This window comes from Mytilus trossulus, chromosome 14 (assembly GCF_036588685.1).
Source record: "Mytilus trossulus isolate FHL-02 chromosome 14, PNRI_Mtr1.1.1.hap1, whole genome shotgun sequence".
Taxonomy (NCBI): Eukaryota; Metazoa; Mollusca; class Bivalvia; order Mytilida; family Mytilidae; genus Mytilus; species Mytilus trossulus.
In genome coordinates, this window is record NC_086386.1 from 23250080 (window position 1) to 23394258 (window position 144179).

The 144179-nt window shown below is 31.6% G+C and overlaps 7 protein-coding genes across 17 annotated transcripts; 4 read left to right on the forward strand and 3 right to left on the reverse strand.

The window, feature by feature from the left end:
* Positions 1 to 990: 990 nt before the first annotated feature.
* LOC134696386 (RWD domain-containing protein 2B-like) lies at positions 991 to 5647 on the forward strand. 3 transcript variants are annotated; one of them, XM_063558125.1, is made up of 4 exons: positions 991 to 1055; positions 1358 to 1411; positions 3793 to 4033; positions 4873 to 5647. In XM_063558125.1, the coding sequence occupies exons 3-4, from the start codon at positions 3794 to 3796 to the stop codon at positions 5551 to 5553; spliced, it is 921 nt and encodes a 306-aa protein (XP_063414195.1). In that variant the 5' UTR covers positions 991 to 1055; positions 1358 to 1411; position 3793; the 3' UTR covers positions 5554 to 5647. The 3 variants fall into 3 exon arrangements, with proteins under 3 accessions (XP_063414195.1, XP_063414193.1, XP_063414194.1); XM_063558123.1 differs by lacking the exon at positions 991 to 1055 and having other exon boundaries at positions 1240 to 1411; XM_063558124.1 differs by lacking the exons at positions 991 to 1055; positions 1358 to 1411 and adding an exon at positions 2367 to 2497.
* Positions 5648 to 12530: 6883 nt separating this feature from the next.
* On the reverse strand, positions 12531 to 32996 carry LOC134695818 (mothers against decapentaplegic homolog 1-like). 6 transcript variants are annotated; one of them, XM_063557245.1, is made up of 6 exons: positions 32943 to 32996; positions 20816 to 21239; positions 16948 to 17148; positions 16154 to 16285; positions 14628 to 14852; positions 12531 to 13685 (listed from the first exon to the last, which is right to left on the reverse strand). In XM_063557245.1, exons 2-6 carry the CDS (start codon positions 21228 to 21230, stop codon positions 13285 to 13287), a joined length of 1374 nt encoding a protein of 457 aa, XP_063413315.1. In that variant the 5' UTR covers positions 21231 to 21239; positions 32943 to 32996; the 3' UTR covers positions 12531 to 13284. The 6 variants fall into 6 exon arrangements, with proteins under 6 accessions (XP_063413315.1, XP_063413310.1, XP_063413309.1 ...); XM_063557240.1 differs by lacking the exon at positions 32943 to 32996 and adding an exon at positions 32393 to 32578; XM_063557239.1 differs by lacking the exon at positions 32943 to 32996 and adding an exon at positions 32401 to 32577.
* Positions 32753 to 45813, forward strand: LOC134695816 (glutathione S-transferase C-terminal domain-containing protein-like). Of its 3 annotated transcripts, none has more exons than XM_063557236.1 (14): positions 32753 to 32872; positions 34373 to 34758; positions 37160 to 37195; positions 38099 to 38169; positions 38584 to 39058; positions 39687 to 39907; positions 40175 to 40241; positions 40612 to 40708; positions 41381 to 41493; positions 42083 to 42127; positions 43290 to 43379; positions 44479 to 44685; positions 45128 to 45191; positions 45627 to 45813. In XM_063557236.1, the coding sequence occupies exons 2-14, from the start codon at positions 34408 to 34410 to the stop codon at positions 45782 to 45784; spliced, it is 1995 nt and encodes a 664-aa protein (XP_063413306.1). In that variant the 5' UTR covers positions 32753 to 32872; positions 34373 to 34407; the 3' UTR covers positions 45785 to 45813. The 3 variants fall into 3 exon arrangements, with proteins under 3 accessions (XP_063413306.1, XP_063413308.1, XP_063413307.1); XM_063557238.1 differs by having other exon boundaries at positions 32772 to 32957; XM_063557237.1 differs by lacking the exon at positions 32753 to 32872 and adding an exon at positions 32970 to 33067.
* Positions 45814 to 48273: 2460 nt separating this feature from the next.
* On the reverse strand, positions 48274 to 74416 carry LOC134697188 (vacuolar protein-sorting-associated protein 36-like). The gene is made up of 13 exons (XM_063559280.1): positions 74263 to 74416; positions 67433 to 67501; positions 66893 to 66963; positions 64684 to 64798; positions 63712 to 63789; positions 54718 to 54831; positions 53158 to 53235; positions 52492 to 52626; positions 51719 to 51784; positions 51022 to 51086; positions 49460 to 49544; positions 48848 to 48924; positions 48274 to 48410 (listed from the first exon to the last, which is right to left on the reverse strand). The coding sequence occupies exons 1-13, from the start codon at positions 74362 to 74364 to the stop codon at positions 48314 to 48316; spliced, it is 1152 nt and encodes a 383-aa protein (XP_063415350.1). The 5' UTR covers positions 74365 to 74416; the 3' UTR covers positions 48274 to 48313.
* On the forward strand, positions 74383 to 78333 carry LOC134697189 (uncharacterized; the record flags this gene model as incomplete). Its single annotated transcript, XM_063559281.1, has 3 exons — positions 74383 to 74560; positions 76344 to 76531; positions 78126 to 78333. Coding segments are annotated over 3 exons (480 nt in total), but the record flags the coding sequence as incomplete, so codon positions are not given.
* A 3560-nt stretch (positions 78334 to 81893) lies between these two features.
* LOC134697330 (apoptosis-inducing factor 1, mitochondrial-like) lies at positions 81894 to 121106 on the reverse strand. 2 transcript variants are annotated; one of them, XM_063559537.1, is made up of 17 exons: positions 120980 to 121106; positions 117640 to 117809; positions 116885 to 117002; positions 114579 to 114697; positions 113321 to 113403; positions 112636 to 112726; positions 105685 to 105769; positions 104805 to 104881; positions 104147 to 104255; positions 93587 to 93640; positions 91675 to 91737; positions 87808 to 87896; positions 86882 to 87022; positions 85738 to 85880; positions 85437 to 85587; positions 84319 to 84450; positions 81894 to 82987 (listed from the first exon to the last, which is right to left on the reverse strand). In XM_063559537.1, exons 1-17 carry the CDS (start codon positions 121089 to 121091, stop codon positions 82859 to 82861), a joined length of 1866 nt encoding a protein of 621 aa, XP_063415607.1. In that variant the 5' UTR covers positions 121092 to 121106; the 3' UTR covers positions 81894 to 82858. The 2 variants fall into 2 exon arrangements, with proteins under 2 accessions (XP_063415607.1, XP_063415606.1); XM_063559536.1 differs by having other exon boundaries at positions 120965 to 121106.
* Positions 98165 to 99400, forward strand: LOC134697331 (homeobox protein ceh-30-like). The gene has a single exon (XM_063559539.1). It carries the CDS (start codon positions 98462 to 98464, stop codon positions 99287 to 99289), a length of 828 nt encoding a protein of 275 aa, XP_063415609.1. The 5' UTR covers positions 98165 to 98461; the 3' UTR covers positions 99290 to 99400.
* Positions 121107 to 144179: the final 23073 nt, after the last annotated feature.

The window sequence follows — 144179 nt, forward strand, 5'->3', positions numbered from 1 at the left end:
ATATTCTACGGCTAAAGGAGTAGGTCCAGTAGGACCCCATTTTGGCCCCAAAATATAGCAGTTTTACAAAATTGTTAAAATGTAAACTTTTAGTTATTTATTGGACAGTAGAATGCTTGTGCTATATAAATATGGGCTCTTTTTGACAATACAATGCACATATATCGGGTACTAGCACCTTTAAGCCATGCTAAATTACTAAAATCTCATCATCTCTATCATTTTAGTTAAATTTTTGACGGTTTTCGTTTAAAACAAAAGTGGCCACATTCGTGTTCATCCTTAATATAGAAATGTAAGTTGTATTTTATAATAATACATAACATATATAAAGGTTGAGGATGAACACGGATGCGGAACTGATTGGTTCAAATGAAATACACACTTTTAAGTGCTTAAAAGTGGTCAAAATCTTTCGTTAGATGAACCTTAAATTTGAGGCCAAAATCGGTCCTCACCGGACCTACTCCATTCAGACACGCTGAAAGCGGGAAAAGTTTAAAGATCTAACATTGTTGTCGGCTTAATTTCATATCACTGAGGCAATATGTATGTCTAAGAATGAAGTTGCGTTTGCCGGAGAAGAGAAAACCAAACAACCTTGAATATAAATGATAACCGCCTATAAGTGTTTATTTTATTTGACTGTCATTCTGCAATAAGATTTTTTAACTTTATAAATAACAACTGCATGTGCTATTCCATCGTCAACTTGTGACCATTCTGTGATCAAGACATCGCCATAGTAACAGAAATTATGATTTAAAAAGCTAAATAAAACTACCGTCATACATATAAAAAAATAATATGATAAGATCAACAAGATTGATGGCTTTAAATAGTTTTACAATTTATCACTGTTGTACTTTGGGAAAAATAACACGACACGTTTCAACTTTTTGGAAATTTAATATGGCACGTTTCAACCTAACCATGTTCTTAGCACATTGCATTGCATCAGATACGTCTAAAATCTAGATGCAATGACCTTTTTATCAAACTTTAACAAAATCTTATGTTCAAGAACTTCCAGATCTACAAGTTATACAACACTTGTAAGTATACATTGTCAAATGAATTCAATAAGTTATTTTACATTGTTCTGTGATTTCGGTGTGAATGTCCTATCCTCGAGGTCCTATCAATTACCCTCCGGATATAAAATGTGCTAATTTCAATAAAGAATATATAAATGTGTCTTTTTCATATCGAAAAACGGAAAGGTGACTTGAAATAATTAGTCAGTAATATTCATTGTGTTCAGGATTATAAATGTATGCTGGAGATCGAAGCATGTTTAAAATGAATGTTCTAGTGAAAACACAACGTTTTTAAAAGTTTTAATTATGTTTTTCAGGACGGTCATTTATCAGGGAGAGTATCCAGTAAAAAATTCAACAGTACAAAGGAGGTAAAAGAGAAAAATGCATGTGTTATTGCCGAGACTACTGTTATAGTAGTCTCAGGTTATTGGTACTAGTTTTTATTGTCAGTATGACATATGCATGTAATGATCTACGAATTAAGATTGTTTCTAACACGCATGCTGTACCAGAGACATATATGTGTATATATGTCTCTGGCTGTACTGTACAGTAGTCATGATATGAAAAAAAAAGCTTTTTCGTTTTTATCTATTAATTGGTTATAGGAAGATGTGGTGTGAGTGCCAATGAGACAACTCTCCATCCAAATAACAATTTAAAAATTAAACCATTATAGGTTAAAGTACGGCCTTCAACACGGAGCCTTGGCTCACACCGAACAACAAGCTATAAAGGGCCCCAAAATTACTAGTGTAAAACCATTCAAACCGGAAAACCAACGGTCTAATCTATATAAACAAAACGAGAAACGAGAAACACGTATATATTACATAAACAAACGACAACTACTGTACATCAGATTCCTGCATATATAAGTAACCCAGTGGCGATCCAGACATTTTTATAAGGACTTACTGCCATAAACGGCTCATAAACGGAGGGGGTCCGCTATTGAATTTGTCCTAATTAATCAACCCACCCCCCCTCCCTCGTAACTGCACTCTTGCCCCGCCTATACCGTCAATGTCTCTGATCATTCGCGGATAGAAAGGGGTTGGGGTTGAGAATCTCTTTTTCACCATTAATTTTCGAGAAATATGTTTGCCAAAAACCCCGTTTTATACTGAGGACTTGCATGTGTTGGACCACGTGTGTTGGACCCCCTTTTCCCTTTACAACTGTTTTGGCCTGTTGATACTAATTACACTCAAATTATAGTACGGAACCACAAAAATACATAGTAAATTTTTAAAGAGATAAATAATTGTCGCATAATATTAAATAGATTAAATACGAGATGCCACGCAGACACACTGATAACATGTGTTACTGGCATATTTATCGTTTCCCTCCCCTTGACGTCGGAGCTCCTCTAGATTGTCAACAAACAAAACAAGTTCCTAAACGTTTAGTTTTGTTTAATTATTCTTGATTCGAATTTCACAATAAACGTATGTAGTTCTAACAACAACTGAAAGTCATTTGTACACAAATATTCAATTCAAGGTTAAGCACATGCAAGTTTATATGACAGAATTTTTATTTTTATTTATTTTGAGATATTATTTTTTTCTGGGAATACAGTATATACATGTATGTAGCCTATATGTTCAGTTCCTGACCTTTTCTGTAGTCTAAAGTAGTCTACAAAAAGCTTTTAATTCATGTTGACCTGGCACTTAAATGAAAAGAATTAACCAGAAAGAATATTTTATATAAGTTTTTGATATGCTGTTCATAGATATTTTACAATGGATGTTAATGACCGATAGCAAAAATTAATGATTGAAATGCCTCAGCCTGATACTCTGTATCTGTATCTGTATGTTACACAGAGCTTGATCCGATCACTGATATATGCGCACTGGGAGGAGAGCGGGTTGGTTAGTCTGACGGTTGGAGGGCAGCCATGAAACCCTCAACTGTCTTTTGACATGCAATTTCCTCCCTCAGATGGTTCCACTTCACTATTGTTTTTGGAAAAAAGAGTTCTTTTGAATATATAAAAAAGAAGATGTGGTATGATTGCCAATGAAACAACTATCCACAAAAGACCAAAATGACACAAAAATTAACAATTATAGGTCACTGTACGGCCTTCAACAATGAGCAAAGCCCATACCGCATATAGTAAGCTATAAAAGGCCCCGAATGTCAGTTGTCTGTTTTGCAGTCTATCAATTCGTATGATCAACTACTTCTGGTTTCTTGTCTTTCTGCGATGTTTGTGTATTGAAAGTCACTAAAGTTTTTTGCCTTAACTTGGCGTTTAATTCTGATCTTTTGCAAGTAATTATATATAATAAATTGGATACGAAGATGATAAAGTAAAGAAAACTTGCATTTGTTCACTTCATGTTTTCAACTCCACAAATTAAACACCTTTTGTTGGGTTGATATCAACAATGTATTGCCCATCTACATGTACATGTATGAAAATAAATTGTTCATTTCAATCAAAAAGACCAATAATTATTACAGTGCATTTCAATTATTACAAGAGCTGATGATGGGAATACTCAAACATCTCTTTCAATTGAGTAAAGTTGCCACATTAAAGTCTAGGAAAGTTTTTAACTTTCTGAAAGAAAACCCCATTTAAACTTAATTTATATAGGTCCAGACATTTCTTATTAATTCAAGGTACACAGGGTTGTCTTTCCTCAGAGTAAAATCACAGCCATGCTGGGTAATCATTAGAAAACAATTAGACATTCATTTAACGTGTCAACCTAATTTATTGTAGAATGGAAGAATTTAATGACCCCGAGGTAGAGGAGACCCAGGTCAACATTCCAGAGATGTTAGAGCTCCAGGTTTCGGAGATTGAGATGTTACAGAGTATGTTCCCAAACAGTGAGGAACTGAGGTTAGACGACCCTGCAGTTATGGTAGAGATAAGACAGTATCTTGATGGCAAACTAGCATATGACTATCTACAGAACAGGATAGGGTTTACACTGAAAATAACACCAGGAATTCAGAAGGTGATTTTATAGGAATTTTACAATCTTAAATGCTTTATACATCATCATGTATATATAAAAAAGAAGATGTGGTATGATTGCCAATGAGACAACTCTTCACAAGAGACCAAATGACACAGAAATTAACAACTACAGGGTACCATACGGCCTTCAACAATGAACAAAGTCCATACTGCATAGTCAGCTATAATTGGCTTCTCAAAGACAAATGTAAAACAATTTAAACAAGAAAACTAACAGCCTTGTTTATGTACAAAATAATAAAAGAAAAACAAGTATGGAAAGTAAAAGATAGACCATAAAACACTTCCCATATGAATGAAATGAGGAACATGAACCTAACGATAAACTTTGGACGAACTTTAAAGGGTCTAGTGCACTTTGTATGATGCTGATGGCAATAAAAACTATTGGAGCCATATTTGGTGATGTCAAGACAAGGATACTATGAATGCAAAGTTCACATCAAAATGTCAAATGTTCTCCAATTTGGACCATTTTGCATGGTTTTACCACAGTCTGGCTATTAAACAGGTTTACCATATAACTATGTAATGTCAATTAAAGTTACAAGCCTCCTATACCTTTTAACTATAAAAGTTTGCTACACTGTGCTATATCAATTGCAGGTGTGGATCCAGCCATTTAAAAAAAAAGGGGGAGGGGTCCCAACCCATAGTAAAGGAGGGTTCTAACTATATGCTCCCATTCATTGATTGTCAAAAAAAGGGTGAGGGTTCCAACCCCTGGATCCGCCAATGAATTGACAATACTGTGTGTATTACATGTGTGCAAAATTAATTGATTATTAAAATAAAAAAATATTCTTTCAATTGTAGGTGACTATTGAAGTTGTTTGCCTTTATCCACATGAATATCCCAGCGTTGCTCCATGCGTCTTCACCCGTTGTGAGCAGATGGATAGGAACAACCATAGTCAATTAAACGAGGATTTACAGCAATATATTTTGGGAGTCGATCGAGGAGAAATCTGCATGTTCTCTGTCATAGAATGGATACAAGAAAATTTTGTAAAATACTTAAAGAAACAACCAGCAACAAAAACTAAAAAGAAAGATATTGAATATGATAAAACATTCTCAAGACTTTGGATTTATAGTCATCACTTATTTAGTAAATTTAAACGTAGAGACATTGTAGACTGGGCTCACGAAATGAAACTCACTGGTTTTAGTCTACCTGGAAAACCGGGAATAATTTGTGTTGAGGGAAATAGTCAAAATGTTGATGATTATTGGGCAAGATTAAGGGCACTTGCTTGGAAAAAGATTGTTATACGTGAAAGAGAAGATAACGCAATTGGGAAGAAAAATATTAACGAGTTTCATAAATTCGATAGATTTGAAGAAAAAGTTTTTGAAGTGCGTGCTGCAAGAGGACGTGAATATCGTATGGATATGGGTTTATTTTGTGATTTTTTAAATGAACATAATTGTGGACATATATTTAGTTGTTATTTTGGTGTTGATGGGAAAGGGACTTCATCATCAGTTACCTGAATCTGTTTTTTTAATAATCATGTTTTAATTGATTTTTTTTCTATATTATCATTTTGTAAATAGATTTCTATGTTGTAAATAAAATTTAGGTTTAGTCTTTTTTGTGTTTTTATATGCCCATTTATGGAAGGTATTATGGTATATCGTAGCAACAAGTCGGACAAAAACTTGGGAACACTATTATAGTTTAACCAATTTGGATGAAACTTTGGTGAATAGTTTATGACTATTGTCATGAGCTCCTTTTGATAGTGTCTGTTTTATATTAAATAAACTGTTATCACAGAGATATGTCTCGCCTTTTTGTAATTTCGGCAATGAATTGTGCCAATTGATGCTAATACAATTGCAAACCAAACATCAATGACCTACCACAAGTGGATCCCCATAAATTGACCTAATCACAAACTAATACATGTAATGTAAGCAAACCAATCAAAGTCAATAGACCATGACTGAGGGGGCAGAGCCAAATACTCTCCATGGCAATGAGATGTGGCAATGGTAATACATCTGCATACCAATTATCATTGACATACCACTAGTGGTTCCCCATAAAACTGAGCTAACAACAAACTAATACATTGTTGACGCTGTCGCCGTCGCCGACGCTGGAAACAGCATACCTGTGTCTCGCTTTTTTACTCCGTAAAGGCGAGACAAAAACAGGGATTTTATCTCCTGTGACTTTTTGCAGCAGAATGTAAGTCATATTTAAGGTAACAAGATATCTATATTTGGTTTACATGACAGTCATGCAGACTGGTTTCTGTTGACCTCAACCTCATTTCTTTGATCAGCGATTAATTTTGTGGTCAAGACTATCTCAGATACTACAAGCAGGAGGTCAACTATATTTGTAGTATGGAATTTTTGTTGGATGAACTGCTCCATCAGTCAGGTTTGATCTGAACTTGACCTCCTTTTCATTGTCCATTGGTTAATTTTATGTTTTCATGGTTAAGTCTGTTTCTTCGATAAAATAAATAAGAAATCGGTATGCAATGCTTAGTGTATAGAATAATTGTAAGGTGTACTTGTCTGTCGGGGAGACCTTGTTGACTTTGACATCATTTTTATTGGTCAGTTTTGTTTTTATGGTTCAGTCTATTTCTCAGATACAAGAATTAATAGGTTAGCAATAATTTTTATTGATGGAATTATTGCAAGGTGTATTGGTCTGTCTGATAGTTTTATCTGACATGACCTTAACCTCATTTTCATTGTTCAATGTTGTTTTTATGGTAAATTTTGTTTCCCAGATTAACTGTGTTTGGTAAATGGAACAAATGAAATGTGTACATGTCGTCCAGCAGAATTTATCTGACTTGACCTCAATTTAATGGTTCATTGGCCATGGTTTGTTTTATTTTTTTAGGTTCCTTTCTCACACTTTCAGCAATATGTAAACTATGTTTAGTGTATGGAGTGATCTTAAGGTACACATGACTATCTGACAGCGTTTATCTGACCATAACCTCATTTACATGTATCAACAATATTGTTCATTTCATTTTTTCCTTCAAGACTTTAGCAAATTAAATCATTTCAATGCAGTTTCAAAAACATTTAATTGGAACTGTATTCTAACTTGCCTAAGACTGTCACAGTGCTGACATAAACCTATGATATAAGTTTCATAAAAATCGGACATGAATTGTACACAGGAGAGGGCTAACAATGCTGTTTTCTATATATAGGTAATGTTTCTAAGGGCCATTACTCTTTCATAAATAGTTCATTAGCACTAATTTCAAATTCATTCAGGACATTGCTGATTTAAATATATAAATTTTATAAAAAAATTATGAGAATTGTACATGTGAGAGCGCTTGAATGGATTGACATATGCCTGGTATGTCTATGTTCCTCTACAAGGTGCCACATGTAGGACAATAACTAATTAAAAGAATTTTTTCAATAGCTTGATAATCAACTTGTGGAAAGTTAAAAATGAACTAAGAAAATGAGACAGTACCATGACCTATAATGGTTTACTTTTGCATATTGTGACTTGGATGGAGAGTTGTCTCATTGGCACTCATACCACATCTTCTTATGTCTATATACAAGTTGTGGTGAATCCTGCTGGAGGGACAATTCTACCTCACAGTGGTCCATAACAAAAATCCAATTCTATCCTTTATCTGCATAAATTAAGAAGATATATTTTCTGACCATTCATTGAAATAGAATGGTTACAACGTCTCACCAAAAGCGTTTCACCACAAAATATAGATGATTCACATAAGTATGTCTTGAAACAGTAATATATACTACACAAAACCATATTTTACTGAGATGTTTAATGAGTTTATAGTACAATGTACATTATCTATGCATGATGTAAAGAAAAATAATATATATCAAGTATCCATCAGAAAAAAACCAATCATAATATTAGCTTATGAAGGAGAAATGTCAGAAATCTTCATTTTCATTTTTTCAGGATAAGAAATATTTTAACAGCATATTGCCTTGATTGTTAAATGAATGTACAACATGTCTTTTTAAATAGCACTGAAAAATAAAGATATAAAGAAATAATGTAAGTCAAGGATCACAGAATAAAAACTTAATGTGATTTAACCTTTTGAATAATAAATGTACAAATAATAAGAAACTAGAAAATTATTAGGACTCCCAAAAATTTTACATAGTCTTAAAAAAAACTATTCATAAATCTTTCAAATAAATCTACTGAAAATATAAAAGCTCTTTATATTCAAATGTCTAAAAAAGAAAAATCTATTTATTCCTTAAGAAAGAACCATAAAAACAAAGAAAAGCTACTGCTTTTGAAAACATACATAAACTTTAAATGCTACAACTTCAATAGTTTTATACAACCATATTTCTAGAAAAAAACTCTACTCTTAGACATACAGGAAAGCCTTTCAAATAAGGAAAAGTTACACAAAATAAAGTATCACCCTTCCAGGTAAATGATTTGAACTAAGAGACTTAACTCTATACTTGCTCCCAAATCCCACAAATTCAAAGGGAAGCAATAAATATCTGAATTGTTAGAATTAGTTTTGTGACAGCTCTTAAATTCAGCTGATGTTAAATTCAAAGCAAGGTTATAAATATTGGGATTGTTTGCAGATAACTTGTTAGAGTAAATTTATTTTTTACGTATGACTGATGACATTTGCAGCTCTTTTCACAAAAAACTTACAAGTACAAGTAAAAATTATTCTGGTTAGTAATTTCAGTATAACTTATTAAAGATTGTAAGGATTTTTGTGAAAAAAGTTGCTAAATATATAACCAAATGTCATTCAGACCTTTTTCTATAAAGAATTTAAAATAAATATATCTTCTGGAAATATAATGGACAGAATATGTGGTAATTAGTATAACAGACATTTGTTAAATGAGAAAGTTTAAAAAAACTTTTGACAATGTGAATACAAAGCATTCAAATATTTAATATTTAGTTTGAATTATGAATGAACTCGTACCATAAAGATATCACATACATTTTATCATAGCACAGTTTGATTTTGTTCAAAACAATAATTTGATTATGTAATAAAATGTTAAACAAAAACTGATTCATAATAAAATCTTGTTCAATAAATTCAAACGAAAAAAGTTTTTCTCTTCTGAAGTTGAAACAAATGCACTATTATTCAAACACATCACTGACAGGATTTCCAACAATATATAACAACATATAAACAGACGTCCATTCAAACAATACACTATAGATGTCAAGAACAATATACACAACATTAGGGCTATTCCATTAAAATGTAGGTGGAAGGGAAGGAAGGGAAATTCCATTATTGAATGTGAGTTGTGGGTCTTTTTTCAGTATGCATCTATTACCATTATGCAAAATTGTCTAAAATATGGTTCTTGGTTGTAGGCATATTTTTAAAAGTCCCTTCCTACCCGCCTACATACATTTTAATGGAATATCCCTTAAGGATATATCAAACATTAGGACAATACACTACACAGAAAGAACATGTATCTACATAATTTCAAATCATGGAGATTTTTCAATGTATTCAAATTTAATTCATATTTTAATTGTTAAAAATATCCCAAATACCTTTAATGTTTGTCTATTAACTGCTACTAAATAGTTTTTCTTACTTGAAATATTTCTTTAAAAATCTATTTCAACATTTTTTGATGTATCATTGTTAAATTTTTGGTTGATCACAAAACTGACAAGATCTGTCAATTAAGATGATGCTTTGGACAAACATTTTGGTAAACAACATTACACAACTCACAACTGAAAAAATATCCTAATTTTAGGAGTTACATTTTTTAAAATTCTACCATAGTGAAACTACTGTAATAACATAGCAGCTTGCTACTTACTTGTGGCGAGAACAGCAAATATTGAATCAAGATTCGTAGAATAACAAAATAGGATCAAATTCACTAGAAAGATTTGAAAGAAATTAATTGGTTAAGACAGTACACATTATGGTAATTCAATTTACACATACATGGTAACCAGGAATGGCACTTAAGAAATGAGGCAAGTTAAGAACTTCTCATACACTTTCACTCAACAAATACATCTAACCAGAGTTGAAAATTTTAAGTCCCTTCCCTGGATCCCATGTATGTATTTATGGAACAGCCTTACATAAATGACTGGCTAAGTTTTACAAAACAACAATAAGGCTGTAAAGGGAGAGCTTTTGAGCCCTTCATAAATAATCTTACTCATATCTTTATGTTGTATTACCAAGATATTAATATGAAAAGTCCCTACTATTTTAAAATTTTCTTAACATTATATAACTTCAATATTCAAACACTGATTTGCCTCCAAACAATATCAAAAGATTTTTTCTTTCTCATATCGACACCGCCACAACAAATATCAAGCTCACATTACATATAAACCATTTTCTTTCACAACATCACATTTCAGATCTTGTAACAACTATATTTGTAATTTGAAAAAAAAGTACAAGTTTGGCAGATTAAGTAATCGTTTAGTAATCATTAATTGAGAAAATACTTCATATTAACAAAATAGAACATATAAAAATTGCATATATCTATATAAAAATTCAAAATAAATTCTAACATTTCATGCATAACATAGCTTTAAATTTTTAACAATAAAATTTATTTAAAGCAAACAAGGTTTTGGCAATTTTCTTGATAACATATAGCAAAATAAAACAAATCTTTAACAATTTTTAATTGTAATGCAAAACCCCAATTTTCCTATCCCTCATACAATTACCATGGTCACTCTTATTAAGTTGTCTAAAGATCTACAAAATTCCATATCCAATCATATCAGCACTTTATATTATTACAGTAATTGGTGTCACACTAGTCTAGGCATTTTGTGGACATAATTCTGTATGAACAGACCTACAAAAATATGATGTCCAACAAGTAAAGCTTTAAATGGACTTGGTTGAGTACGCCCTCTATAAAATTTGCTTGTCACAGACTAGCTTTTTTTCCTTTCGACATAAACAAACTATTGTAAATTTTACAAAAAAAATCAAATTGACAGATGCACATTCAGAAATCAATTACATAATGTATAAATAGCATTGAAAGTATTGTTTTTTTCACAAGTAAACAGTACTAAACATGTAATATTCACAAACAGTTGATGGTGTCACTAAAGATTTTACTCTTGACTATAAAATCTCATTTTCCAATTGAAAAGCAAATTTTTCAATCACTATTGCCCTGGTATTTCAATACATTTTGATTTTAAATATCAGAGAGAAAAAAAACTACAATATTATAATATATAATTTTAATTCGTCTTCGTTTATGGCACATGCTTTGTTTTAATGCTGTTACAGCACCTTTTGTACTATAAGTAAAACTTGTAGAAAAGGAAGACATTTTTTATAAAACAAAGCAGAAACTATAAAATAACAAACCTCAACATCATTTTGGTTTTAGGTTTTGAAATTAGAAAAGTATTTCGAACTGCACTATTTACTGCATTTGCAAACAAGGTTTTACATTTTGATTTTAAAAATATTTAGTTATTGTAAGTATCTACCTTTATCTGGGATTTCTCAAAGATGGATCTTAGAAAATCATTAACATCTTAATTATCTCCCCTTTTCTCAGTGTAAGATATTTTATCAATTCTTAAATGAAGTGGTATAAAATCTGAATACATTCTCTTATCGACGATGCTATTTATCAAACCTTATTCAATGTGCTTTTGCAGCATACCATAATTATTTGAAAGGATAAGCCTTGAATTATGCTAAAACCTAATTTATAAATATAAGGACATTTTTCTCTTCTCCCCCTCCGTTACCACATAAGAAATATATTTTTTCTATTTAATAAATCCCATCCAGATCAGCTATTGGTTAACATTTTCATAATAAAAAAAAAACAGGTTCAAAATGGAAATTTTTATAATCATGAATGTTTTCACTGCTCAGCAGTTTTAATATAAGCAAAATAAAAGTGTATGATAACGAAATGCTGTTAACTATATAACAAAACTTCCAAGTTTTCTTCAGTGTACTTTGTACTATAATTATCTTAATGTAAAACTTTCAAAACCATACAAACAAGCATTTTATGTACATGCACAAAAACCTTTTCTCATTCATATTTAAATTAAAAAGAAAAAAGAACAAAAAACAAAAGTACACATAAATGACGTATAAAAAGCATAAAAATATTGCAAAATGGGTTGTTCAAAAAACGAGATTGACTTTGTGAAATATGAATAAATGCATATATAACACATGATTGCTGCAAAATGTTTTTTGATCATACATATAATGTATAAACATGAAAATAGACCAAAAGATCATATAGAACCAGTTCAAAAACTAATTCAAAGTTTTCACTACACGGTTTCATTTTTGGTGTAAATTTTGCTTTAAAAATATTTGTATACATTTGAACATACAAATATACAATATTTGTAATATTTTATATTTTGAAACACTAATCTTCACTATATGGTCAGATCTTCAGTTATCATGGTTATTAAAGAAGTTTTTATATAATTTAATTCATATATTTGAAGTAAATTGTTAAAATTTATGTAAGTAGAACAATTGATGTAAGTTCTCTGGGTTTCTTAATGACCTTTTTCTAAAGTTATTCAAAACATGCATAAACTCTAAATGTGTGAACCAATTTTCTTGCATGCGGTCATGTTTTAGAATCGGCCATTTCAGAATCTAAAGGACTATGGGTATTTTATTATTCATACCCCAAAAATGAAAATAATGTCACTACATTGGTCGAATTTCCATTGTTTAGGACGTTTTCAACCAATCACGACGTTTCGGTGTACACTTTTGAAAATATTACCCAGAATGCATTAGATTCTGAAACGATTAATTAATCAGTGATGATCATGTGTTGAAATGTCACCTTTATCAAAGCTTTTTCATCTGTCAAAGCAATGTCATCTCCTAGCAAGACTGAATTACAGGTAGGTTTAAATAGAATTTGCATTGATGACAGTTCGTATTAAAACTGGTTAACACACTAGTGTTTATGGTTGTAAAAATATACAAATATTTTGGTTACATCAAACTGCATGGTTTATTTTCAATTCAAAATTTAGGTTTAATTAAACATCCTTCACATATTAAAATGGTCTGGAATCATATAAGTTTTTTTACACAAAAATTTGACCAATTTCTTAACATTTCAATTAATACAATAATTCAATTTCTACTACCCTATTATGACCTTTGCACTTGAATGAGATTGCTAGTCACGTGACTTTTATTATGATACAGATGAGATTGGATTATGTGGTGAGCCCATTTGTGTAAGGACCTTATCTAACCATTGTAACGGTCCATTTAAATGAATTTCAATCCAACATGGAGTACTAGTAACATCCTGTCGGTGATACTCAGCGCCCCATCCTTTGACGAAGCTCATACGAATAGTACACATTTTAGTAAGTTCATATACAGCTTCAAAACCATGGTTAACTGACTGACTTAGAAGTGCTGCAAATTCTTGGTTGTTGAAGATTTTCAGACTACATCCCGGTGGAATTTTACACACGGTCGTAGGATGAAAACCGTGATGATAGTTACAGTTACGGCTCTGTACAAATATGCTGCTGTCACTTAAACATTCGGCAAAAACCTCACCGCCAACATAGTAAAGATGAACACCTAAAAACAAATAGAAAATAGTTTTTATTTTATAAGTAAAATAAATAGTTTTTTTTCTCTGTTATTTCCCTACTTAATTTCTGAAAACTTTTGATTCATTATCATTCCTGGATTTCATGTGTTTAGGTTATTATTTTCTTCAGGTTTTTATCTAAGTAAGATAAAACATTCAGGTAAGCATGAATAGTAAGATTAAACCCAGTTATATTTTTTATGTGACTTTCCCCAAGTCAAGAGCAAGTAAATCAATGGTTGTAATAGATTGCTGTTTTTCTATAACTAAGATCATACACCATGTACATTGTATTGCTATTTGGAAATCTGTGGGTTAACCCGGGAATCTACGCCACTTTAACTTTTGACGTCAAACAATGATCACTTTTCATTGTGGTGTCAGACTTTTTCTATTGTGACATCAAAATTTTGAAGGGAACCTTTGTGATGTTCAGTTATAGCTGACAAGTTCCTGTTTTACCTTTTGTCACGTCACAGTCTTTTATAGGCGACTATATAGGTACAAGTTTTGCTGTACTGTGACCTATAGTTGTGTGCATCAATATCATTTGGAAATTGCCTAATTGGTATCATACTTCATATTTTTATACTGCAATTCAACTTCGTACTTTATTTGGCCTTTTTAACTTCTTTTGATTCGAGCGTCACTGATGAGTCTTTTGTAGACCGACCGCTCGTCTGGCGTATAAACAAAATTTAGTCCTGATATCTATGATGAGTTTATTTATACCATGCTTTTAAAACAATTTTCCCCTTATTAAGCATATGTCATTTTATAAAACAACAGTTTATTTAATAATTAATACCAGTTAATTGTGGTGTCATACTTTTACATTTAATCTTCAAAATTTATTGAATATCATGGGGTAAATATTTGGTAATTGAATTATACCCATGGAAATACAACTGCTGTTAATAAGGGCATACCTTTACTTATATGACGTCTAGTATTTTCTATAGTTGAATTTCTGTTGACATTAGACAAAAGACCTAGACAGAATCTGTCTGCATTATTTGATGGGTCAGTGAATCCATCCACTACAATACTGGTCTGTGAAGCATGGAACGCCTCTCCTACTCTGTTGTTCAGTTCATAGTATACTATAGAGCACCAGTACTGGGGTTCCTGGTATGTCACAGGCTGTAAGTCAACTGAAATTATCAATTAATGTTAATTATAATCAAATGTATGTATAGTATACTATAGAGCACTAGTACTGGGGTTCCTGGTAAGTCACAGGCTGCAAGTCCACTGAAATTATCAATCAATTGTTACCAATTATAATGCAATATCCTTTGAAATGTTCATTTTGAATGACTGGATAACGTCACCATTTTACAATTGATGCTTTTAAAACATAGGTGCATGCGCAAACTACATGTATGAGACATTTTAAATGTATGTTAAAACGTTGTTTTCTGTCAGTTTCATTAGAAAGGGAGATAACAATATTGTATTTTCAGCTCTGACGTCGTCAATTGGTGATTTGATGGTAGCAAATACAAGTTTACTGGCTCTACTAAAGTGTTGTCAGTAAACTTCATTTGGGACAATCAAATCACCAATTGATGCAGTTGGAGCTTAAATCATAGTACAGTTATCTCCTAAATGTATGAAGTTTGCCAGAGAATCTGCTGTTTGGCACAGTACAAACTATAACAATTAGTTAAGTAACTTTTTAATTGTTACTGAGCTAGTGTTTTATGATATTGTATAATCACTTAATTCTGTGTATCTTCTCTGCATGTGTTCTGTAATTATAAATGTTGTCTACAAAGCAAAATTACAAAACTGAAAATCAAACTACCTTTCCGTGAACAAGACAAGACACTTTGTTATCTCAGTCCATTTGCAAGTCTGTATGAACCTTAAAATTTTTACATTAGAAATAAGTCATTAGTTTTCTGTGTATAGTTTTGTTTGATTTTTTCTTTTTTTTTGCCATGGCCTTCTTTTTACTTTTTCACTTATGAGTTTGTTAAATCCTCTCATATGTTTGGCCTCTATAAAGATCAGAGATAACAGCATTGTTTTAGCAATGTAAAGAAAAAGACATGAAACACAACATGTTAAATAATAAATCAAATTTTCGTATATTGTATGAACAAGAATGTTCTGATTTCCCCTTTTTCTTTTGATACACCTCATCACTATTTGGAATTTCTGTGATGGTTGAAGTTTTGATATCATACTTCTTCTCTCCATATAAGCAACCTTTATAAGGAACACCAAGGATTATCTCGAAGTAAAAGTACTATATACATATCAAAATATATGGTGTATATATATTATAAAAGTTAATATCCAACAATCACTTTTCCAATGAGACATCAAAATTTAACAGGAACCTTTGTGATGTCCAGTAATGGTGGAAAAATAGCCATAAGGTGTCATTATGAACACTAATAAAAGATAAAGATTGTAATTCCTTAATTTACAACAATATGTTTACCTCCTGATGGCATGGTATCCATTGGAGTAGGTGGTGGTCGTCGGGTACCATGTTGTAAGTTAACTGTTTGTTGACTATGTGGATTATGCGAGTTGTCATCGTGTGGTTGATAAGCAGGTGGAGGCGTGCCAGCTGTAAATTATATAATGAAATGTTTAATATTCATTTAGAAATGAAATGTAAAATATTCATTGAGAAATGTAATGTTAAAATATACATTGAAAAATGTAATGTTCATTTATATTCATTCAGAAAATGTAAGGTTAAAATATTCATTGAGAAATGTAAATGTTAAAATATTAATTGAGAAATGTAAGGTTAAAATATTCATTCAGAAATGTAAATGTTATAATATTCATTGATAAATGTAAGGTTAAAATATTTATTCAGAAATGTAAAGTGAAAATATTCATTGAGAAATGTAAATTTAAAATGTTCTTTCAGAAACGAAAAGAAAAGCTACTGGGATACTGTTAACCAACTAATTTTTATGAGTTTTGCAAATAGGAAAATGGTGTGATTATAAATAGTATTGTATCTTGATGTATCTTATATGTATAACATAGTGTGTCAAATGCAATTATCCCATATATTTTCATTTTGTACCATTTCTTTTAATCTATGTGCCAGACATTTATGCAGATTTTTGGTGACAATAAGCACATGTGTGCAAGTTTCATAATATTTGGTTGTTGCATAGTAAAGTTGGAGTGTGGAAGGGACAAATTCAGCATTTTCACAATAACTAAAAGGACATAACTCATGACAAAATCCAAATTTGGATGTCTGTATACCTGGTAAACCATATGGACTGCCTGGTCCAGAACTAGCAGGTGAATGTGGTCCCTGTTGTGACTGTTGGTGGAAGCCATTTGGATCAAAGCTGACGTTCTGTGGCATAGAAGGTTCTGGTGACTGTTGGAAAGGTGGTAAGGATGACTGTCCTGGACCGGATGGGTACTCGCTATACCTTGGGACTAACACTGGGGGTAGCACTGAAAATTGACAACAAAGATAACTGATTAAGCTCAGTTACACATTTTTGACCAAGGGTTTTTTTCCGCCATTATTTAACAATATTTATTTTGATGTTATTATACTATTAATCACTGTTTTTATCATACTTTCTGATACAGGGCAAATTTTTTTTGACAAACAAAATTATGCAAGGACAAGACCAACAGAAACCAAAGAACTCTGAACTATTTTGATTATCTGAGGTTGGAGTTATCCAAGGTTGTGAGTTACAAATGTTTTTCTGCTTTAATATTGTACCTTTCATTTTCAACCTTGTATGTTCAGGTGGAAGATGCATTTAACATTTCAATTTTGTTTCAAAATAAATTTACTAGTACATACTGGCCGATAACTTCATTATCAGATAATCTTCATAGATGCCAACCCCCTTTTGACACAATCAGTAACAAACTATCAAATTTTCCGTATTTTTGAAAAGTTTTCAGTAATCATTCATAAACGTGCATTTACCAATAAAAATTACTGACAAGTGGTTGCAAAGTGATGTGCACGAAATTTGTCGTTTAACATGTTGTCTGTGGTATGTATTCCATTCATTTATTGTTCAGATGTTCTTGACTAGTACATTTTCGTTTTGTCAAGGAGAAGTAGAGAAAGGTTACTTCATAAATGCAAGTTTGCCTCTTCAGAAGTCAGTTAGTTACTCAACAATAGGTTGATAACTCCCGAGAAACCGGAAGCATTACATTGGCGTTTTCTAAATATCAGACCAGGACGGAAAAGTAATGATAAAAATCCGTGTTTTACAAAATTGAACGGCGATGATTGGTAATCCGTAACTATTCGACTTTGACCGTTATAGCGTAGTTTTGATCGCAAAATCGGAAAAACTACGCAAAAATCGTAATGGTTGGCATCTATGAATCTTGTACATGGAAAAAATCTGTTCACTTACAATATAACTTTGCAACCAAATTATTAAAGCAATATTTAGATCAGATCTTTTAAAAGAATGTATGTATATATACATGTATGCTGCATGTATTTATTTCTGTACTCAATGATGCCTATGAAATAAAAAAAAACAAAAAAAATTATCATGTGGATTTTACATTTTACCTAATTGTTCAAATCTTATTTCACTTGCCAAGAATTTACATCAAACAGAAAGACCCATGTGTTTCTATATGAAAATTAACTTTCTGATCAATATTTTAATGCAATATTAAAGAATTTATCACAAACATATATCTGTTGTCATTCAAACCTTCAAAGGACGTGCTGTCAGTAAACAGAAACTATCAATTTACAACATGAACAACTTATTTTAGTTTTTAACGAAATTCCTAGCTCTAGGTTACAGTTAAAAGGCATTAATAACCGAGATCCAATATATGTCTTGAGGTATAATTTTTTTGTTGAAAATCTGCGATGGTACACGTGCATGGTATGTTAGTTTAATGAGTACAAGTTATATAACAATTTATAACACTATAATCTGCTAGCTTGAATTAATAAAAAAATAAATTACCCAATTCAAATCAATATTAATCCAATGTGTTATATCATCTTGATTAAAGATATTTAACAAAATCAGATAGACCTGTGGGGTATGCAGTTCACAAATATCTGTAGATCGTTTAGTTGTTGTGTTGAATATCATTTTAACATGTAAAGAAAGTTTCAGACCATTTGCCATGTTTGCAGTTCTTTGAAAATTTTACAGAACAATCAACATGATCAAAAGCATGTTAAATTACAGGAGCTTATTAATATTCATAATTAATATATATTCCATTTATTTTGGTCGATTACATTAAGGTTTAATAAGCTTTCCTTAATTGATATATTTATTTAGGGTTACGGGTAGTCAAAATCTTATCAAAAATGTAATTTGTATCAAGAGCGGATCAAATATTTGATGTTAGGGGTGCTGAAAATATCAGCTTTGGGGACCAAATATGGAACAAAAATAGCTGCAATTTTATCTTCAAATCGAAGATATCTGGTATAATGAGTGGGGCAGGTGAACATTTCAGGACCTTTCTGAATCCATGCCCATATTTTAACCCTTTCCTCCATGGAATTTGTTTTTTTAAAATACTTAATTCCCATAGGATTTTTTCAATATTTTTTTTTTATCAGGTTTCAAGTATAAATGCATTGAAAAAAACAAATATTTCATCAATGAAATTCTAGTCAGATATTCTCTTGAATATCCTTTTTATATTAGCTACAAATTTTATTAAGTCTAGATCTGATACAGATTTTTCGAAGGGAAGATGTTTTAATTGAGGCACTACACAGGCTTCAAAAGGTGTCATTATGGAGTAAAGGGGGTGGCGTCAAAAGGGGTCATTATGGAGAAAAGGGTTAAGATAAATTTTGCACTTAGCTCTGATACCATAATTTACTACATACATGTACATCATGTACTTGATCTAAAATATTTGTACTTAGTTTTTTTTAGATAAAAGTTATCTGAAAACAGCATCCCTGTCATAGAAATCTCCTGCCAAATTTTTCAGTTCTAAATACATCTGATGCACATGTGTGTATTGATTGTGCACCTATTTGTTTCTTCTAATATCTCTAATTAATCTGATACACCTTCCTAACACCTGACATATGCTATAAATTGATAACACACAGTTATTAATTACGAAAAATTTAATATCGCCTGATAGTATACACAAATTTTTAACCAAAATTTATAAATCAAATTAATATCTTACGGAATTAATACCTCTTAAAAGCAGGTGAAAAGTCACATGTACGATTGTGAATAATTTCAGCCTATTATGATTCATGTACGTATCAACTTTCAAGCATATCAGTACAACTACGTACATGCATGTCTGTAACAAATATTTCACATTTGTGGATAAAAAAAGACAGTTAAGTGCATCTGTACATGTATTGAAGTGTTAAAACATGTAATGATAAAACATATCTATAACAAAATGTCATGTTAAAACATCTCTTTAACTTTTAAGTTCATTCAAACTTGTAAGAACATATTTTTTAACATATGAACATGATGAAACAAAAAAAGCCATTTTTTATCAGGTTAAGGGCTAAAAAATTACATTTCAAGGATGTCCTAGGGGTAAATTAAGGCAACTGTTCGGTGTATACCAAGGCTTGGTGTTGAAGACCATACTTTGACCTATAATGGTTTACTTTAACAAATTGAACTTGGATCGAGTGTTGTATCATTGGCACTTATACCACATCTTCTTATATCCAACACCTGACAAAAGTTGATATTTTTCTTCAATATTCATACCATGAAGACTTTAGGGAATTGTAATCTTTGGTTGAGGATTTTGAAATTAAAAACTTTCTTCTTAGTTGGACTTGCAGACAAATATGTGGAATCCCTTTACCAAAAATATTATAATAATTACTTGACAAAAGTAAGTTCTTGAGAAACACTGGGAACCTGAATCACTCACCTGGCAAAAATATGTCATGTTGACATTAACTTTTACCTTATTCACATTCTATTTATTTTTCTTGGAACACATTTCATTTATATCAAATCAGTGTAATATTTGCATTTGCAAATGTCACGTTGACTATCATGTGCCCTTAATGAGAAAAATAAGTATTCTTCTATTCAAAGTCTACAGCATTTCTAAAGCTTTTGTAATAATTGACCTTTAAGAAATGACGTCTTACCTGGACTTTCTACACGTTTATAATGGTAAGGATTAATACACACTTCCTTCTGTTTAGCACTAAATGGAAAATCACAACATTCTAACGGCTTGAGTTCGTGATGGCTCTGTAGATCAGGCCATCGCCATACACGGCAGTATATAACATGTGGCAGTCCTTTTCTGTGAGATACTTGGAGTCTACCATCTAGAGAACGTGGAATAGTCACACATTTACTTGATTGTCCAGGGCAGCTTAAAGCTTTTTCTAGATCCTCTAGAGCCCCTTTCTTTTTCTTGAGTTTTTTTACAAGAGAGTCGACAGCTTTTTCTGCCCATTTTTCTTCTTCATCTCCTTGTTTCCATCCTAATAGTCTTTTTACAGCAGGACTTGTGAAGGAGAATAAACTATTTAGACTGGATATTGGGGAGGACATCCCTCAAATCTGAATTGATAAATGAAATATAGTATTTTAAAATTGGACAATAACATTACAAAATGTAGTTTTTAAGGTCTTAAGCCAAGGCCAAACAAAATGTCCACTTCTATTCAATATTTTCAATTTAAAGACTGGCATAAATGCAATACCCATAATAAAACTGTGTGGCATACAAGTAGATTCATAACGTAATATATACTTAAAATACATACATTGTATTTCTAATGTCTTTGGGAACAAAGGCCCTACAAAATGTCCATTTCAATTCATTTCCATTTAAAAGACGTTCATAGTTAATGCAATAAACATAAACAAACTGAGTGGCATACATGCAGATTCATAACAAAATATACTTTTAAAATTTACATACATTGTGATTTTTGACATAAGCAGATGAGTCAAAATTTTTCTCATTTTCATCTAACTACATACATGTATATATACTAATTTTAATAATATAAGATGTCACAGATATTATCATGAGTGATGCAGCAACCCAAAAACATTAAACATCGAAAGTAATCTTCAAATAGCGTATTCAACAGAAGTTGAATATCTAAACAAAATGTCAACCTTACCTTGTTAAAAATAGGAAAAAATATTTATCGAAACAGAAACACACCAAACAACAATATTCTATTGCAGTTTCTTTTGTCAATCCCTTCACTTAGTATGCTGAACACATCTTAGTATTACTGAGAAAAGTGTACATTGTGAAATGTTATACTGCAGTTCAAAGTCAGGGGGCACCTGTTGTGTAGTACATCAAAACATTCAGGTGTACATTACATGATGTATGTTACAGGTGCACAACTATTATTAAACAGAACTTGACCTAAACATTACTTCATCTACAGGATATTGTAATTGAAACATTTAATCACACCACTTCTCACTTTCAGGCTTTAACAATTCAATATTTAAACTTCACAATTTTAAAACTTGATTTCTCGGAGGGGTTTCTATTTTTAAAGGGGCGAGGTGGAATTAAAAAAATCATTAATCATTTAGGGGGGGTGTGGTGTGGTGGTTTAAAAAATAATCTTGAATCGTGTAAAAATACATAAACTGAGATGTAACATTGCATTTGAATCTTTTCTCAAGTACATTAGTGTGGCAGGATCACAATAACATTCAATTATAATTGTTTAAGACTAAACATTAATTAGACTTCTGTTCAAGCTATGAAAAAATTTGTAAGGGTTCCGCAGAACCCAGTGTCTCGCCTACTTTTGCTGTAAATCGCAGGCTCAACAAAAATCAGGAAAAAAATCAATAAAATTATTTCTCTTGATACTATCTTGATTGTAAGAAGCTTCTGTCAAAGTTTGGTATAAAATCCAGGATAGTTTTTGAATGTTATAAATGTTTTGAAAACTTTAACTGCAGACTGTATGTAATGTTAATTGGAAGAAAATTTAAGTCCATTCAAAAGTAAAATACGGAAAAAATGGAGTTATTTTTTTACAAAATTTACTTCTGAATACTATCTTATGATCATTAATAAGCTTCTGTCCAAGTTTGGTACAAACCCAGGATAGTTTAAGAAAGGTATTAAAATTTTTAAAATTTTAACCACAGAGTGAATGTAATGTTTCCCCACAGAAAAACTAAGTCCATTTAAAAGTAAAATGTGGAAAAAAATGGAATTTAATTTTTACAAAATTTACTTCTGAATACTATCTTATGATCATGAACAAGCTTCTGTCCAAGTTTGGTACAAACCCAGGATAGTTTAAGAAAGTTATTAAAATTTTAAAAACTTTAACCACAGAGTGAATGTAATGTTTCCCTGCAGAAAAACTAAGTCCATTTAAATGTAAAATAGGAAAAAAATGGAATTTTATTTTTACAAAATTTACTGCTGGATACAATCTTATGATCATAAACAAGCTTCTGTCCAAGTTTGGTAGAAATCCAGTATAGTTTAAGAAAGTTATTAAAATTTCAAAAACTTTAACCATAGAGTGAATATTTGTGGACGCCGCCGCCGACGATGGAATGTAGGATCGCTTAGTCTCGCTTTTTCGACAAAAGTCGAAGGCTCGACAAAAAGAAGACCCTAAGAAAAGCAGTTTGCTTAACCTCAAATATTGCAGCCATCAGGCCATGACTTGTTAAATTGTTTTCAGGCTTGTAAAATTCTTCTTTACAAGCCAACAGAAAACCAACTAAAATTTTCAAATATTGAGCATCATCCTTGTGGACTGAAAAGTTTATTGCAAAGTCTGGGAAGTTTATATTATCTGCAAGATATCAGTTTTTCTTTTAATCCCCCACCCAGAAACACAAATACTACAAGAGACTATTAAAGTTGAGATTCAGATTATAGCCAGACTATCAGAGAGTCATGACCCCAAACAACCCACCACAGAGTCATCCTGGCTATAGACCTGTATATTATGGCACATTATTCCTAAGCTTGAAATAAAACATTAGACTTGTAATAACTCTGGTTAATGGTAAATGCACAAAAGACTATCTGTACTCTAGCACAACATGACCCTATAGTTGACAATTTTATTAGTGTTTTACATCAGTGTCACAAATCTGACAAAACTTTCTATATTTAAAACCAACTAGGTCAACAAAACTGTTAACAGACAAATGACATAATATGAGGCCTAAAAAACAATACAAGTTTAACTAATAACTATATGCACTTACAAATTATTAATATTTCTATAAAAGTTTTAAATTTTAAGTAAACAAATTAAATTAAAAAGAATATGTTTTAATACAAAATTTAAACTTGTCACCTTCATATGAGAAATAAAACTTTTAATACTTTCCATAGAGAAGACTATGTTGTTCTTTAATAAATATATAATTAAAAAGATTGAAAACAAAAATGAGCTATTTTCAAACTTAAAAAAAAAATTCGCTGTAGACGGGGAGACATAAATATTCATGAATATGATGAATAAATTTATATAATCAGGATAATATATAAACATGTACATTTTTATATGAAAACAATGAAAATTTACCTATATATACAATACTTACATAAATATTATACACTTTAATAAACAACTTAAGTCAGCTTACTTTTAGTGAAAATAATCCATAGAATTAACAAACAAATATAATTCTACATAATATAAATCAGTCAGCAATGAAAGTAACTACTCACGGAAAGATAAAATCCCTTTGGTGTGTGGTTTCCCTTCAGGGTAATAACACATAAATAAAATATCATGTTTAAAATTTTATTGCCTTCTGCTGACTGTACTATTACACAATAAAAGCGGAAAAAACAATTTACATGCAAGACAGAAAATTTATGTTACGTTTGTTATCTATACAGGTATTCAAGAATTGAGACGAACCTTATTTAATTGCCACTCTACCTTTACCATGAAAATGGGGATGACATAATAAATTTACCAACAATCAAGAAAGTCTTTACACTGATAAAATTTTGATAGATTATTTCACTGTTGAACAAACATATAATGTTCAAGTCAATTAGTACCTATAAGTCTAGACACAGGGGCTCACTATAAACTTTTATGAGATTAAAGGGAAGAAGCTGCCTTATAGAGATAAAAATATCATAATTTTCATATAAAATTTTTAAATCAATTTGAAAAGATTTTTTTATCGAAAAATATTGGTTTATTGCTTTTAGTTACAGAATATTGACTGTTATTGACTGCACTTTTTAATCCTTATTTTACATGTTCTGTGGTTAATGCACCAGAGTAAAAACTTACTCAACCATGATTTGACAAATTTCGTGACAATGTTTATAAACTTTCAGGTCATACAGTACTTCATATATTAGGACAATTAACAGAGTGCAATTGATGATTATAAATATTGGGGACAAAAAAAAATCAACATGGTTGAAATTTCGAACAAATAAAATAGGTATTAAATAATAAATGTCCGCCCATGATTTTTTATTGTTTACCACAACTTTGGAAAACAATTTTGATTTATTCATTATAAACAAATCTATATATAAAACATCAATACAAAGACTTTTTGTAACTGTGTCTACTTGGACCTTGATAAATCACATCTAGTTTGTTGATGAAAGCAAATTACATTGTACTTAGTGTTTGCACTTATTGCTGATAATTGTATTTACAGCAAATACTTTCTTAAATGGTGCTTTTGTATACATGTATTTATTTATGAAATAACAGCCATGACAGCTGTTTAATCGGAGTTTTATATATCTATTTGTGATTTTAATTGCACTTAAAATATATGGTCCTGGGGTTCCATGGATTTTCTTGGTAAATATTTAGGTTACTTATTTATCATTCCTAGGGATTTCGCAGAAAATTTTCTAAATTTTTGAGCAATTGTTTTTTGAAAATCTCCAGTCTGTTAGGTGTACCGTAAATAATGCAGCTTGATACAACCGCAGAGGTCGAACCATAATTCCTGAACAGAAACAGATGCGCTGCAGAGTGCAGCTTACTACAACCGCAGAGGTCAACTCTGAACAGTTAAGGCAAGTATGGACACAACATTTCAGCTTGATAAAGCTCTGAATTTGGATTATGATTAAAAAGTTGACACAACATAGGTTTCTGACACAGAATGAATGTGGTCTAAGAACTTAAACTTAAAAATTTTAAATTTGACATTTACCTATTATGGTCCAATATCCAATATCTAAATACATGGTTAGATTCAGGATATCATAGAACTCCAAGAATTCAATTTTTGATGAAATCAAATAATGTTCAATTTTAGACCCTTAAGACCTTATCGATCAATGTGGACCAATTTGATAACCAGGCCCAAATATTAAAATCTAAATACATGGTTATACATGTATTCAGCATATTGAAGAAACATTTTTTGTTGAAATCAAACAAAATATAATTTTGGACCCTGATTTCGACCAACTTGAAAACTGGGCCCATAATCAACCAGATGCTCCGCAGGGCGTAGCTTTATACGACCGCAGAGGTTGAACCCTGAACGGTTGGGGCAAGTATGGACACAACATTCAAGCTGGATTCCGCTCTAAATTTGGATTGTGATTAAATAGTTGACACAGCATAGGTTTCTGACACAGAATGAATGTATTCAAATGAACTTAAATTTTTTGTTTTCTCTTAGAGCAATTCACTATGCTGTTGAATATTAATCCTCTCAAAAAAATGTTTGAAGAAATTTTCTTTTTATTTATGAAATTTCAAATGAGAAAAATTTAACCCAATTTTTTATTCACATCCCCCTTTCCCTTATTCCAAAACTAATTTCAATTAAAATATTCTAATGGAGTTTGCAACAATTACTACTCATTTAAATACATCATAAAATATAAAGATGTAAATAAACTGCTTGTTATCACTGAATGGTAAAGATTATTTAAATTTATCAGTTGGTAGTAAAAAGTGAATATACATTGTATATTGTATATAACAAAGATTTAAGTTGATTCTGGACAAAGAAAGATAACTCCAATTAAAAAAAATTCTTGCAGATATTTCTTGCTTACTATACTGGACAAAGAAAGATAACTCTTAATTAAAAAAAAATTGGCTATTTCACAATATTGTGAAATTAGATATTTCTTGCCATTGCACAATACTGTGCAATTGAAAAGACTTGCTATTGCACAATACTTAATATAATAATTTTAGATCCTGATTTGGACCAACTTGAAAACTGGGCCCATAATCAAAAATCTAAGTACATGTTTAGATTCAGCATATCAAAGAGGCCCAAGAATTTAATTTTTGTTAAAATCAAACTTAGTTTAATTTTGGACCCTTTGCACTTTAATTTAGACCAATTTTAAAACTGGACCAAAAATTAAGAATCTACATACACAGTTAGATTTGGCATATCAAAGAATCCCAATTATTCAATTTTTGATGAAATCAAACAATGTTTAATTTTGGACCCCAATTTGGGCCAACTTGAAAACTGGGCCAATAATCAAAAATCTAAGTACATTTTTAGATTCAGCATATCAAAGAACCCCAAGGTTTCAATTTTTGTTAAAATCAAACTAAGTTTAATTTTGGACCCTTTGGACCTTAATGTAGACCAATTTGAAAACGGGACCAAAAATTAAGAATCTACATACACAGCTAGATTTGGCATATTAAAGAACCCCAATTATTCAATTTTGATGAAATCAAACAAAGTTTAATTTTGGACCCTTTGGGCCCCTTTTTCCTTAACTGTTGGGACCAAAACTCCCAAAATCAATACCAACCTTCCTTTTATAGTCATAAACCTTGTGTTTAAATTTCATAGATTTCTATTTACTTATACTAACACTATGGTGCGAAAACCAAGAAAAATGCTTATTTGGGTCCCTTTTTGGCCCCTAATTCCTAAACTGTTGGGACCAAAACTCCCAAAATAAATCACAACCTTCCTTTTGTGGTCATAAACATTGTGTTTAAATTTCATTGATTTCTATTAACTTTAACTAAAGTTATTGTGCGAAAACCAAGAATAATGCTTATTTGGGCCCTTTTTTGGCCCCTAATTCCTAAACTGTTGAAACCAAAACTCCCAAAATCAATCCCAACCTTTCTTTTGTGGTCATAAACCTTGTGTCAAAATTTCATAGATTTCTATTAACTTAAACTAAAGTTATAGTGCGAAAACCAAGAAAATGCTTATTTGGGCCCTTTTCGGCCCCTAATTCCTAAAATGTTGGAACCAATACTCCCAAAAACAATACCAGCCTTCCTTTTATGGTCATAAACCTTGTGTTAAAATTTCATAGATTTCTATTCACTTTTACTAAAGTTAGAGTGCGAAAACTAAAAGTATTCGGACGACGACGACGCCAACGTGATAGCAATATACGACGAAAATTTTTTCAAAATTTGCGGTCGTATAAAAATCAAAGTACATGTTAAGATTCAGCATATAAATAAAATCCAAGAATCCATTTTTGGTTAAAATCAAACTAATTTTAATTTTGGACCCTTTGAACCTTAATGTAAAACAATTTGAATTAACAGGACCAAAAATTAAGAATCTAAATACACGGTTAGATTTGGCATAATAAAGAACCCCAATAATTCATCTTTTGATGAAATTAAACAAAGTTTAAAGGACCAAAAATTAAGAATTTAAATACACGGTTAGATTGGGCATAATAAAGAACCCCAATAATTCATCTTTTGATGAAATTAAACAAAGTTTAATTTTGGATCCTTTTGGCCCCAAATTCCTAAACTGTCACTGTTGGGACCAAAACTCCCAAAATCAATCCCAACCTTCCTTTTGTGGTCATAAACCGTGTGTTAAAATTTCATAGATTTCTATTTACTTATACTAAAGTTATAGTGCGAAAACCAAATGTATTTGGACGACGATGTCGTCTCCGCCGCCAGCGTCATACCAATACATGACCAATTTTTTTTTAATTTTTGCGGCAAGGTTGGGCGGTAAATACCACCCCCGGTATTTACCAGTGGTATTTACCGGTATTTACCGCCCCGGACAATACTCCCCAAGTGGTCAATACTGGCAAATACTGGTCAATTGAAATTTTCATGGTTGTTTCTACTATTGATTGAAGTAAAATCTTGATCAAAAGACAAATATAATGTGTCAGCTTATAAAATTAATGAATTTGATATGTTTTATTCATTTATAACACTTATTCTTACTGATTTAAAATTTAGTTTTTAAGAATTTACAAATTTTATATTTTATTTCAACATGTTTTTATCAATATATTTTTATTCAAAATGTATGATTTTACAGGTAATTAAAATTAAAGGTAAATAAAACTACAGGTAAATGAAGTTACATGGGTCTTTTTACCTATCACCTGGCATTGCTAGGTGTGAAAATTTAATTACTAAAACAACAGCCTCCAATGAAAGTAATAAAATTGATATATGAAGACTCCCTTGAACAATAAATTATTTCCTGTCTATAGCTATTTAACTGTGAGATTAAAACCTTCTTCATGCTGCATGGGAATGGAAATTTAAAGCAGGGACAAATTTTTTTTATCTTTTGTATATTATGTACACATTTATCAATGTAGATCCCTTTTTGAATTTACTATAGAATTAGAAATGAAAGCATTAAAAATGATTTGAACACTTTCTTTATAAATTAATTATTAATTGTAATTATAATTAATTGACCAAGTAAATAGTATTTTTTATAGTAATGACCACTCAAAATTCCAATCGACCAGTATTTGCCGGTATTTCCCAGTATTTGCCGGTATTTCCCAGTATTTGCCAGTATTTCCCGGTAAATACCGGTATTTACCACTGGCATGGTCAATACTAGTATTGACCACTTTTTTGCCAACCTTGTTTTGCGGTCGTATAAAAAGCAAAAATCACCATTATTGAACTTGACCTCATCTTTAATTTGTCATCAGTAACAACATATTTAAATTTAAAAAGCTTTGGTTGAACAGTTCATGAGTTAATACACTGACACGACTGGAAACACCATTTTTCAATCTTTCAAGAACCCTGAACAGTAAAAATCAAAATTGTTATAATTGAATTTAACTTCCATTTTGTCAACAGTAACAACATCTTAAAATTTTAAAAGCCTTAGTTGAACAGTTCATGAGTAATTGCACGGACACGACTGGAAACACCATTTTCAATATTTCAAGAACCATAACTCCTGAAGGGTAAAAGTCAATAGTCAATAGTCTTGAGTGAACTTGACCTCTAGTTGTCATCAGTAACAACATCTTAAAATTTTAAAAGCTTTGGTTGAACAGTTCATAAGTAAATGCATGGACACCACTAAAAACACAATTTTTTAATCTTTTAAGAACCATAACTCCTGAAAAACATTTGGCTGCCACCCACCTGGCCGCACAACCTACAGCCTGCCATACATCTCCAAATAAATAACTGACATTTTTGTAACAAAAATCGGGTTGAAATTTAAGTACAGGTTCAGATTCAGCATTTCAAAGAACCCCAATAATTCATTTTTTTTAGAAATCAAACAAAGTATAATTTTGGTCCCTAATTCCTATATTGTTGGGAACAAAACTCCCAAAATCAATTTCAACCTTTCTTTTGTGGTCATAAACCTTGTATTTAAACTTTATATATTTCTATTTATACTATTTATAACTTATACTAAAGTCATTGTGAAAAAAAAAGAAGCTTATTTGGGCCCTTAAACTTAAACTGTTAGGACCAAAGCTCCATAAAATGAAAATCAGAGGCGGATTTAGGAAAAAAATTTGGTTGCTTATATAGGGAAACACTGAAGTGTGACTGGAGCGAGCCCCCCACTTATGAAAATTTCTGGATCTGCCGTTGAATATAAGATCATAGCTGGACATATATCAGTCTTCACGCTGAACTGCCAAATCTAAAGGCCCGCAGCTCAATTTTTGAAAATTTTTAGTTACATTCTGTTGGTCTGTAGGTCTGATTTTTACAGACCCGAGTGCAATTTTACCAGCCTGGGCTGCCAGGGCTGCCACTAGTCGTGAAGACTGCATATATAAATATTATATTGGAATCACGTCTTCCGAAGACATTTGGTTATAAGTAAATAGAAATACTCAATTGACTCTTATCCGTAGATTGTACAAATATTTCAATGGCGGACGAGGAAAATTTACAAAAATAAACAATGTTTGGCGTGCAATTTGGAAAGGAATATAAAGCAATAAATGAATAACACATTTACTGCAGGGTCTTTGTAAAGTGAGAAATAAAATGCTTCAATGAATGCAGCATTTGGGTAAATTTGGACATATATTCAAGCTTAATACTGTCCGAATTTAGATTGTGATCTAAAATATATATATAAATTTTGACATAATTTAAGTTTCTGACACAAAACAAATGTCAAGATCTTTCAAATCTATATACATATATTGATAGCTTGTTGTTCTGTGTGAGCCAAGGCTCCATGTTGAAGGCCATACATTGACCTATAATGGTTTACATTTTTTTAAAATTGTTATTTGAATGGAGAGTTGCCTCATTGGCACTCACACCACATCTTCCTATATCTATATAAGATCATATAAGGAGCAGCATCAATCTTTAAAATGAATTATTTAAGATTATTTTAATATACTCCAGTTCTGATTGTGAATTTGTGACCAGGTTTGTCCCGAAGTTTCAAGAAGAATGGTGTAAACGTTAATAGACATTTACAACTATATATGATGGATACATGTGATGAGAATAGCTCACTTGGCCCTTTATGCCAGATGAGCTTAAAAAGTACATCATACTTTTTAGTACTGAAATTCTAAACTAAAAACATTCTATTTGACAGATACAGTACATGCACTTCAAGTAAATATTTCATTGTTAATACACATTATTTTTCTTTAACCACCACAAAGGTTCCAGTAAAATTTTGATGCCACAAAGTCAATAGAAAACGTATGGCACCACAACATACATGTACATTAAGTCATGTAAGTAAGCGATTATTGTATGAATTTACAGCCACGACAGCTTTTGCAATAATCAATTAAAACTTATATGACTTAAGTGACATTGTGGCAGATTCTTGGGTCAAGTGCTACAAAACAGGGATAAGGTCTATAATGGGTTTTGGCTTTACATAGTTTTATTTGATGTAATTTATTGAAAAAAAATTTTGTTTGTTTTTTAAGTAGTTCTTCAACAAGATCACATTTTATATAGAATATTTATTTAGATCACAAGAGACACATAAAGTACATCATTTATGGAAATTACATGAGGTATTTCAAGGTGTCAACTCATCTTACCAACAAAAAAGAAATCCATATATATTTCTTTTACTAAATGCTTAATTAAAATTTGTGCATCTGTCATTCACTTTCAGTATTGTTCCAGACCTTTCTTATGATTCTCTTATGCATCTTCATTTTTAATGCATATCACATATTAAACAATACAAACCAAAATGTGTATTGAAATAAGTGTTAGATTGAAACATGGCCTGGTAAAAAAGATAGCAAACATTGAAACAATAAACAAAAGTTGCTTATTTTTGGAAAGTGAAGAACTTGTCTAACATTCATCTGACGTCTAATGAACAAGAAACACTAACATGTGAACAGAATCTCTTGAAGATGTTATCGTAACAACTCTATAAAGTTTGTTTAAATTATTATTTCAATACAAATGAAATTTTACTTATTTTGGACAACGTGTGGAGCTATAGACAAACTGTGTTGACACATTCACAAACGTTAAGATAATTACATTTCTACCTTTTGATGTGTTCGCTGTCCAGCCAATCAACAATTAACGCCTTCAGTTAATTATTGGTCATTAATTAATCGATCAATTTGGAAGTGTGTTGAGATAATTGCATACAAATTTCCACTGTACTGTGTATGGCGACAGAATGACTGAGAGCCGAATCACTCAAATACAATCCTATGAATTAATGCTCATCCGGAAGTAACATCTCATTTCCCGTAATTTTAAGAAAACAAAAATTTTGATATTACGTTAAATATGTGTCATTAAGTTTTATCTTAACATACCATCAACAAAAAATATACCAAACTTGACTTTAATTCAAAACTTTCAACGGGAAAGATACTTTGACTGCCGAACTCATTTTCAGGCGGATAATTTCTAAATAAGATTTGTGAATAGGGGGCACTGGCGACAGGTTGACGGCTTCTAATAAATTCAATCCAGTGCCGATAAAATGCACCTATAGCACTGTAGTAGGTCAGAAAAATACAACGCCAATAGTAGAAAATAAAATTTAGTTCATGAGTATTCTCACTGACAAATATACCTGTTTCTGTTTGTAGTAAGTTCACAGTTGCTTCCCGTGTTTTGTTCTTACCTCCCCTTTCAGGGATTCCCCTTTTTAAAAGATAAACAAAGATTTGCACGTGGTTTTGTGACAGACAAAATAAGGTATAATAAAATTTTGAACCAATAGGTCGTCGCATTATCATGGTATCCCTATATTACATTTGAATACCTTATATCGGATGTAAAAAAAAAAATCGATAATGGCATCCAACTGTCCAAGATCTGTAAAAGCTATTTCTATTCCGAAATAGGTTCCTCTTCATGGTCCATTAGCTCCTAACTATAATTTAAGTACCTTATAATTTTTTTTAAATTATCTTAAATTTGATCTGAAAGATTTGATAAAAGGTTTTAAAATGTTGCATTGGGTGCAGGTTAGGGACTTTCTGAAAGGGGCACATTTTTACAGTATAAATAGTCCAAACAATTATGACGTCTTGAAAGGCTATTATAATTTTTTTCTTTGACGCCTTACTTCGCGTCAAAGAAAAAAATTATAATAGCCTTTCAAGACGTCATAATTATTAGGACTACAGTATAAACAAAAATGTAAGAGGCTGAGCTTATTAAATTATTGAGGAATAACGGTAAAAACATCAATTGAGGTTAACAGTAATTTTTAATGCATGCCTTTAAAAAGTATACTTTGTATAAGACAATAAAAAAAAATTGGCTGATTTTGACAATTTTTTTCTCAAAAATAATGGTATTGATATAAAAACTTGAAAACTCTGTCGAATCACTAGATTTATATAAGGATTTTTTGTTAAATTTTAACAAATTTGAAGCTACATTTTAATTTGACCATTTGACGCATACGGTAAAGTCATTACCACCCTTTTAAATCATTTGTTATGTATGAACAATCCATTTGTCCTAGCTTATTGTCATTAATAATTATAAGAATAGAATATATATAATAGAATATTTTTATTTTCCAAATTACAGGGCTCATGAAGGGCATAAAATCAGTTACATTAATACAATTGAATGATATAATTGGTAATTACTACAATAAACATCACATTGAACATGTGAATGTACATTTAGTGTATTAGCATTGGTCAGAATCAAATCCAACAACAGTATACATTGTGAATAAAAGACTAAAAGTACATTATATTCATAATTTCTGTGTCATTTGGTCTCTGGTGGAGAGTTGTCTCATTGACAATCATATATACAACATCTTCTTTTTTTTTATTTATTCACAAATTATCTACTAGACTTGGTGTCAATATTTATACCTGATCTCCTTTATTTAAAACAGTGTCCCAAACATGTATAACAGCCCATTTTTTCGAGAAAAAAAATTATAAATTTATTCATAATATGATAATTAATACATTGTTATATAATGGATTGAGTTCATTTAACATGGGTAATAAGTTCTCTTTTATATTGCAGATTTTGACTGAAGATAAGAATGTACTAGATATATTATGGCTTCTAACATAATATATCTCGAAGGGAAAGCAATTGATGATGAAACAATTTTAGTTCCATTGTCATCTGCAGCCCTTCTGTTTGTTGTTCAATACTGCAGTCCTGAATCCTTTAGTTTAAAATTTACAAGGACAAAGTTGGATGAGGCTAAATGTTTTAAGATCAGTCGTGATACCATAGATAAGACAGAGTATGAGTTTGATGTCAATGATGAACAAGACTGCTTGCTTCCAGTTATACGACAGACAGATGATATATGGGTCAGATCAGGGTTGTGTGGAACCATCAGATACATTGTGTCGCAGGCACATAATGACAGACCGCAAGAGCATCTAGACGATCTTTTGGTATGGGTTATTCACACATGTAGCTTTAAATTCTCTTTCTTGTCCATGAAAATTCATCATTAGAATTATAATGACAAAATCTTTTATTAAAAACTTTGTCTGTTTTTAATCTGTATTAAAAAATTTAATCCATTTTTGAAAGTTTGAATATTTTTTTTTTCTATCCCAAATATTATAAATTAGATCTTAATTCAATATCATAAAATAACTTTTGGTTATTTTTGGACTTGTATCATGAAATGTGTTTATGATCTTGTAATTTTAGTTGTTTTCTTTCTTAACCCTTACCATGCAGTGACCGTCATATGACGGGCTTACCCTAATAACCGTTATTTGGCTCCAATGGCATTCCATACTTTTAGAAATCCAATTTATGATACTATTTTAAAAGTCATGCATGTTCCCTCAACCTGAGACTATCCATATTCACGTTTCTCATGTATACACGTAAGTAGAATTTTGAGCACAAATACGGACTTGGAAAATTGAAATTGGCTGAAACTCGTTTTTTTGGGGGGGTGGGCTTCACATCTGTATCTAACACAAGTTCAGAGGCATAAAACTTGCAAAATTAGTGCAAACCCACGGCCATATAACTACTGATCATTATTATTATTGAAATACGCATAGGAAACAACTACTTCGGTTTTGGGTCCATTCAAAGTCAAAAATCGGCAAAAACGTGAAATTCAGTATTTTTGGTCCAAATGACCTTCTGTAGACTGATGAACCAAGATCAGATTCACTCCGACCTAACAACTGTTGGGGTCAATTTGTTAACTAGGGTCCACTCTACATGCAGGATACACCTGGATACCTTTACCAGCATCCCTGGGTCTTCTGGGTCAAGAGAAAGGATGAAAAATCGGCAAAATTGACGCTTATTGCACCTGATGACCCACTTTAGGGCGAATTCCTGCCCACCCACGGCCGCCTCCTCGCCCCGACCACCCCACCCTGTGATCACCTATATTAGATTTAAAGGAAGCAATATGCTACAGCAACAGGGCTAAGCTCATTTGCATATAATTTGCATATTTTTGATAATAAACGAGAATTAGACATTTTCTGAAAACAATTCTGCATGGTAAGGGTTAAATAAATTCAACTTTGGATATTATTTTATTAGCTATAATAGAACTTTATAATCCTTTTTTTTTTAATTCTGCAAAAAGATAGTTTATAAGTTTACCTAATAATTACATGCTATATATTAGAATATGAATTTTATTTAAGCTGAGCTATGAAATTATTCATATAATGCTTTAACATTTCAAGTAGAATAAGCCAATTATAATTCTGTAAGTTTTCCACTGAGAGCCAATTTTTCGACACATGGTATGAATTGATAAGTACATCCTGTCATTGTTATATAGTTACATTGTAATTTAATTAGAAAAAAGGTGATTCATATAAGTAAATCCACTTTGGATAAGCTTTCAAAAGTGATTATATTTCTCGATAAGTCTTTTTCAAGGATCTGATTTTAATGATTTGACCATACTAGATGTAAACAATGTAAATATTATGCATACCTTTTTGATAATACTTGAAGATACTAATGTACTACTTTTTATTTATTTACGTTCTAACTTATTGAAATGATAAAATATATTAGTTTCCCAGGGGCGGATCCAGCCATTTAAAAAAAAGGGGGGTCCCAATTCAGGACGAAAAGTGGCGGGTGGGGGGGTTTTCAACTATATGTCCCCATTCAAATGCATTGATCATCCAAAAAAAAGGGGGTGTTCCAACCCCTGGAACCCTCCCCTTGGATCCACTACTGTTTCCTATGTTGATACATCGTAGCTCTCCAATTGCTTTTGTTCATAATTTGTTCATGAAGGAACTTAATTGGATGATTTCAACTTTGAAGTTCAATGATTTTTATCATAATATATAAAAAAACAACACTCATGAATCCAAAGTTCTGAATCATTTGTTGATTATGACACTGTGCAGTCATAATTCTATGTTTCCGAATCTAAAACATGTTGGGTGATATGCTCGATAGCATACACCAAAACATTTTGATCGATAATGAAAAGGCAAATTGTGAACTTTTTATATCTTTAGAATATTTTTGGCTTAAAATTTGAAAGTTGATCCTTAAGAAAACATGAATTAACAAACATAACTTTTGTTTCGCTTTTGACCTTATGCAACGTCACTGGTCCAAGTGTACCGTCAATGTCATATACTTTTTAAAAATATAATTTGCTTTAAAAATGCATTAATATAAAAAGTTATTATTATTAAAAAGTTGGAACTAATTAACTTCTATTTGCATTATTCGATTTGTTTTTGCTATATTATTACTGTTTTGGGGGGCCTCTTTGATTTTATTGCAGAACAAAATGTATTCCATTAGCAATAGAATGTTTTTGATTTTGGTTTTCAGGGATTCAGAGGGGGCTGTTTGAAAGCTTGTGCTGAGGTGAGTTTCAATCCTTGTTACACTATACTATATAACATGTATAACAGAATCTTAAGTAAATAGTTATCAAAGGTACATGTACCAGGATTATAATTTAGTACGCCAGACATGTATTTTGTCTACATAAGACTCATCAGTGACGCTCAAATCAAAATATCTATAAAGCAAAACATGTGCAAAGTTGAAGAGCATTGAGGATCCAAAATTCAAAAAAGGTAAAAGGCTAAGGTAATCTATACCTGGGATAAGAAAATCATTAGTTTTTTGAAAATTTAAAGTTTTGTAAACAGGAAATTTATAAAAATGACCTCATTATTGATATTCATGTCACACAGAAGTGTTGACTACTGGGCTAGTGATACCCTCGTGGATGAAACTTCCACCAGCAGTGGCATCGAAATTTTCCCCAAAAATTGAGCTCCAGCCCAGTATAGATTTAAAAGTTTACCCTGAAGACTGCACATTAATGTAGTGATTATACAATAGCTTACTGAGTAGTATGTTACATAAGGAACCCAATATGACCCCCTATTTCTAGTTCTATTTCAATCTATCATCACAGAGTATATCAAACAGTTCAATGACTTGGAAAATTATTTACATCATGCTACTTCCACATTTATCAAATGTTAACAATTTACAATTTTTTTTAAAAAGTTTATAATAAGGGAGGGTAGGAGGGGTCCTGATCCCAAAATCCTGGTCTCATAAACACGAAATCCTGAGGTCCAGAATTTAAATAAATTGAAATCCGAAATCCCGAATTTGAAAAAAAGAATTCATGGATCCCTAAACATTATAAAGGGTAAGTCCTGAAATCCCAAGCTGAAAAACACATGATCCCTGAGTCCTGTCAAAGGTCCCATCCCCCCTTTATAATGAGTATGTGTTTTTTATATTTAGGTTTCTGGTTGGACAAAGTTATGTGAGGTTGAGCTACCAGATACAGTTAGCCAGTTGGTTAATACAATAAGGTAATGGAGCTAAGATTTAAGATTTTAAAGATGAAGGACACATTAGCATGTTTTCTTGTCTCAAATTCAAGAGACAAATTTATCATGTTTACAGATAAAAAAATTAATTGAATAAGTTATTGTTATTTTGCTGGATGTAAAGTATTGGGGCTTTGTTTAAATAAAACTATGTACAGTATTAGATACTTGAAGAGCTACATCATTAAAAGGGCATAAATGGAAAGCTAAATCAACCTAAGATCTTCTTTGCCTGACAGAATTGTAGCTATAGTTTCTTAATAATTTCAGAACTTTAAAACAAGAATTAAAAAAAAGCACGTCATAAATCATCATGTCTACCGAAGCCCTTACCACTGTCAGAACTGATTATAACATTTAGAACTAGCAGTAATTATTGGTTAATATGTTTTACAGGAATGAGGAATCACCAGTATATTCTCTACCAGAAGACGTAATGAAATTAGAATGGCATTTCTTAAAACCACCAAAAATACACAATGATGATAAAACAAAAAGACCTTTTCTAAAACAGATCCAGAAAGAGGCTGATAATCTGGTTACCGAAGAAGATGTGACAGAGTTCCAGTACAATAGGGAAATTCATAATCCACATGGTGTGACGAAGTTTTATGTTAATGTAAACGCGGAGTACGAAACAGTTCGTTCGAAAACAAACAACAAAAATATTAAATCTAAAAAGAAAAGCAATTCTGTGATAAATGGTGGCAGTGATGGAGAAAATGTTCAGGACAATAGCAGTGTTAATAATTTGAAAAATTTGTTAAAGAAGATGACTATTGATAATCTTGAATTTTCTCATTTATACTCCGAAGGGACTACTATTACAATGGCCGACCTTATACTTTATACAAATATCTATCATTTATTGGTAAGTACTATATATTTTGTAAGAAATATTAAACTTTTCTTAGGGCTCAATAAAAAAAGCTTAATCAGAGAATGCAAATACCTGGTAGGCAAAAAAATAACGAAAGGGGTATCCAAGGATTTCCCCATTAACACCTGGTATCCAAGGATTTCCTCAAGCAATGCCAGGGCAAAATTGTATTTTGACATAAGTCCAACAAAACATACATGAATCAGTGGTTATTTGTTAACATAGAAAAATAATTCTATTTACAGTGAATCAAAATGTACTAAACAGGCTGTTGTATTAAATTTATATCCTAAACTAGATTTAATGTCCATGAATTAGGTTAAAAATGGTATCCTTTAAGATTTAATTGTAACATGGACATCCATTGTTTATCAGAAATTCAGACATGGAGGTTTACTGTTAAGTGATTTTGGTTGGTTTTTCTAACACAAAATTTTCATATCTGGCACTTTTAAGTTTTTTATGAGTTGCTTCCCCTTATTTTACCATAGAATTTAATACATCAGCAAACATACAACAGTATCACACTATGACTTTTATATAATGCTTCATGATGAATCTGGCAAAATGCAGTTATCTGTAGAAATAAATTAATATGCACCAACATTTATTTTTCTAGGAAAGTATAGATTTTAAAATAGCATCAGTTCAGCATCATTTAAAACATATTATCACATGGTTTGATCACATGACCAGCCTTCCCAGGGTTCATCAGACAGCAATTCAGTGTGGATATAAACTTGGAAAGCTTGCAAAGAACAGAAATATGACAAGTCCAATAGAGTTTACTGTGGAAGAAGGATTATTTGAGAAGATAAATGAAGATGAAATGGAACTAAGGTTGGATACTAATGACTGCCTTTCAAATATGTATAATAGGTCCTCTTTTTAAAAAATACAAAGGCTCAGAATTTTCATATAAGAATAGAAATAATTCTACTATGCCATGCTCTATGCTCATTTTAACATATAATGGCTTTATATTTGTTAATTTTAAACCTTCATATGCTTGGTATAAAGATAATGAGAAATATAATGCCTACCCATGTTAAAATGGGCATTGGCATGGCTATTTTTTATAACATTTTCATGTTTTTCCTATTTCAGTCGTAGATGTAGAGGAAAATACAGGCCTATTAAACCAGATGTATTGAGTGCCTTAGATAAAGTTGTGGTTGGTGAATATTTTTTATCATTATTTTTCATATTTCAGTATGAAACTAAATGAAAGGAAAAGTTGTTGCAATTTAATTTTTAATGAGTAGACAAATAGTCAATGGTTATATGCATTTAGCAATGGTTGTTATCTACAAAAAGATTCAGCAGTTATTTCTCATCCTGAATATTTCAGAATCCATTCTCAATAAAAGACGGTATTTAAAATAGTTCATTTCAATCTTAAACTAGAAAAAAAGAAATTGTATTTAACTTCCTTTCTAATTCCTATTGGAAATTTGTGTAATGCAAAGACACATTAACTTCTGAGACTAAAATTTTCTGATATGATGTTTATTCTAAAAGTGGTTAAAGGACTTCCTTTTTAGAAAGGTGAAATCCAGATAGAAACAGGAATACACCCAAGGGGAGATAATACAGCTATATTATGGTCAGAAGTACCAGAAGGAGTTGATCCAGGATTGGGTAAGGCATTCAAGAAAAGCTAATACATGTACCGCATGCTCAAAAAGATTTGAGCATAAAGCCCAAAATAAGGTTGATCTTCCTTAAAATAATTATCTTGAAATAATTTAATTTTGGATGTAACACGTCTTCTGATTGGCTGACGTTATTTTGTTATCAGCCCATATACATAACTTAGAAGTGTGACAGTGACGTCAACAATGATTTTTCATGGTTTTCTACGGTTTAAAATGGAATTTAGAATTAAATTATAAGAAATGAATGAAATATTTTTTTTCTGTCTATTCGAAATAACACAAAAACTTTGGTGCACACTGTTAAATAACCAGCTACACTTGTTATACAGTGTGCACCAAATTTTTTATGTTATTTCGAATAGACAGAACAAATAAAACAGTAATTCCTTAAAGAAATTTAGAATCAACTTTTGTCGTATACATTGGTACAATTAGAAGCTAAAAGTACATTGTGTTATTGCAAAATATCTTGAATGAAAAGAGGAATGCATCAACTTAAGTTAATGACTCTTTTAGAGTGTCAAAAAAGCTACTACTTATTTGTACTGAAACCTTCTGAGTTTTAGAACACTCATTTCCAAAATATTTTAAGAATAATTTGAAAATATATATATTTAAATGGGTACCTAATATTGTGAATTTGTTACTTTCTTAGAACTTCCAAAGAAGCGACTGTTAAGAAAATGTGAACAGCTAGAAAACTTAGTGACAGCTGTATTAGAGCTTGCCAAACCTGGAGATGTGATTGTAGATTTTTGCAGTGGTGGGGTATGTTTTTTTTTAATGTTTTAAACAGATATTTGAAATTCTTTCTGCTTTGAAGTGTTGTATGTTGGACTTGCCATCATGAAATTGTAACTCTATGTAGAAAATAAAGCACAACAAACAAACTCAAAACTGTCAGTCCATTGTTTAGCCTTTCATTTACATGACAAAAAAAATGTAGATAGTATGATTTACTGTTTTAATCAAGTACAGAAACAACCATATATTGTTGGCAAACACTCATGATTCCTTAATATAGACAGTGTCCATTAAAAACATAGAAAATAAAAGATACTTACAATTTTACACAATCATTTTTACTATATTACTATAAGAGAGCAGCGAAAATTTAATGTCAAACATTTCCTGTATATAGATATAGGAAGATGTGGTGTGGGTTCCCATGAGACAACTCTATCCAAATAACAATTTAAAAAAGTAAACCATTATAGGTCAAAGTATGGCCTTCAACACAGGGACTTGGCTCACACCAAACAACAAGCTATAAAGGGCCCCAAAATTACTAGTGTAAAACCATTCAAATGGTAAAACCAACGGTCTATTTCATTACCAAGACATCTTTAATTTACAGGGTCATCTTGGAATTGCAGTTGCTTATTTCCTTCCTGAATGTAAAGTAAGTATTATTTGACCACTTTATCTGCTAACTGACAATTCCACAGGGCACTGGTTTACAGCTAAAGGATATGAAATACAGCATACTAGTTTAACCTGACTGGCATTAGGAAAGGAAAAATTCTATATTAAATTCTAATGCAACAACATTTGTAATGTCCATTTTGATTGGATAATGTAACTTATTTACATGTAAGGCTGCTGGTTCTAGAAAGTAAGAATACTTATATTTAGTTTTATTCCAGGTGGTTTCTGCTGGTTCTAGAAAGTAAGAATACCTATATTTAGTTTTATTCCAGGTGGTTTCTGCTGGTTCTAGAACATAAGAATACTTATATTTAGTTTAATTCCAGGTGGTTTCTGCTGGTTCTAGAAAGTAAGAATACTTATATTTAGTTTTATTCCAGGTGGTTTCTGCTGGTTCTAGAACGTAAGAATACCTATATTTAGTTTAATTCCAGGTGGTTTCTGCTGGTTCTAGAAAGTAAGAATAGTTATATTTAGTTTTATTCCAGGTGGTTTCTAGTGGTTCTAGAAAGTAAGAATACTTATATCTAGTTTTATTCCAGGTGGTTTCTGCTGGTTCTAGAACGTAAGAATACCTATATTTAGTTTAATTCCAGGTGGTTTCTGCTGGTTCTAGAAAGTAAGAATACTTATATTTAGTTTTATTCCAGGTGGTTTCTGCTGGTTCTAGAAAGTAAGAATACTTATATTTAGTTTTATTCCAGGTGCTTTCTGCTGGTTCTAGAAAGTAAGAATAGTTATATTTAGTTTTATTCCAGGTGCTTTCTGCTGGTTCTAGAAAGTAAGAATACTTATATTTAGTTTTATTCCAGGTGGTTTCTGCTGGTTCTAGAAAGTAAGAATACTTATATTTAGTTTTATTCCAGATGGTTTCTGCTGGTTCTAGAAAGTAAGAATACTTATATTTAGTTTAATTCCAGGTGCTTTCTGCTGGTTCTAGAAAGTAAGAATACTTATATTTAGTTTAATTCCAGGTGCTTTCTGCTGGTTCTAGAAAGTAAGAATACTTATATTTAGTTTTATTCCAGGTGGTTTCTGCTGGTTCTAGAAAGTGATAATACTTATATTTAGTTTAATTCCAGGTGGTTTCTGCTGGTTCTAGAAAGTGATAATACTTATATTTAGTTTAATTCCAGGTATACCTGATAGAGAATAAGGAAGAATCATTGATAAGAGCCAAACAAAGAATTGATAAACTGAACATGAAGAATGTAGTAATTTACCAGGTAAAATTATTGACCAGAAAATAAATGCTATTCAAAATTTTCAAAGGAAGACTTATAAAACAAGAATTTTCTGATTACAGTATTACAGTGCTATAGTTTAATGTTAACAGTATTACAGTGCTATAGTTTAATGTTAACAGTATTACAGTGCTATAATTTAATGTTAACAGTATTACAGTGCTATAGTTTAATGTTAACAGTATGACAGTGCTATAATTTAATGTTAACAGTATTACAGTGCTATAGTTTAATGTTAACAGTATTACAGTGCTATAATTTAATGTTAACAGTATTACAGTGCTATAATTTAATGTTTACCCAAGGATGTCAAGATAAGAACACATAGTCAATAATATGTGAAAATATAGTCATTTTGGGGTTCCAACATCAAAATTAACATTATAAATATGAATAAAAAGAGATATTTATTATATTAGATCACAACCCAACAACAAAATTAACCAAGTGATGTCTTGAGGGCAAAAAACAGTCTCCATCCAAGAAAAGGCAGATGTACATTCAATCTGTAAATATCATGTTTTATACATTTACTTTTGAAAAAAGACATCATTTTACAAAACAAAAAAAATGTGATATGAAATTGGTATTATTCATTTCAGAGATAAACAGTATTATCATATACTTTGACTAAATAACATGATTTTTACTGTATGATAATAGCATACAATTATTGCAAATTCTTTATTTTTTGAACTGGTGCTTAGTGGGCTGATATGAAATATTTATCACATGCCTTTCCAGTGATACTCAGCAAATTCCGGAAAATACACCTCAACGATACTTTTCTGTGAAAAAAAACCATTACAAAGTAGTGTAAAAAACAATTATTTGGATACTTGAAAGTATATTGTTTAAAATGAAAGAAAAAATAACAACAAACAAATGATAAAATAAAAGCATTTTTAAAAGTTTAAAAAGTAACTTTAAAAATTTTGTCTTTTCAAAACAGTAAATGAATCTATCAACTAAAAAATCTGCACTGTACAGCAACTAACACCATAGCAACTACTAAGTCAAACAAAGATTACTTTTGGTTTGGAAAGCAGGGTAAAGACGTAATTTAACTTATTTTTTCCAGTGTAACCAGGATTATTTTAGAGGAAAGTTTGACATAGGAATGTGTTTACATGCTTGTGGAGTGGCTACTGATATGGTGTTGAAACAGTGTTTACAAAACAATGCTTCATTTGTTATCTGCCCTTGTTGCTATGGTGGTATACAAAACACTCATCTTATGACTTATCCAACAAGCCGATATTACAAGGATTCTGGGATAGTATATAAGGTAATATTGGTTAATTGCAAGGGAAATACAATATTTCCTCCGTTTGAGTAGTTTGAAAATATATTATAGGTATTGAAGAAATACATCGCCTGCAGTTTTGTGAGTTGATACATGTAATTTCGTCTATTGAGAGAATTTTTTTTATGTAAAATGAAAGTAAATTGATTCAATTGATTTGAATTTACATAATTATAGTAAAACGTACAGCTACCAGCTTTCAACAGTGTGACAACTCATAAAACTAAGAATCTGATTAACTGTGAGTTAATTAAATTATTTTTTTCATTGATAGCGAAAAGTGTGTACATGTAGCTATGATACTGGGTTTCTTGCTTTTTACAATACATGATTCTCTAAAATTAGTGTTATATAAATAATATTAAAAGAATTCACAGCATTTAAATGATTCTTTATATTGTTAAATAATTAATATTTTTTACAGGATTTTTTAACCTTAGGACATGCAGCTGATCAGACAGAATTTAACTTGGTTTTAGAGGAACAAGGTATGCTATCAGTTATTGCAAAAACTCTTGTACCTTATTCACAGTTTTACTTCAATTTGAATTTTATCAAGTTCTATATAATTATTTTTTTTAAATCATGCAAAGCGGCATTAAGTAGGTAGTTAGCTGTAAAACATGCGTTCTGCATTAAGAATCTCCTTTCAACATCAGCTATGGATTTAAATTTGATAATTTACCCTTATCTGAAATCATAAGGAGTAAAATATTTTTTAATAATTCAGAAGGATCCATAAAATTGTAAAATGATTCAACAATAGTTTCATTTGTTTCAAGTTTTTAGTGGTTTTTCAATAGATGAATCACACTATAAAATTTTGCAGTCTTTTGTAAATTGTATATATAGTTAAGAAGATGTGTATAAGTGTTGCAGACCAATAATGTGCATTGTTGATATGCTGTTTATTTATATTGCAGGTAAATATTGTGCCAACCTTGTGGACACAGACCGAGCAGCATTAGCTAAAGAACATGGATACAAAGTGACGCTGTGTTCTCTCAATCCTTTAACTTGTACACCTAAAAACAATTTGTTAATTGGTATAGCACCTGAACAGAAAAGTGAACCATCCTGACAAAAAATAGAATAAAATTTTAATTTATAGATTTCTTGTTTCATATTAATAAAACTACAAAATTATACCCCTACTCTAAAAAAGGGGCTTATACTGCAATCCCATTGTTTGATTGTTGATCAATTATTTTTGTCACACTATGGAACATAATGATTTCATTTTTGATCAGCCGCTTGACAGTGATGTTGTATCATGTTAGCTTTCTCGTTTGAATAGTTTTACATTGCCTTATCAGGGCCTTTTATAGCTGACTATGCGGTATGGGCTTTGCACATTGTTGAAGGCTGTACAGTGACCTATATTTGTTAATGTCTGTGTAATTTTGGTCTTTTGTGGATAGTTGTCTCATTGGCAATCATACCATATCTTCTTTTTTATAGCTATTTTGGAGAGATCAGATACCTACTTCTTGTTTGTCTTTTTATTGAGTTTTTCAATATACATATATTGGATTTTCTTAAATACTTCTCAACAGAATAAAGACAATAAATATATTTTGTCAGCAGCTCAACAATAATGAGTTTTATGGATTCATTTATTTTCGTGGGTATTAATTTTTATGGATTAAAGAAACCTTGCATTTTAGTGGATATTTGATTTCATGGTTTAATCAATCTCTGCATACAGACTTTGGAAAATCTGTTATTTGTTGAGCATTTAAATTCGTGGTTATCTTGTACCCAAGAAACCCACTTAAATTGGTATCCAACGAATAATAATCAACAGTATGCTTAGCTAGACATGTACATTCTTATTAAAATGTTAACCTATTGCTTATAGAAACAGACCTATGCAGAACAAATTACAATCTATCCATACACAAAATATAGGTGGCCTTTAGCTTATAGTTTAAAAAAACCCACATTTGAATGGTTTTTACACTACTTATTTTTTGGGTCCCTTTATAGCATGCTGTTCTGTGTGAGCCAAGGCTCCTTTTTGAAGAACGTATTGTGACCCATAATAGTTCACTTTTATAAATTGTGACTTATATCATAGGCACTCATACCACATTTTCTTATATCTATTAACCGAGATTACTTAACATGGACCAATGAACCATGACAATGAGTCCAAGGTTATATGAACCCTTCCAGATCAACATATACACATTACAATTCCACAAAATACATACACAAAATATAGTTAACATCTTGCTTATAGTATATAAGAAACACACCAAAACACAAAAACTTGACAATCACCAAGGAACCATGAAAATGAGATCAAGGTTATATGAAACCTGCCAGTCTGACATGTATAACTTACAATCATTCAATACACCAAATATAATTGGCCCACTGCCTCTAGTTTTTGAGACACTAGACAACATAAGCAAACAATATTCTTATCAATTAAAGAAATGCAATACCTAGATGCTCCACAGGATGCAGCTTTATATGACCGCAGAGGTCGAAACCCTGAACAATTGCAGCAAGTATGGACACAACCTTCAAGCTTGATACAGCTTTGAATTTGGATTGTGATTAAATAGTTGACACAGCAAAGGTTTGACACAGAATGAATATTAACTTAAAAAATTTAAATTTACCTCTTATGGTTCAATATCCAAAATTTAAATACATGGCCATGGATTTATTCAGCATTTCAAAGAATCCCAAGAATTCAATTTTTGATGAAATCAAACAAAGATTAATTTCGGACCCTTTTGATTTCAATATGGACCAATTTGATAACTGGGCCCAAAAATCGAAAATCTGAATACATGGTTAGATTGAGCATACCAAAAAGACCCATTCAATCAATTTTTGTTGAAATCAAACACAGTTAAATTTTGGACCCCAATTTGGAACAACTTGAAAACTGGGACCTTAATCAAAAATTCTAACATGTTTAGATGCATCATACCAATGAACCCCAAGAATTCATTTTTTTGTTAAAATCAAATGTAAGTTTTATTTTGGATCCTTTGAACCATAATGTACACCAATTTAAAAATGGGACCCAAATTTAAAAATTTAAAAACACGGTTAGATTCGGCATATCAAAGAACCTCAATAATTCAATTTTTCATAAAATCAAACAAATTTTCATTATGGATCCTACCTTTTTTTTGGGAATGGAACCTTTGTGGTACAATTTTAGAAAGATCCATACACTTAAACACAAATTATCGTGTCCAAACTAGAAAAATATTTATTTTGGACCCTTGTTCCTTAACTGTTTGGACCAAAACCTTCAAAAATAATCCCAACCTTCCATTAGTGATTATAAACCTTATTTTAAAACTTTATTGATTTCTATTTACTTATACTAAAGTTATCATCTGGAAACCATTCGCTGACGACAACGTGATACCAATATACCACCATTGTTGTTTTTTTTTGCGGTTGTATAACAACCCATTTCAATATTTACTGAGTAAAAACCTTGACCTTAGACTAGGGTTAGGACAAATATATACAATAGCCTTTTTTTTCCTTTCTGACTTTCATTCAAAGTATGTGTAATAACGTTTTAAACCAACCATATTATTAATATTTATTTTACAATTTCTATACAATTATACTATGAACATTTTGTTAAAAATAAATTAGGATAAAATCTAAGTCCTTCTACACTTTCATCTCGACAAACTCCACCAACTTTTTCTGTCAACAGTAATCTGAAAAATACACCAGAAAAAATGAGTTAAACTTGTCTGGAAAAATTTACCCATCACAAATCAAAACATTGCCAATTTATTATTTTCTATATTTCTGAACAATGTCTTACCATGCAGTAACATAATGGGTATTTGTTGTTAAACACATCTTTTATCATGATACCTTTGGTGTCTGTTAAAGGATAAGATATGAAAGGAATTCTATTTCTCTAAATCTGCTTTTTTTTGTGATGTTTTTTTCATAGGAAAAAATTAAAAAACATCAGCATTGTACTTTGGATTTTTTTTTTATGCAGCATTTTACCAAAAAATCAATCAAAAATTATTGTATGTTGTCCACTTGAAATTTTTGAATCCACTAATTTTACAACTATATTCTTCACTTTTCCATTCATCCCCAAATTAATAACTGATTTTTACTCCGGTTAAAAACTAACCTTTCCTTTGCCAATATCACAGATATTCCAGCATTTTGAGATAATTCTTCTGAAGTCATTGACTGGTTTTCTTCCACCTAAAAATATATATATTTTTATTTTCTTTTAAAAATAAAATTCATGGCGAAATCACGTCAAAATTTGGTACCCAGAATAATACAAAAGTAGTATACATCATATTGTATAAAGAATAAATTGTAATCATAGTAATATGAAAGCAATTATTAAGTTTTAATTTTAAATCTGCTATAAAGAATTGGTAAATTACAATGGCCAACTTTTTCAAATTACTCATTTTTTTTGGTAACTTTTGCTCATTGTTGAAGGTCTTACCAAAACCAAAAGTTGCATAAATCAACGTCATTTGGATTTGGTGGAACATTGTCTTAACATCTCATTTTAAATGTGTGACCAAAGGGAAATAATTTTATAATTTTAAACTATAAAATACAAATCTATTAATTAAACATTTAACACATAAAAAATCTTTACAGAATAGAATAACCATTTTTAAAGGTCTTTCCATGTGATTTTTGTTAACCAGACTTTGGTAACTCCTAGTAATTCACCCAATTATTTTGACCACACTTTTACATTTTATTCCTAACTTACAGTTTTTGTTGTATCTTTAATGATTTGTTCTTCATCATGAGATTGTAGTTGTAATACCATTACTCCACTGTCAAATGTCTTTAATCTGTACCAAAAGTAGAAAAAAAAATAATTATAAAACATTCAGTTAATATAAGTCTCATATAATTTGCATATCTACAAATATTTAATTGTATGCTATTTATTTTTCTTTGGTTTACACTTCCAGAGACCATGCTGTGTCCCTGTTTTCATAACCTTTTTAAATAGTATGCTGATTTCACTGTGTGAGAGCAATATATATGGGGTCAGTAAATTCCATTTGGGGTGAGATCGAATCCCCATATCGTTGCTGGGCTTCTAAAATGTTGTACATTACAAATTTATCAAGAAAAAAATATCTCACAAACAGGCTATGAAAATTTTGGCAAAATGCATGCTTCCAAAATGTTGTATGTGAACTTGAACATTTTTGTAAATAGCAGTGAAATAAAAACTTTGACATTTCTGGATTATCCAAGAACTTAAATTATTTTCACAGAAATAAAGAATTGTACAATTATTTTTTTCCCAAAGCCATTCTACAACGATTTTTAAGTTTTCATACAGCATTTTGGAAGCAAACTTTACAAACAACTGACATTGGCAATTTTGTAATATGTCTTATTTCACACATTTTGATTGGGGTAACTGTATGCTATTTTGTATTACCAAAGATTTCCTCCCACCCAGACCATTGGTGTCAATAAGTTTTTTTAGCCAAAAAAGTCATATACATTGTACAACATTTAAGAAGCCCAGCGACGAAATGGAATTTACTTGCCCCATATATATCATATTAGGTCACTAGCACACTATGTAAAGAATTTATCTAACTGACTATCTCAGCCTGTGATATTTAGACTAGTGGCCTATAAAAGTGACTGTTAGCATTATGAACCAACTTCCATAGGTCTATTCCAAAACAAATGCCAACAATAACAACTTGTTAGCTTTAAATGTGTTGTATGGAAATAATTTCAATCGTTCATTATCCATTTAATTGTTTGTTGAAACCTGTAAGATTTTTTTCTCACCATTGTTTGCATAAAGGGATACAATTCCACTACTAACCTAATTTGGAACCTTACTAACCTAATACAGAATATACGCAGTCTCCAAGAAGTTGCTCTTAACCAATCATATTCACAGAAATGTATAGGAGGCAAGATGAAAGTTATTCCTTATTTCATAATAAAATTGAGAGGAATCGGGGAATGTGTGTCAAAGCGACAACAACCCGACCATAAAGCAGACAACAGCCGAAGGCCACAAATGGGTCTTCAATGTAGCTAGATTCCAAAAGTTGGAAGTGATAAGTTATTAGCTGACTTTTCATTTGTTGCATGTAAAATCAAATGCTGAAATAATTTCAACACCTGCATTTAATGTATTTCTTTGATCAATGACACAGATATGTTATTTTGACACAGGGTTAATAGAGCATCAGCAATTTTAAACAATTTGAACACTTAACGAAAATATCACTGTTGAGATACATAATTAAATTGGATATTGTTAAGTGACCTTAATGAACAACTAACCTTAACGGTAACCTTAAGATCTCCAGCATTTCACAGGCATTAATTAAATCTTCTGGTGATAATAACTGAAATAAAAGAAGAAGACAATTAAACACTATATAACAAGATGTATTGAGATTTCCTGCTCACTAATTTATACCCAACATCATGTTAGAAAGGAAAAACATATCATGGATTAATTTTTCGTTGTTTATCAATTTTGTCGATTCAAGGGAAATTGCATTTCCAAGGATTTAAAACAAATTCTGCATACAATCCATAAGAAAATGAGTCTTTTGTTAAACATTTCAATTTGTGGTTCACTTATATTCACAAAATACACTGAAATTGGAACCAAGATAATGATGTATCAGGGGCCAACTGTCATATATCAGTTTCATTGTTACACAATAAACAAGGCTTACTTTTCTAAAAATCTTGATGGACAACCTACTGTGGATTCATTTATTTATGTGGGTACCAATTTTCGTGGATTGAGGAAAAGTTGCATGTTCGTGGATATTTGATTTCGTAGTTTTGCCGAAGTCTGCATACAAGCCTATTGGAAATTTGTCATATGTTGAACATTTAATTTCGTGGTTCAACTGTTCCCACGAAAATTGGTATCCAACGAATAATAATGAATCCACAGTATAAGGTTATGGTACTTCATATTTGAATTATAAAGACATTTATTAAAACTTTTGTTTATATCTACCTCCATGCCTCTTGCTCTGTTTACTCTGCAATATACATCTGTCAGAGTCATTATACCTCCTGATTCCTGTACAAATATAACTAATATATATACAGATGTTTAATAAACATTTACGTTTTTTCAGATTACTAAATGTATCATCTAGAAACCTTCTGTTTGTTACTATAATTTTGAAACTGGCATACTAGCATTATTAATTTAAGTCATTTGGTAAACAAAAAATGTATTCCAGATTGGTTTAAGTGTTAGCATTAATAACTTATCTCTATTTGGGAATCTATCAGTCTTGATCATATAATAATCACATTTTTAAGATGTGAGACATTTTCTTTTGGGTCATCAAAATTTTCTGAGATGTCTGTGTCTTGCCCTTAAGGCTATTCCAAGAAAAACATGAATGGTAGGGTTGGATATCTTATGTTATTCATTTCTGACGATTATTGGGTGGAAGGAAGCAGGGGGTAGTTACATTAAAGTGAATTTGTGGGTAGTTTGGTTTATCATACTTTATGATAATTTGGAATTTAAGGGGTTAAACAGTGACCTTGTAATAGTAAACTTTCTTCTTTGCTAATCCATGAAAAGGGTTCCTTTATAAAATTTTTGAATATGCTTTACAAAGATGTGATGTGAATATCATCATAGATAGTAATATCTGCTATAGTTAATTTATCATCATTAAAATGCAGTATAATATACAATCCTTGTTCCTTCTGGTAAAATTGAAGAGTTATATATAGAAACAAAACTCTTACCTGGTAATTCATACTAACCTTCAATGGGTTCATTAATGCCTTGGACAATTCCTTAGCTAGTTCTGTATTATATTTATCTCCTGTTCCATGGGTTTCCCTGGTAACAGGATTTGGTATTCCCATACTAAGAAGGTAAGATTTAAACTTCACAGTCTAAAAATAGAAATTTAAAATGCTGAAGTCTAAAAATAGAAATTTAAAATGCAAGTAACATCTTGTATAATTCACCTGAATGCTGAATTGAAAAACAAACTTTTGAGAGAAAAAAAATTTCAACCAGAAATTTTTTACTCAATGTCTGATTTTGATTGCGATGTTTGAGTTGAGGTCAGCAACTAATATTGTTCAAAATGCTGACCATATGTATGACAGTTCTCCAAATTTGGTAAGACATGTATTTACCTTTTCAAGACTTAACTGATTCGTTCATTTGTTTTTTTCCTTTTACAGAGTAGAGAGACAAAGACACATTGTATTAATAATACATGGGTGATGGGTTTCAGAGAAACTTTTAACACTATAATGCACTATTATTTTCAATTACAATTGTCTGGGTGGCGGGTGCTGACAAAAACTGCCTTCCTACCCCCCCCTTCCCCCCCATACAGTTTTTTTTTTAATAACCCTTTGGTGAATACAGGAAATGTCTTTGATGATTTTACAAGTATTCCACCTGTATATTACCTCATCCTCAGTTATGTCCCCTTGTTTATCTTTGATCTTTGTTGCTATGGTTTTTGATAATGCCACCATATCTTTAGCCTGAATAGATACAATTTATGTAGTTTTTATATATATATATATGCTGCAGTGCAGGCGATTTGGTGTCATGATATCTCAGTAGCATGGGTTCGAATCAAGGGAAGAACAAAAAATTTGCAGATCTAACATTGTTGGGTTGATGTTTAGACGAGTTGTATATATATATATCTATATATATATAAATATATGAGTCACGTCTCAGTCATTACAGCTGAACGGACGTGCTGGGTCAGCTCTCCTTTACCCGCTATCTTCGATGAGGGTTTACAGTTAGATATCAACGACTTACTACTTAAGATGACAGAAACCAATCCATGCCGTACAGATAGACGTAGTAGTTGGCGTACCTGCGTTAACATGCACTCCAAAACCATTGTATATTATGGGGAGTGTCATGCCGATTAACGTCCGAGGGCTGTATCCTAGGCTGTTGGGTGATACGACCTACATTTCACTGCCTCATGGCTTTGGTCCTGATAATGCTTCCTGTCATCTTTTGAACTACGTCCGAGATCATCTACCAGTACTCCATCATCGAGGTTAGCGGGCTGCCAAGCTGACCAAACTGGCCCTGAAAGCAGCCGTTGTGAAGAAGTAAAATCCAAAATAGTCAATAAACCAAAAACAACTCACCAAAACCAAGATGGCGGCCTCCATTCGGCGTCCTTGGCTACCCGTTCCTGACCAACACCACAAAATATTTAAATGCTCACCAATCGTTTTCGGGCACCGAGCCGACCGTGCGAGGGCTGAAAAGCCAGTCAAGGTCGTTAAACACTTCCATATATATAGAGTCTAAATTGAAAACTACTTTCAAACCTATGATTGCGTTGGATAAAAACCGCAATTTTTATATGTGTGCATGTAAAACAAATTTCATTGTAAAAGGGTCTAAATACAGCACAAACAAAATTTTTAAAAGACAAAAAAGTGAAAAAGTATATTTAAACAAAATGCATTTGACTAACAGGTAGAACAACTAATGTTCTTAAACCCTGCTGACTGCCATTGGCGATTGCCAAATAAAATTGATCACGAGATGTAACAAAATGGATCTTGATATAAATTTAATACTAAACAGAAAACGATAAACTAATGTGGCCAAGATATTATGCCACAAACACAAGGTGTCAATATTTTTTTTGTACACCAGATCTAGATTTCGACAATATATGTCTCTTCAGTGATGTTAGGGATCGAAACGGTATTTGGAAGGCCATATAATTTACCCTCAATTTCAGATAGACTCTTGAATTTTAAGAGTCAAAATAGGATGAACGGATCATATAAACCAAAGGTAATATATATTAATGTAATAAACTTGTACAATGATAAACTTCAGATAAGATAATAAAAGAATCCCTCATGTTGTTTTTCTTTCTGAGTCAGTATCATGAAATTGTTATTTTTTTTTTCATTCTGAGCCAGTGTTTAGGATAATAACCATATAGATTTAATCTACAACAGAAAAAAAAAACATACCTTTTCTATAAGTTTGCTGAGGTCTTGAAATGACTGTGTTATATTAGAATCAGTAGCTTTCTGTTTCTGTTGTATTGATCTTTCTATACCCATAATGCCTCTGTGTCTTCCTGTCTGAAAACAAACATTTTACTTCAAATTTATATACACATCTAAAGAGGGTTTGTGATTGGAAAAGTAGGCAATTCATCTGTAAGACATAGGTAGATTATCCACTTGAAAATAAAACTTTAAAAAAAATGAAGAATACCATGACAGAAATGTTAATGAATTCTTAATTATACAGCAGAACTAAACTGGGTAAAATGACAATTTTTTTTTATTCTGAAAACTGAATTAAATCAAAGCGCGAAAGCGCTGTAAAGGCAGTTAATTACAGGTTGTGTGTATTTCTAGTCCAGTCATATCATTATCTTCCATAGAACAGAGGTGGTTTGTAGAATTTAAGATTTAGAGTTCTTTTGTACCTAGTTCACCTATATCTAGTCTACTGTTTACAGTATATTTTCTGTGCCTCCCATGAAATGCATTTTTAGCCATGGCCTTGTCAGTTTGCTTTAAATTTATGAGTTTGACTGTCCCTTTGGTGTCTTTCGTCCCTCTTCTTTAGACAAATAAGAACTTTTCCTTTTCAATATAAATAGACTATTTTTAATTATTGATTGTATACACATATTTTATGACTCCCATAAAAAATAGTTCACAAAGATTGACTAGTCTCTGTACTGTGTGTATAGCAAGGACATCAAGTAACATAATGGTAAATGTACATAGTAACATGTCAACTTTTTTGATGACCATACCTGTCAACTGTCAGTATTTGCAGAGTATTTCCCCCATCGAGCTCAAGGCTCCCAAATGGAAATTTTGTGAGAGCAATTTTGTCGACTATTTTAAGGAAAACAATTAATTCAACAATGGCTATGAGCTTGTTAATGCACGAAGAAGCCAAAAACCACATTGGAATATATTTGAAGGGAATCCATGACAAATCGCCCCACTTTTTCACTAACTCGCCTCACTTTAAAAACAAGAGTGCACACACTGAAATGTCTCGCCTTCTTTACTAATCATTGATATTCTGTTGATAGTCCTAATAAAAAAGCGTTATTACAACTGTCACATAATCTTAACATAAACCAAGAAAACTAAACATTGACCTTTGAACCATGAAAATGAGGTCAAGGTCAGATAAACCATGCCAGGTAGGCATATACAGCTTACAATTCTTCCATACAACAAATAATATTGAGTAATTGCTTATAGTTTAAGAAAAACAGACCAAAACACAAAAGCTTAACACTGAGCAATGAACCGTAAAAAATGAGATCAAGGTCAAATAAAACCTGTGCGACTGACATGTAAATCATGAAATATTTCCATGCACCAAATATAGTTGACCTATTGTATAAAGTATTAGAAAAAAAGGCCAAAACTCAAGAACTTAACTAAAACCACTGAACCATGAAAATGAGGTCAAGGTCATATGACACCTACCAGGTAGACCTGTACACCTTACAACCATGCCATACACAAAATATAGGAGACCTATTGCAAACAGTATAAGAAAAACAGACCAAAACACAAATCTCAACTATAACCACTAAACCATGAAAATGAGGTCAAGGTCAGATGACACCTGCCAGTTGGACATGTACACCTTACAGTGCTTCCATACACCGAATATACTAGACCTATTGCTTATTGTATCTCAGATATGGACTTGACCACCAAAACTTAACCTTGTTCGCTGATCCATGAAATGAGGTCGAGGTCAAGTGAAAACTTGCAAGGCACGCACATACCAAATATAGTTATCCAATTACTTACATGTATAATAAGAGAGAATTTAACATTACAAAAAATTTTAACTTTTTTTTCAAGTAGTCACTGAACCATGAAAATGAGGTCAAGGACATTGGACATGTGACTGACGGAATCTTCGTAACATGAGGCAACCATATACAAAGTATGAAGCATCCAGGTCTCCCACCTTCTAAAATATAAAGCTTTTAAGAACTGAGCTAACATCGCTGCAGCCGTATCACTATCCCTGTCGAGCTTTCTGCGACAAAAGTCGCAGACTCGACAAAAAAACTGCCCCAACCTGGATTACCAAATCACCCCACTTGTGAACTGTGTTAAATCCCTTTAATATTACTCCTGCCAACTGGTCCCATCTAATGGAAATGGGTGAAATCTAGATAAATATATTATTAACCAGGATGAATTAAGTAATGCCAACTCGCCCCACTTATGGAAAAAGATGTTATTCCATTGAATATAAGTTAAATTCCTTATATTGCATTTTGATACATTTAACTGGTTACTTTTCAATTGTTATGCAAATAACTAAGCTTTTAAACTTAGTTATTCTTCAACAATCAGTTTTTTTTTAGAATTATAATCTCAGTATATATCAATAATAGTAATTAAATTAATTTTCGGTTTGTTTGTATTCTGTGTAGATTAGTTTTCATTAAAGTGGTGCGAGTTTTTATTTTTAATTGTATATATATTAAGTTAAATATTACTGTTTTTTTATAAGTAGGGCGAGTTGGCAGGAGTAATATTAAACATGATTTGACCAATTTCACATGTGGGGCGATTTGATAAATCAATTTGTGGCGTTTTTTTAAAAAGTGGGGCAACTTGTCCTGCTTCCATTTGAAGGCCCCCTTGAAGGTTTTGTATGACTATATGGACCATCTTTCATGTAAAACCCCCATGTGCATTTTGAAAAGTTGGCAGATATGTTTCTAACTCCAGGCAAAATCTACCGGTATGAATGAAAAAGAAAATTTCAATTAAGGCTATGTGGCCATAACAGCTGTCTCATTAGCATTTTAACCACTTCCCATATTTGCAATTAAAACAATAGAAGAAAATTATTTAACGCAAAAACAAAACTTGCTTGTAAATATGAAATTCTCTATTATACGGTATGAGTTTTTCTCATTGTTTGAGATTGTACAGTAGTACCTGTAACTGCTTATACCTATTTCTTATTCACTTTTGCTTGATAAACTCACTAAATATCAAATACATTGTACCACATCTCCTTATTTTTATAAGCATTCCAATAACATGAACAATTGTAATTCAATTCTATATATCAAAGCAAAATGAACTGCACCACTTTCATTCACTAGTATGCATCTTTTGGCAAAATACAAGTTCTTAAATGACACAATATATATTTATTGATAAAAGAATATATTTATTGATAAAAGAATAAAATTTAGTATACAACTCTTTAACAAGTATAAAAAAAGCACAGCTGTGTCATAACTTGTGAAATCTGTGCTGAAAACATAGACATTGGTTTTTGAGTAATTCCATATGTGAAGCTCAACATTAGCTTGTCAGTTGGTGGTGGACAGTTAAATATATAGTTCCTTTCTGTAGGCTAGGATGAATGACTTTTCAGGAAAACCAATTTCACAAATCAAAACTTTCCTCTAGATTTCTCCTACAATATTCATCCAGTTTAGTTCTTTTGTTTTAATTGGACACCGTCCTGATTTTTAATTTTGCAAACCATTCAGTCTCTTGCTTGCAAATGGTGCATGAAAATAGGATGGGTATGGCAGTAGACAAGTCTCTTTAAAGTGGGTTTGTGCCCTGAAAAAAAAGTTTTATAACCAGGGGTGTGGAAATGCTATGCCCGACTCGTACATTTGAACAACCGGACAAGTAATTATTTTTGTCTTGGTTGCCCGTGGACAAGTAAAAAAATACACAAGACAAAGTTCAAATCCAACAAAAACATAAAATTAATTTCAAAACGTATAGAGATGTTTAATTTATGTAAGAGAAACAAATGTTCAGCAAGTAATGGACTGCGCATGCGTGACAATACAGTCGATTTCCTTCTTGGCTCCGAAAATTTCTTTGATTAATTACTATTCTACAGGACCAGGAACTGAAATTTATGGTTTGATGCAAACACAAAACATACACTTTACCCACTTCACCTACCGATTCGTTATATTTACCGTAAAAACTGTTTAATACTCTGGTATCCATGGTCAACAATGTAGCCTTCCAACCGTAATGGCGGCAAATATGAATCCAAACGTAAACAAAGTGAAAGCTCTGCAGATATTATTACTATACATAATCTGGCATAACATTATCATAAACAGTCAACAAGATCAACTTTGCATAAATTTAAATTGCAACAATGTCCCATATAAAGATTGTCAAAATTTATCATTTGTGACTCACAGAGACTTGTCAAATGGATTGAACGTATTTTATTGGCTTCGTCATGTAAAACACAGACGTCTTTCAAAGTCCATCAATGGCCTAGAAACATCAGGTCACAGATTTATACTTCTACTTATGAGTGGTATTGAACAAAATCCTGGACCAAGGCATCCAAAATTCCCTTGTGGTATATGTAAAAAAGCTTGTAAACTCCAGTCAATAGCATGTGATGAATGTGATCAGTGGATGCACAAAATATGTATTGGAATGTCGACAACAGAATTTAGTCGACTTGGTAACAGCAGCGATACATGGAAATGTCCAAACTGTGCCGCACCTAATAATTCATCGATTATTTACTCGACACCTCAACTAGATGAAAACAACACCAATGAACAAATGATAAATCAATCTGAACATCCATCATTAATTCACAGCGAATCAGATATATCTTTTCCATCAACATCCAGCATTACAAACACAACTAGATCAAGCGTAAACACAGAACACGACTCAACTTTTGATATACTACCAGAGTCTAATGGGATCACTACATCTTCACCTATTAAACCCAAATCAAAAACTTTTAACAGAGCAAACAACACAAAGTGCTTACGAATCTTGAATATTAATTTTCAAAGTCTGAGGAAGAAAGGAAAGCTATTAGAGCTTCTCATAATAGATACAGATCCGGATATCATACTGGGAACAGAAACTTGGCTCGACGACACCATATCATCAAGCGAAATATTATCAAATGACCTTGATTATAATATCCAACGCAGAGATAGACCAACTGATCGACATGGGGGTGTTCTCATAGCAGCCAAAAAACATCTACAATTACATAATGTATATAAAAGTAAAAATATTGAAATGATCAGTGGAGTAATAACAACGAACTCAAAGAAAATCACATTGGCATCATACTATAGACCTCCAAATAGAACAGACAACGAGTACTTAGAATATACACAAGATGAATTCAACCGCCTTAAAAATAGTACCAAAAAGAACATCCTTATTATTGGTGGTGACTTTAACATTCCAGACATCAATTGGGAACAGTTAGCCATAAATGGTACGCAATATCCATCCAAAGTGAACCAAACCTTCTTGGACATAGTAGCAGACATTAATCTTGAACAAATAGTGGACTTCCCTACAAGAAAAGAAAAAACTCTAGATTTAATTTTGACTAGCCATCCAAGTTTTAAGCAGAGATGTAAACCAATTCCAGCTATTGGTAACAGCGACCACGACATTGTCCTTCTTGATACCTCAATTAAAGCACAAAAACCTAAACCGGTTAAACGTAAAATACAACTATGGAAAAGAACCAACATAGATGAAATACAAAATGAGGTGAGGTTATTTGCTGAAACCTTTAACCAGACGACCTTCACTAATATTGAAAACATGTGGAAATATTTCAAAGAAAACATCATGAAAATTATTGATCAGAAAGTACCAACAAAGATGACAACTACAAAATTTACCCATCCTTGGATCAATACTACCATCAAGCGCCTAATAAGAAGGAAAAACAAGGCCCACAAGAAATCAAGGAAAACAAAGAAAAAGAGAGACAGAGATAGATATAAATACCTCCAACAACAAACACAAATGGAAATAAGAAAAGCATACAAAGAATATATGAATGACATCATTAGTCTCAGTTACACTGAGAAACCGAAAAGATTTTGGTCATTCTTGAAGAGCAAAGGACAGGACTCGGTTGGAGTTGCACCACTCAAAAACAAGGAAGGATTCCTTAAAAGTGACAGCCAGAGTAAAGCCAATATCTTAAATGAACAGTTTTGCTCGGTTTTCACAAAAGAAGATGGCAGCACTATTCCCGATAAAGGTCCTAGTAACATCAATACAATGAATGACATCACAGTAACTGAAAATGGGGTATTCAAACTGTTAAAAAACCTTAACACCAACAAAGCAGCAGGACCAGATGAAATACCAACCAAAATACTGCAAATAACTGCTGCAGAATTATCACCAATTCTGACAAGAATCTTTCAGTTTTCACTTGATACAGGAGAAGTTCCACAAGATTGGAGAGATGCCAACATAGTGCCACTATACAAGAAAGGGGATACTCACCTAGCGGCCAACTATCGTCCAGTCTCCCTTACCTCCATCACTTGTAAGCTGTTAGAGCATATAGTTCACAGCAGCATAATGAAACATTTTGACCAACAAAATATACTCTGTGACAACCAACATGGTTTCAGGAAACGCAGATCATGTGAAAGTCAGCTCATCATCACCATCGATCGTATAGCCAAATACCTTTCAAATGGAACCCAGATTGACATCATACTCCTGGATTTTGAAAAGGCATTTGACAAGGTTCCTCATTCAAGATTGCTGTACAAACTCCAATTTTATGGAGTAAGGGGCCGGACAAACTCCTGGATCAGTTCATTCCTATCAAACAGGAAACAACAGGTAGTATTGGAAGGGGCTAGATCTCAACAAGACGATGTTCTGTCAGGTGTGCCACAGGGCACAGTACTAGGTCCTTTATTGTTCCTAACATACATCAATGACATGCCCGGATATACTCAATCAGATGTCCGCCTCTTTGCTGATGACAGTCTACTATACAGGGAAATTAGTAACACCAAAGATACAGAACAACTTCAGAAAGACCTTGAAGCATTAGAAAAATGGGAAAAAACATGGATGATGAGATTCAATCCAACAAAATGCAATATTATCCGCATACCACCAAAGAACAAAGAACCTATACAATACCCATACACTCTACATGGACACATACTCGAACCAGTAGATAGTGCCAAGTACTTGGGAGTTTCAATATCAAACAACCTCTCATGGAACAAACATATCCAGAGTGTTACAGCAAAGGGTAACCGAACACTTGGGTTTGTCAAACGAAATCTTAAAGAATGTACCAGGAAAGTAAAGGCTGCTGGCTATACAACACTCGTGCGACCTGTCATAGAGTATGCTTCTACTATATGGGACCCAACCAACCAAGCAAGCATCAACACACTAGAACTTATACAGAGGAGAGCTGCTAGATTTGTCTATAATGACTACACATCACGCACACCAGGGTGCGTCACTACAATGTTAGAAAATCTAAAATGGGACACATTACAGACAAGACGCCGTGACAACAGGCTATGCATGCTCTATCGTATCCAGAATGAGCTGATAGACATCAACAAGAGTACTTACCTCAAAGGTGGCGACAGTAGAACTCGTGGAGGACACAAGTTTTACCAACAGAGGGTCACCAGTGATGTCTACAGGAACTCCTTCTTTCCAAGAACAATCATGGAATGGAATACATTACCTGCCAGGGTTGCTGAAGCGGGATCAGTTGAAGATTTTCGCTCAGGGCTACAGACAACACATTAATACCAGACTGGACGTTTGTACATAATTTTAACCGTAACAACCTGATTTTATTGTAAATACTGTATATAGCCTTAGGGGACTAGATATGTGATGTCACCATGCGTAGTCCCGCAGAGTTTAAACGTTTCATTAAAGGAACCCAACTCTTATATGGAAGAAGAAGAAGTAAAAACATCAATGTTCATGACGATAAATATTACATGATACCGGAAATAGATCGATTACCAAAATAAATAAAATAAGTATGCGAACCCGAGTCGCGTAACATTGCATTGGCTTTGTCCATTGACCCGGGATCGTCGATTAGGTTTTATCCGTCATTTGCCGGAAGTGTCATTTTGGCGGGAAATCATGTACACATACACACGTAGATTGGCTGGTACCCGATCGTAATGTTACACATCACATATATCAAATAGCTAATACCCGGAACGTAGTACCGGGAACCAGGATAAAACGTGGACAACATACATAACTAGAACCGAAATTGAAAACGCTTTACGGTTTCTCGTTCATAAACCGAATTCCGCTTTGAATTATAGAAGATGCAATATTAATCATATTCAGTCGACTTTTCATTGTTATATCAACGTCTGAACTAATTAAAGAATCTTTAGATGTCAGATAACACTCGAAATTGACCCGACCTCTTTCCACACGGAATACACATAATGATAGTTTGTAGTCAGGTTGACTGCTTATAATGCAAAATACACACTAATAACAAGTTCTAAAAAACGAACAATACACACTGATCGTTTCTTTAGTCCCCAATGTAAATGAAAGAAACAAAAACCATATTATACCATAAAAAGAAGAGGAGAAATTCGAACATTTCCGGATCTATTTCTGGCCAAAAGACCCCCTGCAAAGATTGCGTATGAAAAGATGAACCTCATGACTTAAAAGTCAGGCCTTAAAGCACTGCCTTTAAAAACAAACTTCTTTGTCAAAGTAACCAAAGCATGAAATTAAGGTGTCAGTATTAGACCAACTGTTTTTTGAATATCAAGGTTATTTACTGGCCTATTCTAGTAAAATCAATTATTCCTATAGTTTAATCGAAGTTTGCAAAAGACGCTGACAATGTGATGATGCATTTTCCAGTGGTTCTGGGCAGATCAGGTTGATTGTTTGGCGATTGCTTTACGCCACATTAGCACAAAAACGCTATATTAAAGCAGGTAGTTTTTACTAGTAGGAAGAAATAAATGATGAAAATTTGGGATTGTCTTTAGAAAGCAAAAATATTTACAAAAAGGTGTGAATTGTTATGTCAAGTGTGTGTAAATCTAACTGCTTGTTAAAAAGTTTATGCATTGAAATCGTAAATTAACTACCCAAGAAAATATCCATGATTAAAGCTAGACTTACTGCTACAGCTGGTTGAGCTTGTGGTATTGATTGCTGCCATCTTTTCTGTTGTAACTGCTCTGACAATTCCCTGAAAAACTAAAACAATAAAATTCTTATTATACTGGACATAATGTACATTTCACTAGTGTTTCAAATACAGAAAAGGTGTATAATTTGTAGAATAAATGTTTTACGATAAAAGGGCAGCAAACTTACAGCAATACCACATCTTTTAGTTTCCTCAGACATCATAAAGGGTCAATGTTAGTTTTCTTGTTTGAATTGTTTTACATTTGTCTTTTCTGGCTGACTATGCAGTATGGGCTTTGCTCATTGTTGAAGGCTGTAAAGTGACATATACTGTAAATTCAGAAAGTATTGTGATGTTTTTATTATTGCGAAAATAGGGACAGGATTATAATCGCAATAATTTAATTTTAAAAATTTTAATATGAATTAAACAGGATTTTTCACAATATTGCAAAAATTCAAATCGCATTCTAGTCCAAAATGACAAAATCAAAATAATAAATGCACGCAATAATTTCTGAATTTACAGTAGTTGTTAATTTTTGTATCATTTGGTCTCTTGTGAAGAGTTCAGAATTAGCTTAATTTTTTTTTATTTATAACAAATGCATGGACAAGGTATCTTTCTTTTATTTAGTAGATGAGGGTCTTGATGGATGGTCCTTCTTATCTTTATTCTATTATTTACAGCTAGACCATTTTCTCTTTTCATTATTTATTTGCCCATTATTTTATTTTATTTATATTCTAACATCGCATTTTTCTCAACACTATTCATTTTTTGTGTCTATATTTCTTCAATCTGTAATTTGACGATACTTTATTCTGCACTTTTTGTCCATTATTCTCAATTTTGTACACCTCATCCAGAAAACATGGATGTATCAAGTGCTCACAGCTATAAATCAGTAGCTACTGAGCGTCAATTTAAATTTTTTAAAATAAACTTGATAAAATTACCTCTCTTTCACCTGATTGTTTAAATGATAATTTGATGTAATTATATTTGCTTTGTCTGTTAGGTCCTGCTGGTTTGTTGCTTTCAGGGGAACTTAGATGTACCACTATTTTAGCACTGTACAAAACAGAAAAAAATATACATTTTAAAAATAATATTTTAGATGTGAAGTGTGTGTTATAATATTTACTTGGTCAGCTGCAGCAAGCAGGCCTGGGGTAATGGTAATTTGTAATTGTAATGCATTGTAATATTACTTTTTTGGGATGTAATGCAAAATAATTTGTAATGCACATTTTCTGCATTACAATTACATGTAATGTAATGATTACTTTAGTTAAAAATTGATGTAATGCCTCCATTACAGTACATAACTTTTCATTACAAATTGGTAAAATAGATAAAATTGAAGAATATTGTATAATAAAAATAAAATATTAACAAAAACAAAAGAAAGTATGGAATAAAATTTTTGTCACAGCTAATTACTGTATTGAATAAATTACATCAATCTTTAAAACACACATTAAGGTAAGAAATATAAAATGGTAAAAAACATCAAGTTTTTGATCTTGGTTTCTGATATTTGTTTAATATGATATGGAAATATTTTGGTGTTAGGTGGTCTTTGAAAAATCTTATAAAAAAATTTATCAAACAAAACTATAAAGATCAATGAACAAAATATGAAGATGAAAATTTCATAATTCTATACACACCTTACATGTATTTCAATGAAATATTGAATATATCAAACAACATTTTTAAACCAAACTGTGGTTTGGGTCCAGTCTGTGTTGTTATTTCACCTAATTAATATCACACTGTTTTTATTGCAATCAAATCTTCTCAACTTATGTTTGTCCTCACAGAACCCTTAGGCATTTCACAAGATAATCCTTTAACGACACATTTATTATATCTCTTTGAAATCCTTAATGATGTCTTAACGATTAAGTGATCAATGTTAGAAACAAAATTATATGATAATTTATTTATTTTTTACCACCACCTAAGAAACTTAAAAGTGACTTTTTCAGTTTCATGCCTCCTACTACTCAATGAAAGGGTATAGACACAGGTAAGGTGCAGTACATGATGTTGACATCTACTTGTCTGAGCCATGTGAAGAAATCTCAATCAAAGCACTGGAATAATGGAAGTCAAATTCAGTGTGCATTTCTTCTTTGGTTAATACAGCTATCAAGTATTTAGCCATTTCCCACACATAAGCTCCTGTAGAAAGGCTTTTAAGTATTGCCGGAAAGGTGTACAGAACTGATCGCTGTTCTCTTAATGGCATCACATTTAAACCACTTATGATGATAAAGTGCAATGGACATATTAATTAACCAGTATTTGAAGTCTATGTCCCTAACACTGTATACATATGTACATATACCTCTGTTTTTGAAATGCTTTTTGTTTTTATATTGAAAAAGTAATGTGTAATGTAATGCATTACACAGGCAAATTAATTGTAATGTAATGCATTACATGTGAGAAAAAATGTAATTGTAATTGTAATTGTAATGGAAGAATCACAAAGTAATTGTAATGTAATGCATTACATTGCAATGTAATGGCCCCAGGCCTGGCAGCAAGACACAGTTTACCCTAAGGAGCATCTGAGTCAATCATTTATATATATTTTAAACCAGAATTAATATTTCTCTATCTCCCTTTTTTTTTGGCAGTCCCTTTCTATTATTTCTTTATTCCCAAAACAAATAAAAACAAATTTATTTGAAAATGAAACAATTAATATTTTTTTCAACAAAAGACATACAAATTTAAAACACAGTGTCAATGAATGTACTAAAAACTTTTGAATAATATTTTAAAACACAATGTACTAAAAACTTTTGAATAATATTTTAAAACACAATGTACTAAAAACTTTTGAATAATATTTTAAAACACAATGTCCTAAAAACTTTTGAATAATATTTTAAAACACAATCTCCTTTAACCTAGGATACAAGTTTGCAAAAGACATTTTGTTTCTAAATACATTGTTTTTCGAATTTTTAACTTTGTTCACTACATTGTACCAGTAACTCAAATTTTTTCTGATCCCTTAAAATTCAAACCTGAAACCATCAAAGTTAATCTGTTTTTTTTTTCAATTGTCTAGATATTCAACTGAAGTGCATAAAGCTAGCTCATTACACAGTTTTCAAGTCAACAAAAAAGTGAAATTTAACCTACCTTTTCGAAAATCCAGCCGCTTCTTGTTCCAAAAATATGACCAATGAAAGGGGCAAAGATAATATTCTAGACTGAAAAATAAAGCAAGTTTTCTAAGATATTGAATATCTTTCCTACAACAGCTTATATGAGCTTTTTATACAGCAATTAATTCATGATTTCATCATTGTAAAACATTAAAGACTAGTGAACAGATTCAACTCCCTGAAAATCTGAAGATACGCAACTATTCAATAAAGTTGCTGGATGAAAAGATAATCAAGATGGAATGATAATTAACAGTCTTGACTAAAGTTAATTATTAATAATTAAAAAAATTGTGTAACAAATATCCTCATGTGTTGAATCCAATGTCAATATTTTGTGATCTTTATGTATATCAAGAAGGCAAATATAGCTACATGTCATGCATGTGGTGTAAAATAACACTGTCAAAATTTATTCTAATCTATGGTAAAATATTGAAGATTTTGCATCAACAAACTTCCATACTTTTAATGTGTTATTCAGAAATGATAACTTATGTTTTAAAACACTTACTCTGTTTTTAGGATCCTTCCATTGTAACCTATGTGTAGTCAGTGTAAGTAAACCATGAACAAAAGTACTCTGAAAATAAAATGAAAATATACATGTTATTCTTATGTATAATATTGAAAACAAAATAAAAATTATGTATGAATGTGTTTATATTAGGGGCCAAACATCCAGGTACAAATGTACAAACTCTACTGTATTAAATGACTATGCATAAGCAACAGGTGGAGTGCTGTTCATCTGATGGTCTTTTTTCTATTGATGTATTTGCTCTATTTTATACATGCATATAACTAAACTTTCTCTAACTGGAAACATGATGTTTCAGCCATGGAGCCAGTTGGGCCTTGGTTGATTCTGCCTTGGTCATTTTGGCCATCAAATGATAGGAGAACTTTACTAGTTAGAGTCATTCTTTTGTTTTATATTCAGTCTAAATTAAAAAAAAAATATGACTCATTAATTTACCTTCTATCCTGGTGATAACTTTAAAAAATAATAGATATTAGAAAGTTATTTAGAGGTGGATTGCAGATAACACTTAGTACATATATAAAGTAGGTATGATCTGTATAAACAATGTTAAACTTTAAAGTTGCAATTGGTCAAGTTTAAAAATAAACCAACATGTTTATAAAGAGGGCGGCTAAATAGTCCCAAGCTTTGCAGAAGCTTATACAAAAAAGATTTGGTATGATTGCAAATGAAACAACTCATCACAAGAGACCATATGACATAGAAGTAAACTATAGTATAGGTCATGGTGAGGCTGTCAACAATGAGAACAAGAGGCTGTCACAACGACAGCAAACCGGATTTATTAACATTTATTTGTGTACTGGCAATATCACAAGAACCATTACTGATGATTGGTGAAAGTGAAAATCGTCAATATCAAATTTGACCTCTATTTTGTCATCAGTATCAACATATTAAAATTTGAAAAGCTTAGATTGAATGGTTCGGGAGTAATTGCAACAACATGAATGGAAACACCATTTTACAATCTTTCAAGAACCATAACTCCTGAACGGTAAAAGTCAAAATCATCATTATTGAAGTTGACCTCTATTTTGTCAACAGTAACAACATATTAAAATTTGAAAAGCTTTGGTTGAATGGTTCATGAGAAAATGCACGGACACGACTGGAAACACCATTTTTCAATCTTTCAAGAACCATAACTCCTGAACGGTAAAAGTCAAAATTGTCATTATTGAACTTGACCTTCATTTTGTCACCAGTAACAACATATTAAAATTTGGGAAGCTTTGGTAAAACAGTTCATGAGTAAATGCACAGACACGACTGGAAACGCCATTTTTCAATCTTTCAAGAACCATAACTCCTGGAAGGTAAAAGTCAAAATTATTGAACTTGACCTTCATTTAGTTGTCAGTAACAACATATTAAAATTTTAAAAGCTTTGGTTGAACGGTTCATGAGTTAACGCACGGACAACATTTGATTGCCGCCCGCCCAACCAGCCGCCCGCCCAACAGGCCGCCCGCCCTGTTAAGGTTCATGTGGACCCTATGACTAAAATGGCCGTGCACAGGTTTGCCTGAACTCAGAGAAAATTTTGAGGTGAAAATACGGCCATTTTAGCCATAGGGTCCACATGAACCTTCATTTTAACTCGCTTCATGAGTTAATGCATGGACAACATTTGATTGCCGCCCGCCCAACCGGCCGCCTGCCCAGTGATATTGTTGGCATTTTTTTAAAACTACCTCTACCCTTTTTTATTGGGAAAATATGTGCAATTTTCATCAAATTGGGAAATTTAGAATAAACCATGAATTTGACTGAAACTTCTATTTACAGACCCCCTTTCAAGAGTCAAACCCTGCTTTGTAATGAGACTCCTTTTTGTCAGTAATGATACATAGATAGACCCTCAAATCTGCACATATAGTCATGTAAGGCATGAAAAAATGTATAAATGAGTGTTTTTCAGTTTGAATGTATGCACAATTTCTTCTGAGACTGCTCTGTTTGGGAAAAAAGTTGTCTTTTTGGGATTAATTTTAAGCCATTTTTTTACAAATTGGGATTCTTCTCCAGGGGGAAAAAGCCTTTATTCTCCACTACATGTAATTTAAGGCAAACAATATCACTGGCCGCCGAGCATCCCCAAATCAATAATCGACATAGATATTAAAGGCCCAAAATGTCCACTGTAAATTTTTTCGTATTCTGCATCATACAAGTTTGTCTTTACTAAAAAAAATCTATATCACATATACCATGTATACAGACTGACAGAAATAGCATCTTACTGAGACGTTTTATTTTTGTATTCAAACCATTGGTAGATCATTTAGGACAAAAGTATAATCTTAATGGACCTAAACTACCAAGGCCGGACTGGTTTATGAATTTAAAAGGCTGAACAGTTTCAAGGCTGAAACTTTTCGAAATCCTCCGTCTGACAAGAGATTGGAATAAACTTTTTAAATATGATGTCAAATATTGATAATTCTTGTATGATTTGCTTATAGGTAATACGTTGATATGATTGGTCAAAAGAACTTTCCGTAATTGATCCTGACGATGGTTATTTTTTCGATAGACAACATTGACCAAACTTCTTTTAGTAACCAATGTAAACTAGATGACAGCGATAATATAACCCATGTTACCAAATTTACGTTAATTGTAAAATAAAATACAAAACATTCGTTTGAATAATAGTAAGTTTTTGCAGTATACTTTTTATCAGACAGAAAATTTCATTGAGCATGTTGAGTACGTATTTTTGCATTAACCAACAAATATATTCATGTGCTAGGCCTATTCAAGGACACAAATATACAATTTATGTGTGATAGAGGTAAGGAGTGTGGAAATATTTATTCCCAATCTCCAATTTTAAAGAATTATAAGGATTAAACACCTTTTTTAAGGAATTTATTGGTGTATAAACTGGACCAAGTCCCTCACAAGCGTTTTATCATAAAAGTCCAAAATTTATTTGTTTGAGAGCGAATTGGTTGAGTTTATACACCAATAAATTCCTATAAAAGAGCGTTTAATTCTATAATATTAGTTATTACTTTATTAGAAACGTCAGAGACATATAATACATACATTATCATCGTGTAATGTGTTTTCGTACTATTAACAATTTTCCCTGCTTACGGTTTTCACTCTAGAGTTTTTATTCAGGTGTTTACTAAAATTTAACCAGATGCTCCGCAGGGAGCAGCTTTATACGACCGCAGAGGTTGAACCCTGAACGGTTGGGGCAAGTACGGACACAACATTCAAGCTGGATTCAGCTCTAAATTTAGATTGTGATTAAATAGTTGACACAGCATAGGTTTCGGACACAGAATGAATGTGGTCTAATGAACTTAAAATTTTTGTTTTGCCTTTGAGCAATTCACTATGCTGTTGAATATTAATCCTCTCAAAAAAATGTTTGAAGAAATTTTCTTTTTATTTATGAAATTTCAAATGAGAAAAATTGACCCCCCCCCCTCAATTTTTTTTTCACATCCCCTTTTCCTTTATTCCAAAACCAATCTAATTCAAATTTCTAATGGAGTTTGCAACAATAATTACTCATTTAAATACATCATAAAATATTAAGATGTAAAAAAAGTGCTTGTTATCACTGAATGGTAAAGATTGTTTTAATTTATCAGTTGGTAGTAAAAGTGAATATACATTGTATATTGTATAAAACAATGATTTCAGTTGATTCAACTACTATTCTGGACAAAGAAAGATAACTCCAATTGAAATTGTGCAATTAGATATTTCTTGCTATTGCGCAATACTGTGCAATTGAAAATACTTGCTATTGCACAATACTGTGCAATCGAAGATTTCTTGCTATTGCGCAATACTGTGCAATTGAAAATTTCTTTCTATTGCACAATACTGTGAAATTGAAGATTTCTTGTTATTGCTGAGTACTGTGCAATTGAAAATTTCTTGCTATTGCACAATACTTAATATAATAATTTTGGATCCTGATTTGGACCAACTTGAAAACTGGGCCCATAATCAAGAATCTAGGTACATGTTTGGATTCAGCATATCAAAGAACCCCAAGAATTCAATTTTTGTTAAAATCAAACTAAGTTTAATTTTGGACCCTTTGGACTTTAATGTATACCAATTTGAAAACAGGGCCAAAAATTAAGAATCTACATACACAGTAAGATTTGGCATATCAAAGAACCCCATTTATTCAATTTTTGATGAAATCAAAAAAGTTTAATTTTGGACCAACTTGAAAACTGGGCCAATAATATAAAATCTAGATTCAGCATATCAAAGAACCCCAATTATTCAATTTTTGATGAAATCAAACAAAGTTTAATTTTGGACCCTTTTGGTCTCTTATTCCTAAAATGTTGGGACCAAAACTCCCAAAATCAATTCCAACCTTCCTTTTATGGTCATAAACCTTGTCTTTAAATTTCATAGATTTCTATTTACTGATACTAAAGTTATGGTGCGAAAACCAAGAAAAATGCTTATTTGGGTCCCTTTTTGGCCCCTTATTCCTAAACTGTTGGGACCTAAACTCCCAAAATCAATACCAACCTTCCTTTTGTGGTTATAAACCTTGTGTTAAAATTTCATAGATTTCTATTTACTTAAACTAAAGTAATTGTGCGAAAACCAAGAATAATGCTTATTTGGGCCCTTTTTTGGCCCCTAATTCTTAAACTGTTGGAACCAAAACTCCCAAAATCAATCCCAAACTTTCTTTTGTGGTCATAAACCTTGTGTTAAAATTTCATAGATTTCTATTCACTTTTTCTAAAGTTAGAGTTTGAAAACTAAAAGTATTCGGACGACGACGCCGCCAACGTGATAGCAATATACGATGAAAAAAGCATGTCATGTAGATTGATTTTAGGTATTTAGTTTATTTGTCAAGGCCTTCTACGATTTTGACTGTTTTCGATTACTTTGCGATTTTTTTTATGTCAAAAAACGGCGTAATATGTTTTCATATGAAATAAAAATTGGATCAGTACATGGACAGGAAAGGACTATAAAATCCAGAAATGAATATTTTCTAAAGTCGAGGTTCTGGTGATCGCTTGAATCATAAAAAAGATATTTAATACTTTTCAGTACTAAAAATTACTACTAAAGTTTAAGTTGGTGTTTCATGTGCTGAAATTGTTTAGATTTTGATTAATTTCAGATAAGCAATCTGGTTTGTACAAAAAATGTAATTTTTTTCTTAAATAAAATTCAACTTTCAAAATTTAGGATTACATATAAAAAGTTAAGACTGTATTCATCTTCATGTATCAAGGATGTATAAAAAGAATGTATGAACAACCATTTTATATAAGAACCCTGTTAAGGTTCATGTGGACCCTATGACTAAAATGGCCGTATTTTCACCTCAAAATTTACTCTGAGTACCCAGCACATCTGTAAAAAAAATCAGGCATAGCATGCCCTAGATAAAAGAATTTTTTAAGTATGTTTTATGTTTTAGAAAAATAAAAACTTACCAGGATTTTGCCGTGCACTTTTTTTCATTCCTCCAGAAGGTGCCAAAATAAACTAAGTTGGGAAACAGGTTTGAGAACTTCCCCACAGGTAAAAATTAAAGTGAGCATTTTTATTTTACATGGACAATGGATACCTGACAATAATTGGGTATTTAAACTGTGTACCTGAGTGGACCATATCAAGGTAAATTCAACTGTTTGTTAATTTTATCCTCTTCTGCAGAGACGAAAAAAAGTGTACGGCAAAATCCAGTTACATGTAAGTTATGAATTTTTTAAATCATACAATGCATTTGAATTATATTTATCTAGGGCATGCTATGCCTTAAAACTTTTCCAGATGCACAGGTTTGCCTGTACTCAGAGAACATTTTGAGGTGAAAATACAGCCATTTTAGCCATAGGGTCCACATGAACCTTCATTTTAACTCGCTGGTTTGTAATTAAAACGGCAAAAAAAAAAAAATGACAGTTGCATGTCTTGCAGATCAGGTAAGTTTAAACATATTTGTTTATAGTGGATTGGGAAACAAGTTTTGCAACTTATATTAATCCCTTTCGACTTTGCAGGTGCGAGTGCTGCCTTGTAGCGGCATTAGCCTACTCTTTTTCGAAATCTACAAGGTTGTCTTTAACGTGCAAGAGATATGGCTCTCTCTTAAGACGGGTCAGCCATTTATCGTCCCCTTCCTCAAGACCATACTCGTAAATGGTGTCAAGGGAGAGCCGAAGATCAGGTGTCTGTCAGTCAAAAAACATATCTGGACTTTTATATTTTAACCCTTCAGAATTTTTACACAACTATTCTAGTGATGCATATTTTTTACATTGAATAAGAATGGCTAAATAGGTCAGTTTTATTAAATTTGTTCTAACGTCTTTAAAAAGGGACATTGAATATGTTTTAAATTTGTCAAGTTGTATTGTTGATGTTCTAAATATAGAAACCGAAAAACACGGCACAATGTACGCATATGCAGTTGAAACCGACGGAATGTGGTTGATACAAAAACATATGACATACGAAATATATATGACACAACGATATATGTTTTATATGTCTCTGGAAACGTCAACGCGCAATATTTTTTGACGATTGTAAAGCAACTATTTGTGAAGAGTGTTGTACTTCGTGATATATGATATTGATTGTACACTTTGATATCCTCTTTCCTATGCCAATTTGTAAGAATTTAATGTGTTATAATGAAGATCTAGAACTTCAGACTTTTTTACTGTACTTTTTTTATATTGATTATCTCCCTTATTTTTAAGGTAATTTTTTTATTCTTGAAATGGAGATGAAAAGAAATAGTAAAGTATTTTATTGGTGCATACTTTATCTTCTCCATCATAAAGTGAAACAACAGCTTGCTGACAGACAAAACTTTCACCAGGCTTATCAAAAATATCGCTTTCGCTCCATTCTAATCGATCCATTTCCTGTTTACATTTTAAACTGGTTCCTTGCGTATTGAAGATTTGTTTGCAATCCTAGCTCTAAACGTATCTGGTTCAACCTTTTACATAAACTCTAGAGAGGGCCGAAATAAGCAGCCATTGCAGACCAACTTGTCCTTCAAAATGCTTACAAGACTGCTTCCCGTCTCAAGACTAGCAATTAAAAATGCTCTTGGTAATTTTAATTTATTTAAGTTAGTTTAATGGCAGGTGAAATTAACTTTACTATCGGTAAATTGTAGATTTGTATCCTATTTGAATGAATTTTTGAGATAAACAGATGAAGGTTAGTTTACTTTGTATAAAAAAATATTTTTATAAATGGCACATGCCGGCTTTTATCACATAGACGTCCAATGAAACAAACAGTTCCATTAATAAGATTATTTTTTTAAGAATTGAATGCTTCTTTGTGTAACTTCATTGGGATGTAAAAGCATTGACCAAAGTACATTTTGTATGAAGCGCTTCATTCTAAAAATGTGTGCACCGTCAATGCATTTACAACCATATGAAGTTACAAAAAGGCATTCAATACTTATAATTACATTTTTTAGCTAGGATCATGAAAATACGATTTTTATCACCTTGTCACATGAATGATAAATTTTATTGTGTAATGAATGCAATTGCTTGGTTATTTCACTCTCTAAGTCGTCACACAACAATAATAATTAACTTATGCTCTACGCGCACTGATGAATTAATGTTTTCAGTCACTCATTGAATATTTTTCTCTACAATTTTGATAACCAGGATGCCATTTGAAATATCAATGGAGAACAATGTCAAGATGACAATAACGTCGGATCAAAACAAATTATGAATGTGTAGAAAAAAAATATATAGTTCCTTGCATGTTTTACATTAATTTCTTAAAAAAAAACATTTGCCAATGTAATAAAATGAATAACTATTCAGAGCATTCAAATATTGAAAAATATTCAACTACTAAGTGACCGAACAACGCTGATAATTTACTCATGTGCTCTTCTTCTTCTTTAGTTTCAGAAAACCATCAACATACTGATGTTTACTTTCCGGCGCATGCCTGGTGTAATTTTTCAAATTTATGTATTTATAAATATAGTTTAACATATATGTATTCCATATTTTTGTATATATTTGTTATATTTTTATTATCAATTTTTACAATTTTTTTTTTTTTTTTTTTTTAATTTTTTTTTTTTTAATTTTTTTTCTTTTTTTTTTTAATTTTTTGTTTTTGTTTTTTGCTACATGGATTTGTGAATTGATGTGTTTATCGGTCACTAGTTGAATATTTTTCTCTTTATGAATTCCTTGATTAGTTATTCTGCATGGTTGGAAAATAAAATCTCATTTAACATGTGTAACTGGAGAGCATGATTCATCTTACAAAGTCATCTTTGTCTCCACTGGGATGCGAACCCTGGACCTCTGTGATTCAGCGCATTTACAATGTAACTGAATGAGCTAAAGAAGTAATTCCTTAGGTCAACCACATGTTCTTAGGATAAGCAATTCCTTCACACATGTTTAAATAAAAATTCATTATGTTTTAAATTTACTTATATAAGTATATTTTTTTTTACTTCTTCAAGTAAATAAAAATTACTTGTACAAGTAAATACCACTGACTGTATTTAAAAATTTTCTCTGATTGTGCAAAGAATAAATACACATATGATATATAATTTTACTGATGTTAGCATGCAGTCTCACATATCCTTAATGTTGTGGAAGGGAAACTATACAGTGTCGTTGAATCTACTTTTGAGAGAACTACTCTTTTGCTGAAAATTATTAATTTATAACAAAAATCTTATGAATTAAGAAAGGTATGACAAAGGCCAATAGGGGGGAAATTACTCATGACAAGTTATTCTTCATGTTTTATTTCTAATCTTCTTAAATCTTTGAGAACACTTTTTTCCTAGTTCAAAATTAACCATGTGATATTTTCAATATATTTTTAGGGAGACAATCTGTCAGAAATATGGGTGGTCACATGTCTGAAAGAGAAATAGCTGTAATAACAAAGACCACAATGGATGATTTACCTCAGCCTACAGGATCCTGGCAGGAGGGATATCAAGCTAAATCAAGAAAACAAAACATGATGCTATTAGGAAATGTTCTGGCATTTGTCCTTATCCATTATGTGGTAGGTAAAACTTTCAACACACTTGCAGGACTGTTGCGTACATGTAGGTCATGTAGGTGTGATGATGAAAAAACTAATTATATCTGATATAAGACTGAAGTTTAAAGAACTATGAACTGTACCAGTCTGATAATAATCAAACCTCTCACTTACTGTTTGTACAATGTGTATCATGCAACACATCAGAATACGGGAGAGGTGAGAGGTTTGATAAAAAGACTGATAACTATATTGTCTACAACTAGTCCATTTGCCTATTACTGATTTGATTCTGTTATTACACACTTTTTAAACAAATTGCTTCTCTTTGTCAATCTTTTATACAAACCTTTGTCGACTGGTTCCATACTGGACAAAATTGGCATTTTACAATGCAAAGCAAGATGAATTGAAAGTGAAGTATTGTCGGTTTAACTAATTTTTTGTAAAAAATAAATTCTAATTTTAAAAGTATTTAGCTGAACAACAAATTAATGTAATTATAAGATTTAAAACCCTTAAAGATTACTCACATAAAGTACAGGTAAATTTGCTCTTTCTGCTAGCTCTCTATTGTAAATAAAATTAATGTCCCTCATAAGGGAGGCAACTACAAAAGGGATCTCTAATTACAGGGTCAAATACTGGAATTGGCAAGCAGCCTATTTCGCTTATCAGGGATCAACCCAGATCATTGAAACTTTACCGCATGTTTGAAAATAAAATGCATATACATATAGAATGCAGTTGTTGTTATGGAATTGTAGAAGATTTTTATTTTGCCATTTCCACGACTTTGAAACACAAACATTTCTTTAGCAAAATTTTCAAGATCCATTTTTTTTTCTAAATATGTACATCTTAACTAAACACATTTATTTCTAAAAAACAGTTGTTTGCATGACAGGGGTTATGTTCTCATATATTTTATGATAGTATGATACTAAACCCCTAACGGGAGGGATTGTGTCTGATATTCATATGATGAAGACATAATCTTTCAATCAGTTTAATTGAGGTCTGGAGCTGGCATGTCAGTTAACTGCTAGTAGTCTGTTGTTATTTATGTATTATTGTCATTTTATTTATTTTCTTTTGTTACATCTTTTGGCATTGCACTCGGACTTCTCTTGAACTGAATTTTAATGTGCGTATTGTTATTCTTTTACTTTTCTACAATGGCTAGAGGTATAGGGGGAGGGTTGAGATCTCATAAACATGCTTAACCCCGCCGCAATTTTGCGCCTGTCCCAAGTCAGGAGCCTCTGGTCTTTGTTAGTCTTGTATGATTTTAAATTTTAGTTTCTTGTGTATAATTCGGAGTTTAGTATGACGTCCATTATCACTGTACTATTATGCATATTTTTAGGGGCCAGCTGAAGGACACCTACTGGTACGAGAATTCTCGCTACATTGAAGACCCATTGGTTGCCTTCGGCTGTTGTCTGCTCTATGGTCGGGTGGTTGTGTCGCTTTGACATATTCACCATTTCCTTTCTCAATTTGATGGAACATGAAATTTTCTTCTTTCATATGTTAAGTATACATTTAATAGACTTTCAAATGTTGATTCATACTAATCCATTAGCATAACTTACTGTTTTTATTTTTCCAGATGTTATCTGAGCCTGTAACCCGTGAAACATTGTCCTATCCAGATCACAGAACAGTGGAAGTGGATTGGGATACACCAGATATACCACCAGTAGAAGTTGTTAGCGATGATTAAATAAAGACAGAAACAATGTTATTGTGTTAAGGACAAAATTTTCAAAATCTTAAGTTTCTTTGGTAATAAAGTGTGACCAAGAAAATTGTTTATATTTTGTAGTTAAGTTATTTTTATGCCCCACCTACGAGATAGTACAGTCTTCCGTCTTTAAGGCTTCAGGTTGAAGTTTTTGGTCAAGGTAGCTTTTGATAAATAGGCTATGGTATGATCTACTAATTTGAATGTCCAATTTCATGGTCCTCTGAACATACAAAATGATAGTGCGAGTGCTGCATCCATGTACTATGGGCACATTCTTGTACCTGAATGATCTTGTCTTGGTTTATGAATTGTTAAGAAATTTGACACTAGCTTCACTCTCAGTCATTTGCACCTGGTGGATTTGAAATACTTTCCCCCCCACAGAATTCTATCCTGGTGGTTGTCATTTTGTATACCAATGTCAGTGACATCATTTTGATGGGAGATATAAACTTGTGTTAAAATATAGAGGCTCAAAGGGTTATTTATTGGTGAATAAAAGGGTTGTTCATCACACATTATTAGTTTTTGGAGGTCATTTGACATTCCTTGCATTTAATGAAAATTAACCAATAATCTCATGTTACACCCGTTCTATAAAAGCATGCAAAGTAAACCTTTGATCAACACCCTTGCTGTCTTTGCATTGATGTTTGTAAACAATAGGTAGGCAGAGTTTCTGACTGTTTTATGTATACTGGGATTTGATTGGACAACAAAATAGACGAAGAAATGAATTTAATGTTTATTCTCCAATTAAATTCCAGAAGTTAGTAAACAGACTACCTACCTGTTGTTTACAAACATCCAAACAAACGTAGCAAGCAAGTTGATCAAAGGTTTGCTTTTCATGCTTTTATAGAATCGTTATCTGTAATCTCATCTATGAGTCTATGTACAGTTGTATTTGTTCTGGAACAACTTTTGTTGGTTAATTTAAGTGATAAAGTTGTCATAAAATGGGTATTTTTATATTAATCTTGTACATGTATTAAGTTTTTGTACAGTTGTAATATCCAAAAAGATCAAAGATCACCATACTGAAATCAGCAATGATCAAGACCTATACTGGATAGTAAGCTATAAATGACTTGTATGACCTTATATTAACAAAATGTGAAACAAAAGAATTTAACTTACTTTTCTCAAAATTCTGGATTTATATTTTCCTACCACAGAGAAGGTACATGTAACCTGTTCAAAAATTCTATACGGAGCCAAAAGTCAGTACATTTGTAGTATGAAAAATCTCTATTCAAATGATATTGATTGATTGTTGTTGTGTGATGTAGTAAAGTGACTATTTCAAAAAGTGAAACCATTCAAAAGTAAATGTATACTCAAACCAAAAAAATTAGAAACATTTATGACGACCATCAATCAATGACAAGCAGGAGAACCACAGGACTACAGGGGGAATAAGTGTCAGAGAAAATGTGCCAGATTTTTTTATAGCTTCAAATCCTCCCCTCAACCTTGCACAGTCATGATAGGGGTGTTACAGTAAAACAGATGTTGAAAGGGATTTGAATCATCATATCAGTACTAAGCTATAAAAACAAAAGTGATGAAAGACACAAAGTTTCCATCCAAGAGTGATCAGTAACTGAAAGCTTGTTCAAAGCCCAATTTAAACATCTCTGTTGTCTCATGGTACTGTGCTTATCTCAGGATGGGTCAAACCAAAGACTGAACAATTGGTATTTGCTGCTTCTTCATTAAGCAAGCAGCGAAAGCACATACAACACTATTAAAATTTAAAAACCCTGATAAAAACATGAGTGTTCAGGCTGGAATGTCTTACCTGCTTTACTGACAATTGATTTCATGTTGAAAGTCTCAAAGATAAGGGTTCAGTTAAGGTGGCTTGGGCCTATTCGAAGTTTCTATCAGAAGTGCCATATTTTTTGTTATTTTATTCTCCACAGAAAGTAAATCAAATCGGTCGAAAAAAATAGGGGGTCACAGACCATTTAAGCTAAAAATTTTACTTTTAAACAGGTATGTAAAAGGGACCATTTTTCAATGAAATGATAGGGAAAATAGAGGTGTTGACATATTTTATCAGAATATCAAAATAAAGCTCTATGACACTTGGTTCAAAACTGTAATATAAAAAGCTGAAATATAGCTTCAAAGGATGAGCAAATAAAAAACATAGGTCACCAATAAGAATTTTCTATATTCATTGGACTGTGAAATTAGGGTGAAAACTCTAATTTGGTATTAAAAATAAAAGATCATATCATAGGGAAAATATGTTCTAAGTTTGGAGTTGATTGGACTTTAAACTTTATGAAATACTACCTTGACCAAAAAACCGGAATTATGGAGGCACAGACCGAAAAACATAATGGGGCATGAAAAAAATAATCTTAACATTGACATAGGAACCATGAAAATAAGGTCAGGGTCAGGTGATACCTGCAAGACAGACATACACCTTTGGCTGTTGTCTGCTCTTTGGTTGGGTTGTTGTCGCTTTGACACATTCCCCATTTCCATTCTCAATTTTATTTACAACTTACAATCATTCCATATACGGTACTAAATGTAATTATACTAACGGTATTGTTAATAATACTTTTAAAACAGACCAACACACACAAAATTAACATTGACCAATAAACCATGAAATGAGGTCAAGGTCAGTTACTGCAAGACAGACATGTACACCTAAAAATCCTCCCTACACCAACTTTATTTGACCTATTGCTTCTAGTACTTGAAAAACATATCATTCCATTATATTTCTGTGTCATTTGGTCTCTTGAGAATAGTTATCTCATTGGCAATCATACCATCTTTTTATATACAAAAATCAAAAACTTAACATTGACCAATAAACTATGAAAATGAGGTCAAGGTTACATGTAGATGAAACCTGCCAGACTGAAATGTACATGTAACCATTACAGTTATACCATACCCCACAAATAGTTGACCTCTACCATGTTTTTGAGAAAAGACTTAACCATATTATTTTCACCTTGATCAAAGATTCATGAAATGAGGTCAGGTGAACCTGGTCTGACAGACATGTAGATGTAGCAAGGAATCAACATATCAAATACGGTTTTCTATTACTAATAATAAGTGAGAAAGAAACTTAACTTTCAAGCAGTTGCTAAACCATGAAAATGAGGTCAAGGACATAGGTCAAATGACAGATAGACACTTTATAACAAATGGTTATTGCATACAAGATATGAAGCATCCAGGTATTCTTCCTTCTGAAATATAAAGTTGATGCTGCCACCACATAATAATACCCATGTCAGTCATACTGCAACTTCCATAGTATGCATGACAAAAAAAAATCAAATTTAAGGTCGAATTATGAACCTTCTTTGTAAGCTACATACAATGTACCAAAGATAATGGGGTTTAAATCTTGCACTATTTTCACAACAAACTGAATGGAACAATTCACTACAATATTATAAGAATGTTGTGCACTCAACTTCAATAAATTTAAAACTGTTGACTGTAGACCATATACCTTTTATTATGCAACTTTTAAATGTGCAAGTACATTGCAGTGCAAAAAGTTCATTTACATGAAATACAATGCTAAAGCTACAATTTTGTGTCAGAGAAGAATTTAAAAAAATAAAAACAAAATGTGCAAAAGGTTAGTATAACATTTTTATTGAGACATGTCAGTCCAACAGTGACAAGCAATGCAAACTCTCACATAAATTTATCTAAATAATTTTTCTTTCAAATAAAAATCATTAAATTTTTTAATGTGAGTTGTAAATTATTTTTTTTAATTTTTGCAGTAATAATAGCAATCACAAATATTTCTGAATTCATAGTTATATGGAACAGAGGTCAGGACCATAAGAAAACTTTGAGTCATCCGAAATTTCAATTCAACAGTGTTCAAGACAACAATCATCACCTGTGGATATCTCTTTTATTTTGAAATCATCTGTGTAGTAAAAAAAACAACAGAATTTTACAGTTACTGTAAATTCAGAAATAATTGTTATGTTTTTATTATTGTGAAAAATGTGACAGGGTTATAATCAAAGTAATTAAAACTCGCAGTTAAACTCATTTATATGAATCAAACAGGATTGTTCTGAATATCACAATAAATAAAATTTTAGTCTAAAATGACAAAATCACATAAAATATGCACACAATAATTTCTGAATTTACAGTAGTTTTATTATCACTTTTTACATAATCTCACTAAATATCAAGTTGTTTCTTCAATGGCCAATAATATAACAATAAAAATGTTTTCTTGGAAGTTGATGTAAAACAAAGAAATCAAGAATCTGTACATCATATACAAATTTGGTCATAATTTGTTGCCAGGTTTACTAATCAATCTGAAATTTCTTTTTCTGTTCTTACTACTGTTTCCTTTAAGTATTTCTAGGGCAAGTTGGAATCACATATGCTATCATGGTGACTTTTAAATGTGCACTTATATTTAGACGAAATAAGGCCTTATTGCCCTTACACCTGACAATGTTCTCTTAGTAAAAATACTTTTGTCAAGGAAAATATTCTAAATTACAAAAACAAGTTAAATATCACATGATTTTAACAATTTGTTCTATTATTTCTACCCTATGTTATGATTTGTCTTGAGGTGTTTCTTGTTTATTGTCTATATTTGGCTTAGATGGTTTATACGAGCGGAACAATAATTTAGATAGTTCATATGGATCTTCTGACTTTATTTCTTTGCTTTTCTCCAATATCTGCAAAAAAAAAGAAAGCAGAATAAAAATGCTATCAAATATTAAGGTTGATATATACGGTTTCATTTGAAATACATGATTCTACCATTGTGAAAGAACTCATTGCTATTTGTTAGTTTGCTCAATTGAAGAAAATGTTTTGTAGCACTACTTCTATTGACATCTTACAACAGTCAATTCTGCCCTGTGATATCAATTAAGACCTTGTCTTGTGACTTTAAAATTAAAAGAAATGTCTTATATCCAGTAATAATCGACCGATAGGGAAAAGGTTTATTGTGAGTAAAGGACAAAGAAGTGTTGTGTATAATCATTTCTATCTAGTTTAGAAATTCCTACAACAGGTAATTTTTTAAACCCTTTCCATTCTAATTTGAGATTATGCCAAGTAAGGACCCATTTTTGTCAGTATTCCACGAGCTTTGTTATCTTCTCCATTGCTCAATGCTTCCAAATTCCACAACAACCACGATACTACTTTCTTTGTGAAGAGATTTTACGTGCATCAAATGGACATCCTTTGTTTATTTCTGTCGTTTTTTCTGAGTGTAAATAAAGTACCGTAGGTCATTAGGTCTTGTTTGAATTTTTTACATCTTTCATGTCAGACCATTTATAACTGACTATACAGTATGGCATTTTCCGTCATTGTTGAAGATCATGGTAACACAATTGCTTACATCCATTTGAATTCTGGTGGATAGTTGTCTCTCATTGGCAATCATACCAAATCTCCTTTTTTATATTCAACCATAAATGATCAATAAAATTAGGTCTAAAAAGGAAATTCTCCCTTTATCCTCCAACATCAATTCAATGCAATAGCCAGGATCAAAGATTTCAACAGTATATCGAATAAATATTATCACTATTATTTTCATTTGATTTTTTTGACTACATGTATACTTCATTAACAGCATTATATCTTATGGTAATAACAATACATTGAACTACATGACTGTAAATTAACTATGTGTAAATATCTGTTTTGATTGTATTGTAATTTGTATGTGAGGGCCTCAGGGAAGATTAGTTTATTGTAACTAACTGAGTTTACCCTCTTTAAATAAAGAATTTATTATTATTATTTTTCCTCCATTACTGGAAATCACAATTGTTCCTGTAAAATTTTTATGTCATAAGAGAAAAATACTGATGCCGCAATGGAAAAGTTATTGTTGTATGACCTCAATAGTTAAACAAGTGCAGATTCTATGGTCAACAGACACAGATTTCCATATAACATTAGGTGTATATCATGCTATTGAGATCAGTTATTTTAATATCACAGTATTTTCAGTCACAATGATACAGTACTTTATTTAACTCACTTGTCTACAAGTAGATACTTTTCCTCGACCAAATACATTCCACAGAACGATACCAACAATCTGTTTATCTTTGTAATAAAACACAACACCCTGATAATCTTCTGTTGATTTTAAAGCTGGAGGGTTTGAAGTCTGTAGGAAAAAGGAAAAGTTGACAAAATGAATTAAAGTTGGTTGTTAAAGGGTTTAAGACCTTAAAATGATACAAACAACTGTATTTGGGGATTGATATATTGAAGAACTGCAATAATATCTACAAGAAACATGTCTAACTTTAAATAATGTTGTATTGAAGATTGCTCCAATGACTACTTACCCAACATATTCATTTATCTTTAGTATTTTGCTTCCTTTAATAGAAACTAAAATGAAGCATGAACAGTAAAATTTTCTTTAATTAATAAATAAAATTCAAAAGATGCAAACTGTACTTGAATATAACTTATTATATAATGAATGTAATATAGATCAACAATCTTGCACTATAAAGCTTTCATAGAGCCCATTTACAACTTCCTGTTTCACTTCTAAATTTGCAGTGTATTAATCGACAACAACCCCACACCTACTTCACCCATACCAATCATAAATCTTCCACTAAGTATCCTTAAGGAAGCTTGAGGGTACAAAAATGTCAGCAAAAAACAATTCTTTTTGGCCCCAGACGACTTTTAAAATATTAATATCATTGAAAAAGCTCCAAATTATCTCCCAAAGGTGCAAAATTGCCATTTTTTGCATTAAAATTGATTTTTGTTTTTAATACATCGGTAACCTATATTTTTTATTATAATTTTTCAAGTAAGCTGTTTTAAAATTTAAAAGATTTCTTTAATTATGTTCTTTTTTATTTTCTTATTGTCTCTATTTCTCCTATTAGTTCAACGGAAAAAAAGTCTCCTTACAAAAATGTATGCTTCTTTCGAAGGCAGATTGTAAGCCTAGATTAACAGTGACCCCATTTTTTTTATTTTTCTTTTCTATAAAGTATATGATAAAGTTCATTTATAAAAAAATATAGTGAAACCCTATATTAAATTTTAAAAAAATATTTATACTCGCGAGCCCCCTTAACACTGTATCGTTTGTCACATATAGAATTTATAATTATCATATACCTGAGATGAGTTATTTGAGTTTTTTGTGCCATCTTGTTGTGAGGAATGTTCTTTTAATGACTTGTCTTTTAAGGGTGTAAATATGCTGTATGTTTCTAAGCTTGAATCCACTTCTCCAATAGCCTGGTAACTTTCTCCACCAAGATCTGACCTGAAATAATACAGCAATATTAAGTAATAACAGTTTTTAAAGGTATCTTAGCCTCTGAGGTCACTTAATTTGTTTGTAAATGAAATAAATCTAAATTTATCATTCAGACAAACATGTTTCAAATCACTTGAATATATAATACCAAATTACCAGAAATATGGTTTATGCTCATAAAGCTTCCTTGCTCCTGCCATATTTTGACCAGCCAGTTTACCCATTGAGTCAGCAGTATTGTGATGTTCCACTCGACATCGGCCATATTTGTAGTCATAGAAACTGGCCACATCACCTGCCTGGAAATATAAATCATGAACTTTTTTACAATCATTAGATAATAGCATTAAAATTTTAAACATAAGATAACATATATACCTGCTTGTTTATAAATGTCACCACTTGCTCTAATTCTATCATAAGTGACAGATGAGTAAATTTTTCATAATGGAAATAAAGGATATCATGTATCAATATATCTATCCTCTCTCAGATTGAACATTCAGTGGTTTTATATGTTCAACTTAAATAAAATATCATTGATAAAATAGTATATGCCTTACTTTACATACATAACAGGTTACTCAAGAATTGCCTGCTTCTTTTTCTAATGTATAAATAGAGGTCCAAAAATTCCAGATTCAAGCTCATCATTTATGAAATGCGAAATTTCTTGGAACTGAAAATTAATGCCCTATCAAATGAAACTGATGTATCACTTGATATCTGATTTCTATTAAAATCTTGGGTTTTTTTACCATTCCAATAGGTCTGATTACAAATATAAAGTTATACCTTCATCCATACTTTGGATGTATTGATTTTTTGAACTTAGAAGAAATCAATTTTTCCATATAGACGTGTAACCATTACTTTTGTTGAAAGCCCTTTTAAAATTCAATAGCATTTGACATTTAATATAATTATTATATTGGTTGCAATAAATTACATTGATTTCCCAGTTAAATAAAAACCAATAATTTCACATGTGAAATAAACGTGGTTATTTCACTCTCTGACGTCACACAACAATAGACGTTGTCAAGACGTCGATAACGTCGGTTAAAAACAAATTGTGAATGCGTAGGACTTGTGACCGAACGCCACTATGGATTAAACTCGTGCTGCTCACTCGTTTAATCCATGCGTCATTCGGTCACGCGTTGTCTTATTTTTTATATTCAAATACGGCGATTAGTTATACTATAAATAATAATAGCTATCCCTTTTCGCTTTTTGCCAACTATAAAAGCAGTGCATAATTATTTGATCTTTCATACATATTTGCCATTATACTTACCACCCATATGTTTGGTTTTGCCTCTAATTCAGCATTGGCCATTACTCCACCTCTCATAGGGTCTATATCTAATTCAGAAGATTTAGCTATATCATCATTAGGTTGCAAACCTACTGTGACAACTATATCATCAACTTTTATCTGTCAAATAGAAAATAAATGTCTTATTCATAGCACATATCTTATACAATACACATTGTTGTCAGCGTTTTACTGATCAACCATTATTTCATATTATTGCTATTTTATGAAATTTTCCTTTGATCTTACTGTCAGACTGATAATTTCCATTTTCAGCACAGAAGAGTTATATGATAAATAATCGCTAGAAAATTAGGGAACAATGAAATTAACAACATCCATACAGGTCAAAAAGTGATAAACAGATTATCATTGGTCATCTTAACTCAGTTGCTTTTCTCACACATGACCTATGATGATAATTATCTCATGTCTTAAGGTCAAATTTTATATATTTTTTGTAAACATGTGAAAAACTTAATGAATTATACATACAAATAGATTTATATGCATGCTATAATGATTAATAAAATACAATGACAATTACATCTTTATTTACCACAGGTCTGAATCACATCAAGTAATTTTTGAATGCAATTTATTTTCACGACTAATAAAATAAGATTGATTGATTGTTGTTTGCTTTAAGCCGCATTAGCACAAAAAGGTTATATTGCAATGATTATAAAATAAGATGAATATATATTGTCGTGAATATATAAAACCTAGATTTTTCTACTTGTGTCAAGTGAATTTGAAATTTGGTAAATTAAATTGCAGTGAAGCAAAGAAACGACTAATGGTGAAATAAAGTATCCACGAAAATAAGCTGTATTTTACAGTAACCATACGAAATGATTCTAAAAGTTTGGTAAGCTAACAGGAGTGACAAATAGAAGGCTTACCTGGCTGCCATCACTCAGTGTTAAAACAACTTGTTTATCTTTGTATTTGGCTTCCATCACTGATTTCTCAGATACAATATCCACACCCTCTGTAAAATATGTGTATGTCATCATGTAAATGTGTGTATGCCATCATGTAAATATGTGTATGCCATCATGTAAATATGTGTATGCCATCATGTAAATATGTGTATGCCATCATGTAAATATGTGTATGCCATCATGTAAATGTGTGTATGTCATCATGTAAATGTGTGTATGCCATCATGTAAATGTGTGTATGTCATCATGTAAAATATGTGTATGCCATCATGTAAATGTGTGTATGCCATCATGTAAAATATGTGTATGCCATCATGTAAATATGTGTATGCCATCATGTAAATATGTGTATGCCATCATGTAAATATGTGTATGCCATCATGTAAATATGTGTATGCCATCATGTAAATATGTGTATGCCATCATAAAAATGATGTGTATGTCATCATGTAAATATGTGTATGCCATCATGTAAATATGTGTATGCCATCATGTAAATGTGTGTATGCCATCATGTAAAATATGTGTATGCCATCATGTAAATATGTGTATGCCATCATGTAAATATGTGTATGCCATCATGTAAATATGTGTATGCCATCATGTAAATATGTGTATGCCATCATGTAAATATGTGTATGCCATCATGTAAATGTGTGTATGCCATCATGTAAATGTGTGTATGCCATCATGTAAATGTGTGTATGTCATCATGTAAATATGTGTATGCCATCATGTAAATATGTGTATGTCATCATGTAAATATGTGTATGCCATCATGTAAATATGTGTATGCCATCATGTAAATATGTGTATGCCATCATGTAAAATGTGTGTATGCCATCATGTAAATGTGTGTATGCCATCATGTAAATATGTGTATGCCATCATGTAAAATATGTGTATGCCATCATGTAAAATATGTGTATGCCATCATGTAAATATGTGTATGCCATCATGTAAAATATGTGTATGCCATCATGTAAAATATGTGTATGCCATCATGTAAAATATGTGTATGCCATCATGTAAATATGTGTATGTCATCAGGTAAATATGTGTATGTCATCATGTAAAATATGTGTATGCCATCATGTAAATATGTGTATGTCATCATGTAAATATGTGTATGCCATCATGTAAAATATGTGTATGCCATCATGTAAATATGTGTATGCCATCATGTAAATATGTGTATGCCATCATGTAAATGTGTGAAACAACATGAACCTCCTTCCATAGCAGTTGATATCATTATAAGGTAGGGTTTGTGTTGCTCAGTCTAAAGTTTTCTTCGCAGTGTTTTGTTGTTCATCTTTTTTGTCATGTTCTTATAGAACATTATCAACATGCTGTTAGAGTTTTTTATACATGAATTTTGACAGTCCCCTTTTTATCAACAGCCTCTTTTGAACAGACAAATGTTTTTTTTAACTTTGTGACTGCAATGTGAATTTATTGTGGAGAATCATTACTTGATCTAGGTACAAGTAACTTCCTTTCTATTGATGGACACTTTTATATGCCGGTCAATAGTGATGAAAATAAAATTTCACAAAATAAATGCTTAGTTCACTTGTCATGTTTTGCGATTTCTGTCAGATTTTTGGAATTCTCTAGTATTATCCATTTGAATGCCTTAAAAAAATTGCCCATTGACCCCCATTTTTCTTTATAATGATAAGCCATATATAAGAGTCTTACCAATTTTTTTTTATTTTTTTAGTTTAAACATCTTTATTTATAGTGTATTGGGAAACAAGTTTTGCATCTTATATTAATCCCTTTCCACTTTGCGGGTGAGAGTGCTGCCTTGTAGCAGCATTAGCCTACTCTTTTTGGAAATCTACAAGGGTGTCTTTAACATGCAAGAGAAATGGCTCTCACAGGTCAGCCATTTATCGTCCACTTCCGACAGACTATCATCGTTTTCTCAAAACCATACTCACAAATGGTGTCAAGGGAACGCCGAAAATTGAGTTCCTGAATAATAGTTTTGGGGAACTTAAACTTGTCAATGATAAAGCTATGAAAAGTCAAGAGAGAATATTTTCCCGCCAAAATTTCAACGGCTAATATCTCGAAAACAAGTAATTAGTTTTCTCATTTGAATTGTTTTACATTGTCTTATTGGGGCCTTTTATAGCTGACTATGCAGTATGGGCTTTGCTCATTGTTGAAGGCCGTACGGTGACCTATAGTTGTTAATGTCTGTGTCATTTTGGTCATTTGTGGATAGCTGTTTCATTGGAAATAATACCACATCTTCTTTTTTATACATTGACCTTATTTAATTTTTTTTTGCTCTTTTGATTCATTAATTAATCCCGTATATATCAATATAAACTGGTATTTTGAAAAGTTAATTAATTTGAAACTGAGAAACAAACTCCCGTAATATTTTACTATTCAATACTCATGACATTGGGGATTACATAAGCAAAATTGAACTAGAGCCTCTAAAAACTGCAATATTTCCTTAAAGAATTACCAATTATGGAGCAGCAACCAAACAAGTGGTTGTCTGAGAATAAACAAGATGGATAGATCTTGAACTGATGAACATTTAACTCCATACCAGTTTGCTCTAAACGCTTTAGTTTCAGAGATATAAGCCAAAAACTGCACTTAACCCCAATGTTCTATTTTTAGCCATGGGGGCCATCTAGGTTGATTGGCAATGTCATCAGATACATTATTTAAACTAGATACCCTAAGGATGATTTAGGCTAAGTTTGGTTTTATTTGTCCCAGTTGTTTCAGAGGAGAAGATTTTTGTAAACATTATTTTATTCAAGTAGTGGTATTAACCATTTGATGATTCTTAGAAATTCTAAAGAACTTCTGAACAATTTTAAAGCTCAGTCTATTTCTGAAATTAATTCTAACATACCGGTACTTGTAATGTTTAACCCTGTATGCCAACATTCCCCATGTGTAGTTATGAAATTGTTTTGTTTAAACATTGAAAAACAAAACTTCTTCCTGACACCAGACACGCGATGAATGTGTTTTTAATTTGATAGATGCTTTTGTGCTTTTTTGTAAAATTGTAACACATTGATGACTGCTGTACCCATATTTTGACTATTTTATTTATTATGTCTGTTTTGTTCACACATCGTTGTAAATATAACAGAATTTGATGACACTGTCGTACAAGTGAGAGGTTTAGCGCTATAAAACCATGTTCAATCCACCATTTTCTACATAGGAAATGCCTGTACCAAGTCAGGAATATGACAGTTGTTTTCCCTTCGTTTGATGTGTTTGAGCTCTTGATTTTGCCACTTGATTAGGATTTATATCTAGAAATTGACTTTGAGGGTCGGTTGAAAAAAAAACTCTCTGACAAAAGAGATGATTTCAGTTTCCCAATAGTGAAGCATTGGAAAGCTGAAATCATCACTTCGTAAATTTTACTGACGACATCAAGAGTTAGTTGACCATTATGGAATATCTGTTATATAGATGATATTGGATATGTTCCTTATGTAGTAACTACAATCCCGTTCCCTATTCACGAATGTGACCCCCTGAGTTAGCCTTTTTCCCTTTTATATTTATGTCATTTTTACCTATTATGTCTGTTTGTTTTGTTCACACATCATTTTCAATATTATTAATTTGATGCAAATGTCGTACAAGTGAGAGGTCAAGTGCTATAAAACCAGGTTCAATCCACCATCAAGACAACAACTGTCATTATCCTGACTTGGTACAGGCATTTTTTATGAAGAAAATTGTGGATAAAACCTGGTTTTATAGCTAGTTTAACCTCTCACTAGAGTTTTAGGAAATGTCTATACATAAGCACATAGTTACCTTCTTTGATTTTCTCTGTTGTATATTTGCTGAGATAGTTTGGTAAAACGTTACTCATCACACCTATAATAGAATTTATCTTTTGTACTAAAATGAGTTGTTTTTTAATCAGATATGCATGATTTTCAATCTGATACACTCAAACTTATAAACGAGTTAAATTCAAAAAGTTGAAACATCTTATCTTGAGTATTTTTTATTGTACATAAAAATTAGATAACCATTACTTGAACTTTTAAATTTTCAAACTAGAGGCTCTAAAGAGCCTGTGTCGCTCACCTTGGTCTATGTTAATATTAAACATTGTACACAAATGAATTCATGACAAAATTGTGTTTTGGTGATGGTGATGTGTTTGAAGATCTTACTTTACTAAACATTTTTGCTGCTTACAATTATCTCTATCTATAACAGTAGTTTCTGTGGAAAATGTTAGTGAAAATCTACAAATTTTGTGAAAATTGTTAAAAAATGACTATGAAGGGCAATAACTCCTCAGGGGGTCAATTGACTATTTTGGTCATGTTGACTCATTTTTAGTTCTTACTTTACTGTACATTATTGCTGTTTACAGTTTATCTCTATCTATAATAATATTCAAGATAATAACAAAAAAACAGCAAAATTTCCTCAAAATTACCAATTTAGGGGCAGCAACCTAACAACCGATGATCCAATTCATCTGAAAATTCCTGGGCAGAGAGATCTTGACCTGATCAACAATTTTAACTTTGTCAGATTTGCTCTTAATGCTTTGTTTTTTGGGTTATAAGCCAAAAACTGCATTTTACTCCCATGTTCTATTTTTAGCCATGGCCGCCATCTTGGTTGGTTGGCCAAGTTACCGGACACAATTTTTATACTAGATACCCCAAAGATGATTGTGGCCAAGTTTCAATTAATTTGGCCCAGTAGTTTCAGAGGAGAAGATTTTTCTAAAAGATAACTAAGATTTACGTAAAATGGTTAAAAATTGACTATAAAGGGCAATAACTCCTACAGTGGTCAACTGACCATTTTGGTCATGTTGACTTATTTGTAGATCTTACTTTGATGAACATTATTGCTGTTTACAGTTTTTCTCTATCTATAATAATATTCAAGATAATAACCAAAAACAGCAAAATTTCCTTAAAATTACTGATTCAGGGGCAGCAACCTAACAACGGAATGTCAGATTCATCTGAAAATTTCAAGGCAGATAGATCTTAACCTGATAAACAATTTTACCCCATGTCAGATTTGCTCTAAATGCTTTGGTTTTTGAGTTATAAGCCAAAAACTGCATTTTACCCCTATGTTCTATTTTTAGCCATGGCGGCCATCTTGGTTGGTTGGCAAGGTCACCGGACACAATTTTCAAACTAGATACCTCAATGATGATTGTGGCCAAGTTTGGTTAAATTTGGCCCAGTAGTTTCAGAGGAGAAGATTTTTGTAAAAGTTAACGCCGGACGCAGGACGACGACGACGGACGACGACGACAGACGACGGACGCCAAGTGATGAGAAAAGTGAATAAATTAAACACATTTTTGCGAATAAATTAAAGTGTAAACCAGGTCACAAACTGAATAAAAGTCTGAAGGATGTCTGTTCAAGGCAAGGTAAAAAAAAAATCAGGAATAGTGATATGATTGCCAATGAGACAACAATCCATCAGAGTCCAAATGATGTGGAGGTGAGCAAAATAAAGTCTCCATACAGCCTTCAACAATGAGCAAAACGCTTTCTGGAAAGTCAGCTGTACAAGCTTTCACTCTATGGCTGCAACATGTTAATTTATAATCTCATCAAGTAAATGAAATTTCAACCGAAAAATGACATTAAAACAGAAAGATCATGACTATTCTTTGCTGTTCTTCTATGTGTCAATATAAGCTATTTTTAACAAAGAGTGTGAATAAACATACCTTTCTCAGGAAATATCTGGTACACTTTTAAATTTGTAAGTCCCCTATTGTGACCTGAAAGAAAAATGAACTAAGTATATGTTTTGTGTATTCACTGCTCAAGAACTCTTGGTTTTTAAATTAGTATAATGGAGACTAAAGAAACATTATGATCATAGGTCCAGTAAATGATGTTGCAATCAAGTATTTAACCATAAATATGCAAAATAAAATATTTCAATTTTTTGGGAAAGATTGGGGATTGTTGTTGTCTATACAGGAGTTTGCTTGGTTTTATTTTTAGTCCATGTCTTTGTTGAAATACTAGAGTTCTCCTTTAAAGTGAACATGCTCCTTTGAAGTTAAAAACTCTCCACAAATATTTAATCTATAAGGTTTATAAAGATGATCTTAGTTTAAATAGGAAGATGACTTTAATACACTTCATAATAATATATTCATGTTTATGAACCATAAACAATTAATTCCTTATAGTACAAGAAATATGGCTTTATAATGAAAGATCAGACAAATATTGTAATCTCTGCGATAAGTCAGCTTTATAAAAGCAATTGTAATGAAATAACAAAAAAATCCCCACTTTGAAATTATCTCTTCCGCCTAATATAAAAAAAATCACATCAAAAAGATAATTTTTTTTATCAAAAGACGGACAATTGATTATTGTCATCAACAGAAGACAAGTTGTTGACTATGTTTATGACATTGCTCTTTCTAATCATCAATTCAAAGAATATTTGCTATATGTTCTCTATATGTATCTATAAAAGTAGAACTGTATGTTAATTATGTCTGTTTTTCTCTGTATCTTTGTAATATTGTATTATTGTTTTTTTTTTTAAAGTATCTCAGTTCTATATCATAAATATGAGGCAGATATTGAGTAAAGAGTAAATGACTTATATAATCAGCTTTAAAAACAGAATTTATATAAAACATGAAATAGACTAATTAAAGCAAAGATCCTTTTCTTATGTCCCTTCTTATCAATTCTGTGATTTTCAAGGGAAACAACTGCAAATAATGACCATTTCTTTATGTATATTTTAATATCATTATAAATCATTGTGTAAATGTGTGATAATGTATGTATCTAAAACACATTATATTTCAATGTTCAAATGTGTGTGCTAATTTAATTAAAAGACATTAAAATAAGCAGTTTGATCAAAAGATATCAACACTCAATTTTAATATTTAAACACAATATAAAATTATGACTCTTAATATAAGTGTGAATTCATCAAGTTTTTGAAGTCTAAATTTGAAAATTAATAAATAAAGCTGTGATTTCTTTAATGACATCAACACTTACTAAACTATTACCACATATAGTTTAAACAGACATGTTTCTGTGACAGAAATGCAGAAATGAAGTACATTTCATAACATTTTTAAAAAAATTGTTTAATTATTTTTTTAACTAAATAAAATTGAGAATGGAAATGGAGAATATGTCAAAGAAAAAAAAACCCAACTAAAGTCAAAATACCAGCAATTTGTGTACCCCCAGTTTATCAGTTTATGCTTACTTATTATAAGATGTTTTAGTGTTTGAGATATAAGCCAAATACTGCATTTTAACCCTATGTTCTATTTTTGCCATGGTAGCCATGTTTTTTTGAGGAAATAGAAAAATAAAACACAAACTTTACTCTAGATACCCTTAGGATCATTCAGCTTAAGTTTGGTTGGAATTGGTTAAGTAATTTCAGAGGAGAAGATTTTTTTAAAGTTATATAACATGATAAACAAATTGTTCAAAAATTGTTCATAACTCCTCATTTGACACTTATGGTCATATCAACTAATTTGTAGATCTTACTTTGCTGAACATTTTTGATGCTTACAGTTTAACTTTATCATTAATAATATTCAAGATAATAACTAAAAACTTCAAAATTTCCTTAAAATTACCAATAGAGTGGCAGCAACCCAACAATGGGTTATGAGATTCATCTTATCTTGAACTAATGAGCAATTTGACTTCAATTAGATTTGCTCTAAATGCTTTGTTTTTTTGAGATATAGGCCAAAAACTGCATTTTACCCCTATGTTCTAATTTTAGCCATGGCAGCCATGTTTTTAGACCAAACAGAAAATTAAACACAAGTTTTATTGTAGATACCCTACAAATTATTCAGCTAAAGTTTTGTAGAAATTGGTTCAACAGTTTCAGAGGAGAATATGTATGAAATAGTTTACACCTTATGTACAACGACAATCTAATTAAAAACTGATCTCTCATGGCTCTCGTTTTCTTATATGTCGCGTGGAAGATCTAACAAAACCTGTTTTGAGGTCACATGTGAGTGAACTAGAAGTTATGAATTTATAATGAAATGCAAATGAGTTGACGACCTATTAATAAGCCAATAAAAAAAGTTTATGAATTATTTGGACTGACGATATCTTCGTAAATAAAATGAGTTACATTCCTTTACCTCACAATAAACTTTCAAGATCGTCAAAGATTCATTCAAAAAAGACAGATCTACAAGGTCACTCACATGTGACTTCAAAGCTGGTTTCGTTAGATCTCCCATGCAACACATCAGAAAACAGGAGCGATTAGATCAGTTTTTAATCAGATTAGTACAATGCTACAGGCAACGGACACCAAGTGATGGCAAAAGCTCACTATGACTTAGAAATAGTGAGCTAAAAATACAATAAGGACCTGAAAACTATGGTTCCACAGCTATTTCTCACTAATTATACCCTTAGTTTTATTTTATTTTTGTAATTAGAGATTTGAAATATGTAAGAAAATAAAGTATGTTTGTCAATGAGAAAACATGTAAAAAAAAAAAAAATCCCAATTTAATTTTGAAAAATAAATAAACAAAATCTTTCAGAATAATACACACTCTGTCAAAAATGAAACTGCTGCAGTTTACTATTTCAGACTTGGGTGGTACTTGAAAAAGTGTTAATGTCATTTAAAGAAAACACAGCATATTTGTTATATTTCATATTACTCATTAAAAACTTGTGAAATTCACACACATATTGAGTATCATAAATTTTGATTGCAATTATATACTAGCAAATTGTAATTAAATTAACAAACGAATAAAAAAGATGAATATATTAGTTAATTTAACATAATTTTTATCACATATTCCACGATGATTTATAATGATATTCATTTTAGATATTTTATGGTTAAATATATTTATAGTTTTTTAATACAATAAAGTAAAAAAAAGAAAACATTAAAAAAATTATGGTTTAATAAATCTAAAAAGACAATCAGATAGAAAAATTAATTATAAGAGTAGACAGCAAGGTATCAGGCTGCACTTACATTATAACTTCTCTTTACAATCTTTACTTGTTACAGTTTATTAGTTGTTAATATTTTTATTCTGACATTATTGATTGTTTATTATTGTTTAGATATTAAAAAACAGGATAGGAAGAAATTATTCACTTTTGCTTTCCTCAATATCTATTTGACAAAATGAAATCCAAAGATCACAAACACATGAAATAACTATGTGAGTGTTGTTGGGTTGCTGTCTAAAAAATGTATACCAAACTTTTATTTTTTATTTCATTTAAAGTTCAGTCCATATTCTCCAATGAGAGTACAAAAATGTTGTTTACAAAATCAACTTGTCAAAATAAAGTCTTGCAGAACAAAATAAAATAAAATACTTCAAAAAATTAAACCTGTTCAAAGTTTAAGCCTTGGGTTGTACTTGTCTAAGTGTTGATGTCATTAAAAAATAAACATTTATTACAATTTATAATACTCTCAAAAAACTTGTGAAATTCGCACATCTATCAAGCATCATAAAAGTTAATTGCAATTACTATAATATTAGCATAAACTAATTAAGCTTACACACAAATCAAAAAGACGAAAGTATTCACAATTAATGTATAGTAATTTTTATCACACATTAAACAATGATTTATAAAGATATAAATTGTTAGAAAAAAGATTTAAAAAAAAACAGAAAACTTTGCCAGTTGCATTTCTTGCAAACAGTCTTTTAAAACAATGAAACTCTACCAGATGATGACTTTTATTATTTTTGCCTATGAGGTTGCTGTCTCATTGAAGTATAACCCAATCATTTAAATTGATCGCCAAAAAATATTATCAATAAATTTTAAGAAACTTGTATATCAGGGAAAATCTATTTCTGTAACAAAATTCTATCTACATTTGAGAATAAAAAAAAAATTGTTTAAAATAAATAATCTATTAAACTAATAAAAATTTAATCATTTCAAATGACATGGTTCATTTTAACAAACAACTTCAAATTTCAACATTTTAAAGGTGTCATATCTGCAGAAAAGTGTTCTTTCAAAAAATTGAACACTTATAATTTTTTTTATAAAAATCTGATAAAATGTATAATTATTTAAGACAGATTGCTGTTCAAGCTTGGGTGTCAGAATAATCACAGAAGGTGATAGCTTGTGTTGATAATAACTAATGTTTTAAAACACTACCTTGTCTCATTACCTGACAGTTTGATTAACTCTTAATAAAACATAGGTAATTATCAGGTAAAATAATCTACCTGAGTAATTAATGTTTTGTACAGGTGTTCTATGATCTACCTTGAGTTAATTAGTTCATTTTGTATAGGTGTTTGTTTAATAAATATGGCTTGGTTGAATGAAAGTTGCTCATAGCTGATTAGTGATGTAAACAATTACTTGTTCATTAATGAATTAATTAGCATCAAAGAATAGGCACAATATGGGGGTGTTGTGATAAGAAAAGTTGTGAAAACTGATTAGTGTTATTGGTAGATCTGGTATATAAACTGTCTGTGTCACTGTCAACTCATACTCAAATTGTCTACCTTAGTGAAAAGTTCTATCATTTTACACATTGAGAATTTATCATGGATCTTAGCAGCACTTATCAGAAACCAGCGAAAATGTCATTTTCAATTGAGAATCTGGCAAAGAGCAGTCGAAGTGAGAAGTCTGAGAACACTCAACCAGCCATCATCAACTTCAATGACAGCATGTTTACACCGGTCAAGCTACAGTCTGAGATTACGCCAATGACCAGCACACCACTGTCATTACCACTTGCTTTACCAAACAGTGACTTGAAGCTGAAGAGGAAGCGAAATCACTCGTTCGACTCGGAGAACAGCAGCCTTAACTCAACAGATTCTAAATCAAGAGACTGCATCTCACCGAATTCCACAACTGACGATTCAGACAGTAACACTTCAGAATCCAGAAAGAGAGCCAGAGTTGCCTTTACCAATAACCAAGTCAATGAGTTGGAGAAACGTTACAAAAGCAGCAAGTATCTACCTATTGAAGAACGTGCTGGTATAGCTGAAAGATTAAATCTCAGTGAACAACAGATCAAGACTTGGTTCCAGAATCGACGAATGAAAGAGAAACGTCAACAAAAAGATGGCAAGACCAGTTACTTTCCCAGTGGTGGAGTGGAAGCATCCCAACTTGCAGCTATGGGAATACCGTGTCCACCTCCACATAACGTTAGTGGAACACAATCCACACAACTGCCAGGATATTTCAGTCATCAACAATACCCAGCATCCCCTGCTTCTCGACAAGTGTTTGATCCAAGATTTGTGCCGTCATATATGTATGGATATACGCCTATGTCTTCTGTGATGTTTTCTGGATATTCACAAAACATTTATAATGGACTTTCACCAAAGATAGTGCAGCAGCATCGAGTGTAAGTGTACATTACTGACAATTTTAACAAATATTGTGCTATATTTAAATGAGACTGAAAAATATGTACTATTATGAATGATTATTATTGTTAATGATTTTGTTATGCTTGTTATAGTGCCAAAAATGTTGACTTGTAAAAAATAAAATATGAATAATATAGACAGTCTCTTTTATTTTTATATGATTTTATTTTAACTGAATAGAAATGAATGCTTGTAATTCTTCGAATCAATTTGAAAATATTTAAGAAACTAAATATCAAAATTGCTTTAAAGAATAGCATAGCATTAGAGTGACTCACAGCTGAATCAAGTAGAACCAAAAAACAAGAAAGCAAACCATAGAGCAAAATATAGTTATTCACTTATTACAAAAGAAAACATATAGGAGCCATCATTATCTCCCTTGTATATGGAATGTGCACATTTTGGTAGTGTCCAACTGACATGAATGTCATGTGTTTACATACAATGCCATTCACATTTATTTCGTCTTTTTCTGGAGTCAGGATAATAGTTAATCCTAGTTATTATCTCTTTGCACACATAAACAGGTGTTCAATTTAACAAGAATTATCATGTGTTTCCCAACTGTTCATAGGGAACTATTCACTCCATTTGGCAAACTTCTGTCTATTATTTGGTTGGCCTGTTTCTGGTGCATGAAATGTGTGCATACTATCATCATACCCGTAGCCAGGGGGTTCGGACAAACCCCCCTTCAAAACAAATAAGTTAAAGTCAACGTAATGTTCGAATTGTGACTGTTAAAGTCGTTTGTGAGCCCAAATACACGCCCTTTGGAGATTCCTGGCTATTGGCCTGCTTTCATAATACATGTACTTGTATGATAATGTTCATATTTTCTTTATAAACCATTTACACAGAGATATGTAACCAAATATGTATAGATTATCGGGTTTTCTACACATTGATATCGTAAAATATCAGCCGCGAGCCATAATGTGAACCTTTTTGGCGAGTGAGCGTAGCGAAGGAGCTAAAAAGTTTCACATTGTGTTACGATATCTATACGTAGAAAACACGATTATCTGTTTATCGTTCTATTAATGGTCGTTTTTTCTCTCACAGTTTTACGCTTGACGAAAGCAAGCTTGATAACTTCTCCTCTCGCATTGTGACGTCGCTGATAACTTCTCCTCTCACATTGTGTCGCTGATAATGCCTGGTGTCGTTTTGAAGTCTTGATACGTAAATTACTGAGCGACAGAGCAGCGTGATATAGGCATAGGGAAGGACGATAACAACAAATATTATCCCCATTAACAGCATGATGTTAAAGATCCAATCATGTAGATGTCAGCAACTATAGGTTACCATATGACCTTCAACACATAACTATCACATTCTCATTGCAAACTATAAAAGACCCCAACATAAAAAAAAATATGATAGAAATGAAACCAGAAAATTGATTATCTGATTTAAATGTACTTACAAGAAAAATATGAAAAAAAGATATAACACCGCAAAAAATGGTGCCCTAAGAAAGTGGAAGGGGAACCAACCTTCCCTCTTAGCATGCCAAAGTTTCACTCTCCCAATTTTTTTTGCTTGTAAAACTAAAATGTGTTGCAGTGATACAGAACATGCTTGTAACTATACAATAAGTACATGAAGTACGATCAGAGACACACCATACCATAACTCTCAACAAGGAGAATAAAAATATCTATTTTAGCTCATAATATATGGATATAAGTAGATGAGGTATGAGTGCTAATGAGACAAATTTCCATGGAATAGATCCATTATATAACTTGTAAATCAGATTAACCACTCCTTCAAATGCTGGCATTGTATTCATAACAGAAAATAGTGTTTTATGTTTAAGAAATGATTCAAGCTGTGATAAACTATGTGAAGGCAAATTTTGCTATTCCTATAATTACACACACTATAATTATTGATGTAACAACGAAGAAAACTAAAAAGTGATATACTTGAACAATTAACATTAAAATTGAGAATGGAAATGGGGTATGTGTCAAAGAGATATCAACCCGACCATAGAACAGACAACAGCAGAAGGTCACCAAAAGGTCTTCAATGCAGGGACAATAGCATACTTGTTTTGGACATTCATAAAAAACACCCAACTCGTATGTATATTTTAGAACAGCCCAAACAACTAATGCTGTAACTGGTCAGTTGATAAAACAATATGTATTTATTTCATCTCGGGTGTGTACCAAAAGTGTATGAAGAAAGTCATATTAGAATAATTACATTAGATGTATGTTTCATTATAATACGTTATTCTGATTGGCTAATTGCACATCGCATGTTATTCCGTAAGCAGTTGCATGAGACAATAACATTTCATTCATGATGACACGAGGTCCCACAATAAAGTGCACAGGTGAATTTAAAAATTTAACTTCATGAAAATCGTGTTTTTATAATCCTAGCTAAAAATTGTAATTATAAGTATTGAATGTTTCTTTTTGTAACTTTATAGGGTTGTAAAAGCGTTGACCGTGCGTACATTTTTAGAATGAAGCGCTTCCGCGCTTCATACAAAATGCACTTCGGTCAACACTTTTACACCCCAATAAATTTACCAAAAGAAGCATTCAATTCTTAAATGAGAATTTACACTTCTTCCAAATCATGTTAATATACAGTCAAACAGACATCTTACAAAACATGTTTAACCCAGCTGCATTCCAGTAGCTTCTGTCATTTTTTTATGTGTATTTTTTCATTTTGTTTAAGTATGCTATTGAGTGAAGTGTGACATCATTTTTCTGTAACAGTCCTAAATCTAAAGCTTTATTACAACTGTCACATATTCACAAACATTAACCAAGAAAACTAAACATTGATCAATGAACCATGAAAATGAGGTCAAGGTCAGATGAACCATGCCAGGCAGATATGTACAGCTAACAATTCTTCCATACAACAAATACAGTTGACCTATTGCTTATAAATTATGAAAAAAACCAAAACACAAACACTATGCACTGAACCGTAAAAATGAGGTCAAGATTTTGTTATCAGTAGATTAAAAGCTAACTAAATATTACTTGTATGTTATATACATATACATTTTCATGAATCTTCAATCTGTCGATACCTGTAACTTGTCATTGCACAAGGTCATGTTTTTCTCTGGCTGTTTATGACGTCTTTACACTAAATCCATTGTATGTTGGATGTGTACGGATTGAGTGTTAAGTTAAGAGGCATGATTTTTTTATTAGTTGTTAGTGGCTTTGAATTAGCTGTCAGATAACTGCGAGTACTCTCAGATCTGTTCATTGTGTCTTTTTGTGTCGGGATGTATAAGTTCCCGGCCACGTCCACTCTTATTTTTTGTCTATCTGAGGAGTTAAGCCTTTTTCAACTGAGTTTTATAGTTCGTTTCTTATGTTGTACTGTTATACCACTGTCACAGGTTAGGGTGAGGGTTGGGATCCCTCTAAGATGTTTAACCCCGCCACATTATTGATGTATGTGCCTGTCCCAAGTCAGGAGCCTGTAATTCAGGGGTTGTCGTTTGTTTATGTGTTACATATTTGTTTTTCGTTCATTTTTTTATATAAATAAGGCCGTTAGTTTTCTCATTTGAATTGTTTTTCATTGTCTTATCAGGGCCTTTTATAGCTGACTATGCGGTATGGGCTTTGCTCATTGTTGAAGGCCGTACAGTGATCTATAGTTGTTAATGTTTGTGTCATTTTGGTCTTTAGTGGATATTTGTCTCATTGGCAATCATACCACATCTTTTTTATATGGTAAAATAAAACCTGTGCAACTGACATATAGATCATAAAATATTTCCATACACCAAATATAGTTGATTTATAGTATTAAAAAAATAGACAAAACTCAAAAACTTAACTTTGACCACTGAACCATGAAAATGAGGTCAAGGTCAAATGACAGTTGTCAGCTAGACATGTTCACCTTGCAATAATTTCATACACCAACTATAGTAGACGTATTGCATAAAGTAATAGAAAAACAGACCAAAACACAAAAACTGTACTATAACCACTGAACCATGAAAATGAGGTCAAGGTCAGATGACACCTGCCAGTTAGATATGTACACCTTACAGTCCCTCCATACACCAAATATAGTAGATGTATTGCATATAGTATAAGAAAAACAGACCAAAACACAAAAACTTAACTATAACACTAAACAATGAAAATGAGGTGAAGGTCATAAGACACCTACCAGTTGGACGTGTACACCTGACAGTCCTTCCATACACCAATTATACAAGACCTATTGTTTATAGTATCTGAGATATGGACTTGACCACCAAAACTTAACCTTGTTCCCTGATCCATGAAATGAGGTCGAGGTCAAGTGAAAACTGTCTTGACGGGCATGAGGATCTTGCAAGGTACGCACATACCAAATATAGTTATCCTATTACTTATAATAAGAGAGAATTTAACATTACAAAAAATCTTAACTATTTTTTCAAGTAGTCACTGAACCAGGAAAATAAGGTCAAGGACATTGGACATGTGACTGACGGAAAGTTTGTATCATGAGGCATCTATATACAAAGTATGAAGCATCCAGGTCTTCCACCTTCTAAAATATAAAGCTTTTAAGAAGTTAGCTAACACCGCCGCTGCAGGCTTGACAAAATGTACACATTTTGTTAAATGGCCTCCATGTGCAGGATTTTCTTGATGTGTTGAAGACCCATTGATGGCCTTTTGTTGTTTTCTGTCCTTTAGTGTGGTTATTGTCTCTTTGACACAATCACCTATAGCAATTCTCAATTTTATGCTTATATTTCGAATGAAGCTTTTCAAACAAAAAATAAAAATTCATTAACATACAACATACGATTTGATTATAATTTACCTCTATGTGCTAAACCACAGGCCAATTCACTTCCCAGGAAACCTCCACCAATAATAGCAATTGACTTTCTTGTATGAGCAATGGTGTGTAATCGTACAAAATCATTAATCTGGAAATAAGATAAGACTTTGAAAAACAATCAATGAATGTAAGTACATAAAATATACAATAAATATAAGGTCAAAGTAAGAAAATATGAGGCTAAGGAAATGGTCAAAAGTGAGCTGCAAAATTATTAATCTTTAAATAAGAAGAGTGAAATCAAAAATTATTTTTTTCACTATTTATAAAAAAGAATTGTAAGGGATAAGAATATGCTTTTTGTATCTTAATGCCAAACAGGGAATATACTTGTAAGTCCTTTGCTGAGGGAACATAATCATACTTTTATATTTCAAAATAAGATTACATCAAATGTTCATCAAGTATCCATACAATTAATGTTCTATGTGTATGTGCCACTAAGTCAACTTACTATATCCAATCAATTTGACCAATTGCATATAGCAACCCCTTTGAACACATACATTTTTTTTTATTAGTTTCTGATTTTTTTCATCTTTCCTTGGCATAGGAAACATAAAACCTTTTATAAAACAAATAAGGACCACATTTTATACTCAAAACCAAAGAAACTTCCTGATGTGTAAATACCTACATTTCTGAACAAATGAACTCTGGATTGTACTGCTTTACTGGCATTTTCAAACACAGGAAGATTTTTAGGTCTGCCACCTGAAATACATAAAATATATTCAGAATGTAATAACATCATTAACTCATTTGGTGTGTTTCCATGTTGTTCCATATTTCCTTGAAACTAGATTGTAAATTTCAAATTATATGTATACAACAAAGTGAATTTATTTTAAATGAGAGACTGTTTAAGCAAAATTGTACTACAAATATCAGCACAGTACTTAAATAAATTTTCTACAGGCTTGTATACCAACTTATGAAAAACAATAAAAACTTATAAAGAAGAAAATAAACTTTTTCGTGTATCCATGAAAATTGATCCTCATGAAAATGAATGAATCCACTTTATCAACATTTACACTATCCTATTAATACCTCAAGACAAAATAAAGTGAATCAGTGACATTTAAGATTTAAGACGATTTTAACGTAACAAAGTGAATAACTTTTAATATCATCCGTGTAATATAAGCCCATCGTCTTTTAATATATGCAATTGCGTTTTTTACTGTGAAATAACAAAGTGATTTTAGCTACATAAGTCCGTGTAATATAAGCCCACTGTGAATTAATCAAGAAATTGATGTGCTTCTAACCACAGGAGGAAGTTACTGAAAGAAGAAGAAGGAATATTTCACAATTTATAAGGCCAATTATGAAGACAACAGTAAAAAATACAAATAGTTGTGTAGGGTAAGATTTTATAGGATGCTAAAAGTCTAAAAAGTCACTGAGCAATGACACAATGTCTTCAGATCTCAAAATACACAACAAACAATTATAACAGGGCAAAATGAGGGATCAAATTAAATCTGATACATAATTCTACCAGCACTAACCTGTTGCTATGAGACATTTATCATATTTAATTTCACTGCCATTGTCTAAGAATGCTATTCTGTCTTCTGTATTTAATTTGATGACCTAAAATAAAATTTTCACTTTGAAAATATTTTTTTTTAATGCAAATAAACCATGGTAAAGTGAAAATATTAAAAAAAATAATCTGAAAATTTGACTCATCTCTAAAATTAGATGTCTGAAAGTAAAGACTATCATGATTATAGTCTTTGAGAAAATGTGAATTATAGATTATCTTTGATCAAATCAACAAGATTGGTTTTCTTGCTCGAGTCGATCAGGTGAAAGTGAAAAAAGTAATCAAGTTAAGATAACCAATGCTAATCTGTTTGACGCTATTTGACCTACGACAATGTTGTTAATTCATTGCCAATGGGCACATGCACCCTTAGTTTCTAACAGAGTTGCTATAGGTGATGAATACCACTATGTAATGGAATGCAGCAGTCTCTTGACAGTTTTTTCTACTTCCGGTACGTTGTTGAGGAAGCAGCACGCAAAATTTGCTCTTGAACAAAATCGCTACAAGATTGAATATAACCAGCCGAACAACTTAAATATACGATATAAAAACGGTAAGAAAATTTCGCTTGATATTAACTCCGATCTTTATGTGATATTTGGTCCTTTTCTCTTAAAACCGTTTTCTTCAAAACTTATGCAAAACAAGAAGGAATTTGTATCTATAGTCATAACGTCACTATACATCGGAACAATTGATAACAATCGGATAACCAAAGCAACGTCAAAATGGCTAAAAACACCCAACAAACCGACGATGAATTATCGGGAAACCTCTTATATGACAAAGATGCTAGAGTTATCCTTATGGAGATCCTGAAGTCGCTACGAGTCCTAACGGATAGGATCGAGAAAATAGAGATAGAAGTACAGAAAATCGATGGTATAAAGGAAGGCCTGTCAAATTTGTCTACAAGAGTACAGACAAATGAGGAAACAATTGTCGAGATCCAAGACCGAAATAGGAAAGTTGAAGAAAGTGTTGAAAAAATGGGTCAGATCGTTCATACTGTAGTAGACAAATATTCAGCAAATGCTGAAGAGATATCTCAAATAAAAGACAGAATGGAGACGATAGGGGAGGAAAACGGAAAAGTCTCAAACATAGTCATCCAATTTTTTATGGAAATATTCTTTATAAAGCACAAAGGTGTCAGTATTCACCTCATAAACTTACAAAACCTTTGAATAGACTTATTAAGAAGGGATATAATTACGATACTGTTGTCAAGTCATTAAAGATTGCATATTTTGGCATTAATATTGAGTCACTGATAAGGTCTTTGCGTCGGAACTAAACACATTTATTCTAAAAACAGTTGTTGGCATGACACGGGTTATGTTCTTCTCATATATGTTATGATGGTATGATACTAAACCCCTAACGGGAAGGATTGTGCCTAATGTTCATATGATGAAATCATAATCTTTCAGTCAGTTTAATTGAAGTCTGGAGCTGGCATGTCAGTTAACTGCTAGTAGTCTGTTGTTATTTATGTATTATTGTCATTTTGTTTATTTTCTTTGGTTACATCTTCTGACATCAGACTCGGACTTCTCTTGAACTGAATTTTAATGTGCGTATTGTTATGCTTTTACTTTTCTACACTGGTTAGAGGTATAGGGGGAGGGTTGAGATCTCACAAACATGTTTAACCCCGCCGCATTTTTGCGCCTGTCCCAAGTCAGGAGCCCTGGCCTTTGTTAGTCTTGTATTATTTAAATTTTAGTTTCTTGTGTACAATTTGGAAATTAGTATGGCGTTCATTATCACTGAACTAGTATATATTTGTTTAGGGGCCAGCTGAAGGACGCCTCCGGGTGCGGGAATTTCTCGCTACATTGAAGACCTGTTGGTGACCTTCTGCTGTTGTGTTTTTTTTTGTTTTTTTTTATTTTGGTCGGGTTGTTGTCTCTTTGACACATTCCCCATTTCCATTCTCAATTTTATTTTATAGTCATTCAGGAATTAAAAGCGGAAGTGTTAGACTTAAAATGCAGAAGCATGAGCGATAACTTAGTATTCTCCGGGTTAGCGTTTCAGCGGGAAGAATCGTGCAAATTGAAAATTCAGAACTTTTTATTAAACGAACTGGACATACCCTATAACGTAAATCTGGGTAGCGTTCATCGATTTGGAAAACCTGGACTGAACGGAGCCCGTCCTATTGTAGCCAAATTTATCCACAGAGATGAGCTTGAAGATGTACTTAAAAATACATTCAAGCTGAAAGGGAAAACATTTGGGATAAGCGAACAATTCACGATCGAAATTGAAAGAAAACGAAAAGAACTCTACCCTGTAATGAAGATGGCCAAGAATGGGGGTAAAAAAGTAAAACTGGTAAGAGATAAATTATATATCAATGGGAAACCACATGTATCAACCGACACAAAACCAAACGGCACTGAATATAGGGATGTTCTACTACGTCAAGCCCAACAAAATTCGCATAGAAACAAAACTGTAAATGAAGGCCCTTTTAAAAGGTCCTGACAGGAATCTGGAAACAATGACGCCATTAATGAGGCAACCATAACCACGCAACTGTAGGACGGGTCGAGAGAGTCCTCGAAAAATCAGAATGATCAGTTAAATTATCTAAATCTTACTTGTATTAATTGTTGTGGAATTAAATCAAAACTCAAATATCCTGAATTTACGGAACTGCTGTATAAAACGGACATTGCTGGCATTGTAGAAACAAAACTAGACGATATCGATGATATACAATTACAGGGATATGAATTGATTTATAAAAACAGAAATAAAATTGTCAAAAGAAGGTCCGGGGGTTCAGCTGTAGCGTACAAAAACCATCTCAAAGATAATATTGAATATATCAAAACTGAAAGTAAATTTGTTTTGTGGTGTAAAATATCGAAAGTAATAAATAGATCAGATGATATTCTTTTGGGAATTATTTACATCCCCCCTGAATATACTTCATATTCATCCATTGATGCAATAAACGAAATTGAGATGGAATTATTCGAACTATCACATAGGTTTTCAAAATGTTTACTTGTTGGTGATTTTAAAGCAAGAACCGGGTCAGAGGATGATTTTATATTTGTTCCCGACAGTGAATCTCATGTTGTAGATATCGAAAATATACAAATAAATGCTGTTTGCAATTTAGACCAGTATGACTTCTCTCGCAAAAGGAACAGTAGAGATAAAATCAAGAACAGGTTTGGAAATCAACTACTAGAATTTTGCAAGGGAAATAACTTCTTTATCATGAATGGTAGAACTCTAGGTGACATAGATGGAAAGTTCACATGCCGAAATTCAAGCGTTGTTGATTATTGCCTATGCAGCGCAGAACTTATTCAAAATTTACTGACTTTAAAGTACTTGATTTTTCAAGTCTCTATTCAGATGTTCATTCCCCAATCGAGATATCGCTGAAACAAACAGATCAAGAAGTTAGCACTAAATATAGCGATGATACTAGAACAAACGAACAAAAAATAAATAATTGGACTAATGAAAAATCACACAAATTCCTAGAATGCTTGAACCTTACAGAAATAGAAAATATTAATTCTGAAATTGATGGCACAACAGTAGTGACGCAAGAAACAGTAGATACGATAATAGGTAAAATAGGCAAAGTGTTAATAAATTCAGCAAGAAACACTTTTGGGTTTAAAATCAGTGCAGGAAAGAAGTTAGAACATAGAAAAAATAAACCATGGTTTGACCATGACTGCAAAACCGCTAGGTCAGAATTCCGTAAGATGAAACGAAATAAAAATAAGTCACCGTTCCACAGAGCACTTGTGTTAGATGCCGAGAAGAGATATAAAAATACAATGAACAAAGCACATAAGAAATACAGAAGCGATTTCAGAAAGAAAATGGATGATCTAAAGCAAAAGGATGGTAAGGAATTTTGGCAACTTCTAAATGGAAACAAAAGTACAGCTCAGCCCAAGATCGATTTCGACAAATTAGTCTCATATTTCAAATAATTAAACAGTGATCTGAGAGATGATACAGAAAATCAACAAATTGAAAGTAATATTTCCCATGAAGAAATAAACGATGAGTTAAATAGCAGAATTACAAAACATGAAATTCTTAAAGCGCTGAAAAATCTGAAAAATAACAAAGCATGCGCCGAAGACAAACTGATTAATGAATATTTAAAAACATCAGCTCATGTTCTTATAGACATATATGTGAAAATTTTCAACCTAGTTTTCGACTCCGGAAAAATCCCAAAACAATGGGTCCAAGGAATGATAAAACCTGTCTACAAGAACAAAGGTGACAAACGCAACCCCAAAAATTACAGACCAATAACTATTGTGAGCTGTTTCGGAAAAGTCTTTACAGCGGTATTAAATGAACTCCTTAAAAAATTCTCTGAACAGACATCTCTTCTTAAAGAAAATCAAAATGGTTTCCGAGAAAAATACTCAACAATTGATTGCGCGTTTCTTCTGAACTCTCTAATTGAAGTTTTACAACACTCAAAAAAGAAACTATTTTGCGCATTTGTAGACTTTGAAAAGGCCTTCGATACGGTTAATTGAATTTCCTATGGTTTAAAATGTTGAACAGCAATATAAAGGGGAAAATGTTTAATACTATTTTCAGCATGTACCAGAATATTAAATCCAGCTTGAGCTATAATGGTCAAATTTGTGAGCCTTTCGCTTGTGAAATCGGTGTCAGACAAGGAGAAAATCTGTCACCGTTTTTATTTGCTTTATACTTGAATGACCTAGAAGACTATCTCATCTCAGAAAATGTTTTAGGCATGAAGACAATAAGTAAAGATATAGAAGAAAAACTTGGAACTTTAATGAAATTATTCATAATTCTCTACGCGGATGACACTGTAATCCTGGCAGAATCACCTGAACAACTACAACATGCACTTAACAAATTTAAAAAGTATTGCGAAACCTGGAAGATGCGAGTAAATGTTGCTAAAACTAAAATCTTAATTTTTTCAAAAGGAAGAACGACAAACCCTCCACTTTTCCGATTCAACAATCATCATATTGAAACTGTAAAACACTTTAACTACCTAGGAATTATTTTCAGCAAAACAGGCAGCTTTAAACAATGCAAACAAAATTTAAAGGACAAAGCAATAAGTGCAATGTTCGAAGTTTTAAGGAAGGGAAGAATTCACAATTTATCAATTAAATGCCACGTAGATTTATTTGACATACTGGTAAAACCTATTCTGCTATATGGATGCGAAATATGGGGTTACGAAAACATAGATATACTAGAAAGAGTTCAAACTAAATTTTTTAAGCTACTTTTACATCTTAAGCCATCTACTCAAAACGAATTCATTTACGGAGAATTGGGTCGGTGTCCCCTAGAAATAGATATAAACATTAGAATTATATCTTATTGGACAAAGTTAATTACCGGTAAAGAAAGTAAGCTCGCTGCTGTCATGTTTAGATACCTTTTGAAGTTATCACAAGAAACAACATTTCGATCGCGATTATTAGACAAGATGAAAAGTATTCTAAACAATTGTGGATTTTCTTACTTATGGTCATTCCAAAATACACCACCTAACATTAAATCGACAATTAAACAAAGACTATAAGATCAGTTTACACAGTTATGGACAGGAAAGGTAAACGATTCGCCGAAAGCCCTGAATTATCGCCTATACAAGACATTACACAATTTCGAACACTACCTTAATGTACTTGACGATAAAGATGTGATAACAATGTCGCGGTTTAGGACCATGAACCACAAACTGCCGATTGAAAAAGGCAGATGGCAAAACATTCCCAGTGAACAGAGAAAGTGTCCGTTATGCAGAGCTGCTATAGGTGATGAATACCACTATGTAATGGAATGCAGCAGTCTCCTGACAGATAGAACACTACTAATTGACAATAAATACCTAACGAACTGTAATGTTATAAAATTTAATGCTATTATGAACCAAAAACAGAAATCTAAACTCCAAAAATTGTGCAAATTTATCAGAATTATATATGACAAACTGGATTCTCTCTGATGTTAACCTGTCGACTATACTGATCATACCGTTGTAAAAAAAAAACTCATAATATTATTTAATGCTTCCTCAACAAATGTACTTATATGTAATGTAAACTAATATGTTTTTCTGTATACCTTTGTCCAACTTAGGTGATACCAGAATAAAATGATATATACAGATAGAACACTACTTATTGACAAGAAATACCCCACGAACTGTAATGCTTTAAAATTCAATGCTATTATGAACCAAAAACAGAAATCTAAACTTCGAAAATTGTGCCAATTTATTAGAATTATAAATGACAAACTGGATTCTCTCTGATGTCAACCTGTTGGCTATACTGATCATACCATTGGCGTTGAAAAAAAAAAACCTCACATTTAATGCTTCCTCAACAAATGTACTTATATGCAATGTAATGTAAACTAATGTGTTTATCTGTATACCTTTGTCCAACTTAGGTGATACCAGAATAAAATGATATATACAGATAGAACACTACTTATTGACAAGAAATACCCCACGAACTGTAATGCTTTAAAATTCAATGCTATTATGAACCAAAAACAGAAATCTAAACTTCGAAAATTGTGCCAATTTATTAGAATTATAAATGACAAACTGGATTCTCTCTGATGTCAACCTGTTGGCTATACTGATCATACCATTGGCGTTGAAAAAAAAACACCTCACATTTAATGCTTCCTCAACAAATGTACTTATATGCAATGTAATGTAAACTAATGTGTTTATCTGTATACCTTTGTCCAACTTAGGTGATACCAGAATAAAAAAAAATTATAAAAAAAAAAGCAATAATTTTTGATATCACTCTACTGTACTGAGAAAGGCAGTTATCAGTCAGTAAGTTCAAAGGAAAATAGTGATAACATAAAATATTACCTTTCTATTTTGCAGAACAGCAACTCCACCATACTTTGTTGATGGAAGATCTTCTGGTATACCATAAAAATCGCTCGGGTCATAAAATATTCTACAATTCAAAATATGTTATTCATTATGAGTCCTCTAGTATGAATAAGCAAGAGTCCTAACATTGATGCCAAAGTAATTAAAAAAAAAAACCCTAGATACTGCTTTAGGTAGCTGTACTCTAGGATACAAATATTTTTTGCTTTTTTAAAAGATGTAAAAATATGAGTCAAGGGTAAAACTTTGTTTGAGCTGTAAAACAGGAACACGTTTTGTTTGCCTGACATGTAACACATATTTTTTTTTATCAATTAAAGGAAGATTATAAATTTATTTCAAATTTAGCAGTATGATGAATACTACATGAAATTATGTAAGGTTATTTTTCGTAACTTACTATGTTGTTTGTCTTTTTTTCCAGGCGTTGTCTATTTATTCTTTTACTTATTAGTTTAGTCTATTTACCTTTGGTGTCTTTCGTCTCTCTTTTACTATATTGTTATACATTCAAAATGGTAAAATATCAAATTGTTCACATCTTAATGCAAAGTTCTCATATTCACATGTTAACACATCTTATTATTTTTATTTTAAAAAGAATTTCAGATTTAGCATTAAAAATAAAATGTTTCAGACAAAGTTATACGGTACTGACCCTGTTTGTTCACCATACCATAATTCTTTCGACAATGGAGGTCTGCTGTATGGGTTATTATCTTCATCTCCTACAATTAACACCTGTAAATAAATTACTTAATGGTTATATTTGGATTTAAAAATGAAAGGGTGTTTCTCGCTTCAATTGCATTAAAAACCATTAGCAATAATATAAAAAAGAAGATGTGGTATGATTGCCAATGAGATAACTATCCACAAAAGATATTATTTAATGGTTATATTTGGATTTTGAAAATGAAATGGGTGCTTCTCTATTTTTTGTGCTATTTTCACATTTCCTGACCGGTGTGAGAAAAAGATTTCTTCTCACTTGTGAAAAATCTGTTCTCGGGAAATGATTGGTTGAAATTTAATTGTGACGTTAAATTTTCTAGTTTTCTTCTGAATTTTATAATTGTGACATCATTTAAAAGACGACAATGTCTGATGACGTCACATCAAAATTACACAATTTCCACAAATCTTTGAAAAGGAAGGATAAAAATCATAAGAGAAACAGATTCCACCACTGTAACTCGTGTATTACAGTATTTCTCCACTCTCAACAGTTAAATTTTAAATATTGAAAGCCTCGCGCTTTAAATATTAAAATTCAACTGTCTCCAGTGGAGAAGTATCATAATTCACTTGTTGCAGTTGTGGAATCTATACTTCTCCGCTTCAATTGCATTAAATAGCATTAGCAATAAGATTAGATGAAGTCGAGAACTTTCCTTGAATTTAAAAGACCATAGATAATTGGTTTATCACTATTTCAATAGGCAATATCAATGATGATAGCTCAATGGATTATCAAATTCTCACTTGACTCGACAGAGATAACCCTATTCACTTCTCAGAACTTTGAAGGATCAAAGTGTTTCTTCAAACTGAACAGAATAATAAAAATAGCAATACATGTATAAACATTTAAATTTAACCAAGCTTTTTGAAGAAAATATTTGCACTCTTAAATTCTAGATCTGTCTCAAGATTCTCTTTCTATGTACATAGATTATATATAAAACTGCTTCAAAAACTATACCCTCATCATATTTGACTGTTCAAAAATGAAATGTCTCCAACAGTTTAAAAATTAGACTCATGATATTTTAATGTTTAAAAATGAAATGTGTTACATTTGCTGATTAGTTCAAAAATTTTTTTAAAGTGTTTCCATTATAAGGTATGCAAGCATTTTTGTTTTGTTTGAATGGTAGAATGTTTCCGTGGAAATGATTATAACTATCTGGTACCTGAGCTTTATGGTCTCCGAGTCTGATTGCTCTCATTGCACTGTGTGATGCAGTACCAGCTCCAATCAACAGATATGGTACATATGAAGGTATAGCTTGATCTTTTAGTGGGGTAGGTTCTAAAATAAATATAATACATCAGAGATATTGTATGAACAATAGGATATATCAAGGAGAAAGCCAGCTCTTCCAAGCTGTATGCCACACCAGGACATCTTTGAAAACATTGATGTTAAACATGAAACTAATGTATACATTGTTGACATTACTGTTTGGAAGTAAAACTTATAATTGCCAGAGGCCTTGGTGGCTGAGTGTTCTAATTAGTTCAACTACTGTATCATTAGCATGTGGACACTAAGGTTGTGAGTTAAATCCCACATTGGACAGGTGCACTCAACTCCAACCTTAATTAACCGGGCGCAGGACATTTGAGCGAAAAAATTAAAACTACTAGTGGACATTTGAGCGCCAACATTACAGCCCATTTAAGCGCTGGAATAATCCGCTCACCTGTATTTTCAATAACCCATTTTAGCGAAAATTTACCTGGTTGAATATATGTCATGTATGTTCATCATGGAAATACAAATAAACTCATCATAGATACCAGGATCAAAATTTTATATATACACCAGACGCTCGTTTCGTCTAAAAAAAAAAGACTCATCAGTGATGCATGAATAAAAAAAGGCCAAACAGAGTACAAAGTTGAAGAGCATTGAGGACCAAAATTTCCTAAAATTTGTTGAAACGAACAAAGAAAAAAATAAATTTGTAATGGATTCCGATATAGGATAGACAAAGTATTTATAGAGGAATGTGCACCACAATCGAGAAGAGAGAAAGAGAAAGAGCAGTTCCTAATGCAATTCTATGAACAGTATTGTACAGGGGGTATATCTAGAGACAATTATGTACATTCTATAGCTTATAAATTCCAGGCTAGAGCAGACTTTTAACATTTGATTTAACCTTTTAGACTTTTCGTTCTGTATTTTAATTGAAAAGTTTTATATTGTTTTGTGTTGTATTTTAATGGACATGTCTTGAGTCTATTAAACTTTTTTAATTTATTATATATTATTTTATTTACTAAAAAGAATAAAAATATTTCGCTAAAATGGACTTTGACAATTTGAATTTTCGCTAAAATGGGTTAAAATTCTGGTGCTCAAATGGGTTCTATTTTGGCGCTTATACGTCCTATTTTTTTCTCGCTCAAACGTCCTCCGCCCAATTAACCAGGAATGTCTTTTTTCCAACTATCATGGTTCTCTCTTGGAACTCAGCCTTTCCCCACCAACAAAAAATGACCGTCAGAGAATAGCACAGTAGTGTTGAAAGTGGTGTTAAATATCAACGTATCAATCAATATAATTAGCAAATTACAAGTCTGAAGAGATCTTTATTCAGTTTTTTCCATCCTTGTTTGTATGTACATGCTTTATTTCTTTTATTTATTGTGTTTTTGATTGTTGGTTGCTTTACGCTGCATTAGCACAAAAAGGTTATATCGCGGTGAGTGTTGTGTTTTTGAAGCCTTTAAAGCCGTTTAAAGCTTGTTTAGTGGCATTAGATTTTCTCATTGATGAATGTCATTTAATGACTCATAGTTGCTACGTAATTTGTTCTCTGGTGGAAAGTTGTTTCATTTACAATCATACCATATCTTAAATCTGTTTTTGCTGCTTTTTATATGTCATTATATATAGTCCTATATATACTCAAGATTATATAACATTTTAAGGACTTCCATTTGACATATTTGATTAATCATTGAATAAGAATTTCATAACTGTCAGTTTTATTGTCAGTAGAAATCATTTTGCCCAGAATATGGATATTCATAAATGTCAGTTTTATTGTCAGTAGAAATCATTTTGCCCAGAATATGGATATTCATAAATGTCAGTTTTATTGTCAGTAGAAATCATTTTGCCCAGAATATGGATATTCATAAATGTCAGTTTTATTGTCAGTAGAAATCATTTTGCCCAGAATATGGATATTCATAAATGTCAGTTTTATTGTCAGTAGAAATCATTTTGCCCAGAATATGGATATTCATAAATGTCAGTTTTATTGTCAGTAGAAATCATTTTGCCCAGAATATGGATATTCATAAATGTCAGTTTTATTGTCAGTAGAAATCATTTTGCCCAGAATATGGATATTCATAAATGTCAGTTTTATTGTCAGTAGAAATCATTTTGCCCAGAATATGGATATTCATAAACCATTGATCATCAGCAAGTAACAAAATACACAGACATCGACACAGAGAGCCTGTAACATGCCCCTACCTTGTGCTCTTTCTTTTGTTTTGTCGGTTGCACAATCTTTATCTTCCTTCTCATCATCAAGTGCAAAAACAATAAATTGGTTCCGCAGATCTTGTAACTGATGTCTAGCTTTCCATACCTAGAATAAACACAAAATTAAAGAATCTTTGTGAGCATGTTCACATACCCCACACACCCACATTGTCACTAGACAAACAAAATCTCACCAGATTCTAACATTCAAAGACTCATTTCTCTACAAAAGTCAAGTGATAAAGATTTTCTTGTGGATAAACACATGAAATATTAACTAAAAAATTTCAATAAATTCTGATGTGTGGTTTTAGCGGAGTCACAATAACAAACTGTTGCAGTAGTATATCAAGGCCCAATATCTTATTCAAATCAAAATTGGCAGAACTTTTTGAGAAAAAAGTGAATCATAATTTCCTGTCGATTTTCACACCTACATACATGCAGTATATCCTTATTATCTGCAAAGTTTCATGAAATTCTGTTGTGTGGTTTTAGAGGAGTTGCAATGACAAGAACACAACTGACAGAAGGAAGGACAGACAGATGGATGGACAGACAGACAGACGGAAGAAAGGGTCAAAAACATTAGACATGACACATTAATTGTCTGGTGTATAAAAATGATGTTTTGGCATGTTTTAAAGTGTTAAAGTAAATCTGACCAATGACATATTACAACTTTTTATTTCCACTTGGAATTTTCCTTGTCCCTTTTAAATTGTATTATACTATGTATTTACTGAGTAAGAGAATAATCCAGCTCCAGCCACCATCATCCATGAACTTTTACTAAATCCTCTGCTGTCCTGTTGCTGTCTGTCATGGCCACTGTGAAGTGTCTTTCTGTGGGATTCTGTATTGCATAAACATCGAATATGTTGCTGTTGGGATATCAGTTTCAAGTTTAAACCTTTAAAATGCAAATATTTTTTACATTTAACTATTTTATCTTATACTTATAGAATAAGATGAGTAATCTTTAAACAGATTGAATACAATAAAACAAGATAAATGTTAAAATAGTCAAATTTCCAATTTTAAAGACATAAATTCCTACAAAGTGTCCCACTGTCTACTGCAAGTGTTGATATACTAATTTGACCACACAAGACATCTAGATGAGTGTAGCTACAACTTCTAATGGTACAGGCTGGTAGAGTAATCAAGATGGATATTGAAAAGGATGGTAAAGGGCTACTTTTATGCAACATTTTCAGCCTTTTTATTCTTCATGTTGTTGTGTTTTGACATTTTATTTCTCGTGTATGGTTTGATGTGAGTGCTTTATGTTTCCCTTCTTTATTTTCTGTGTTTTGTGTTGGTACACTTTATTTCTCATGCTTGAATGTACCTCATTTGAATCAATGGTACATGTAAACCAGAATAATTCAAATTCAGGCTGCATATTGTAAAATGTATATAGATATAAGAAGATGAGGTATAAGTGCCAATGAGACATTACTCTCCATCCAAGTCTCAATTTATAAAAGTTTCTATCAATGATTATACATGTAGGTATACATGGTATACAACAAAGTCCCTAAAATTACAATGAATAGTTTATTTTTCAAATCAGATGCAACTTACAGACACTTAAAGATGACCACATGGTGTTCATTTCAATTAATAATGACTGCATGATCTCCTAGAACTGCTGAGTAATAAGTTTTAGTTCTTTTTTCATTAATATTAAGATTTAATTTCTTGTGCTTTTTTTTCCCTATTTTTATTTTCCCTACAAGTGCAAAGTTCTTGATATATTTATTACAAGTTTTCATGTTCAGAACACCTCTTTACAATCCTTTAAAATACCGAAGTATGCTGCGGTTGTCTTGAACATGTTGAAACCTCCAGAAAATATAACTATAAAAAGACAACAACATCCTGGATTACTGAATGGAAATGCTTTGATCTGGTGTTCTTGTTTTGCCACTCAGGTTGCGTCTTCAAGACAATTTACATCATGTACATTTAATGATAGAGATAAGATAGAAAATTATAGATTATCGTTGATCATTTCAACAAGATTGATTTTCTCACTTGAGCAGGTACCGCAAAAGTGAGAAAAGCAATCGAGTTGAGATGACTAATAATAATCTGTTTACCGCTAATTTACATATTTATATGACATTATCAATTTCATGTCAATTTCATTAGCAGCGCCACCTGCCCCCTTAGTTTCTAGTAATAATTTTCATATCACTCACTCTGCTGAAAAAGGAAATTATCAGTCAGCAAGATCAAACAAATTTTTTTCGTAAAATAGTGATAAGATATTTATTACCAATTAAGGGCCCACAGAGGGCATGAAGTAAATACAAGTATAAGGAAAAAGAAAAATGATTTAGATACATAGAATTTACATGCATGTACACAAACAGTCAGGGGTACTACTTGTAAAAGTTATCTTTAATTACTTCGAGAAGTTATATTAATATATTTACATATAAATATAAGTAAATTTGTAGGATACTTATACAAGTAAATTATAGAGTGGGGGCTCATATTCGCCGGGGACACAATTTCGCCGTTTAATGATTTTGGGGCGTAAAAACTTCAAAGGATGGCTGAAATGGAAGAAATATTCCGATAAATTATGATTTTATAACAAATATGATTATTTTTTAAACTTAAATATAATTACGCCACTTACTGAAAAAGGGCAGAAAAACAGACAATGATTTTCGGTCAATTTCCTGAAAGAAAACAGGTTTTTCAAAGAATTTTTTCTTAATAATTTTTTGCCTGATTGGCCTAGATTTCTGTTTTTTTACACCTTTGAAATGTCTGCTGTTCATCTATAATGAAATTTATTTTATAAATATTATATAAAACTGCAGTTATTTGGTTTTAAAAAGATGTGTAAAAATGGAGAATATGTGTCCCCCATTGACAAAATATAAGGAAATTTCAAACACCCTTTAATCTAACTTTGCAGATGATTATTTTCAAACAAACATGTTTTCAAGCTTAGGAATGTTTTGCATTTGAAGTTATCTTCATATAGAAATATCAATATACTTCAAAAACATATAGACCTGAACATAAACTGTAGAAAACATGGAAAGATATGGCGAAAATGAGCACCCCACTCTATCGATAAAAAAAAAATTGGATGAGTTATGTCCCTTAGATATTCAGATTTTTTTTTTTACATCCTATCTTCTTTTGTGGAATTCTTATGATTTCTTTGCTCTAATAGAATTTTAAATCATTTGCCCTTTGCAGAAGTCTTTACTAGTCATTTAAGTGTAATTTCATGGACAATGAAAATCCTATTTGTCTGTTATCTTCAGAACACTGCTTATTTACAAGCCCCCAAGCAGCAATTTTTTAAGGCCCTGCGCAAATACTTAAGATCTGTGCGCTATCAGTTTCTTTATTGAATTAATGAGATGAAACATTGAACTTTAATAAAAAAAAATCAAGCAAACCTGGGAAAAATCATTAAAGCATGATTTTACATCTCAAAAATTGAGGACTTTTGAGGGATTGTAAGAAAAATTTGCTTATTATCTCTTATACAAGATTTTTTTAGAAAATTAAGGGGAGATTATTCAAACAATATTTATTTACTTATGTGTGTATATTTTTTCAAGTAAATAAAAACAACTTGTACAAGAAGTACCCCTGACTGACAGAGATTAGGATGCACACAAGATGCAGCCAGTCCATATGGGTTTTATACTTAAAATAGTTCATAATTCTAACCCTTAAACAGGCTACACTATTGCTTTCCAACTGAACTTATCAAATTTGAGTTTTATCCAAGGTTAAATATAGCATTTTCAAAAAAACAGGGTAAAGACAAGGTCATTTTCTGGGACATTCAAAACACTTGCATCACAATTTTGTTATTGAAAAAGTGACCATTAATAACCTCAACTGAACTAAATCAATGAATTTTAATATTTTGTGATAAATACTAAATTTTAAAAGAATCATTTAACTCTCAATCCAATATTGAACCCCCAATATTTATGGAAAACAAAATAGACCCCCCTTTTTTTTAAAGAAGCGTTTTCCTCCTTTTCCTATGTTGTCATTTATGTAATCAGCACTTACATCGTAATGAGCTACCTGTATCGCATCCTTTCGATAACTTTGAGGTAAGTTTACCATTCAAACTCGTTTTAAATAACTTAGAAAATAATAAATTTCGCCGGTACATGCTTTTTTTCACAATTCTCATTTGTTTGGCAGAAGAACGTTGTGCAAGGGGAATAACTAAGTAATGTTTGTAATAGGCCGAACCAAAAAAAGAAGTTAAAAATGTTTCTTTTTTATCTATACGGTAATTTATATCATGTTTTTTTGTTTCAAAATTGAAATCAGATTCAAAAGTGTAGGTTACCCTTTTTTTCTCACACTAAAGGTTGTGCATAAGATTTTATAGCAGAAAAAGGGGGGGGGGGGATGGGGGGGTCAGTAGTAATCTCAGAAATAATCAAACAATAATAATAATGTAAACAGTACCAGATTTTTCTGAATCAGATCATCGCATTTCGGCAATAAATTTTAGGTAAAGCATCATCCTTCTTGACTTTGCAAAGGCATTTGACAAAGTACCGCCTTTTACATAAACTAGAATGTTATGGAGTAAACTCTACTAAAGCTAGTAAATGGATTCAATCATTCTTTGAAAACAGAATGCAGAGTGTATTATACAAGAAGGAGCTGTCTCTTCTTAAGTCCCGGTACGTTCAGGCGTCCCCCAAGGCACAGTTCTTGGACCGCCATTGTTTCTGACCTACATAAATGACATGCCAGAAACATCAACATCATCTGAAACAAAACTATTTGCAGACGATAGCCTACTTTTTAGAACAGTAAACAACCAGGCAGACAGCGAACTTTTACAAAAAGACTTAACATCATTGGAAGAATGGGAGAATAAATGGCAAATGAGTTTTAACAAGGATTTGTATAGTCTAACTATACAATTCCTCGCTTTTAACGCCAAAAAAATGCATAGTTAAAGGAATAACCCAGAAGAACAAAGAAGTGAGAGATACATCATATAAACTCCATGGACATACACTAGCCAATGTTGATGCAAACAAATACTTAGGCGTAACAATAAGCAACAACCTATCTTGGGATAGACACATTGACAATATTGTAGACTAGGCAAAGGAAATAAAACATTGGGATTTATCCGAAGAAATCTAAAAGACTGCACAAAACCAGTAAAAGCAGCAGCATATACAGCCATGGTAAGACCTTCAGTGGAATATGCCTGCACAGTTTGGGATCCATCGAGTAATACAAAATTAAATCATTGGAACAAGTTCAATAAAAAGCAGCAAGATTCGTACATACATGTAATAACTACTCAGACCGAACACAGTTCGATAATACACCAGATGGTGGTATGAACTGTATATGGAAGAAGAAGAACACCTGTGTAACAGACATGGTTAAACAATTACAGTGGGAAAGCCTGGAAGAACGTAGAAAAACCAACAGACTATGTATGCTATTTAAAATCAAGAATGGACTTATCGATATAGATAGACAACGATATCTTATACCCAATGACAGCCGGACCAGAGGTATGGGCCGCTTTTACCAAGAAAGAACAAAATCTGAAACATATGGACAGTCATTCTTCCCAAAGACCATCAGGGATTGGAATCAACTACCAGCTAAAACAACATCAGCCGACTCGATAGAGGGTTTCAGAGCTGCTCTGAAGGCAGGCTCTGGATGGAAGTGAACAGCATAGAGTGTACATAATTTTAATTGTAAATTGGCAAATGTTTTAAATGTATATAACTTTGAGAGGACTCAAGTTGCTGCCTTGCCCGGCAATGCGCTAAGTTTCAAGAAGAAGAAGAAGAAGAAGAAGAAGAAGAAGAAGAAGAAGAAGAAGAAGAAGAAGAAGAAGAAGAAGAAGAAGAAATCAGAATTCTCAAATACCATTGGTATGATTATACCAAAAATGAGCTCAAAGTTTTGATAGGGTTCTGCTCCTTTTCAAAATTCGTCCGGGCATAGAATTTTGGGGAAATATTAACGAAGAGGAATATGTTTCATAAACATGTTAAACCCCGCCGCATTTTTGCCTCTGTCCCAAGTCAGAAGCCTCTGGCCTTTGTAAGTCTTGTATTATTTTTAATTTTAGTTTCTTGTGTACAATTTGGAGTTTAGTATGTCGTGCATTATCACTGAACTAGTATATATATTTGTTTAGGGGCCAGCTGAAGGACGCCTCCGGGTGCGGAAATTTCTAGCTGCATGAATTGAAGACCTGTTGGTGACCTTCTGCTGTTGTCTGGACCTAGCTCATTTTTTAAAAAAGGTATTGACCCAAGCTATTCCCCTCTTAAATATTTTTCTGGGATCGGGGCCCGTCTGCCCACTGGCCACAGAGGTTCAAAGTTGTCCATTTTCGTATTTTCAATATCCATAACCCAAGATCATTTAAGTCACGTAACAAATATCTACAGAAAAAATAACACTGATATGTAGTGTGTACCCATATGATGAGAATGAATGATAAACTGACGGCAAACGTGCACAGTAAAGGATTAATACCCTTTAATGTGCCAAGCATTTTATAAATACAAAGATGATAACCGTGTATTGGAAAAGACTAGAAAGCAAAATTTCTCAAAATGTTAACTAGAATAACACTGAAATTCATTATAGATCTTTTTGAGGGTGCTGTTAAAATTGACCAGGAGCTGCAACCCTGCAAACAATTAAGTACCGGTCTGATTGTACTAGTCAGCTCAGTGGCCTGTCTCTTTTTTTCGGAGTTCAAGTTTGAAAGTCTCTGATTAGACTTTTACATGGGTTAAACAGCCAAGAGTTTTAAAATATTAAAATGGTGGTGATTAAAATATTGATATGAAGCTAAAATGTAAAAAAAAAACAAACAATAAAATCTCAAATTTTAAGTCTGTAAGAAACGTAAAATTTAAAACCAGTAAAACATCCCCAGTACAAATTCAATTGAAAACAGAAAAATTTCCCCATAATAAAATTTAATGAAATAGTAACATATTTAAAATTTTATAAAAACATTTAAACATCCCCAGTTAAAATTTTATAAAAACATTTTAAAAATGTCAAAGTGCAACCTTAATGCCTATATATATAACTTTTCATAATAGAGAAAAAGCTCATTATAATAAAGAAAAAGCTCACCATAATAAAGAAAAAGCTCATTATAATAGAGAAAAAGCTCATCATAATAAAGAAAAAGCTCATCATAATAGAGAAAAAGCTCATTATAATAAAGAAAAAGCTCATCATAATAAAGAAAAAGCTCATCATAATAAAGAAAAAGCTCACCATAATAAAGAAAAAGCTCATTATAATATAGAAAAAGCTCATCTTAATAGAGAAAAACCTCATCATGATAAAGAATGAAGTACCAAAATGCAGTTACGGCGTTCAATATAAACATATTTGATTGTCCAAAAACATTGACAATAGGATAAGACACAAGTTTTGCAACTTAGAACGTCTTCTCCATTACATAGAATATAATAAATAACCGTTCAGAATAAACTACAATACCATAAACAATATTAATATGGAGACATGAAATTAACAAGAATTACAATTCTGTAAATAAGTGATAAACCAAAATATAATAAGATTTGAAAATGACCTTGACTTATGACCTTGTTCTCAATTTCTATCAGTTATGGTTTTCAAGTTATATAAATACACTTCACTTATATTAAATGCAGTAGGGAAAATAACTCTCATATGGGATCACTGTGTCGCTTTGGTCAAAATTAAACAAAATACCATGAGACTCCTGAGGTAAAAACGATGGAAAAATAAATTCTGAAATTTCTCCTACGGTAGCGAAGTAGAAAAACAGTGTTCGGGGAGATTACTCTTCCATGGAAAATTATTTGGTTGATCGATGTCAGTTTTTAAAGTAAAAACGGTTCAATATCATGTACCAAAAAAATCGATGCATTGTCATGCGAAACAATCAAATAGCAAAGGAAAAAAATGGCGGTAGAAAAAAAATAATTATCAGAAAAATAACATTAGGTCTTTCCACGGAAAAGTGGAAAGATCTAATAATCACTGGTCAATGCTCTTCAACTTTGTACTTTATTTGGCCTTTTAAACTTTTTGGATTCGAGCGTCACTGATGAGTCTTTTGTATACGAAACGCGCGTCTGGCGTATATACTGAATTTAGTCCTGGTATCTATGATCAGTTTATTGGTAATCGATCTGAATCTGATCAAATTCTGTCATTACTTCTTAATACTATTTATTTTTTTACTTCCAATTTTTTAGTATGTAAAACATATAATTGAAGGAACTATAACTCGGTAACATCCGTTTTATAAAGAGATCTACTGTAAAACAGGCAAACATTAAAAAAATCGAATTAATTTGTGAGGCTGAGCTGTTAACGACGACATATAAATACGGTACAAATGTGTTTTAAATTGACATATGATTTCAAGTGATTGCATGAGATAGCCCTTCGTCCCTGTAATCATAAAACCGTGAGAAATCTGTGTTACATCATCCGATTACACGATATAGAATTGCTGTTTTTTTTTTTTTTTTAAAGCTCAAGACATTACCATCAAGAGCATGCATGCATATTAAGCACGAATGTCATCAAATAGTCATCAAGTCAAGAAAAAAATGATGTTAATAAGTCAGTGACATTTACACTACACATAATCATGTTGTAATGAAATTTTGAAAGAGACATGAATGATACATTCTTAATCTACAAGCAATCATTTCTGTGCACACGGCACGTGTCCTGTTTAAATATTGGATACAAGCGAAACCAACGGATTTTGGAAACTAAACGTCTAAACATTTTGAAAGCAATAACGTACAATAAGACATTAACTCAAAGATTTACTTTGCATGAGTCTAGGGAGTAGTTTACGTAGTATAACAATTGCAAGTTTAGAATCAAAATTAACGTTTTAATCCAAGCAACTTCTAACACAACTTTAACTGGTTTTAGAACAGTTATATCAATTCATATATTGTTTTTTCTTTCCATGTATGGTGTGCTAGTAGTTTTGTCGAAGGCATAACCATGTCTCATCAGACTGGTGCTTAACTATGTTAAATCTACAATGGAAATATCACAAACAAATACACATGTTTCTAAAACTCATTAAAGATTTAACTATTTTGATCTGAGCGTCACTGATGAGTCTTATGTAGAGGAAACGCGCGTTTGGCGCATTAAATTAGAATCCTGGTAACTTTGATAACTATTACCACCACTGGGTCGATGCCACTGCTGGTGGACGTTAAGTCCCCGAGGGTATCACCAGCCCAGTAGCCAGCACTTCGATGTTGACATGAATATCAATTATATGTTTAATTTTTTTTTTTTTATAAATTTCCTGTTACAAAACTTTGAATTTTTCGAAAACTAAGGATTTTCTTATTCCAGGAATAGATTACCTTAGCCGTATTTGGCACAACTTTTTTGGAAACTTTGGGTCCTCATTGCTCTTCAACTTTGTACTTGTTTGGCTTTATAACTTTTTTGATCTGAGCGTCACTGATGAGTTATATGTAGACGAAACGCGCGTCTGGCGTATTAAATTATAATCCTGGTACCTTTGATAACTATTAACTAAGTTTATCAATTAATCTAATCAACCTAAAGCATACTTTAATTTAAGTTTAAGTTTAAGATATCAATTTCAAAGACACTATCGGATACGTGTCATTTCTACAATTCTAAAATCAATCATACGTATAAATTGTTTTTATCGCAATTAAAAAAATTAACTAACAAGTAAAAATTGCGGTTAAACATTATTGTTCTTATTTGGTTCGTCAGAGTGAATACCTGCTCATATAATCGTAACTATTTGATACTAATACTTCAATGGTACTGCTGTTTATTTGAAATAAGTGCTGTTCCGCACTGTGCAGAGCATAGAAAACCTGAACATTTTAATTTGATATTTGAAATGCAAATCATATCTTACTCTTTGTCTAATTTACTGTAACAGTTGGAAATGTATGCTTATTGTTAAGAGAACAAAAAATATTATGCATTGCAACGACTTACTTTTGTCCTTACTTAATCACTGAGCATACCTTACAATATAATAATCCTATTAAATTGGCAGGTTTCCGACATGCGGAATAGCAGGAGGTAATTCAAAAAATGTCTTTTCAGACAAAAAAAAATCTTGATGACATTGAATATGTTTAGACTGTGTAGATTCTGTTTTGATTAAGGAATTACCACATATTTGCATTTTTGAAGTGGGAAGTCATAACTATGTTATGCATTGTGTTTGTTTGTGTGTATATATATGGAGTTTCATGTTTTTTTATTTTTATCTTTTTTGTTTTTTTTGTTTTTAAAGTACGCAGTGAAAAACCTCTATAATTTAGATTTCTTTAACTATTTTTAGAATCTCTGCATTACACGAGTATCACAAACAGTATCCATATGCGACCATAAAACAAAACCTTTATGTTTTTAAACAAAGAAAAGTCGTAATTTGTGAATCAGAATAAGGGCATCTATAATAGATAATAACACCACTAACAATAATACTAGATTACTAAAGATTTAGCTACTTTTTTTTTTTTTATCAGTGATGGTATGTGTTTAGGTTGATTCAATATTCGAAAGCTTTTGTTTGCTATTAGTTGGTTCTCACGAGGCACCTACTGAAACAAACGTTGACTGTCCCTCTGGTATCTTTCGTTTCTCTTTTAAACTTATTACACTTAATTAACGTTTGGAAAGCTGTATATGCTGTCATCTTAGCTTTGGATTATGTAGCTAGTTTTCAGATATTCATTAGTAGATGTAAACCATCAAAGTATTTGATTCCAACTTGATGAAATATTTTAAAATATACACCTAGTTTCAGACGCTTTACGATTAGGAATTCGTGGGACGAACATTAAACAAATAATTATTAATTATCGATTTGATCAACAACAAAGATTTTGGTATGCTGTAAAATGTAATTCTTAACTTACATCAATATGTAAGTAAAAGAACGTGCCATATGGTGAATGTCTCTGAGAGAACAACTTCTTGCCTTATAAACCACATAGTCCCTTGGTTTTGGATATGACCGGAATTGTTTAAACTTAAGTTTTGTTGTTTGTAGCATCTCAGTTGTCATTTTTCACCTGGCCTAAAAGGCCAAGTGAGCTTTTCTTATCACTTGGCGTCCTGCGTCCGTCGTCTGTCGTCTGTCGTCCGTCGTCGTTAACTTTTACAAAAATCTTCTCCTCTGAAACTACTGAGGGTGCTATAAACAGTTTCGTACTAAAAACTAGGGGTTATTCCCCGTCTAAAAATAACCATGGAGGAATACCCCTGTTTATTTACTTACTTGGTGAAAAAGTATCATGTTTTTGTATTTGATTGTAAAAATTAGTTAATTAGCTTTCAATTAAAACAGGTTGAATGATTGAAATAATTTTAAAAATTATATTAAATAAACATATTTCGAGGGGAGACAACACTGTAAACAGTCTGTTTTTTTAGAAGTGAAAATTGAAAACTGATTTGCAGCCACTGTAGCTCTTTTCGGAGCAGGAAACCGTACCCTGAAACAAGATTTTTTTGAAAGGCCAGGTAAAAACCTCCAAAATTCATACAGTTTTGATTATGAAAAATGTGCATGGATCATGTCTTCATGGGTGTGCACTTGACCTGATTTCAAGTTTTTTATGTTAAAATTATACCTTTTTTCCCCCATGTTCATTGGATGAAATCTTTATAATATATTAAAAGTACACATTATTTTTATTTCATTATAAACTAGAGAACATTCTGATTCCAGTGATATCTAGTTTTATACAAGTATCTTTATTAATCAGTCCACCAGTAAGGGTCACATATGCATGGTCCCTCAAAACATGACGTCATAGAAAAAAACTGTTGATTGCACCCTGAGCCAAATTAAACCAAACTTAGCCACAATCATCATTGATGTATCTAGTTTAAAATTTGTGTTTTTTGATGCGGCCAACCAACCAAGCTGGCCGCCATGGCTAAAAATAGAACATAGGGGTAAAATGCAGTTTTTGGCTTATAACTCAAAAACCAAAGCGTTTAGAGCAAATCTGACAGGGGGTAAAATTGTTCATCAGGTCAAGATCTATCTGCCCTGAAATTTCAGATGAATCAGACAACCCATTGTTGGGTTGCTGCCCCTAAATTGGTAATTTTAAGGAAATTTTACTGTTTTTGGTTATTATCTTGAATATTATTATAGATGGAGATAAACTGTAAACAGCAATAATGTTCAGCAAAGTAAGATTTACAAATAAGTCAACATGACCAAAATGGTCAGTTGACCCCTTTAGGAGTTATTGCCCTTTATAGTAAATTTTTACCCATTTTTCGTAAATCTCCATGATCTTTTACAAAAATCTTCTCCTCTGAAACTACCGGGCCAAATTAATCCAAACTTGGCCACAATCATCATTGATGTATCTTGTTTAAAATTTGTGTTTTTTGACCCGGCCAACCAACCAAGATGGCCGCCACGGCTAAAAATAGAACATGGAGGTTAAATGCAGTTTTTGGTTATTACTCAAAAACCAAAGCATTTAGAGCAAATCTGACAAGGGGTAAAATTGTTTATCTGGTCAAGATCTATCTTCCCTAAAATTTTAAGATGAATGGGACAACCCGTTGTTGGGTTGCTGCCCCTGAATTGGTTATTTTAAGGAAATTTTGCTGTTTTTGGATATTATCTTGAATATTATTATAGATAGAGATAAACTGTAAACAGCAATGATGTACAGCAATTTAAGACTAAAAAATAAGTCAAAATGACCAAAATGGTCAATTGACCCCCTAAGAAATTATTGTCTTTTATAATCAATTTTTAACAATTTTCATAAAATTTGTAAATTTTTACTAACATTTTCCACTGAAACTACAAGGACAAGTTCATTATCGATAGAGATAATTGTAAGCAGCAAGAATGTTTTATTTGTTTAATTCACATATACCAAGGTGAGCGACACAGGCTCTTTAGAGCCTGTAGTTTTTTTTAATTTACATAGTTCTGACAATTTTATTATATAAAAAAAACGCGGATTTTTCTCATGTATATTTTACTAAATAAATAAGATTAAGTATTTTATCATAAAAAAACAGTCATTGAGTTATTACTTTCTTTTGTTTTTCATTATGATCAGATTTCGTATTTATAAGTGTGTTTATTTAGCTTTAAACGCCAAATAAATACGCCAACTGTGCGTTTTTAATTGACAGAAGAATCCTTTTTGCGTGGCATGAATAGTCCTTTCCAACTATAATTTAGTATAAATTAAAACAGAAGTCTGTGCATCCCATTCGTTTTCTTTGATCCAGAATAGCTGAAAGTTTTCCTACTTTAAAACCCTTAAACGTATCATTAAGAGTCTGCATGCATGTGCTAACTTACATTGTTAAGTACTAATGTATTCAAATAGTCATCAGGCCCAGATAAAAACCTGATGTCAATAAGACGGTGACATTTTCAATACACATAGTCAAGTTGTTATCAGATGTCGAAAGGTGACGTGAATGATACATTCTTGATTTACAAGAGCACTTTAGTTACGTAATTGTTATGATATCCATGAATATTTTCACCTCATGAAACACGTTAGAGATTATTAGTTTTCGTTCTATGTTAACGTCTGATACATATTTTGGTCCACATGGCATGTGTCTGGAAAAAAACCCTAAACCCATCAGATACTATCGAAAGCAAAAGTTTGAGAAACCAAACTTTAATTTTTTTAACGACCGACACAAGACATTTTATATACTCTACATTCTTCCCATGTTTGACCTTTGGTTATAGTTTTTGTGGAATTTACCAACTCTTATGAGGCTAACGGTATTGCTAGACTATTTAAAACATCTTAAAATTACACTTGTTTCCAAAATTCATTTACTTTGAACTAAGTTCACAATTCATTATTGTGATATAGCATAGCTGTCATTTTGTGTCTTGAAACCCAAGAAATTAACACTAAGAGCATGCATGCATGTCATCACAATGTAATCAAATAGTCATCATTGAAACACAACATTAGTGTTAATAAGCTAGTGACCTACCGAATTAGACTATTAACCGGATTTGTTATAATATAAGAAACACGACGGGTGCCACATGTGGAGCAGGATCTGCTTACCCTTCCGGAGCACCTGAGATCACCCCTAGTTTGGTGGGGTTCGTGTTGTTTATTCTTTAGTTTTCTATGTTGTGTCATATGTACTATTGTTTGTCTGTTTGTCTTTTTCATTTTAAGTCATGGCGTTGTCAGTTTGTTTTAGATTTATGAGTTTGACTGTCCCTTTGGTATCTTTCGTCCCTCTTTTACATCAAACACAAACAACTTTTAATAAGATTTCCAAAGAGACACAATTGATAAATTCTTGATCTACAAGAAATCACTAGTTATGTAATGGTTTAGATGTCCATGAATACTGTCACTGTTGTGACGTTAGTAGACAATGTTTCTTTTTTCTTCCATGCTAACGTCTGATACAAATTTGCTACGTGCAGTGTCTGGGAAAAACAAAACACAAGATACTATCGAAACCAAAAGTTTGGGAAGCAAAACATATAAGTTTAAGAATGAATTTAAACGAAACATTTCATATACTCTAGATTCTTTTCATGTATGGATTGTTGTTATTGTTATGTTGAAATAACCAGATCCCATTAGAACTCTACCACACTGTATAAATCATCTTAAAGAATACACATGATTCTAAGACTCAATTAAGTTATAAAAAGGTTAATAATTAACGTAATAAACCGTAAAGATTTTTGAAATTTCAGTATACAATATCAATTTAAAGACACATTCGGAGACATGTCCTTCTTATGATTCTCAAATCGATCGTGTTCATCTTACCTAAAAAAAAACCACAAACAGCTTCAATTGTGGTTAAGCATTATTGTTCTTAATCGGTTCGTGGATATAAATAAATATTACTATAGTCGTAATTGTTTGAAACTAATGCATCAAAATACTGATTTTTAATAGAATTTAATGTTTCACTACGTAGGGCATAGCAAAGAAAATCTTATTTGTATTTCAATTAAATATGTGAAATATAATTTTTTTTCTCTAAAAGTAGGAGATATATACTTATTTGCTTATTGATAAGAGATTTGAAATATTATGAACTGAAGCAACTTATTTCTGGATTAACACAATCACTGTAAGTCCATTTACAATATAATAATTCTACCATATTTACGGAGTCCTATTAGATATGTACCGATTATCAGGTTATCTGCATGTTGATATCGTAAAATATCAGCTGCGAGACATAATATGAAGCTTTTTGTCGAGTGAGCGTAGCGAACGAGATCAAAAAGCCTTCATATTATGTCAAGCAGCTGATATTTTACAATATCAATATTCAGATAATCTGATAATCGATTTATCGGGCTATATTTGTGTGTTTCGGAAGTGTTTTCTTTGTTTCACCAGCACTCAAAAGATGACTTGATAAGTTCGGGTCAAAATTATTAACGTCGGTTCAAACATTATGACGTCGCTGATAAGTCCGGGTCAAAGTTATTAAGGCCGGGTCAACGTATTTGACGTCACAAAGACATGATACGGAATAATATTAAGAGCTGAACAGAGTGATATAGACAGTGGGACGACCGATAAGTATATTTACGATATTCGTAATAGCAGACGGTAATAGAAAAAATACTTTGGAAACAACAGTATTTCTTTTTGAATTGTATGTAAGGAAACTTTGCAGAATAACGCATTAACATCTGTTTTAATTTAGAAGTGGGTAGATAAAAATAAAGGCCTAGGTTTCATTATGCGTGTGTGCATATATTTGAGAGAGAGAGAGAGAGAGAGAGAGAGAGAGAGAGAGAGAGAGATTATCAAATGTTACAATGTTACATTCTTATTCTCTTACTCTTATTTACAATCGAAAAATATTGTAATTGTTGTCAAAAGCTTATTAATTCAGTTCAGTTTTCCGACTGACTTATTATCTGGTTTGTACTAACGACGGGGGCCACATGTGCAGCAGGATATATAAACCCATTCGGAGCACATGCGATCATCCAAAGTTTCTAAAACTTATTTGACCATTTTGATAATCCCGAACCCGAAACCGGTACCGAAACCAAAAATAGAAGTGAAATAAATGGTAAATGTTTGTTATTTTGATTAACTCAACCTATTTGAAAATTGAATACACTAGATTGAGTATAACTTAAATTCATGAATTCATATGAATCTATCAAAAAAAGGTTAAATTCAATCATAATTAAATACAATAATGCAAGTTATATACAATTTAAGATGCTGGTACAATTTATTTATGATGCACTATAATCTTATAAAAAGTTATGTTTAACCATGGCGTTGTCAGTTTATCTTTAATATATACGTGTTTTGGATTCGAGCATCACTGATGAGTCATTTGTAGACGAAACGTGGGTCTGGTGTACATACAAAATTTAGTCCTGGTATCTATGATGAGTTTATCTGAGTGTCCCTCTGATATCTTTCGTCACTATTTTAATCATAACGGATGTTTCTTTGCAGGTAAAGAGCTGCACATTATTCTACAATAGGTGCAATGTCGTTTCGACTATGTTTATAAAGAGAACTTTTTATTCAATAAATTTACTTTTTATTATGGAATGTGCTACATAAACTTTTCTTGCACGAATCTTTTTATTAACAAATTTGCATTGATCGCGGATTAATGCATTTGTATTGCGTAGCTGACTTACAGTATATGATGTTACAATAGAATGTTCAGATAAATATATCGTATCGCCAAGTTATTAATAATCAAGTGGATACTAAAATAGGTCATGTGGACCAAATGCATCCATTTTAAATCAAATGAATTCGGAAACTGTTCAAAATAATATAAGCAGTATCTACATTTTCATTTCCCTTTTTTAAGATTAGCGAAAGTATTTTCTTAGTTTTTTTAGTGTGTTGTTGTTGTTCTCGTCGCTGAGTCTAACAGCCTCCACTAGAACATTATTTTTCTCTAAAACCCAAATAAAACCAATAAATTTAGTTTTCTTTGTCTCAATATTACTTTGAAAATCGCATATTTTATATAAAATAAATATATACATTACTGCACATTACATTTTAGATATTTTTAGTATAGCTTGAATAACATGTATATGAAGATATCTGTGACTTATTACATAATCGAACAGTCATTGTTTGGATTTTGACAATCAAGCAGACCTTTTAACACAATTATATATCAAGCACGCCAGGTTGAGGGGTAAATTCAGTAAATAAATATACGTCATCAGGGACCGCCCATTTAGGGGAGAGCTTTCTGTCTAAAAGTGAAGTCATGTGCTCTTCTTCTGATTGGTAGATAATGTTTGTAATAAAAACATTTTGGTAGATGGATCAAAACTAGAGTTTAAAAAAAATAAAAAAATAAATGCTGAATGTACTAATTTTTTCACTTCAGGGTTGAAAAGTAATGGGGGTCAGTATGGGAATTCAGTGCGAATCTACATTGTTTGTAAACAAGGCCATGTAAATGCCCAAAAATGCCTCGTGACCCTATGTTTTTATTGTTGCAAAAGATAGGGCTACATTTGTACTTTCATGAATGATAAATGAAAGTTTTTAATTTCTAAAGGTAAATCAGGTATACATTTATTCCCACACATAGATTAGCATTAAAATCAATGGGAGATTTTTTACTGAATTTACCCCTTGAATCTACATTTTAACACGAATGTTATAACGGTAGCAAAGCGTTCAAAATGACTTCGAATGATTAAGTAGTAGTTTCTAAAGGTAATGTTTGTCTATACGTGTCATTTTATTATTAGTTATGAATTTATTCCTACTAGAAATAATCCAAATGGTTTCGAAATTCTAAAGATTTCAATTTTACTTTGTCAATCTTACGGGCAATAGTATAAATCATGAATTTTAAAGATCGTATCGGAGACGTATCATTTCGACGATTCACTTATCGACCATACATCTGATTCAAACATCTTTCTCTGTGTAATTTTCTCAGTAAGACACATGTTTATTGTTTACAGATCTGAAATATTGTGCATTGATACGACTTATTTTTGTTCTTGTTAATACCTTGACAATTTAATAGTCTACTAGACTGACAGTTTACAACTCGGAAATCCTGTTACATTTGCTTGTTGACGACATTCGGAATAGAAAAAGATAATTGAAAAATATATCTTTGCGAGCAATAACATTTCCTTATTGAATTTATTATAAAGGTTATGTGCAGTGTATTAGATATACTGTTTCCAGGATTCAAAGAATAAATATATTTGCATTTTGGAAGTGGGTAGATATTAATACAGGATGCATTGTGTCTGTGTACGAACGTGCATATATTTTCGTTCGAATATAAGCCAGAGAAAGAGAGCCAATATCGAATAGTACATCTTTTGAATATCGTTATTCTCATTTACAATTAAAACAAAAACCCTGGTGGTTGTCAAAAACTAATCATTAACTAGAATTTCCAGTTTTTTTGTTTTTTATTTTTCACAAATTAAGCAGTGTAAACCTCGGTATTTTTTTTAACTTCTTCGATCATTTTTAGAATCCCTGCATAAAATGAGTATTAAATTCAGTATTCGTTTGTTACTTTAAAACAAACAAATATATGTAACTTATAAAAGTCGTATTGTGTTAATAAGAAAAGGGACGGAGAAAAAGGGACGTCGTAAATAAAAATGTCAGCCATAAAATTACATTATATTATGATTAATGCATTAATGGTATGTGTTTCAATTGATTTCATATTCGATTTAGGTTTTAATTATATTGACTGCTATTTACTAGGTTCTTTGAATATTACTCACAATGTGCTTACTGAACCAAAAGTTTCAACTTATTTTTTTGAAATTTGAAAACCTTTTGAAAGTTCTATATTGCCATTATGACTTGGTTGCTGTGGCTAGGTTTTTATATTTCTGAAAATCCAAAATTGCAAAAAAAAAAAATTTAATGCAAGATTTTGAACAAATTAAAGAAACAACAGACATGCTTCTTCCATCTTATTTCCAGAAACATTACTCGAATTGGACATACGCAGTCGTCCCAGTACCAGAATCTATAACAAGGGAGACGATTTTAATTTTTGAATTATAAATTCCCCCCATCTTAGTATCAATATACCAAATAAAACGTCACCAGCGTCTGAGCAGAAAGTTGTTAAACCAGGGGAATTTCGATAAATTGACGATACACAGAATCTCCAGGGCGAACAAAAATGTTATCTAGTAAAAATTCAATGGCAGTTAAAGTATCAAAGCAGATCCAATTGACATAGTTCTTTTGTATGTTGTATCTAAACAATACCTAAAATATGTACCTTTTTCATATGACATGGCTCTATACTAATATATCCCGTCATGTGTTATGGCAAATGTTTGTGCTCATGTAGTTTTGCTAATGTACTAAGTATATATACATAAAAGACGATATATGGTCTGATTGCCAATGAGACAACTCTCCATAAAAGACCAAAATGACACAAAAGATTAACAACTATAGGTCACTGTACGGCCTTCATCAATGACCAATGACCATACCACATAGTATATGCCTTTTTGTGTTTTGTTTGTTTGTTTTTATTATAGTTATTATAATTATAGCTGTCCCTTTCTCACATTTTTACCTTTTATGTCTGTTGGGTTTGTTCACACATCGTTGTCAGTAAAATTGAGTTCTATGCGACTGTCATACAAGAGAGAAAGTTTAGTTACCTATGAAACCAGGTTTTATCTTTTATTTTCTACAGAAGAAAATGTCTGTAGTATGTCAAGAATGACAGTTGTTATCCATTCGTTTGATGTGTTTGAACTTTTGATTTTGTCATTTGACTAAGGACTTTCCGTTTCTGATTTTTTTTTTGTTATATTTTTTTTTGTTATAACATTCTAGTTTGAGGGTATCACCAGCCCAGTAACCAGTACTTCGTTACTGACATGAAAATACGGATTTTTTGTGTTATTAAAATTTGCTGTTACAAAATATTAGAAACTATTATAAATTAAGGAATGCATCTCCCTCATGCAAAGCTCTGATTCCTTTCACGGATTTGGCAATTCTTTTTGGACCTTTTGGATTATAACTCTTCTTCTTTTATATAAGCTTTGGATTTCAAATATTTTGGCCACGAGCATCACTGAAGAGACATGTATTGTCGAAATGCGCATCTGGTGCAAGAACATTGGTACCGTTAATTTTATTATATAGCATAAACAGCTGCAACCCTCTAGATAGATAGGACATACACTCATCATAGATAGCAGGATTAAATTTTGTATTTACGCCAGGCGCGCGTTTCGTTTACTGAAGGCTCATCAGTGAAGATCGAATCCCAAAAAGCTAAAAAGGCCAAATAAGGTACGAAGTTGAAGAGCCAAGCCAAGCCTTAGTATATCACATCAATTTTGAGAGGTTCTGCTAGAAAATAGCCAGTTCATTATGGAGAAATTAAATCAACTGTTTTATTCTAAAGTTTGGTTCTAAGAATTACATATTCCTCCAGTTTATTTTGATCAACAGTATGGGCCCAATAGCCTTTACGAGCCGATAAAATGAATTAAATCATACAAGCATGCATAGTTATATCAATTTCTAAACCTATTTATTATAACACAAAAAACGATTTAGATAAAATAAGAATACCATATCATTTTATAAAAGAGATAATTAAATATTTTTTTATAGCATTCCTTTGATTTAACCAATAAGTCTCGTTAACGTGCAGGGCGTTATATGTCAATTATCTTTAAGCTCAATAACATAATGACTTAAATTTTAAGGACAGTATTTGATGGGTTTTGTACATACATCGATTGGTGTCAGACACTTCCAGTGTTAGACTGTAAAGCATGGGTACAGTTATGCAGGTAAGACATTTGCTTACTTATTAAATATTTTTTTTTAATTAATGATATCAAATAAGTCGTTCTATTTTACATTTCAATTTCAATTTGATAGAATATGACTGCTTCAATTTTAGGTAAAACCATAATCTAGCGTAATTTCTTGCAATTAATTTTAGATTTGCAACTTGAATTCTAGTCGTATAACTGAAATGAATAAATAAAAAAGAATAAAACAACTCAAATTTTTAATATACTTTATTAAGTTTAATTTCATTATTGTATACATATATACTATTCTAACGATAAAAGTATGCAAGAAAGATATAACAAAAGTTAGATTTGGTTTTCATTATATCCATTTTCACGAAAAGTCTAACACTGAAATTCAAATTTTAAATATATTTTGAATCTTGAGTCATTTCAATCAGATGTTTTCAATTTCATATCATGTTAATAACAAAGAGAGGTGGAACATTATATTCTTTAATATTATTTCAGATTTAATTTTATGATATATAAATATTCGAGTTTTGATTCTTTGGTTTAGAAATTGTCCTTTAACGGGAACCAACATATTATTAATGTGTTTTTTTAATTCCTACACGAAAGCGTGGAGAAAAAGAGTACCTGACATGACTTGGTTTAAACAAAAAATGTCTAGACCTTTTCAAAAAACCAATCAGCTGAACTATAAAGAAACATCTGATTTGCTAAACAAAATTGTTCGAACGTAACATAATATACTGGAAAATACCTTTTGTTGAATAACCTGATTTTTTTAAAAACTTTTTAAAGTTGAATTGAAATAAATTGCATTCACAAGCCAAAAGCAAACAGTTGACGATCAGCTCGCAATACCAAACACATATACTTATTCTCTCACTGTAATACTTCTAGATTAAAAAAGGACAGTCGTGATATATACCTGATAAATTCAAATGAAATCAAAACGATAGGATAATTGTATATATGTACTTGACATGTTAGGACCAAATGATCCGGGAACACAGTTATCGCCCTTTAATTCTGTTGTGTTCAATTAAAGTTCCCAGTGTGCATTAAATTGTTAAAAATTTTATGGATTCGAGCGTCACTGATGAGTCTTTTGTAGAAAAAACGCGCGTCCGGTGTATATATAACATTTACTCCTGGTATCTATGATGAGTATATTTACTTGCAAATCTGATTCTCTTAATTTTTACTTAAGTTGATTTGGTGCAGTTGAAAACTGTAAAAAGTAGTGCACGTATGTCTTAAGCTGTCGTACTGAATTATTAATCTCCTCACTATTGACATTTCCATATTTTGAATTATAGAAGACACCACACTGTAAAAAATATTATTGAAAAAGAAAAAAATGCGATTTTAAGATATTGATTTATTGTAAAAAAAAATGAACATCGAAATAATTGTGTTCTCGTGTCAAATATAATCATGTTTGATGTAATTCTTCAATTTGTATTTTATTAGTTTGAACATCACAATTAAAATCGAGATATATATTTTTTTCCTTTGGAAACACACTACGTAAATGGAAAAGCATATGAATCTTGATTCTTGAGGAACAAGTATGAAGCGTTAACGATACTTTGAATTGCTAATATAATATTTTTTCTAATCTATACTCTAAGCAAAGCAGTGTTGTATTTATAAAATATTCTGTTTAAGATGAAAAAGATATTTATCTTTTGATTTGTATTTGTATAAACCTGATAATTACCGTTGTTCAAAATTTGAGACTTGGCAACATGGACATCAAAAGTTATTAAGAGAGAAGAAATGGCCAAGACAGAAAAAAATCATATTATTAGTTACAGAAGAAAATTGGAAACAAGCTAAGTTCGATTTTATTTTTATAATATCTGCATACAGTGTGAATAACCATAAACCAAACAATCAAGTAGTTATATTCTTCTCATAACGATCAATACATTAAAAAGAAACGATAGTGGGTAGAGGGCGCTGAAATTTTCGAGTTAGAATAAAATAATGTCTTTCATGTCTGATATGCATTAACGCATTTTCTATCGGAATTAAATCTTATAATGCAGGGTATGGAATAAAAGCTTTTGACCAGTTTTAATTTTCTTAAATCTAAAAAAAGGTTAAATTCATATTTTAAATAGGTATTGTTTTTTTTTTAATTATGAGTATGTTAATTGATGGCAATCTACTGTTATGGTAACGTAAAACATTGAATCCAATTTCATCTGATAACATTAAATAACAAAATCAGTCAGTTGTCATTTGAAGATATATCTATATATTTTTATGAGGTATAAGATGGCAGGTGTTCTTTGGAAGAATAATATCTATTAATAAATATCATCGCATCTTGAAAATGTGTTTTTTTGTTTGTTTTTTTATGAACATCTACTTAAAAATCAGATATATATGTAAATCTGATATTCTTCTTTTTTATTATTGACTAACAGTCGTTCTGCGCGTCGTACACAAATTTGAATCGTCACTTGTTTACAGTTTAAATGATTAGCATAAATTTGAGCCTAACCCGAAAGTAATTGCAACAGAAGATTTTTAAGTTTTAATCTTTAGCATTACACACCAAATATACACAGAAAAAAGTTCCATAAAATCTAACTTGAGGAAGACTAAAAAAATCACCATTTGAAATTCCTATGAATATTTGCATTGACAAGGGAGATAACTCTTGCAAAAAAGGTAGAAATATAAAAAAAAAATGATACAAAATTTTAACTTTGCCACTGCTATTCATCAGAATGTATTGATTCTTGATTTTTAGCAGTCTTTAGAGTAAAACTCACAACTCTTAAGGTGTTTTCATATATTTCATCAAGCTATAATCGTAATTCATTAGTTGATCATTTATTGAATTTTTCAACATGTCAAGGTAAAGAATCTCAAATTTTATAAAAATAATTAAGCATGTATTCTTCTTTTTGTAGTGTAAAGTTTCTTAGATACTTAAAGTAAGTTGCTGAAAAAATATAATATACAGATATACGATACCAAATTTTCACATTATTTTTTCAAAATGGTTACAAATCTTCAAATTTGCAATAACTTTTATAAAAAATACCTGAAAAAAAATAAAACTACCCATAACACTTCGGTTTTGTACATTTCATGAGCAGAAAATTATATAATTTAGTCAAATACAAACTTATAACCCCATCAAAGTATCATACTTCACATTAATTTCAAGAGAAAAAAAACAAACACTGACTAAAAAAAGACTCATTTTTGCCCAAAAAATTTACAATGTTAATTTCCTTAAGAAATCAGAAAAATTCTGATGTTGAGTTTTCCTCAAGTTTGATTTTATTGGCCTTTTTCTGTGTATATAAAGGACATAATGCTATAGATCAGAACTAAAACATTTTTTGTTGCAATTTGTTTGAGGTTAAATCTTAGTTTGACTGAACTATATATAAAAAAAGAAGATGTGGTGTGATTTCCAATGAGACAACTATCCACAAAAGACCAAAATGACTCAAACATTATCAATTATAGGTCACCGTACGGCCTTCAACAATGAGCAAAGCCCATACCGCATATAGTCAGCCACAAAAGGCCCCGATTAGACATTGTAAAACAATTCAAGCGAGAAAACTAACAGCCTTATTTATGTAAAAAAATGAACATAAAACAATAATGTAACACATAAACAAACGACAATCACTGAATTACAGGCTCCTGACTTAGGACAGACACATACCTAAATAATGTGGCAGGGTTAAACATGTTAGCGGGATCCCAACCCTCCCCCTAACCTGGGACAGTGGTATAACAGAACAACATAAGAACGAACTATAAAATTCAGTTGAAAAAGGCTTCACTCATCAGATAGACAAAAATACAAGTGGACGTGGCTGGGTACTTATACATCTCGACACAAAAAGACACAATGAACAGATCTGAGAGTACTCGCAGTTATCTGACAGCTTGTTCAAAGCAATTAACAACTAATAAAAAAATCATGACTAAGACTAAGCAATCAATCCGTACACATCCAACATACAATGGATTTAGTGTAAAGACGTCATAAACAGCCAAAGAAAAACATGACCTTGTGCAGTGCCAAGTTACAGGTATCGACAGATTGTAGATCCATGAAAATGTATATGTATATTACATACTAGTAATATTAAGTTAGCTTTTAATCTACTGATAACAAAGTCAAAATTAAAATAAAAACATAGTTAAAATAAAGATAACAATTTTCTTTTCAAAACCATGAATTCATTGAAATTCTGGCATACCTCTATAAATCTGTGACGATGTCCATTCCTGAAAATAAAAGATACATTGAATTCCTGTAGATACAATTATGGTAAAGAGTAAACAAACAAATAAAAGTTGTAAGAAATGTAATAAACGATTGACCGAATATCAAATCAAGTGCAAAAAGTTTTTTTTCAAACAATGTGTGCCGTAATTATGAATATTCATGTCTTGTTTATGGTAATGGTGACAATCCCCGATGACAATGCAAACAATAGATCCGGATCTTTACTTGTAATTTATTTCACAGTGTCTACTAAAGAACATAGAAATGTTTTGTATTTATGAGAATTTGAACAATACTAAGACATAACGAACTTTGACTTATTTTTTTCTGAATCAGGTGGATATGATTATTGTTAGGAGTAGTAAACCCATAAGAATTCGGATGACAAGTTTATACCGTTGTTTTGTACTATTTTCAAGACATAAAATATTGATCTCCAGTAAAGAGAGTAAAACAACTCTAATAACTACCACGGAATAAAATTGTAAAAAAAATTAAAACAACAGTGATTAGTACAGTCAATTTGAAGTTCTTTTTTTGTTTCGATTGTTTCTTGGTAGCCCACGCACTCTACATATTTTATATCGATGGAAATTATTAAAAAAAAAGCCGAAAGTTACCAGAGGGACACTCAAACTCATAGATATAAAATAAACTGACAACGCCACGGCTACAAAAAAACAGACAAATAATAAGACACAACATAAAAAACTAAAGACTAAGCAACACAAACCACACTGAAGACGTTTACAGGATTGGTATTTGTTGCTTTTCAAATTAAATGCTTTTACATATTTTCAGTCAGACACAAAACATTCGTTACATTAGGACAAATAACGCTGATATGTTCATCTTAATATCACTGAAAGATTCTAGGCTGAACCTTAAATACTAGTATTCATAAATTTGTCTAAAATATTTATTAATGACACAGTTAAAAAGTAAAAAAAGGAATTTTTTCAACTTACAAAAATGTTTGAACGCTACTTGAGACACATACTTTTGTACATAATAATGGTTGAAATTGTTTGTACAAAAAGCCAATATTTATTAAGAAGTAGTATCAAATTTGAAGACAATATTAAACAACATCGATATCAACTCTTCAGACTATCACATCGAGCAGTAGGAAAAAAAATATGCTGTTGGAATTATTTTACGATGGAGATTTTGACAGCCGTGGAAGATGTTTTATTGGGGGGCCACGGATCTTTAGACAAGCAGGGGAGAAAAATATGTCAAAGGAAAAATCAATCCCGATTTGCTTTGATGTCACAGTAAGCAATTACTTATATTTTACCGTTGTAATCATGTCTTAAAGGCTTGTTTGTAATTTTGATTTCATACATGGTTGTATTATGTGATAAATAGTATAATCAAACTGTACTTTTTTCATTATCTTCATTTTATCGGGAGTTTTGATCTACCTTAGAATTGTGCATTTGGCAGATAAAACTCTATAAGATTCGAGAATTTCTGATTTATTTGCCGGAAGTTGTTCATAAAAGAAATAATGTCTTCTTGCCTTGGATTTTTTTTTATTCTATCACAGTCAACTTGTAGTATTTTGTCCAAAATAAATGCAGTTGTAAATTGCATTTCCACATAGAGAGACATACAAAATCAAACGTATGATAACTAAATGATTATAAAGTACAAATAGTGAATGAGCAATACCAATGAAAATATTAAAAAAAAGTAACACAAATGGACACATTTATTTTGAATCCCAAATTTGCATAAAAACTGCATAAATACAAATAAAGGTATATAAGTAACAAAGAGAAAATAACTTATACAATTATAGAATATCAATGATAATTTATTGCGTACCAATAGGAAATTAGCATGTATTGCAACGTTTTGAAAACAGTTTTATAAGTTATATCGTCTGCTACTAACCACCTACAGATTTAACTAAACTCTAAGTATATTTACGGAGTTAATATCTAATCGTTTTACGGATTTATCGTACAGATGAATTTACCTACCAAATTTGGTACTAAATGTTAAAAATAAAGCCATTAAATATATAACAAAAATAGTAAACTCTGTTCCAAGTCAGAAACCTGTAATCCAGTGGTTGTCGTTTGTTAATGGGTTATATATTTGTTTTTCGTTCATTTTTTTTA

Bases quoted from the DNA above. Each gene is read 5' to 3' on its own strand.
- LOC134695816 (XM_063557236.1), top strand. From the start codon at position 34,408: ATGGCTTCTAACATAATATATCTCGAAGGGAAAGCAATTGATGATGAA. The intron at 34,759-37,159 runs GTATGGGTTATT...TTTGGTTTTCAG, and splicing joins AGCATCTAGACGATCTTTTG to GGATTCAGAGGGGGCTGTTT. The intron at 39,908-40,174 runs GTTGGATACTAA...TTCCTATTTCAG, and splicing joins GAAGATGAAATGGAACTAAG to TCGTAGATGTAGAGGAAAAT.
- LOC134697188 (XM_063559280.1), bottom strand. From the start codon at position 74,364: ATGGATCGATTAGAATGGAGCGAAAGCGATATTTTTGATAAGCCTGGT. The intron at 63,790-64,683 runs GTAATTTTATCA...TTATTGTTTTAG, and splicing joins AACAATCAGGTGAAAGAGAG to TTTTTCAGGGAATTGTCAGA. The intron at 51,087-51,718 runs GTAGATATAAAC...CTTTTATTTCAG, and splicing joins ACAGAGCAAGAGGCATGGAG to TTATTATCACCAGAAGATTT.
- LOC134697331 (XM_063559539.1), top strand. From the start codon at position 98,462: ATGGATCTTAGCAGCACTTATCAGAAACCAGCGAAAATGTCATTTTCA.
- LOC134696386 (XM_063558123.1), top strand. From the start codon at position 1,347: ATGTTTTTCAGGACGGTCATTTATCAGGGAGAGTATCCAGTAAAAAAT. The intron at 1,412-3,792 runs GTAAAAGAGAAA...AATTTATTGTAG, and splicing joins AATTCAACAGTACAAAGGAG to AATGGAAGAATTTAATGACC. The intron at 4,034-4,872 runs GTGATTTTATAG...TTTCAATTGTAG, and splicing joins TAACACCAGGAATTCAGAAG to GTGACTATTGAAGTTGTTTG.
- LOC134697330 (XM_063559536.1), bottom strand. From the start codon at position 121,091: ATGAGAATTGTGAAAAAAAGCATGTACCGGCGAAATTTATTATTTTCT. The intron at 117,003-117,639 runs GTAAATACATAG...TGTTTATTCTAG, and splicing joins CTGGATTATTCTCTTACTCA to GTATGGAAAGCTAGACATCA. The intron at 112,727-113,320 runs GTCAGTACCGTA...TTTGAATTGTAG, and splicing joins TGGTATGGTGAACAAACAGG to AATATTTTATGACCCGAGCG.
- LOC134695818 (XM_063557245.1), bottom strand. From the start codon at position 21,230: ATGTCCTCCCCAATATCCAGTCTAAATAGTTTATTCTCCTTCACAAGT. The intron at 14,853-16,153 runs GTAAACATATTG...TGATAATTTCAG, and splicing joins GGATACCATGCCATCAGGAG to TTGACTTACAGCCTGTGACA. The intron at 13,686-14,627 runs GTATGCCCTTAT...ATTTGTTTTTAG, and splicing joins TAGACGTCATATAAGTAAAG to GTGTTCATCTTTACTATGTT.